The 144,179-nt window shown below is 44.9% G+C and overlaps 2 protein-coding genes, 1 long non-coding RNA gene and 2 pseudogenes across 3 annotated transcripts; 3 read left to right on the plus strand and 2 right to left on the minus strand.

Moving 5' to 3' along the window:
• The first annotated feature begins 25,811 nt into the window (after positions 1-25,811).
• LOC117191250 (PHD and RING finger domain-containing protein 1-like) lies at positions 25,812-31,574 on the plus strand. The gene is made up of 2 exons (XM_033396167.1): positions 25,812-25,984; positions 30,702-31,574. The coding sequence occupies exons 1-2, from the start codon at positions 25,922-25,924 to the stop codon at positions 31,296-31,298; spliced, it is 660 nt and encodes a 219-aa protein (XP_033252058.1). The 5' UTR covers positions 25,812-25,921; the 3' UTR covers positions 31,299-31,574.
• An 8,872-nt stretch (positions 31,575-40,446) lies between these two features.
• Positions 40,447-42,497, plus strand: LOC117189347 (leucine-rich repeat-containing protein 4B-like). The gene is made up of 2 exons (XM_033394486.1): positions 40,447-40,658; positions 40,733-42,497. Exon 2 carries the CDS (start codon positions 40,825-40,827, stop codon positions 41,887-41,889), a length of 1,065 nt encoding a protein of 354 aa, XP_033250377.1. The 5' UTR covers positions 40,447-40,658; positions 40,733-40,824; the 3' UTR covers positions 41,890-42,497.
• A 72-nt stretch (positions 42,498-42,569) lies between these two features.
• Positions 42,570-44,789, plus strand: LOC117192016. Its single transcript, XR_004474152.1, has 3 exons — positions 42,570-43,018; positions 43,093-43,204; positions 43,264-44,789. It is a non-coding gene; the product is annotated as an uncharacterized LOC117192016 (long non-coding RNA).
• Positions 44,790-56,527: 11,738 nt separating this feature from the next.
• Positions 56,528-108,411, minus strand: LOC117191699 (annotated as a pseudogene).
• Positions 108,412-112,987: 4,576 nt separating this feature from the next.
• LOC117191700 lies at positions 112,988-113,684 on the minus strand (annotated as a pseudogene).
• Between the last annotated feature and the right edge of the window lie 30,495 nt (positions 113,685-144,179).

Raw genomic sequence — 144,179 nt, forward strand, 5'->3', positions numbered from 1 at the left:
TCCGGGGAGTATGCAGTTCGTCTGCCGCTAAATAACAATACTGATCGTTTAGGAGAATCTTATGCTCAGGCTTATCGACGGTTCATCAGTCTGGAGCGAAAACTGGAGCGTAATCCTACACTCAAGGAGCGGTATTCCGCCTTTATGAGGGAGTACATTGATTTGCATCATATGCACCAAGTCAACCCTGATTCCCGTAGCCTCTGCAAATATTTCATGCCTCATCACTGTGTCCTAAAGAAGGACATTACGACGACAAAACTTCGTGTCGTTTTCGATGGATCCGCAGCTACATCAACTGGATATTCTCTAAATGATGTGATGATGACAGGCCCTGTTATTCAGCCTGCATTGTTTAACATATTGATTCGCTTTCGAATATATCCAGTCGCTCTCACTGGGGACATTTGTAAAATGTACCGCTGCGTACGAGTGTCTCCACCCGACAATTTGTATCAGTGCATCCTATGGCGAGATTCCATCGAGTCCGAGGTTCAAGTCTACACATTAGACACCGTCACATACGGGACGAGGGCTGCATCATTTTTAGCGGTCCGCGCAATGCACCATCTGGCCATCGACGAGGGTGAATCCTACCCTCTTGGTTCAGCTGCTCTGCGGCAGGAGTTTTACGTGGATGACCTTATTTCGGGCGGTAATTCGGTCGCACAGGTCATGGACAAGAAGCTCCAAACATCAGCTTTACTGTCCCGTGGTAATTTTAAACTTAGGAAATGGTGCTCCAGTCACCAGGAAGTTCTTGAGGGAACCCCTGAAGATGACATAGAGAATTTCCTAAAGTTTAATGATGGAAGCGACATAGCCAAAACTCTCGGCTTAGCGTGGGACCCTGTTTCGGATCAGCTGCTTTTTGCCTTGTCCGCACTGGACACAAACTCAAAGCCATCAAAGCGGCCGGTTTTATCTACGATTGCGCGGTTCTACGACCCTCTTGGATTGATAAATCCAGTCATTGTCAGGTGCAAAATCTTCCTTCAGCAGCTTTGGAGAGAAATTTTGGATTGGGATGAAAGCCTACCCTCAGCGTTGCATTCAACTTGGATGGACTTGAGAAATAGTTTGGCAAGCATTTCTCGGATCTCATTTCCTCGCTTGGTTCTTCGTTCTAGTGTGGCTACAGAAGTTCCCGGATTCTGTGATGCCAGCCTAGAAGCATATGGCGCTTGCGTGTATGTCGTGTCCAGGGAAGCCAAGTCTTCGAGCCACGTTTTGTGCTCAAAGTCGCTAGAGGCGCCGCTAAAGCCTATATCGATTCCTAAGCTGGAATTAAGTGGAGCCCATTTGCTTGCGAAAATCATGCAGAATGTAAAGGACATGGGAATCTTTACAGGTCGGTTCTATTGCTGGTCGGATTCGTCAACAGCATTAGCTTGGATTAGGGACGAGCCAGCTAAATTTCAAGTTTTCGTGGCAAATCGAGTGGCATCAATTCAGGATTTGACGGCAGCCATGGAATGGCGCTATGTTCCCACATCTTTAAATCATGCTGATATTCTCTCGAGAGGCTCGCTTCCCAACCATCTTATCCAGTCAGAGCTATGGTTTCACGGCCCATCCTTTTTGCTAGGCTCCAAGGATAAGTGGCCTGTATCTCCTACTAACAACATAGCAACTTTGGAGCTTCGCAAGAGAGGATTGCTAATCACGTCCCCACATGCCGATCTCACGTCCGGATGCAAATTTGCGAATTCATTCTTTCGCATGCAGCGCACATTCGCCTACATGCATAAATTTATACATCGTCTTAGGCATCCAGGACTCACCGTTTCTGATATTCGGCAAGGAACGCATCTTCTAATTCCACACATTCAGCTGGCAAATTTGTGGATGGACATAAAGGAGATTCGGCGCAATGGTCAAGTCATGAAATCCAGTTCTATTAGTTCGCTCAACCCGTTCATCGATCATTCTGGACTACTTAGAGTTGGAGGTCGTCTTGGCAACTCATCGCTAGGATTTGACGCTCAGCACCCGCTCATTCTGCCAAAGGGACATTCCATTACCTTTACGCTAATAAGATATTATCATGAAAGAAACCTCCATGCCGGACCTCGCGCCTTGCTATCCAAAATTCGGCTGGAATATTGGCCCATTGGAGGTGTTAAGGCAGTGTCAAGGGTCGTCAGCAGATGTGTGAGATGCTTCAGGACTAGGCCGCGCATGGTTGAACTCATCATGGGAGACCTACCTAAGGAACGTTTGGAAGGATCTCGAGCTTTTGAAGTCACTGGAGTAGATTACTGTGGACCTTTTTTCTACCGATCAGAAATCCGCACGAGGCCTCCGATCAAGTGCTACATTAGCGTATTCATCTGCTTCACTTCTAAGGCTATACACATGGAGCTCGTAAAAGATTTGACCACCGCATCGTTTCTAGGCGCACTAAAGCGTTTTACTTCCACTCGAGGAAGGCCAAGTCAAATTTGGTCGGACAATGCGACAAACTTCGTTGGGGCCAAGAACGAGCTTCTGGAGCTAAAGAAGCTTTGTCTGAGCGAACCGCATAAGAAGGAGGTCTACGAATCCTGCTTGGCTGACTCGATCGACTGGCGTTTCATCCCACCTCGCTCTCCGCATTTTGGCGGGTTGTGGGAAGCGGCCGTGAAGGCCGCAGAATATCACCTGTACCGCTCAGTTGGACCATCTGTGCTTAGCTTCGACGAGCTGCGCACTCTGATCTGTCAGATCACTGCAATTGTTAACTCTCGCCCTTTGCTCTCGCTTTCAGAAAATCCTGATGATTTAGACGTTTTGACTCCTGCTCATTTGCTTTTTGGCGGCCCCCATGAGCAAATCCTCGAGCCTGACCTAACGAAGCTGAACTACAATCGTCTGGATGGCTGGCAGAGGGTCACCCAACTACAACAAATATTTTGGAGCCGTTGGCGCGAAGAGTATCTCACTCTTTTGCAAGAGCGCGCGAAGTGGCGTACCCCCGCGCAAAACATCTGCAAGAATGACCTCGTTCTGGTGAAGGACGAAAATCTTCCTCCAATGCGTTGGCCACTGGCTAGAGTGGTCGATGTCGTTTTGGGCAAGGACGGAGTGTGTCGCGTCGCTGACCTGAAGACAGGAAACATCAGGAGGGGGCCGTCACTCGGCTATGTTTGCTGCCCCTTAAGGAATCTGTTGAGAGACTAGCTCCCAACGGGGGGAGTATGTTCGGGCCAGCCGCTGAAGAATAACCGTAACTTTAACATTATTATTGTATGAGCAGAGAGAGCCGCCTATGTTGTAAGACGTTGACGTTCTGCAGAGCTGCTGCGCTCTCCCGCTAAAGGGGCTCTCTGCCGCCGCCACTTCGGCAACTACTTTGATCTGCTGCCGCCACTTCGGCAATCACTTTGATCTAACGCCGTCGTCTATAGTTTAGTTCTTTGCTAACCCCTCTGTTGCATATCGATCTCGCATAAAGCTTATCTGGCAATAGCAAGCAATCGGCTTCCGCTAAGCCACCAAGATTAAATACGAATTATAAAGTTTAACCCAAAATCTCTTTTCATTTTTGAAACACATAGGTGCCAAAAAAGCTTGGCATCTCAAACAATAGTTACAAATTCGACAGGAAGTTATTGACCTCAGCTTAGTGTTTTAGTGTGAAAATTTAGGAAGTCCTAGAGACAATTCCTTTTCTTATTACACCTACATCGAGACGGTAATATCCCTCGAGATCCCAAAATCTACTGACTATATTAGCGCCAGGAAAGCTAACTGGGAAAAATAAAGTACAGCCCTGGAGGACTTACTCCACTTAAAAGCCCCAAAAGACACAAGGGACAACCTTAACCGTCTTTTTCACAGATTCACGGCAGCATGCCCCTAAATAAACCAAGGGGAAAAACAAACCCTCCTGGTGGTCAAAACAAATAGATATCCTCCGCAAAAGCTGAAGGACTCTTTTCAACAGAGCAAAAAGAGAAACGAGGAGACTCACGCAAATAATGCCTCCTGGCGAAAAATTTGATCTGAAATCGAGCAAACGTCAGCAGCCGCAAGGCTACGTAAGATCTTCCCAAAAACTACCTCCACGGTAGGGCACCTTAATAGAACTGTTGCTAGGTGGACTAACTCCAGTGAGGAGTCAGATGGGATTTAGATACTGGTAGTGTGAATAATAACACAAGTATTGCCGCGCCGGGCAACGCCTCCAAATCTGGGGCCGTACGTTTGATAAGCGCCCCGCGTTCAATAGGCCTCCCGTGGTTTGTTCTTCAAGTTGGTTTTATTCAGGTGTTTCATTTACAATATCGGGGCGGGGTATTAAACTATGGGAGCTAGAGCTAAAAAACTTGAACCGCTTCAGTAAACTTTTTCCGCTGCCTTTCTTTTCGTTCTTCCTCTTCCTTGCCCATAGCTGCCGTTCGCCCTGATTAACCCATTGCTCGGCGCTGTTAATGTTTGTGCTATTAACGTCTGCGCTGTTAGGCGCAGTGATATTTAGAGCTGCCACTGCGGTTTCTGCCGTAACATTTCCCCCTTCGCAAACTTCGTCGCTTGTCGTGATGTTTGCCAAACTTCTGGTTACGCCTTGATCCATTGGTGGGTTCGTTGTCTTCACGTCTAACTTGGCCAGTTTAACTATTGGCCGAGTTAGCAGTCCAGGTGCAGTGCGGATCACCGCGCTTCGGGCGATCCCGTCCTTGGCTACTCGAAGGACTATGATGACGCCTTTCCTCCACTGCACCTTGGGGATTGCTCGAGTTGGATAGGGTTGATTGGGGTCCATGCCATTTGGTTCGTGGCGTCAGGCACGGAAGGTTTTCCTTCAGCCATCGTTTTCTAAAGCTGTCCGCGATCTGCCCTGCAATGCGAAAACTCTTACCAAGCATAGCTCCTATTGCGCTGCTGTCTCTCTCTTTGCTGCCATCGAGCTGGTCTCTGCTCTCAGAAAGTGTTTCGGTGTAAGTACGTCGGCTTCCGGACACTCCAACGGCACGTAAGTCAGGGCTCGGGAATTTAGCATATTTTCTATCCTTGCTAGTGCTGTTCTCAGCACTGGTTCTTGTACGTGTGTCTCCTCTAATATTTCGGCTAGTATGGATTTCACCGATCTGATCATCCTTTCCCACGCACCTCCCATGTGGGGTGCTCCTGGGGGTATGAAGGACCATTCTATTTGCGGGTACTTGGTTTCCTTCAATTTTTTCTCGTAATAAGCGGCTGGCTCCTCGGAAGTACGTCCCGTTTTCCGACACGATGTGTAATTGGATATTAGATGTTACTTTCGTTAGACCGAGATATCGTGGAACCCTTAATTCTTCGATGTTTTGAAGTTGCCGTGCCCATATCATCCAACGTTGACGTTCGTTTTCTTCGATCTGTTCATCCCAGCCTACGGCCAACCTCTATACGTCCTGCAGTATTATCTTTGCCTGTCTAATATAGAAGCCCAATAGTCCTAAGGGATCGAAGATGGTCAAGGCTATACGCAGAATTGACCGCTAGTGGACTTCTCTCGAAAGCGCGATATTACTCCTACCAGCGAAGGCAATTGGTCGGGGCCTTTTAGTAGCATTGAATTAAGAGCGATGCCTTCCACTTTGGCTGCTGCATCCCATACGAGTCTTAGTTTTCCTTTTTTCGGGTTCTTAGTCACGAATACGGGCAGATACCAGGAGCGTTTGCCCTCGACCATTTCATCTTTTTTGAGTTTTCGGACGTAGCCGATGTAGCACCTTATCGCGTGTCATACAAGATTCTAGTCACCGAAGTCGTCGCATTGCCATCTCTCTAGAAGAAGGAAGTTCCACGTTGTCGTACCGCCAGAGAAGTCCTGTCTCCCATCTCTTCATTTCGCTGCTAAACCTCGTGGAATTGTCCAGTATTGTTTTTGCTCTTTCATCCTCTTTGGACCTGAGTGTGCTCTTCGCCATGTTTATGCCAACCGCGTCTAATGAGAAACTCTCTTTTACAAGAGTGTCCAGCTGTGGGTGTTTATTACATTCGCATACGTGCATTACCCGCGGACTCGCCGGCCCGTCGCCCTTTCTGCGGCCATAAACAGACCACCCCAACCTGGACTTGGCGGCGATAAATTCGGAATCCTCGCGTTCGTTGACAGTCAGTGGCACTCCAAGTTTCACATTGTCCAATCCGATGATCAATGACGCTCTCACATCCATGTAGCTGAGTATCGGTAGCTTTTCCAAGTGCGAATGGGATCCTAGGATTGAGTCGTCCAGCGTCTGCTTCGGCATATCCAGGTTTTTTACTGTTCTCACGTTTTGAAGCGTGAATCTGCGAGCCACATTTTCCCTTGGAGAGATCGCTAGGCTTATCCATTTGGATTGAGATTCTCTCTGCGTGATGTCTCCAGTCCAGCGTAGGCATAGCTCGTCCGAGGGGCCATCGATACCTAGTTTTTCCGTTATCTCCGTCTCGATTAGGGTACAGGCGGATCCTTCGTCTATCAGTGCGAACACTTGCATTTGGCCGTTCGGTCCATACAATGTTAAGGGGACATATCTAAACAACGCAGCTTCGTTCTGCATCGTGTGCAGTACCGTAGTGCTTTCCTTCGGCCTATTTCTACCCTAGAACTTTGCTGGTTACTGTTGTGGAGGAGGAAATGGTGCTTTCTCGAGCATCCGTCGACGGAACATACTCTTGTTGACTTACAGTGCCTTATAAAGTGTTTGCCAAGGCACCTCCAGCATAGCTTATTTTCTCTGACGAAGTTCCATCTACCTGGCCCCTCTAGCTCCAGGAACTGCTTACAGTCCTCCAATTTGTGGGCCCCATTGCACCTACGGCAGGGCGGTTGTGCCCTGCTATCATTGTGCACCACAATGTGCACCAGAATTTCCGATTATCTTTCGTAGTGATCAGACGTGTTTTTGTTTTGCGCTCCGCATTTTTTCCTTTTGTTTTGAATAAACAGCCGGTGTTTTCCTAACTAAATTCTAATTCTAATTATACTTCCTAACCAGACAACAATCTGGAAACCTATTCTATTACGCGAGTGCATGCCTTTTGATTTGTGTTAAAACATTATTTAACTTTTTATTTTTCGGCGTCGGCTTGTGCTTGTGCTTGTGTTTGTGTTGTTGCAGTGAGTGAGTACGCATTACATTGCATTGCAGTCCGCTCTCGTCTGGTAGCTTTTGTTTTATCACTCTCTCGCTATCACCTCAACTTCAATAACTGTTCTTTCTCTCTCGCTCTTCAAACTTTCCGAGCAATAGCGCTCTCTGCTTAGTAGCTCTCGCTATAACCGCTCTCCACTCTGCTCTCTTTTTTTTACCAATTCCGCTTTGAGCGTTGTCTGGCACATTGGTCTGATACCAATTTGTCTTGCAAATAATAGTATATATATAAATAAATAATAAAATAAAATGGTCTGTGCCAAAAAAAGCTGTAAGAAGCAGATCACCCACGATCAGCCGAATGTCCCCTGCTGGCTCTGCGACAGCGTAGTGCACGCAAAATGCGCTGGATTTTCTGGCCTCGTGAGTGATGCTATAGCCAAACGTAATGGCTTGCATTACAGTTGCGAGGCATGCCGTGCGGGGGAGAAAGACATGGTGGCTTTCATGAGGCAGACGCGGAGTGGCTTTAAGGAGCTGACCGTTGGTTTTAAAAACCAATACGATCGGCTCCTAGCCATGGAGGCTCAGTTTAGCGGTTTAAAACTGCTGAATGAGTCTCCGAGGCGCAAAAAGGTCACTCCGCGGGATCTGCAATTGCCAACTGTCACTCAGCCGTGCGCCGCCGAAAAACTGACTCCGACCACTCCAAGTGTGCAGCAGTTGATCTCGTTTGCCACTCCAAGGGCATCGACAGCTGCTGGCGATGCAGATTCGTTAGCCGAATTCATCGCCTCGGAGAATGTGCAGCCAAGTACGTCTGCAGCGTCTGTGTCCGTGGTGTCCGCAAGTTCGCTAGTTGTCCCGTCTATCCCGATCCCACCAGTAAATAGACGTTCCGGACCTCCGGATATTGCCACCACAGGTACTAGGCCTGTGGTGACTAAACCACTGGTGGGAGTCCCACCAAAACGACAAGTTTTTGTTTCACGGCTGGCCCCTGACCTCACATCTAATGATGTAATTGCTTTTATTCAAAGCAAAATAAAAGCCGTGGGTTTAAAGGTGGAGAAATTTAACTTCTCTTATGCAACGGAGATAGCCTCGTTTAAGATAAGCATCTCCCCAACTCAATTTGACACCATTTGCTCCGCCAAATTTTGGCCGGAGCATTTGGTGGTGAAGGAGTTTAAGGCTAAGAAGAAGAATAGGCCCCCCATATCCCTTCCAAATCTTTCCAGTGTGCCACCCTCAACCTCAACTTCCTCTTCCTCAACTTCCCTTCTTGCTTCCACCTTTCCAAAAAACTAACTTCTCTTTTAGTAACCTATCAGAATGTAAGAGGCTTGCGTAGTAAGCTCAGCATTCTTTTCCGGGATAGTGTTGCATTTGCTTCCCACGTTATTGTGTTTACTGAAAACCTGGTTAAAGCCGGACATTCTTAGTTCCGAGGTTTTGGCAGGTCGGTACACAACTTTTAGAAAGGACCGTTCGTCTCGACGTGCAGGGGGGGTTCTAATTGCAGTGGACTCTTACTTCACGTCGGAACACTTCACAGTCCAAGTTCAACAGGAACTGGAATTCCTGTGTGTAAAACTGATTCTTCCCGCTTTCGCTATATTCATTACTTGCTCGTATATCCCACCTTCTTCGGATATTTCAATTTATGAGCAGCACTTGTCCGCTTTAACCGCTGTTTCTTCCTCGCTATCTGATAAAGATCGTATGATAGTTCTTGGTGACTTCAACTTGCCAGGAACTGTTTGGTCTTCGGTAAACGAGTCTAGTATCCTAGTGCCCATGTCACGACATGACTTTGTTGACGGCTTGCTTGACCTATCCCTGTCTCAAGTCAACCATGTAAAAAATTCCTTGGGTCGATTGCTTGATCTGTGCTTTGTATCGGATCCGACCATAGTGTTGTTAACCCGAGCCCTTCCGCTCACTATACCTGAAGACGCCTACCACCCTACTTTCGAGGTGTCGCTAGATATAGGACCAACTGTATTGGATCGGTCGAGTAGGCTGCCCGAACGTGTCCGCTGCTTTCGTAAAGCCGAGTTTGCGAAGCTTAATAACCTCATTAGGGATTTTGATTGGTCCGCTTTGTACTTGTGCACTGATATCATAAAAGGCACAAACATTTTTTACAATGCTCTTGGCACATTTTTCGATTGTTGTGTCCCGCTTTCTTGTCCGACTAGATCTGGAAAACCCCCTTGGTTTACCAAAGAGTTATCCAGTCTAAAAAACTTAAAATCAAGACTTTATAAAAAATTATAAGAAGTTGGTTCTACTACTTCTCACTCTCGCTATGTAATAGCTCGTTCAAACTTTTCAGTTCTTAATGCACAATACTATAAGAACTACCTATCTCGATGCATGATACGTTTTTCTCAGGACTCTAAACAGTTTTACGGCTTCGTAAACAGTAAGCGTAGAACTTCTACACACCCATCCTCGCTATCATTTTGTAATACGTTGGCAAATAATGATCAGGCAATTGCCTATCTTTTTGCCCAATTTTTCCAAACCACCTATTCTGAGGAAAGCTACTCTGGTCATCCGTACCCATACGGTTTACCGAGGTCGAACGGCATTTTCAGTCCCTTGTTAAATGAATGTTCCCTACTTCATGATCTTCGACTAGTTAAGCCGGTGTTTTCACCGGGTCCAGACGGGGTTCCAGGTTGTGTACTCAGGTACTGCGCCGAGGCTCTGTGTGGACCTTTGCTTAAACTATTCACCCTATCCATTGATTCTTCTTGCTTCCCCCCGATCTGGAAGGAATCGTTTATAATTCCTCTCCATAAAAAAGGTAGCAAGTCTGATGCAAAAAATTATAGAGGTATAGCAAAGTTATCCGCTATTCCTAAAATGTTTGAGAGGGTTTTAACTCCGCACTTGCAACATCTCTGCAAGTCACCTATATCTCCAACTCAGCATGGATTTATAAGGCGGCGATCAACCACCACGAACTTGTTAGAGTTTACCTCTTTCATTATTAAAGGCTTTCAATGTAACTTACAGACGGATGTTATTTACACCGACTTTAGTAACGCATTCGACTCTGTAAACCATTCCCTTTTAGCGCATAAACTTGACCTTTTAGGGTTTCCGCCCAACCTCCTGAGATGGATTTCTAGCTATCTTTGTTCTAGGTCTCAAAGAGTCCTCTTCAAAAACTCCCTCTCTTTCCCAGTAAAGGTTTCTTCGGGAGTACAACAAGGCAGCCATCTAGGCCCCTTACTCTTCACACTCTTTATTAATGACTTACCTTCAGTATTAACATACTCTCGAGTACTTATGTATGCGGATGATGTTAAACTTTGTGTCCAGTACAAGGACATTTCATATCATTCTCGCTTGCAATCCGATCTCAATAACTTTCAGTCATGGTGTTGTGCAAACTTGTTACACCTTAATGCCTCGAAATGCAAAGTTATGACATTTTATCGTTCTAGCCCTTTGTTGGCTCCCTACACCCTATTTGGTGGTTCTCTTGAGAGAATTACCCTGGTGGATGATCTGGGTGTTATGTTAGACCCCAAGTTAAAGTACTAATTAATCCACTAATTCTCTTCCTCTTATTAAATTATTAATCCTTACACACCTTTCTATTAATTAGTAACTGTAGTGGTATTTGTACTTTGATTGCATGCTTAGTTTCTTAGTAAGTTTAGTACTAATTTTCCTCGAATGTTAGTCTAATAGCTATCTTTCTTGCATGTTCGCGTTTGGTTCGGCTACGCACCGCGCGTCATGCGGCAGCGCCCCTCGGTCGGTTGGGCGGGAAAAGGGCTGCGTTTTGCCTGGGATCCGCGCGTAACAGCCTTCTGCTGGTGTCATACGGGCCACTTGACGGTGCAGTAACTGCATCGCCTCTTGAAAGATGCAGTCATTGCATGTCAACGTCCACAAATAAAAGCCGGACTCTTGGATTTTTCTCCTTCGTGCAGACTTCTATCTCGGATGCTACTGGCATCACGGCGCTTGCGCACGATGCGACTCGGAATAGCCGTCGAAAACAGCAATATTTACCCTCGGAAGTCCAGCGCCTTGTCTGGCCCAATCCAGTTTCAAGTCGAATGGGAGTTTCTCCACAAGCTCGCGAAGTAACATTGGGTCGTTCAGATAGGCGGACAGTCCTATCGCGTCGACAGTAGCGCGATAGTTTTGCACCGACAGCGCCTAGGTTCGCACTAGGCTTTCGATGCTGCTCGATTTCACGGACGGCTCCATTCTTAGCTTCGTTTGTAGGGTGTGATATATGGCCTCTGGTCGGCCATATAGCATTCGAAGAGTCTCGATGGCTAGTCGAACTGTTGCGGGCATCATTAATTTTCCTCGTACTGCTTCCAAAGCGGCACCTTTCAGGCACTTTTGCAGCCTCATGAGATTCTCTTGATCGCTGAGTCCGCAGCGTTCTGTAGATTGTTCGAAGTTTACTATGAACATGGTAGACCCACATATGGGTAAGCGGATTGGCCTAAAAGTACGGGTAGGTCAACAATCCCGAGAAGCGATTCCATTACATTATCTTATGATCAAAACGGACTCCGAGGTCATTTGAGCTCGAAATTCGCTCCAGGACATGATTTCCTAGACGGTATGAGACAAAATGTGGAGCGCGACGGTAAATTGTCATAAGTTCGCATTAAGAGAAAAAGAAGATTAGCTGAACACCACAATAGTAATTCATTTAGATCCAGTTGAAGGCGTGTGTGCAAGTACCCATCAGAGTAAGGCAGACAGATTTTAACATCATTAGCATACATTAGTGTAGTAGAGTATGTTATAACTTGAGCAAGGTCATTCACAAATAAAATAAACAGAAGCGGGTCCAAATGACTTCCCTGTGGCACTCCTGAAGTAACATGAACACTATTTGGCAACACATAAAAAAACAAAACGCGTTGGGTACGGTAAGAGAGAAAGGACAAAATCCAATCCGGAAGATTCGTTGGGAACCCTAATAAAGAGAGCTTGTGAATAAGCAGAGCATGGTTCACAGAATCGAATGCCTTACTGAAGTCCGTAAAAACTACATCCGTCTGCAAACCACTTTGAAAACCACGGTTAATTAGGTTAGAAACCTCAAGAAGGTTAGTCGATGTTGAACGATGTCTGAGAAAACCGTGTTGCGATGGAGATATTTTGGGAAGCGGAATGATGTAGAACTGATTCCAAATTACTGGGAGACAAGACTGTTCCAAGGAGAGGTTAAAGAGAAAGGTCAAGGGTTTGCAAAGGGACTGGGCACAGTGTTTTAAAATGCAACTTGGTACCTTATCAGGACCCGTAGAAAACGATATGTCCATATATGACAAACCTTTCAGAACAACGCTTTCCTCGAAAATAGGCAGAACCAGGGGGAACGTTGTGAGTTGCTGCGGACACCGCAACTCTACAGTTATACCCGATACTTAGTCACTTGGCTCTCCTGCGGCAGACGACGCTAATATTAAACGACACAACAAAGAGTGCGTGCGAGAGAGACAGAAAATCAGTCTGAGCGTGACGTCGGGCGCTGCGTAGCCAGTGCAAATTGATTTGTTCCTTTTGGGTATAAAAATGATCCGATCTGATCCAGATTCAGCAGTCTGATAGATATGGTCATTATCTATGATTCTGCGTTTTTAGTTTTCTCGAATCTGCAATATTGTGGATGCAACAGATTTTCGTTCTTTGTGGGGGCGGAAGGGGGCGGGGCGAAGTTTTGAAATATTTTTGTAGCAGTGACATATCACAGAAGTCTGGATCCAAAACATCGTTGCTCTAGCTCTTATAGTCTTTGAGCACTAGGCGCTGAAGGGGACGGACAGACGGACGGACGGACAGACAGACATGGCTCAATCGACTCGGCTATTGATGCTGATCAAGAATATATATACTTTATGGGGTCGGAAACGATTCCTTCTGGACGTTACACACATCCACTTTTACCACAAATCTAATATACCCCAATACTCATTTTGAGTATCGGGTATAACGAGGTGGAACGTTGTGAGTTGCTGCGGACACCGCAACTCTACAGTTATACCCGATACTAAGTCAGTATGGCTCTCTCCGGCAGACGCCGCTAATATTGAACGACACGACAAAGAGTGCGTGCGAGAGAGACAGAAAATCAGTCTGAGCGTGACGTCGGGGGCTGCGTAGCCAGTGCAAATTGATTTGTTCCTTTTGGCTATAAAAATGATCTGATCTAAACCAGATTCAGCAGTCTAATAGATATGGTCATTATCTATGATTCTGCGTTTTTAGTTTTCTCGAATCTGCAATATTGTGGATGCAACAGATTTTCGTCCTTTGTGGGGGCGGAAGGGGGTGGGGCGAAGTTCTGAGATATACGTTTTGTAGTGAGATCTAACAGAAGTGCGGATACCAAATTTGGTTACTCTTGCCTTAATAGTCTCTGAGTTTTGTGGATGCCCCAGATTTTCGTCCTTTGCGGGGGCGGAAGGGGGTGTGGCGAAATTTGGACACAAAACGGTCAAGGTCCGATATCACAGGAGTGTGGATACCAAATTTGGTTGCTCCGGCTCTTATAGGTTCTGAGATCCTTTAACTCATATTTTGCAATTGGCAAAACCGACTATGAAACCTGTGTGCTAGAGAGAGACAGAGCGAGAAAGAATGAAATTGTTTTCTTGATTCTGGCTATAATAATTATACGATCTGGTTGAGATTTTACACTCTAGAACATATAGTCATCCTCTACGATTCTGCGTTTTTGGTTTTATCGTATATTTCAAAATGTGGATGCCACAGATTTTCGTCTTTTGTGGGGGCGGAAGTAGGCGGGGCGAAGTTTTGAAATATTTTTGTAGCAGTGACATATCACAGAAGTCTGGATCTAAAACATCGTTGCTCTAGCTCTTATAGTCTTTGAGCACTAGGCGCTGAAAAGGACGGACGGACGGACGGACGGACAGACGGAGTGGACTTGGAGTGGTCGGAGTCAGTTTTTCGGCGGCGCACGGCTGAGTGACGGTTGGCAATTGCAGATCCCGCGGAGTGACCTTTTTGCGCCTCGGAGACTCATTCAGCAGTTTTAAACGGTCAGCTCCTTAAAGCCACTCCGCGTCTGCCTCATGAAAGCCACCATGTCTTTCTCCACCGCACGGCATGCCTCGCAACTGTAATGCAAGCCATTACGTTTGGCTATAGCATCACTCACGAGGCCAGAAAATCCAGCGCATTTTGCGTGCACTACGCTGTCGCAGAGCCAGCAGGGGACATTCGGCTGATCGTGGGTGATCTGCTTCTTACAGCTTTTTTTGGCACAGATACATAGCAGATAAACCTCCACCATTGTAAGGCAGCATGCGATGCTCTACTGCTCCACCTGGCTAAGGGTGGAGCCGACATCGTCCTCATTCAGGAGCCCTGGATCCTCGGAAACAGGGTCTCCGGTCTGAGGACTTCTGACTACAAGCTATACGTAGCTGAAACCGCAGGTAAAAGTTGTACCTGCATTCTTGCAAAAAAAGAGTTGCACTTATTTTTGCTCCCAAATTTCAGCAATGAAGACCACAACGCAGTGAGCCTCGAAGGCCAGGAGCGCTCACTGAGTATCTGCTCCGCATACATGGGGCATGATCAACCAGATAATCGCATAATAATAAAAGCATAATCGCAGACTGTTCGGCCAAAGACATCGGCCTAATTGTGGGGTGCGACGCCAATGCACATCACTGTCAGTGGGGAAGCACTGACACAAACGAAAGGGGTGAGTACCTTTTCAGTTACTTACTGACCACTCAGATGGTCTTATTAAACCGGGGTAGTGATCCCACCTTTATTATTAAAAACCGCAAGGAGGTCCTGGACCTCACGCTTGCCTCTATGAGATACAGAGTAACATTGTATCCTGGAGGGTCCTGGAAGAGCACTCCTTCTCGGACCACAGGTACGTGGAAACTGTTTTCTCCTTCTCAGTACCGACGCCTGCAATAAGGCGCTCGACAAAGCATGCCCCTCTTTCAAGAACAGAGGCCGGAGGCAACCTGAATGGTGGAATCCGAAACTGGATGAACTCCGGAAAGCCTCCCGGAGAATCTTCAATAAAGCTAAGGCTGAGAACGTTGAGCAAATCTGGGCCGAATACAAGGCCAGTCTGTCAATCTACAACAAAGAACTTAGAAAAGCCAAACGCGCCTCCTGGCGTAAGTTCTGCAGCGAAATCGAGAGTAACTCAGAAGCCTCGCGCTTGCGCAGAGTTCTCTCGAAGACAACACCCACCCTGGGCTACTTGAAGAACACCGACCAGTCGTGGACTACGTCCAGCGATGAATCGCTAAATCTTCTCCTAAATACTCACTTCCCTGGCTGCGATGAAAACAGACCCACCTACTTCGCGCCTCCTTCTGTCGTCTCAAATGCCCTCCTGAGCCTGCTAAGCCGGGAGAACATCTCCTGGGCGATCAGAAGTTTTAAACCTTACAAACCCGCGGGCCCAGACGGCATTTTCCCTGCTCAACTGATTCACGCGGGACTTAAAGCCATTAATACTGGCTCAAAATAATTTACGAGGGAATTTTCTCCCACGTGTGCATTCCTGACACCTGGCTTCAGACCAAAGTCGTATTCATACCCAAGGCAGGCAAGCCCTCGCACACTGCCCCAAAAGATTTCAGGCCCATTACTATCGTCTTTTCTTCTAAAGGCGATAGAACGGCTCCTGGGGCTGCATCTCACAGCGTCTATTCCGTCCAGTCTGATCTCAGACTCCCAGCATGCCTATCGGAAGGGAAGATCCACCGAAACGGCCCTTCACTCGATCACATCGATCATCGAAGCGTCAATTAACTTTAAGGAGTACACCCTCGTAGCCTTCCTCGACATAGCAGGCGCTTTTAACAACATCCTTCCGACCGCCAGCACGGGCGCACTGACGGATCTGGGGGTTGACTCTAGGACGGTGAGCCTGATCGATCAGATGCTGCAATGCAGGACGGTTGAGGCATCACTGGGGACGGCAACATGCACCAGATTCGTCTGCAGAGGCACACCGCAGGGCGGAGTCCTCTCGCCCCTCCTATGGAACGTGGCAGTGAACACACTGCTGCGGGAGATAGAGGGCGGTGGCTGCCGTGTGGTGGCGTATGCGGACGATGTTGCTATAGCACTCTCCAGAAAATTTCCGCAGACGTTGTGTGAGTGCATGACAAGTACTCTCACGAAAATGTCGAAATGGGCAGACAAATGTGGGTTAGGCGTCAACCAGTCTAAAACGGAACTGGTGCTTTTCACTAGGAAGTACAAGGCTCCGGTACTGATTCCCCCTAGACTATGTGGGGAAGCACTAGTTTTCAGCAGCAACGCCAAGTATCTTGGCCTAATCCTCGACATAAAGCTCGACTGGAAATTGAGCATAGAGGACAGAGTAAGGAAAGCCACAGTGGCCCTCTATACTTGCAGGAAAGCCATCGGACTAAAATGGGGAATGACCCCCTATATAGTCCGGTGGCTCTACACCGCCATCATACGACCGATCATGCTCTATGGAGTGGTGGTATGGTGGCCAGCCTTAGACAGAAGGACATGCCTCAATAAACTCAGCAGAGTTCAACGCATGGCAGAGCTATGCATCACTGGCGGGCTACGCACTACTCCAGAAAAAGCCCTGGATACTGTGCTGGACCTCCTCCCTGTAGATCTCATGGGAAAGAAGGTGGCAACACTTTCTGCCCTCAGAATGAGAGAAGCCAGACTGTGGAAGGCGTCCGCGGTTGGGCACTCGGGACTCCTGATGAGACTCCCGCAATTACCAGAGAGGACAGATTACTGTATTCCTAGTGACCACCTCTCGACGCCCTTCCAGGTATCAATCCCACCTAGGGAGGACTGGGAGATGGGCGAACCAGGACATGCAAATGCGGTTCACTTCTACACTGATGGCTCAAAGCTAGACGGCCGCGTGGGAGGCAGAGTCTACTGCAGCACTGCAGCGAGCTGAAAATCAGTCATTGCTGTTCCAAGCGGAGATTGAAGCCATCAAGGAGGCCATTTCTATAGTCTCCAAACGCCCATCTTTCCGATTATCTTTCGTAGTGATCAGACGTGTTTTTGTTTTGCGCTCCGCATTTTTTCCTTTTGTTTTGATTAAACAGCCGGTGTTTTCCTAACTAAATTCTAATTATACTTCCTAACCAGACAACAATCTGGAAACCTATTCTATTACGCGAGTGCATGCCTTTTGATTTGTGTTAAAACATTATTTAACTTTTTATTTTTCGGCGTCGGCTTGTGCTTGTGCTTGTGTTTGTGTTGTTGCAGTGAGTGAGTACGCATTACATTGCATTGCAGTCCGCTCTCGTCTGGTAGCTTTTGTTGTTTTATCACTCTCTCGCTATCACCTCAACTTCAATAACTGTTCTTTCTCTCTCGCTCTTCAAACTTTCCGAGCAATAGCGCTCTCTGCTTAGTAGCTCTCGCTATAACCGCTCTCCACTCTGCTCTCTTTTTTTTACCAAATCCGCTTTGAGCGTTGTCTGGCACATTGGTCTGATACCAATTTGTTTTGCAAATAATAGTATATAAATAAATAATAAAATGGAATACGCTGTGGTCTGTGCCAAAAAAAGCTGTAAGAAGCAGATCACCCACGATCAGCCGAATGTCCCCTGCTGGCTCTGCGACAGGGTAGTGCACGCAAAATGCGCTGGATTTTCTGGCCTCGTGAGTGATGCTATAGCCAAACGTAATGGCTTGCATTACAGTTGCGAGGCATGCCGTGCGGTGGAGAAAGACATGGTGGCTTTCATGAGGCAGACGCGGAGTGGCTTTAAGGAGCTGACCGTTGGTTTTAAAAACCAATACGATCGGCTCCTAGGCTCAGTTTAGCGGTTTAAAACTGCTGAATGAGTCTCCGAGGCGCAAAAAGGTCACTCCACGGGATCTGCAATTGCCAACCGTCACTCAGCCGTGCGCCGCCGAAAAACTGACTCCGACCACTCCAAGTGTGCAGCAGTTGATCTCGTTTGCCACTCCAAGGGCAACGACAGCTGCTGGCGACGCAGATTCGGTAGCGGAATTCATCCCCTCGGAGAATGTGCAGCCAAGTACGTCTGCAGCGTCCGTGTCCGTGGTGTCCGCAAGTTCGCTAGTTGTCCCGTCTATCCCGATCCCACCAGTAAATAGACGTTCCGGACCTCCGGATATTGCCACCACAGGTACTAGGCCTGTGGTGACTAAACCACTGGTGGGAGTCCCACCAAAACGACAAGTTTTTGTTTCACGGCTGGCCCCTGACCTCACATCTAATGATGTAATTGCATTTATTCAAAGCAAAACAAAAGCCGTGGGTTTAAAGGTGGCGAAATTTAACTTCTCTTATGCCAGGGAGATAGCCTCGTTTAAGATAAGCATCTCCCCAACTCAATTTGACACCATTTGCTCCGCCAAATTTTGGCCGGAGCATTTGGTGGTGAAGGAGTTTAAGGCTAAGAAGAAGAATAGGCCCCCCATATCCCTTCCAAATCTTTCCAGTGTGCCACCCTCAACCTCAACTTCCTCTTCCTCAACTTCCCGTCTTGCTTCCACCTTTCCAAAAAACTAACTTCTCTTTTAGTAACCTATCAGAATGTAAGAGGCTTGCGTAGTAAGCTCAGCATTCGTTTCCGGGATAGTGTTGCATTTGCTTCCCACGTTAGTGTGTTTACTGAAACCTGGTTAAAGCCGGACATTCTTAGTTCCGAGGTTTTGGCAGGTCGGTACACAACTTTTAGAAAGGACCGTTCGTCTCGACGTGCAGGGGGGGTTCTAATTGCAGTGGACTCTTACTTCACGTCGGAACACTTCACAGTCCAAGTTCAACAGGAACTGGAATTCCTGTGTGTAAAACTGATTCTTCCCGCTTTCGCTATATTCATTACTTGCTCGTATATCCCACCTTCTTCGGATATTTCAATTTATGAGCAGCACTTGTCCGCTTTAACCGCTGTTTCTTCCTCGCTATCTGATAAAGATCGTATGATAGTTCTTGGTGACTTCAACTTGCCAGGAACTGTTTGGTCTTCGGTAAACGAGTCTAGTATCCTAGTGCCCATGTCACGACATGACTTTGTTGACGGCTTGCTTGACCTATCCCTGTCTCAAGTCAACCATGTGAAAAATTCCTTGGGTCGATTGCTCGATCTGTGCTTTGTATCGGATCCGACCATAGTGTTGTTAACCCGAGCCCTTCCGCTCACTATACCTGAAGACGCCTACCACCCTACTTTCGAGGTGTCGCTAGATATAGGACCAACTGTATTGGATCGGTCGAGTAGGCTGCCCGAACGTGTCCGCTGCTTTCGTAAAGCCGAGTTTGCGAAGCTTAATAACCTCATTGGGGATTTTGATTGGTCCGCTTTGTACTTGTGCACTGATATCATAAAAGGCACAAACATTTTTTACAATGCTCTTGGCACATTTTTCGATTCTTGTGTCCCGCTTTCTTGTCCGACTAGATCTGGAAAACCCCCTTGGTTTACCAAAGAGTTATCCAGTCTAAAAAACTTAAAATCAAGACTTTATAAAAAATTTCAAGAAGTGGGTTCTCCTACTTCTCACTCTCGCTATGTATTAGCTCGGTCAAACTTTTCAGTTCTTAATGCTCAATGCTATAAGAACTACCTATCTCGATGCAGGATACGTTTTTCTCAGGACCCTAAACAGTTTTACAGCTTCGTAAACAGTAAGCGTAGAACGTCCGCACACCCATCCTCGCTATCATTTTGTAATACGTCGGCAAATAATGATCAGGCAATTGCCGATCTTTTTTCCCAATTCTTCCAAACCACCTATTCTGAGGAAAGCTACTCTGGTCATCCGTACCCATACGGTTTACCGAGGTCGAACGGCATTTTCAGTCCCTTGTTAAATGAATGTTCCCTACTTCATGATCTTCGACTAGTTAAGCCGGTGTTTTCACCGGGTCCAGACGGTGTTCCAGGTTGTGTACTCAGGTACTGCGCCGAGGCTCTGTGTGGACCTTTGCTTAAACTATTCACCCTATCCATTGATTCTTCTTGCTTCCCCCCGATCTGGAAGGAATCGTTTATAATTCCTGTCCATAAAAAAGGTAGCAAGTCTGATGCAAAAAATTATAGAGGTATAGCAAAGTTATCCGCTATTCCTAAAATGTTTGAGAGGGTTTTAACTCCGCACTTGCAACATCTCTGCAAGTCACTTATATCTCCAACTCAGCATGGATTTATAAGGCGGCGATCAACCACCACGAACTTGTTAGAGTTTACCTCTTTCATTATTAAAGGCTTGCAATGTAACTTACAGACGGATGTTATTTACACCGACTTTAGTAAAGCATTCGACTCTGTAAACCATTCCCTTTTAGCGCATAAACTTGACCTTTTAGGGTTTCCGCCCAACCTCCTGAGATGGATTTCTAGCTATCTTTGTTCTAGGTCTCAAAGAGTCCTCTTCAAAAACTCCCTCTCTTTCCCAGTAAAGGTTTCTTCGGGAGTACCACAAGGCAGCCATCTAGGCCCCTTACTCTTCACACTCTTTATTAATGACTTACCTTCAGTATTAACATACTCTCGAGTACTTATGTATGCGGATGATGTTAAACTCTGTGTCCAGTACAAGGACATTTCATTTCATTCTCGCTTGCAATCCGATCTCAATAACTTTCAGTCATGGTGTTGTGCAAACTTGTTACACCTAAATGCCTCGAAATGCAAAGTTATGACATTTCATCGTTCTAGCCCTTTGTTGGCTCCCTACACCCTATTTGGTGGTTCTCTTGAGAGAATTACCCTGGTGGATGATCTGGGTGTTATGTTAGACCCCAAGTTAAAGTTTTCCGAACACATTTCTACCATGGTAAATAAGGCCATGGGCGTGCTTGGGTTTATAAAGAGGTGGTCAAGGGAATTTGACGACCCCTATATAACAAAGACTCTCTATACCTCGCTTGTTCGTCCGATCTTAGAATACGGCTCCTGTGTATGGTGCCCTCAGTACAAAGTATACCAGGACCGTATAGAATCAGTACAGAAAAACTTTTTACTCTTTGCTCTGCGGGGCCTTAACTGGGATGCGGGTGTAAGACTCCCATCTTACTCTAGTAGACTACTATTAGTAAACCTCCCATCCTTAGTTAACCGTAGAAAAATGCTTGGTGTGATATTTATGCACAACTTGATCAGGGGTGACATAGACAGCCCTGATCTGTTGAGCCGCATAAACTTCACGATTCCTATTAGACTGACTAGAAATTTTATACCGTTGTTCCTTCCACTTTGTAGATCGAATTATTCCTTGCATGAACCGTTTAGGGTCTTATGCTCGGATTATAATTCCCTCTACCATATTATATCCACCACTAATTCTCTTCCTCTTATTAAATTATTAATCCTTACACACCTTTCTATTAATTAGTAACTGTAGTGGTATTTGTACTTTGATTGCATGCTTAGTTTCTTAGTAAGTTTAGTACAAATTTTCCTCGAATGTTAGTCTAATAGCTATCTTTCTTGCATGTTCGCGTTTGGTTCGGCTACGCACCGCGCGTCATGCGGCAGCGCCCCTCGGTCGGTTGGGCGGGAGGAGGTCTGCGTTTTGCATGGGATCCGCGCGTAACAGCCTTCTGCTGGTGTCACACGGGCCACTTGACGGTGCAGTAACTGCATCGCCTCTTGAAAGATGCAGTCATTGCATGTCAACGTCCACAAACTACGTATAGACACGCACTTAGTGTGCGTCTTCTCGGACAGCCAAGCGGCTATCAAAGCTCTAGGCTCAATATCGTCGAACTCAGCGACTGTAAATGACTGCCGCAGGTCTCTGCACGAGATCGCAGAGCAGTTGGATCTCTTCCTTATATGGGTCCCCGGCCACAGGGATATCGAGGGGAACGACGCCGCCGACGAACTAGCCAGGCAGGGTACTACGATCCCTCTCCTATCGGAGAGGGAGCAGGTAGCGATGCCCTTAGCTACGTGCAGGCTCCTAACGCACGAATTGTTCGAGCAAAATGCCAATAGGAGATGGCAGCAAACCGTCTCCTGTAAAGTCTCAAGATTGATATGGCCATATCGATCGAAGAAGCGCTCAGCAGAGCTGTATAGACTCAGTAGAGCACAGTGCAGGTACTCGAGCCATTACGGGACACTGGCAGATCGGCACTCATGCCTCCAGACTGTCAATCCCTCATAACGACTTCTGCAGGAGTTGTCGCGACGAGGAGGAGGAGGTATCGGTCCCCCACTTCTTCTGCCACTGGCCATCCCTTGGAAATCGTCGTCTTCGTATTCTCGGGGCCGCTTTCCTCACGGACATTTCAGACCTGTCCGAAATCAAACCAGGGACCTTGTCCAAATACATCCAAGCCACCGGATGGGACTGCCCTTAATCCTGCAGTAGTCTGCTCTCACGGTTCAGGCAACGAGAAGGGGCACATGCCCACGCGGCAACACAACGGACCTTCTATAGTTCCAAGGTGGCGGGAGGCTCACATCCCCCCCTCCCGGCTACCGCCTTAACCTAACCTAATTTGTGGTAAAAGTGGATGTGTGTAACGTCCAGAAGGAATCGTTTCCGACCCCATAAAGTATATATATTCGTGATCAGCATCAATTGCCGAGCCGATTGAGCCCTGTCTGTCTGTCCGTCTGTCCGTCCCTATCAGCGCCTAGTACTCAAAGACTATAAGAGCTAGAGCAACGACGTTTTATATCCGGACTTCTGTGATATGTTACTATTACAAGTATATTTCAAAACTTTGCCTCGCCCACTTCCGCCCCCGCAAAGTCAAAGATACGAGTAAAATCTGAACCAGATCGTGGTGGATTTGTGGGTACCCCCATATTTTCGTCCTTTTGCTGTGGCGGAAGGGGGTGTGGCGAAATTTTGAACTAACTCGTCAAGGTCCGATATCTCAGGAGTGTGGATCAAAAATTTGGTTGCTCTAGCTTTTATAGTCTCTGAGATCTAGGCGCTAATGTTTTACGCTAAGCAAAGCCGGCTATGCTACGTGTGTGTTAAAGAGAGACAGGGCGAGAAAAAATGAAATTGTTTTCTTGATGCTGGCTATAATAACGATTCGATTCAATTCAGGCTCTGCAGTCTAAAAGATATGGTCATTCTCTACGATTCTGCGTTTTTGGTTTTCTCGTATCTTTCAAATTGTGGATGCCACAGATTTTCGTCCTTTGTGGGGGCGGTAGTGGGCGGGGCGAAGTTTTGAAATATTCTTGTAGCAGCGACATATCACAGAAGTCTGGATCCAAAACATCGTTGCTCTAGCTCTTATAGTCTTTGAGCACTAGGCGCTAATAGGAACGGACAGACGGTCGGACGGACAGACGGACGGACCCTAAACGGTCAAGTTTATGCGCTAAAAGGGAATGGTTTACAGAGTGGAATGCTTTACTAAAGTCGGTGTAAATAACATCTTGCGGCGACGGCAGCGCCGGCAGCGGGCTGCAATCATAACTTTTTATTTCATTTATAATCAGTCTTAAGTTTGAATCTAATTAAAGCGCAGCGTATCGCTCGCAGTACATAACTAATTCTCATTCTTCATATCGGCCAGCTACCGCTACCGAATTTGATATCAATTACAACCCAATCAATTATGTCCAATATTCTTAGCTAGCTACGCTTCTTAGGGATTGTAGCTAACGTAATCAATAAAGAACTTAATTCACCAACGCGTTGTGTTCGTGTAATTAATTCATTGGTGCCCAACATAAAAAGAACACAAACAAAAGTGTGCAATTTTACACCCGATACTCAAAATAGGTATAGGGGTATATTAGATTTGTGGTGAAAATGGATGTGTGTAACGTCCAGAAGGAATCGTTTGCGACCCCATAAAGTATATATATTCTTGATCAGCATCAATAGCCGAGTCGATTGAACCCTGTCTGTCTGTCTGTCCGCTTGTCCGTCCATCCGTCCGTCCGTCCGTCTGTCCGTCCGTCCGTCCGTCCGTCCGTCTATCCGTCCCTATGAGCGAAATAGAAGGTGATCACGGTTAACCTCTACGCCAGGTAAGTATAGCGAAATAGAAGGTAGAAATACTAGCCTGCATATTCATTCATAACCGACGACATAATTAAGGTAGCGCAAAATGGAAAATGATTCTGATATGGAGTGTACCTGATCAAATGGATTTATTAGTACCTAACTTTTAAGCAGTTTTTCAACTTTGACTGCACTTTACAAAAATATACCCCTAAATTTTCCCGAAATTTTTATACCCGATACTCAAAATGAGTATAAAGGTAGATTTGTGGTGAAAATGGATGTGTGTAACGTCCAGAAGAAATCGTTTCCGACCGCATAAAGTATATATATTCTTGATCAGCATCAATATCCAAGTCGATTGAGCCCTGTCTGTCTGTCTGTCCGCTTGTCCGTCCGTCCTTCTGTCCGTCCGTCCGTCTATCCGTCCCTATGAGCGTCTAGTGCTCAAAGACTATAAGAGCTAGCGCAACGACATTTTATATCCGGACTTCTGTGATACGTCACTGTTACAAGTATATTTCAAAACCTGGTCAAAAAGAAAGTTAAAGGTAGAAATACTAGCCTGCATATTCATTCATAACCGACGACATAATTAAGGTAGCGCGAAATGGAAAATTATTCTGATATGGAGTGTACCTGATCAAATGGATTCATTATTACCTAACTTTTTAGCAGTTTTTCAACTTTGACTGAATTTTACGAAAATAAATCCCTAAATTTTCCCGAAATTTTTTTTGTATATGTTCTTTGAACTATTTATTACCTAAGTCTAAAAGCGCATTCTACGCTTTGGAACCGTTTTGGTTCTATACCAATTTATCTGCCACACCTTCGCACGAAAAACGGTAAAAACCTGATTTTTTATGGGACTTTAGAGCTGTGATAGCCGTTTTTGGAAAATTCTCTATTAGATGCGTGTATTTATTGTATCCAAAGCGCTAAAAATCTTAAGCTTTTTCCACTCTTTTCGTGTGATTCGCCACTGTGCGGCTTCGGTAACATTCCATCGGCGTTTTCGTGCATATCCATTCCGTCATTCATAGGACCCTGTTGGTGACGTAATTTTGGTTATGCACCGGTCCGCTGCCGGCCCTATCCCGCCGTTCCCGGTCTCTCATGGAGTCGCCCGCGAGCGTCACTCCTTGCGCGCTCCTCCATTCCATACTCCCGTAACGGGATCAGGCCGATGGCGTGATCTCATGACAATACATGGTCATGCGTTAGACCACTGACGGCCCGATCCCGCCGGTCCCTCTCTGTCTCACCAGCATTTACTGGTGGCATTTACTAAATTACGGGACCTGCTTAAAAGCGCAGCTCTATTCAGTTCTAGTTATATGAATAAAGAATTTATGTGTATTTTAAAATTATACAGGCTCTGTTGCGTGACCTTCCATCCATGGCCACAATTATTAGTTATTGATCTGAATTATGAAGTCTAGTGTAAGTTAGGCTAGGGCAAAGCGGGAGCGCAATAAAAGCTCGCTCTCTCGCTCTTGGCGAATTCGCCCCGCTTTGCCACCGTAGGTTAGCTAGAGTAAGAGATTTGAATTGTGAAGAAAATATAGTTTTTCGCCAACCTTGAATTAGATCAAGCGTATCAAGTTTTTCGCCCCGCCAAATAAATAATTTAAATTACAGCCACCCAAAGTTTTCGGTAATTGATTAGAAAAACTCTTCTAATTTTTCATGGCGCCCCCGGGTGGACTGTAAAGTGAATTATAGGCAACAACAATAAGTGACAGTGACACAAGAAATTGCAGTATACATATTCAAACATATTCGTTGCCCGCGTCGTGTGTGTGTGCAATCGGCAATCAATTTGTAAAATATCATCGCGTCGGTCGCGCCAACAATAATTTTTGTGCAAATTCTGCTACCGCCGAGGGATGCCCTGCGATAAAGACAGGAAAGTAGCAGTTGGATTCAAAGATCCAAAAGAGGAATCAGAGGTATTTGTGCAGAAAATTGAAGGCTGAGCAAAAGACATTCAGATCTCTCTTTGAGGTGTCTTGTGCTGAAAACATTGCACATCGCCTTCAATTCTAGGCACAGACGTATGATATACATATAGTAGAGCTTGAGTGCATGCATTTTATTAGTAATTGCATAAATATAACTAAAAACACATAAATACATACATATCGACACATACAGACATACATATGTGAACCGCTATTTGGACGCAACAGTTATATGTACATACATACATACATCTTTCGTTTACTGCAATCACTGTCGCGTAAAATCTTCATACACAAACATTATGGCAGAAAAAAGTAAATCCACTCTTGAAGACTTAAAGATTAAGCTCAAAAGTCGAGTAAAAAGCATTCGCCGCTTAGAGGATCGATTAGATCAAGGGTCGATTCCTTTGCATTACCGGAATTACAATGTAGATTAGATTGTTTGAATGCTTCAATTAAAAAGGCTAACCATTTGCAGGAGCAAATCGAGGACATAACAGGTGATGATGCATATGTAGCCGAGTTGGAAGAGCTAATAATTGTCACCAAAGGAAAGATAATGTCGCTTATCGCCGCCTTTGATGCAGCAAGCGAGACGAAGCCAGTGTCTTCTTCAGCCCCAACTCATGCTAGACTTCTGAAATTGGCATTACCCAAATTTAGTGGTAAACACTCGGAATTCAAAAATTTCATTAGCCTTTTTGAGAGACTAGTCCATAGCGACAACAGCATACCGGTGATCGAACAATTTTATCATTTGATTTCGTGCCTCTCTGATGAAGCATTAGCAACAATAAAGGCGTTCCAAGTCACCGAGGCAAATTATGAAAAGGCCATGGCTGGCCTAAAACGAGTATATGACAACGATTATTTGATTTTCACGAATAATATTTCCACATTGTTCAATCTGCCGAGAATGTCGCATCAATCTGCATCATCTCTAAGAACTCTAATCGATACTGTTTCGTCGATTTACGGATCGTTACTGTCGATCGGAGATGATACAAAAATTTCGAATGCAATGCTCATTCATCTCGTTTTAAACAGAGTCGACCCAGTGACGAAACAAAAGTGGGATGAACAGCTTACTTATGAGAAGTTGCCGCTTTGGTCCGAATTTGAGAAAGTCTTGAATCGTCGATACCAGCATCTGTCTGCTGAAGAATCGACCAAGCCAAGGCAAGACAAAGTCATGCCAAGCAAGCAACATAATCGCAGTTCATTTGCTTGTTCTTCCACTTCCACCAACAGTAGAACTCAGCAAACTTGTAGCTACTGCAATTCAGGAGACCATGTAGTGTCAAATTGCCCTTCATTTTCGCGTCTCTCGGTAATGCAAAGGTTTGAGTTTGCTAAGTCGGCATCCCTTGCATTAATTGTCTGCGAAAAGGCCACGCTGTTGTAAAATGCAAAGCCAATAAATGTCGAGTGTGTAGCCGCTCACATCATGCATTATTGCATCGATACACAGTGTCGGCTAATAGTCTCGCGTTGCCACCACCCCAAGAGAGTCCTTCTCCTCCATCAAATCAGAATCAATCTTCCACGTCACATGTTTTGAATGCGACAGCGTTGGACAGGGTAATTCTGGCTACGTCGATCGTAAGCGTCCGAACTAAGAGCGGTGAACACATTCTGGCCAGAGCTCTGCTCGACTCTGGATCACAAACAAATTTTATTACCGAGGACCTCGCTAATCGCTTACAGATCCGTAGAGAGGAGTCCTGTATTAACTTGCTTGGAATTGGTGAATCTAATTCTCAAGTAAAGGATAAAATACACACAGTGGTGAAGTCGCGAATAAATGGTAGTGAGTTCTCCTTTGATTTTTGGATCCTGAAATCAATTTCAGGTTATCACCCTGAACAGTCAGTGAATGTGACTGACTGGCGAATCCCAGAGAACCTACCACTGGCAGACCCTTATTTCTACAAGCCACAAAGAATAGATATGTTAATTGGAGCAGAATCGTTCTTTGAATTATTAGCTGTTGGTCAAATTAAACAAGGTCCTGACTTTCCAACTCTTCAGAAAACCCTTCTTGGTTGGGTTGTGTCGGGAAAATATGTTTCCAGGAGCTCTGCTCCTCAAATTACAAACAGTTTGAGTTGCGGTGAAATGTTGCTAGTATCCATCGATAGGACCTTGAAAAAGTTTTGGTCACTGGAAGAAATGCCATCAACCAAGAAAATTGCCACACCTGAGCACAAGCTATGTGAAGAACACTATCGTAAGACGACTCAGGTACTATCATCAGGTCGGTTCGAAGTAAGGCTCCCGTTTAAATCAGATCCAAATTGTTTAGGCAACTCCTTTGAGGTTGCGAAACGGCGGTTTTTGTCGCTTGAAAGACGATTGCATCGTGACCCTGAGTTGAAGAAAATGTACTTGGAATTCATGGAAGAGTACCTCTCCTTAGGTCATATGTCTCCTACTGACAATACGATTCCTTCTACTCCACACTACGTAATCCCTCATCAGTGTGTTCTGAGGCCCCAAAGTACGTCTACCAAGCTCCGAGTCGTGTTCGATGCTTCGTCCAAGACGTCCTCACAGGTGGCCTTAAATGACATTCTGATGGTGGGACCTACCATTCAAGAGGAATTATACTCGACACTGCTCCGTTTCCGTCTGCACAGGTTTGCCCTGACTGCTGATGTTAAAAAGATGTATCGCCAAGTGATGGTGAACGAAGCGGCAGTTTCAGCTCATAGTGTGGAGAAAAGACCCTTCTGAATCCTTGAGATTATACAAGCTCAACACTGTAACCTATGGGACTGGACCAGCCCCATTCTTAGCTATCCGGTGTTTGAAAAGGTTGAGTGAGTCTGCGAAGCTCTCATTCCCTAGAGCTGCTAACGTTATTGGGTCCGACTTTTACGTCGATGACTTGTTGACTGGTGCTGCATGCGTAGAGGAGCTAAGGGCAATTAAGTCCGAAGTGTCTCAGGTTCTTCAGACCGCAGGGTTTGAGTTGACTAAGTGGTTTTCAAGCTCACCCGAGATCACCGCATCTGAGAGCACAGCCAAACCCATAACAATCTCGGATTCAGAGTCGACAAAGGCGTTAGGAATCTCATGGTTACCTACTGACGATGCCTTTAAGTTCAAAATTGACAATTCAGTGATGGGTCTCCGAGCGACAAAACGGAACATATTAATCGGTGACATCAAAGTTGTTTGACCCCCTTGGTTTATTAAGTCCTATCGTTATAAAAGGCAAGATTCTATTGCAGGAGCTTTGGCTTAACAAACTAGATTGGGATGAGTCGATCCCGCTGCATTTGGAAACAGCGTGGAATAAGTTGAAAAATACACTATCTCAATTGGAAGACATATCCATATCTCGGTTTGTGTATTCCGATCCGATGTCACCGGTTCAAATACATGCCTTTGCTGACGCCTCCATGAGAGCGTATGGAGCGTGCGTCTATATACGTAGCAGAACTGCAGAAGGTTTAAAAATATCATTGTTGACTTCGAAATCCAAAGTAGCGCCGCTCAAGACCAAAACGCTCCCAAGGCTTGAGTTATGTGCCGCTCTCCTTCTCGCAGATCTCTGTCACAGAATCAAGCCCCTATTAAACGTGCCCATTGAACGAGTCGGTTATTGGTCGGATTCAGAGGTAACTCTCCATTGGATCCGGTCTCATCCATCGTCGTTGTCGACTTTCGTTTCAAATAGAGTGGCTGAGATTCAAGAGTGGTCAGATGATGCTACGTGGCGGCATGTACCCACGAAACAGAACCCAGCAGATATTGTCTCAAGAGGTTGTGACGTCGACGAAATCGTTCAGTCAATTTGGTTCGAAGGACCATAATTTCTGAAAGAGGAAGAAGAAAACTGGCCCAAGAACGCTCATTTCGAACACTCCGATGATCTTCAGCTGGAAAAGAGGAAGACTGCGGTCGGGTTGACCGCGGCTGTGCGAAGTTCGGAGCTGTTAGATGTCATCGGGGGATTCTCGTCACACCTCAAACTGCTTAGAGTGTTCGTGTATGTGTTTCGCTTTATAAGAAAATGTAAAGACCCAAGCCTAAATTTCGAAAAAACTATCTCACCGACCGAATACAATGAAGCTTTTTATAAAATTGTCGAAATCATCCAGCATCACGAGTATCAAGGAGAAATTGAAAAGGTTAGGAAAGGATCTACAATTGGTCCTAGTCTTCAGCGGTTGAACCCATTCATCCATCCAGACACAGGGACTTGGTGCAACTTTTCGTTGTTGCGAGTGGGGGGGCGACTAGCCAAAGCTCCTATATCATACGATGCCAAGTTTCCTCTGCTTTTGACTAAGCGCTCGCAATTCGTGCGAAGCTATATTCGTCATCTGCACCATTCGAATTTTCATGTCGGCCCACGAGCACTTGTGAGCATCCTTCGACAGAGCGTGTGGATAGTGAACGCTCAGGAGGTCTGCCGTCAGACAGTTCGATCGTGTATGCGCTGTTTTAAATGCAAGCCTCGATTGCTGACGTAACTCATGGGGAATTTACCCGCAGATCGACTCCGTGCTCTTCGCCCATTTTCAATTTGCTGCGTTGATTTTTGTGGACCAGTGCACACGACATTGAAAATTCGCGGAAGGCCCCCATACAAGTCATACATTGCGCTTTTTGTTTGTTTTGCGTCCAAGGCGGTTCACCTAGAAATAGTTTCCGATCTAACCACTGATTGTTTTTTGTTGGCTTTTCAAAGGTTCGTCGGGCGCCGAGGATATTCTCAAGTCGTTCATTGAGCGAGCCGCCATCTCAGCGCTCTGCGGATCAGGCTCAAGGAGCAAGGAGACGCAATTCGCGACTTCGCGTCAAAGAACGGATGCGAATTTGCGTTCATACCGCCGCGAGCTCCTCACATGGGAGTGCTATGGGAGGCAGGTGTAAAAACTGCCAAGAGCCTACTCCTACGGGCGGTAGGCAGCGCGCTCCTAACCGCCGAAGAGCTCGCCACAGTCCTCGTCGGCATCGAGGCCATAATGAACTCGATGCCGCTGGGAGCCATCAGCCAAGATCCAAGCGACGGCGAGGCCCTAACACCCGGGCACCTGCTGTCAGGCGGGTCGCTCATCGCCCCCCCAGCACTGCGGACTCCGGACCAGGAGAGTCTCAGTTGATTGCGGCGATGGCGACTTGTCTCGTCAGTCAGGCAAGCGTTTTGGCAGCGATGGTCCCGCGAATATGTCTTGGGGCTGCAAATTCGGGGCAAATGGCACCAGCAGCAACCGAACCTCGAGGAAGGAGACCTCGTCATCGTGGCCGAGGACAATCTGCCGCCTCAGGAGTGGCTCGTGGGTAGGGGCATCGCCACGCACGTAGGAGAGGACGGCATGGTCAGGGTCGTCGAAATAAGGACTAGCACTGGAGCGGTTTTTCGGCGGCCCATACACAAATTAGCGCCGCTCCCAATGTGTTGAAGCCGATGCAGGCGTTCAACGGGGCCGGTGTTGCGTGACCCTCCATCCATGGCCACAATTATTAGTTATTGATCTGAATTATCAAGTCTAGTGTAAGTTAGGCTAGGGCAAAGCGGGAGCGCAATAAAAGCTCGCTCTCTCGCTCTTGGCGAATTCGCCCCGCTTTGCCACCGTAGGTTAGCTAGAGTAAGAGATTTGAATTGTGAAGAAAATATAGTTGTTCGCCAACCTTGAATTAGATCGAGCGTATCAAGTTTTTCGCCCCGCCAAATAAATAATTTAAATTACAGCCACCCAAAGTTTTCGGTAATTGATTAGAAAAACTCTTTTAATTTTTCAGGCTCTTTTCTTGGGATAGACTGACGGAAATCCTCTAGCTGAAGCCTCCACGAGGGCGCCGGCTGTGCAATAGCCACTGTATTACCCTGGACTGGTTAATGCATTATCGCTTGCTAAGACAGATGTAATGCAGTCTCTAGCTAAGGCAAGGTTCCAGAGTCTTCCTACGGTCTTCCAGATGCCTGCGGCATGAAACGCGAGGGGGTGATTTTCCAGAAAAATATTAACTACGAATGGACTTTCGGGATAAATATCGATCAGACGACAGTTGAAACCCGGGTTGGGATGTCAACGCAAATGTCGATGAAAAGCGTGATTGCTATCACCGGCGAGCACGGGGAGGAGAAATCCCCTCTGCGTGTCGCCGACGGTCACACCTTTGCCATGACAGTTGCAAAGCTACTCCTACAAAACTGACTCACTCCAAACTGAGCCGCACGGATGCCGTGGTCAAAGCAGACTCGGATCTGGAGAGCGTGCTCTAAATGAGCAAAACGGAGGAACCTGCTTGTCAGAACCAGGTATCTCACTCACTGCTTCGGGGAGGTTCAAAGTGTTATAGCGAGGGGATGCAGAGGTGGACAGGGAGCTAATTCCGACCATACCAAAAGGCAAAGATACTTGTGGAGCGATGAAGCTGATACGGGGGCAAAGCCCAGAAGTGCAAAAGGACAAAAAGAAGATTTTGCGCGTTGGGGCCCGCAACCCAACGAAGGGGGCCAATTTGTCAACCTCCACATTAACAAGCAGGCGCAGGATCTTCTATGCCCCAAGATGGCGTGCCGCATGGGTAGTGTATACCTACGCCTCAAGAAGCGCCAAAGACAAAGACGCGCACGTAACATGTCCTTATGAGAAATTCGTACCGCTGCGTAAATTAAAGATTGCATCAAGGATAAATGCGTGGTTCAACCAATGTATTGCACATAATATATCGTTAAGGAACAAAGCATATCACAAATGGAAACGCAACAGAACGTCTGTTTATTTCAGCTAAAAAGATTTTTATTCTGTGAGGTTTCAAAGTGCAATATCAATAAGAAATCTTGAAGACTTGGGAATAGCGAAGAGGACAAATAATAGAATATGATTATCTTGACAATAGTTCCTGTGACTTTAGCTTAATCTTGAATCTTGGATCTGTGCTTCATATCCAAGTTAAATGTAAATTTATAATAATACACCAGGAGCAACTAAATACGATAGACTATCCGAAACTTAAAATCGAAAGAAAACTATTATATTATGTACGTAGATCATGTGCAAAACTTGGGATTAACATTAACAATACAGTTACCTTATTCTATGGAAATGAAATATTTGGAAATAGTGATGCTGAAACAAAAAAACAACTAAAAATGTGACACTTCACAGGATTGCCTATTATTATTATGGTATATATAAAATTCTCCTGTCACAAGCTTTGTTGCTAAACTCCTTCGAAATGGCTCTACCGATTTTCGTAAAATTTTGTGTGCTTATCGCGCCAATCACAGTTCGTTCTCTTTCGTAGTGATCAGATGCGTTTTTGTTTTACGCTCCGCATTTTTTTCCTTTTGTTTTGAATAAACGGCCGGTGTTTTCCTAAATAAACTTTAATTAATTTCCTAACCAGCCAACAATCTGGAAAACTATTCTATTCCGCGAGTGATTTGTGTTAAAACATTATTTAACTTTTTATTTTTCGGCGTCGGCTTGTCGTGTTTGTGTTGTTGAAGTGGGTGAGTACGCATTACATTGCATTGCAGTCCGCTCTCGTCTGGTAGCTTTTGTTGTGTTATCAATCTCTCCCTATCACCTAAGGTTTTGGCAGGTCGGTACACAACTTTTAGAAAGAAACGTTCGTCTCGACGTGCAGGGGGGGTTCTAATTGCAGTGGACTCTTACTTCACGTCGGAACACTTCACAGTCCAAGTTCAACAGGAACTGGAACTCCTGTGTGTAAAACTGATTCTTCCCGCTTTCGCTATATTCATTACTTGCTCGTATATCCCACGTTCTTCGGATATTTCAATTTATGAGCAGCACTTGTCCGCTTTAACCGCTGCTTCTTCCTCGCTATCTGATAAAGATCGTATGATAGTTCTTGGTGGCTTTAACTTGCCAGGAACTGTTTGGTCTTCGGTAAACGAGTCTAGTATCCTAGTGCCCATGTCACGACATGACTTCGTTGACGGCTTGCTTGACCTGTCCCTGTGTCAAGTCAATCATGTGAAAAATTCCTTGGGTCGATTGCTTGATCTGTGCTTTGTATCGGATCCGACCATAATGTTGTTAACCCGAGCCCTTCCGCTCACTATACCTGAAGACGCCTACCACCCTACTTTCGAAATGTCGCAAAATAAAGGACCAACTGTATTGGATCGGTCGAGTAGGCTACCTGAACGTGTCCGACGCTTTCGTGAAGCCGAGTTTGAGAAGCTTAATAAACCCATTAGGGATTTTGATTGGTCCGCTTTGTACTTGTGCACTGATGTGATAAAAAGCACAAACATTTTTTACAATGCTCTTGGCACATTTTTGGATTGTTGTGTCCCGCTTTCTTGTCCGATTAGATCTGGAAAACCCCCTTGGTTTACCAAAGAGTTATCCAGTCTAAAAAACTTAAAATCAAGACTTTATAAAAAATTATAAGAAGTTGGTTCTACTACTTCTCACTCTCGCTATGTAATAGCTCGTTCAAACTTTTCAGTTCTTAATGCACAATACTATAAGAACTACCTATCTCGATGCATGATACGTTTTTCTCAGGACTCTAAACAGTTTTACGGCTTCGTAAACAGTAAGCGTAGAACTTCTACACACCCATCCTCGCTATCATTTTGTAATACGTTGGCAAATAATGATCAGGCAATTGCCTATCTTTTTGCCCAATTTTTCCAAACCACCTATTCTGAGGAAAGCTACTCTGGTCATCCGTACCCATACGGTTTACCGAGGTCGAACGGCATTTTCAGTCCCTTGTTAAATGAATGTTCTTTACTTCATGTACTTCGACTAGTTAAGCCAGTGTTTTCACGGGGTCCAAACGGTGTTCCAGGTTGTGTACTCAGGTACTGCGCCGAGGCTCTGTGTGGACCTTTGCTTAAACTATTCACCCTGTCCATTGATTCTTCTTACTTCCCCCCGATCTGGAAGGTATCTGATGCAAAAAATTATAGAGGTAAAGCAAAGTTATCCGCTATTCCCAAAATGTTTCCACACTCTTTATTAATGACTTGCCTTCAGTATTAAAATACTCTCGAGTACTTATGTATGCGGATGATGTTAAACTCTGGACATTTCATTTCATTCTCGCTTGCAAGCCGATCTCAATAGCTTTCAGTCATGGTGTTGTGCAAACTTTTTACACCTTAATGCCTCGAAATGCAAAGCTATGACATTTCATCGTTCCAGCCCTTTGTTGGCTCCCTATACCCTATTTGGTGGTTCTCTTTAGAGAATTACCCTGGTGGATGATCTGGGTGTTATGTTAGACTCCAAGTTAAAGTTTTCCGAACACATTTCTACCATGGTAAATAAGGCCATGGGCGTGCTTGGGTTTATAAAGAGGTGGTCAAAGGAATTTGACGACCCCTATATAACAAAGACTCTCTATACCTCGCTTGTTCGTCCGATCTTAGAATACGGCTCTGGTGTATGTTGCCCTCAGTACAAAGTACACCAGGACCGTATAGAATCAGTACAGAAAAACTTTTTACTCTTTGCTCTGCGGGGCCTTAACTGGGATGCGGGTGTAAGACTCCCATCTTACTCTAGTAGACAACTATTAGTAAACCTCCTATTCTTAGTTAACCGTAGAAAAATGCTTGGTGTGAAATTTATGCACAACTTGATCAGGGGTGACATAGACAGCCCTGATCTGTTGAGCCGCATAAACTTTACGATTCCTATTAGACTGACTAGAAATTTTATACCGTTGTTCCTTCCACTTTGTAGATCGAATTATTCCTTGCATGAACCGTTTAGGGTCTTATGCTCGGATTATAATTCCCTCTACCATATTATATCCACCACTAATTCTCTTCCTCTTATAAAATTACTAATCCTTACACACCTTTCTATTAATTAGTAATTGTAGTGGTATTTGTATTTTGATTGCATGCTTAGTTTCTTAGTAAGTTTAGTTTTCCTCGAATGTTAGTCTAATAGCTTTTCTTGCATGTTCGCGTTCGGTTCGGCTACGCACCGTGCGTCATGCGGCAGCGCCCCTCGGTCGGTTGGGCGGGAGGAGGGCTGCGTTTTGCCTGGGATCCGCGCGTAACAGCCTTCTGCTGGTTTCACACGGGCCACTTGACGGTGCAGTAACTGCATCGCCTCTTGAAAGATGCAGTCATTGCATGTCAACGTCCAAGAATCTGAGCCAATAGCAATTAATGTAAATGTGGCATCATCAATTTCAAAAAAAAATATTAAATTAACAAAAAAAAATATTTAATCGAAAGCACATAAAATTTCAAGAAAATCGGTCGAGCCATTTCGGAGAAGTTCCATAAAAAACATTGTAACCGGAGAAGTTCCATAAAAAACCCGAGAATTTAATATATTTATGCCAATAAGACGCAGAGGGGCCAATTTGAGCTGTCAAACGATCAAGTCTAGAACCATGCGAGATATAAGAGTACGAATTTCAGATGAGCTGGCGCAGTTACGTGAAATTTTGAAGTATACGTGTTATAGTGAGATCTAACAGGAGTGTGAATACCAAATTTGGTTACTCTAGCCTTAATAGTCTCTTAGAATGATTTTCGTCCTTTGCGGGGGCAGAAGGGGGTGTGGCGAAATTTGAAACTAACTCGTCAAGGTCCGATATCACAGGAGTGTGGATCAAAAATTTGGTTGCTCTAGCTCTTATAGTCTGTGAGATCCTTGAACTCACATTTTTCAATAGGCAAAGCCGACCATGAAACCTGTGTGTTAGAGAGAGAGAGAGAGAGCGAGAGAGAATGAAATTGTTTTCTTGATTCTGGCTATAATAATTGTATGATCTGGTTCAGATTTTGCACTCTAGAAGACATAGGGACGGACAGACGGACGGACAGACAGACAGGGCTCAATCGACTCAAACGATTTCTTCTGGACGTTACACACATCCATTTTCACCACAAATCTAAATTTAGGGAAAATTTAGGGGATCGATGAGACCAAGGGTCGATTCCGTTACAATTACCGGAATTACAATGTAGATTAGATTGTTCGAATGCTTCAATTGAAAAGGCGAACCATTTGCAAGAGCAAATCAAGGAGATAACAGGTGATGATGCATATGCACCGAGTTGGAAGAGCTGACGATTGTAACAAAGGGGGAAAGATAATGTCACTTATCGCCGCCTTTGATGCAGCAAGCGATACGAAGCCAGTGTCTTCTTCAGTGAAAGTGACTGATTGGGGAATCCCAGAGAACCTACCACTGGCAGACCTTTATTTCTACAAGCCACAAAAAATAGATATGCTGATAGGACCATAATCGTTCTTTGAATTATTATCTGTTGGTCAAATTAAGCAAGTTCCTGACTTTCCAACTCTTCAGATAACCCATCTTGGCTGGGTTGTTTCGAGAAAATATGTTACCAAAAGTTCTGCTCTTCACATTACAAATAGTTTGAGTTGCAGTGAAGAGTTGCTAGTATCCATCAATCGACCTTGAAAAAGTTTTGTTCACTGGAAGAAATGCCATCTACCATTGCCACACCTGAGCACAAGCTATGTGAAGAACACTATCGTAAGACGACACAGGTACTGTCATAAGGTCGGTTCGAAGTAAGGCCCCCGTTTAAATCAGATCCAAGTTGTTTAGGCAACTCCTTTGAGGTTGCTAAACGGCGGTTTTTATCGCTTGAAAAGAGATTGCATCGTGACCCTGAGTTGAAGAAAATGTACTTGGAATTCATGGCAGAGTACCTCTCCTTAGGTCATATGTCTCCTACTGACAATACGATTCCTTCTACTCCACACTACGTAATCCCTCATCAGTGTGTTCTGAGGCCCCAAAGTACGTCTACCAAACTCCGTGTCGTGTTCGATGCTTCGTCCAAGACGTCCTCACAGGTGGCCTTGAATGATATTCTGATGTTCGGACCTGCCATTCAAGAGGAACTATACTTGACACTGCTCCGTTTCCGTCTGCTCAGGTTTGCCCTGACTGCCGATGTCAAAAAGATGTATCGCCAAGTGATGGTGAATGAAGCGAATCGGCAGTTACAGCTCATAGTTTAGAGAAGAGACCCTTCTGAGTCCTTGAGAATATACCAGCCCAATACCGGAACATATAAGACTGGATCAACCATATTCTTAGCTATCCTGTGTTTGAAAAGGTTGAGTGAGCTCTCATTCCATAAAGCTGCTTACGTTATTAGGTCCAACTTTTACATCGATGACTTTTTGGCGTTAGGAGTCTCATGGTTATCTACTGACGATGCTTTTAAGTTTAAAATTGAATTGTCTCCGAGCGACAAAACGGAACATACTATCGGTAACATCTAAGTTGTCTGAATCCCTTCGTTTGCTATGTCCCATCGTCACAAAAGGCAAGATCCTATTGCAGGATCTTTGGCTTAACAAACTAGATTGGGATGAATCGATTCCGCTGCATTTGGAAACAGCATGGAATAAGTTTAAAAAAAAACTGTCTCAATTGGAAGACATATCCATATCTCAGTTTGTGTCTTCAGATACGATGTCACCGATTCAAATACATGCCTTTTCTGACCCCTCCATTAGAGCCTATGGAGCGTCATATACGTAGCAAAACTGCAGAAGGTTTAAAAATATCGGAGTTGACTTTCAAATCTAAAGTAGCGCTGGTCAAGACCAAAACACCCCCAAGACTTGAGTTATTTGCCGTTCACCTTCCCGCAGATCTATGCCACAGAATCATGCCTCTGTTAAACGTTCCCATCGAACTAGTCGTTTATTGGTCGGATTCAGAAGTAACTCTTCATTTGATACGGTCTCATCCATCATCGTTGTCGACTTTCGTTTCGAATATTGTGGCCGAGATTCAAGAGTGGTCAGATGATGCTACGTGGCGGCATGTACCCACGAAACAGAACCCAACAGATATTGTCTCAAGAGGTTGTGACGTCGACGAAATCGTTCAGTCAATTTGGTTTGAAGAACCATAATTTCTGAAAGAGGAAGAAGAAAACTGGCCCAAGAACGCTCATTTCGAACCTTCCGAGGATCTTCAGCTGGAAAAGAGGAAGACTGTGGTCGGGCTGACCACTGCCGTTCCAAGTTCGGAGCTGTTACCCTCAAGTTTGGTGAATATGCCGCGAAGACTGCAGAGCTGTTACTGGAAAAATATCCTGAGAAGAAGCTAACTCCCACGCTTCATAAAAATTTGGTACATGGTCAAATTTTAATTTAACATCAGAGCCTTCCAATTGGAAAGATATCAGAGGAAGCCCAGGAAACGAGAAACAAAGATTGGAAAAATACAGGAATATGAATTTGAGCAAGACATCACGAGTTAAGCAAAATCAAGATCTTATCAACATGTTGTGATCATCTTCCACCCAGATCAATATTAGATCCATATTTCATCCATTAGATATGTGAGATCGCAAAATAAGTCGGCAAGCAGTTATTCTTCAGAAATCATAAGTTTATTAGATATTCCTCCCACTAAGCAGGAAGTGGAGGACTATTTTACAGAAACAAAACAATTCAACAAACTTTCAGAATAAAAACAAATTGTTTGTTAATTTAAATTTTGAAAAATTACGCTAAGTTAAAAATTAAATGAAAAATAATATTTTATAGTACAAAAATACAAATTGAGCATTTTACATAGGAAAATATGTATGTACCGGCAACTAAGTTAAACTTTAACCCATTATTGTGAAGCTTGTAGACATTGAAGCATAATTTACTTAATCAAATTGAATTTTAAAGGATTTTTCTTGCAAATGCGTTTTTTTCATGAAGATATCTTTATTTGTTTAGAAGTTACTAACTTAGCAAGGTGAAACGGCGAAATGTCCCACTGTACGCCGAGTGGGATATGTACCGCTTCTGCAAGGCAGCGACGTCGTGGCCCGCGCTAGGAGAGGTTATAAAAAGGAGGCCACGGCGACAGCCCTGGACTGAAAAGTGCGGAATGTAAGACCGAGTGCGGAAAGTATCAGCGAGTGCGATTGAAATCGGTAAATGAAGGCAGCCAAACCAAAGTGCGAAAGTACAGTCAAAGGTTCGGAGGCGGTCGCCGAGTCAGAGCCCCAGCCGTTGCCCAAAGGAACCACGCTTGGAAAAATGCACTGAGCGGGTCGAGCGAGGCAGACGTGCACATAAGGGAGGTCACCGAGAAGCCCCCAGGTAACGCTCTCATTATAAAGCGATTCACAGGAGGCCAGAAACCGCTGTTTGCCCTGTTAGTTCTAAGATTCCCCGACGTTCTAGCCGATAAGATATACCTAATATACCATGAAACAGCTGTAATTAAACCCACCCAGTGCAGTTGTACTTGTCGTCGAGCCAACATACAAATTTTTTGCAGCGATCCCACCGACCGCTGAGCCAGCCAAGTTGAATCAGCCGAACAGGAAGGTTCGTTAAAATATATACATATGTAATTCATTGGATAAAAACGCTTCGTTTTGACTTTTACTATTTCGTTGTACTCTTTGAGAATCAGGTATAAAAATAGCGTAAATCTAAAATAATTTAACTTAACATTTTCTTTCCAGCACTTCGAACAATGTAAATAACTTCTGTATTCTAATAATGGCTTGGATGCTTTTAACTATCGGACTATGTATTATAGTGATTGCTTCTCTAAGATATAGCAACGCCTACAATGACAATACAAGAAAAGAAAGATCAGATGATCAAAATTATATGCACACCATTGACAGTAAAAAGGAAAATGAAGAAAATTTTGAATTATCATCACAAGTGAAACGGTAAAAAATTCTATATAAACTAGAAACAATATATTATTAAAATTTGAAATATGTGTATATAATTAAAATTTCAGTATCCAGTACAAGCGCGATCGGATGCACGGAAATATCTTGTAGAATTTCCTGTTCAAACAACAAAGATCTATACGGAGACATATCTGCAGTAATGAACTCGAGCTCGTGTGAAATTATCACATCAATAATTATCTCCAATCAATTCAGAAATTGTCTTGAAAACAATTGGATATATAAAGATGTGGATGTGTTAGATATTATTATAAGCAACAGCCACTTGACTGAAATCAAAAGCGCTTCATTTAACGTACCTTTATTTGCGAAGGTGATTCACATGTCCTGGGTAAACCTGAAACTCCAAGAAGTCGACAGTGGAGCTTTGCTTGGTTTATACTCGTTAAAAAAACTGGAGATAGATTCGAAACTTCCAACCATGAGTAGGACATTTTTACAGCCAGTGCAGACCACGCTAACACATCTGAAATTGAATGTTCAATTAATATTTTACAGTAACTTGACTCTTTTTGAGAATATTTATCTTAAAAGACTAACTTATTTGGACTTCAGCTCCAATAGATTTCTTGGTCCTCTTACCAGGCAAATATTCAATGCCGTGCCTAACACAACTTACCTCTACTTACAGCATTGTTCGATAACTGCTATAGAAGATAATGCTTTTAATGATATAGCTCATAATTTAAAGATTGTTAATTTGGCAAATAATATGATTTCTACTATCAGTTCTATTGTGCTAACTGGAATTAATCCTATATATATTGAGCTTGAGCACAACAATTGGCTTTGCGATTGTGAACTTTTGTCCTTGATACATTTCGTCTCTAAGCACTCTAGGCTGTTTATAAATGTGCCATATTGTCGCATGCCCAACTACTTTTTTGGTATACTCTTTAACGACCTAGACAGCAGTAAAATAAATTGTTCTACAGGTAATGAACCTATTACTACTACCCAAAAAACATATATTTCAACTACGACTGCTGAGAAAACAAATCAAACTACAACAGGCTGGCAAGATGAACTTTCAACACTAACTACAATAGGGAGTGGTAAATACACTGGTTCTTTTACAAATGAATATGCTTACAGTCCTATACTACAGTTTAGTTGTTCCCAGGCTGTTGATTTAAATGAAAGTGTGCGCCTTACTAACCATTCTCAGAGAGACATAAACACAAATAAAGTCGAACCAAATTAAGCAAACTATGCCAATGGCATTTTTGTTTTTCAACCCCCCACCTATGACCTCTATTTAGAGTTATCAGATGACCTTAGTCTACAAGTACGAGTTGATAACTATAATGATGCAGACCAGATAAACATTATTTGGTTTACAGAACTGTTCGATAGCAATAAAGATGTATTTGCTGTAGATTACTCATACAACTGTATGCAATATTCTGGCCCGTTTTTAACCATTGCTTCACTTCATGAAAATCATACATATACTTTTTGTATGATGCCGACAGATAACGTAGTTATTTCCCCGCTCTTTTGTCAACCACTCTATGTACCTATGGTTGGAGAGAAAACTCATAATGCGACGGATTCTATTCAAAACACTAGCAATAATAAGCAGTTTTCGGTCGCCATGCTGGTCTTAATTCTTTTTGTTTCCACAATTTTTGGAGCAATAATTGCATATCTTGGTATCAAAGCCTACCCGGATCTTTTAGAGGGCTCAAAGAACGTATTAATAATTAAAAAGTTGGATAAAACATGCTATATATCAACAATAACAGAATCCGAATACACAATAGATGAAACAAAAAAGAAAATACTTTGGTGCAAAAATTTTCAATGATACTCAGCAGTAGGTAATCCAATTGTTTTTTAAGAAAAATAACATTTAAATAAATATATTTTTTTCAGTCCTTTTTCAGAAGAAACAGTTGTGGATACTAGAAGTGTTCTAGGCAAGGTTTATAAAGTAGACGAGTATGAAATGCCTAAAGAACTGGATTATTCAATAAAAGAGTATAGTGAACTCAGTTATGGAAGTACCCTCACCATTCCCCCACCATTACCAAAGCGTAATTCTAATAATTTAATATTCAATTAAAACAAAATATAATAAAAGTTCACAATGGATTATTGGATGGATATATTGGAAATTGCGTCATAGATATACATTAACAAATTTATAGATGTTAAATTTAACATGAAATTTGCCATCCCCAACAGTTATTAACATTTAAAATGTCATGTACCAGCAAAAACGACAACGATCAAATGCTCCTAAATGTCTTGAGGTGAATAGATCATTAATCGTTGTGCTGTGCCAACTATTCAACAAGCAAGGTAGTCGATTGTAAATAGCAAAAAAGGTAAGGCATTTCAACTTCAGCGTCACGTGAATCAGGCCTTTTTGTATTGTTGTCTGTCTTGTTGATCCCAACAGGCGTTTAATTTAAAACTATCGATTGTTTGTGGCAAAACATCGATGTTTAGTTTTATGTCTTGTCCCGTCTCTATGAAAGAAAAAACTAAAGAGAGAAGGAGAAGCACGAGAGGTACGCACTTGGTTGAGCTATTTTATTTTCGTTGTTAAAACAATATTTTAAATATATAGGTAGGTTGGCTTGGATGTGTTGGCAAAAGTACAATTAAGCGATGGCAAAATTTAAACAAGCACAGGACGTTGAGAAGCCGTTGGCATTGATTCAGGAAGTGCAAGCTCGTTGGAACAGTGCGTTAAATAAATAATTTTTAGAGGAATATCTGTGCGTCCCGGCCACGTCCTGCGAGTCTGAGCGAATGTTCAGCAAGGCCGGTCAAATTATTTCTGATCGTCGTATTCGCCTAAAGCCGAAAGTAGTAGATCAGTTAATGTTTCTAAACAAAAATCAGGACTTGTTTTAAGATATAATCTAGGGAATTTACTTTTTTTATGTTGCTGGACGGAAGCTATGAGCTATTGAAAGTGAAATTATCTCCAATTAAAATGATTTTTAATAAAAATATATTTTTAATAAATAAATAAAAATATATAAACACACAAAATTTCATGAAAATCGGTAGAGCCATTTCGGAGGAATTTAGCAAAAAGCTTGTGACACGAGAATTTAATATATTAGAATATACAAATTTTCAATAAAAATTTCAAAAACAAATTTGTATCAGACCAATTGCGTTTTTTGGAGAACTTTCGTGGCCGCTCTTGAGCTTAGCGGTGCGCCAAGGGGTATGTAATTTACGGCTGTTGCTTGCCAAGTGACACTCTACCCTACATTCTAAGTGTATATTGCTTTCAAACGTTACTTGCAACCACTCCTTCTCTTGATACCTCGTGCCTCGACATTCAATATTACAATTCATTTTCGATTATCGTTCTCGTTCAAACATTTTATTTAAAAAAAATAAGCAAATAAATATAAATATAGTGGCTTGTTGCGTAAATTCTACATAAGTATTACGGCAGAAAACAGTAAATCCATTCATGAACACTTAAAGATTAAGCTCAAAAGTCGATTAAAAAGCATTCGCCGCTTAGAGGATCGATTAGACCAAGGGTCGTTTCTTTTATAATTACCGGAATTACAATGTAGATTAGTTTGTTTGAATGCTTCAATTGAAAAGGCGAATCATGTGCAAGAGCAAATCGAGGAGATAACAGGTGATGATACATATGCAGCCGAGTTGGAAGAGCTGACGATTGTAACCAAGGGAAAGCTAATGTCACTGTACGATTTCAATTAAAATACAAAATCGTATGATTAGACCTATACAAATAGCTAGCCATAAAAGGTTAAGATTTCCCAGCCACCTAAATAAATAAACGATAATATGCTCTAAATATAAATATGTGACATGCACTACTGACCTAAATAAATATACAACGGACAGCTGCATGCATTTGTGTACATACACTGTTAAGATATTTACAGCACTATCATTAAACACATTCTGGATGACCTGCATGTGGTCAAATCTCACACCATCTGCATGATAACCATTGTGACCGTCATAAATCTGACCCTTGGAATATTCCACTGTTGGATTTGTAGTAATTGCTTAGTCCTAAATATATATAACACATTTCCCTAGCAATATTATACTCAGAACTAATTAAACATACCTAATATCCTAAGTAAACAATTATACTCATAGAACTTGTATATAAACCTCGCATTTTACCAAATAAAACCAGTACGAAAGAAAACTCTGACGTATTCACATCTCCGAAGCCCAATTTGTTCAAGTACCGATTGCGGCGACCATTTGTTACTGGTACATGAACCGGTAGCATACAAATTTACATATTCAGCATACGATTGTCATATTGACAATCACCACAGAATCAAGTGAATCTACATCAACAGATTCATTTGATTTATTCAGTCACTTATCACCGTCTTTGATGCAGCAAGTGATAGTTCAAAAATGTTATTAGCCTTTTCGAGAGACTAGTTAGTTCATAGCGACGCTAGTATACCAGTGATCAAAAAATGTAATCATTTGATTTCGTGCCTTTCTGATGAAGCATTAGGAACAATAAAGGCATCCCAAGTCACCGAGGCAAAATATGAAGAGGCCATGGCTATATAGCCGGCTATGGCCGGCCTATAGCGATTATATGACGAGTTTATGATTTTCACGAATAATATCTCCACACTGTTCAATCTGCCGAGAATATTGTATCAGTACGCATCGTCCTTAAGAAATCTAATCGATACTGTTTCGTCGATTTGCGGATCGTTTCTGTCGATCGGAGACGATACAAAAATTTTCAGTGCAATGCTCATTCTTATCGTTGTGAACAGCGTTGACGCAGTGACCAAACAAAAGTGGGACGAACAGCTAACCTATGAAAAGTTGCCGCTTTGGTCTGACTTTGAGAAAGTCTTGAATCGCCGATACCAGCATCTGTCTGCTGAATAATCGACGAAGCCAAGGCAAGACAGAGTCATGCCAAGCAAGCAACATAATCGCAGATCATTTGCTTCTTCTTCCACTTTCACCAACAGTAGAACTCAACAAACTTGTAGCTATTGTTGTTCAGGAAACCATGCAGTATCAAAATGCCCTCCTTTTTCGCGTCTCTCCGTTGTGCAAAGGTTTGAGTTTGCCAAGTCGGCATCCTTACGCATTAACTGTCTGCGAAAAGGCCACGCTGTTGTAAAATGCAAAGTGTGCAACCGCTCACATCATGCATTAAAAATGAGGATCAAACTTTCACATCGCATGTTCTGCATCCGATTTCGTTGGACAGGGTAATTCTGGCTACATCGATCGTAATCGTCCGAACTAGGAGTGGTGAAAACTTTTTGGCCAGAGCTCTGCTCGACTCTGGATCACAAATCAATTTCATTACTGAGGACCTTGGTCATCGCTTACAGATCCGTAGAGGAGTCGTGAATAAACTTACTTGGATTTGGTGAATCTAATTCCCAAGTGAAGGATAAAATACACACAGTGGTGATGTCGCGAATAAATGGTAGTGAGTTCTCATTTGATTTTTGCATCCTGAAATTCATTTCAGGTTATCACCCAGACCAGTCAGTGAATGTGACTGACTGGGGAATCCCAAAGAACCTACCACTGGTAGACCCTTATTTCTAAAAGCCACAAAGAATAGATATACTGATAGGAGCATAATCGTTCTTTGAACGATTCAGTTGTTGGTCAAATTATGAAAGATCCTGACTTTATAACTCTTCAGAAAACCCTTCTTGGCTGGGTTGTTTCGGGAAAATATGTTTCCAATAGTTCTGCTCCTCAAATTAAAAATAGTTTGAGTATCCAGCGATAGGGCTTTGAAAAACTTTTGGTCATTGGAAGAAATGCCATCTACTGTCATCAGGTCGGTTCGAAATAAGGCTCCCGTTTAAATCAGATCCAAGTTGTTTAGGCAACTCCTTTGAGTTTGCTAAACGGCGGTTTTTATCGCTTGGAAAGAGATTGCATCGTGACCCTGAGTTGAAGAAAATGTACTTGGAATTCATGGCAGAGTACCTCTCCTTGGGTCATATGTCTCCTAATGACAATAAGATTCCTTCTACTCCACAATACGTAATTCCTCATCAGTGTGTCCTGAGGCTCCAAAGTACGTCTACCAAACTCCGTGTCGTGTTCGATGCTTCGTCCAAGACGTCCTCACAGGTGGCCTTGAATGATATTCTGATGGTCGGACCTACCATTCAAGAGGAACTATACTTGACACTGCTCCGTTTCCGTCTGCTCAGGTTTGCCCTGACTGCCGATATCAAAAAGATGTATCGCCAAGTGATGGCGCTCAGCTCATAGTTGTGACGCCCAGCGCCAGGAAGACCAAGCGCCGGAGCCACAAACACCACAACAATAACATTAGAAACCCTGAAGACTAAGTATACTCGAAACACCAAGACAAGCCATGAAGACTAAAAACTAAGTATTAGTAGGATAAGTAGAACATAAGCGACAATACATGAAGACCTGCCACATAAGGATAAAAGAAATAAGTATAAGTAAACAAACAATAAAAGATACATAAAACCAACCACAGCTGATCACCACCAATGGGCCCATAGCACAGCCACCCACGGTCACACGCACGGCTGACCGCCCCAAGTGTGACCATAACCCAAGCCCCAACGGGCACACTATCAGCCGATCCGTACAAACGCGTTAGGGACACATCAGCACAACGCGCTAGGGACATACCGTACGGATCAGCTGCTTTTCGGAAATAAAAGGGGCTCCGCCAGAGCGATCAGCATCAGTTCGGCTCCGGCCAGTGGAGAGGTAAGCATCAGTAGCAGCCACCAGCAGCCCCAGCGATCCTCCTCGGAGCGCATTAAACCTCCGCCGCCTTTCCCCTCCTCGGAGCGCATTAACCCTCCGCAACATGTATTCTCCTCGGAGCGCATTCACCCTCCGCAACATTATTTCTCCTCGGAGCGCATTAACCCTCCGCAACATTTATTCTCCTCGGAGCGCATTAACCCTCCGCAACATTTATTCTCCTCGGAGCGCATTAACCCTCCGCAACATTTATTCTCCTCGGAGCGCATTCACCCTCCGCAACATTATTTCTCCTCGGAGCGCATTAACCCTCCGCAACATTTATTCTCCTCGGAGCGCATTAACCATCCGCAACATTTATTCTCCTCGGAGCGCATTAACCCTCCGCAACATTTATTCTCCTCGGAGCGCATTCACCCTCCGCAACATTTATTCTCCTCGGAGCGCATTCACACTCCGCAACATTATTTCTCCTCGGAGCGCATTAACCCTCCGACAACTCAAGGAACAACTGGAACAGATACGGGATCATTTAAGGCCAGGACAATCACTTCCAGTAACTCCCGACAATATGCTCATGGTGTACCAGATGATGAAAGCTGAAGGCACTATAATAGAGGATCATGCAATTATCAAGGTGACATTTCCATTAGTCTCAGCAAACGAACTGGAAATATACAAATTGACAGCGATTCCGGTGCCAAATAAAAATGGGATAAGCATGTTTGAAATAAAAACACCATATATGGCAGTCAATAGTCACCGTGACGAATTCGTTGAACTATCAGAGACTGAATTTAAAAACTGTCATCAAAGAGCAAACAATGACTTTGTTCGCTATAAAAAACAAACAATGTTCTCAGCCGAAACAAGTTGTGAATTACAAATGTTTCACAATAAAACGGACTCATCATGTCACCTAGTCAACACAAAAAAATCATTTTTATGGTTATAAAAGAAATCGATGGATTTTTGCAACAAAGTCATCATTAAAGCTGTCAGCGGTATGTGCAGATGGCATTTGGGATATCAAGCTACAACACTCAGGAATATTGATCGCCGAACCTGGATGCATCATTCGGAATTCGCTAATGACTGTCACAAGTCAGAGCACATTGGAAACTACTCTGCAGTTATCATACGCTCATTTCGGAGATAGTGACCTCAACGAAACATCAACTGAACGTTCTACAAATAAAGTTTCAAGAAACGATGAAAAGCTGAACTACAAGGAGATGTATCAAATGGAAACGAATCTGCTACCACCTAAACATTTTTAGTTACCCCACAATCTTGAAACCATTGATCATCATCATATTGCCATATACATTGCACTGCTGTTTATCATGATCATTGTAATGATTCATCTGGTTAAAAGGTGGTACACAACAACACTTAGCTCATCAGCTAGTGAAGAAAACGCACCAAGGCATCCATTCACAATCAATATTGATGATGGTTGAGCATACTATGTTCAACGGCCGGGAGGATGTACGATTTCAATTAAAATACAAAATCGTATGATTAGACCTAGACAAATAGCTAGCCATAAAAGGTTAAGATTTCCCAGCCACCTAAATAAATAAACGATAATATGCTCTAAATATAAATATGTGACATGCACTACTGATCTAAATAAATATACAACGGACAGCTGCATGCATTTGTGTACATACACTGTTAAGATATTTACAGCACTATCATTAAACACATTCTGGATGACCTGCATGTGGTCAAATCTCACACCATCTGCATGATAACCATTGTGACCGTCATAAATCTGACCCTTGGAATATTCCACTGTTGGATTTGTAGTAATTGCTTAGTCCTAAATATATATAACACATTTCCCTAGCAATATTATACTCAGAACTAATTAAACATACCTAATATCCTAAGTAAGCAATTATACTCATAGAACTTGTATATAAACCTCGCATTTTACCAAATAAAATCAGTACGAAAGAAAACTCTGACGTATTCACATCTCCGAAGCCCAATTTGTTCAAGTACCGATTGCGGCGACCATTTGTTACTGGTACATGAACCGGTAGGATACAAATTTACATATTCAGCATACGATTGTCATATTGTCAATCACCACAGAATCAAGTGAATCTACATCAACAGATTCATTTGATTTATTCAGTCACTTATCACCGTCTTTGATGCAGCAAGCGATAGTTCAAAAATGTTATTAGTTATTGTATCAGTACTCATCGTCCTTAAGAAATCTAATCGATACTGTTTCGTCGATTTGCGGATCGTTTCTGTCGATCGGAGACGATACAAAAATTTTCAGAGCAATGCTCATTCTTATCGTTGTGAACAGCGTTGACCCAGTGACCAAACAAAAGTGGGACGAACAGCTAACCTATGAAAAGTTGCCGCTTTGGTCTGACTTTGAGAAAGTCTTGAATCGCCGATACCAGCATCCGTCTGCTGAATAATCGACGAAGCCAAGGCAAGACAGAGTCATGCCAAGCAAGCAACATAATCGCAGATCATTTGCTTCTTCTTCCACTTTCACCAACAGTAGAACTCAACAAACTTGTAGCTATTGTTGTTCAGGAAACCATGCAGTATCAAAATGCCCTCCTTTTTCGCGTCTCTCCGTTGTGCAAAGGTTTGAGTTTGCCAAGTCGGCATCCTTACGCATTAACTGTCTGCGAAAAGGCCACGCTGTTGTAAAATGCAAAGTGTGCAACCGCTCACATCATGCATTACAAATGAGGATCAAACTTTCACATCGCATGTTCTGCATCCGATTTCGTTGGACAGGGTAATTCTGGCTACATCGATCGTAAGCGTCCGAACTAGGAGTGGTGAAAACTTTTTGGCCAGAGCTCTGCTCGACTCTGGATCACAAATCAATTTCATTACTGAGGACCTTGGTCATCGCTTACAGATCCGTAGAGGAGTCGTGAATAAACATACTTGGAATTGGTGAATCTAATTCTCAAGTGAAGGATAAAATACACACAGTGGTGATGTCGCGAATAAATGGTAGTGAGTTCTCATTTGATTTTTGCATCCTGAAATTCATTTCAGGTTATCACCCAGACCAGTCAGTGAATTTGACTGACTGGGGAGTCCCAAAAAACCTACCACTGGTAGATCCTTATTTCTAAAAGCCACAAAGAATAGATATACTGATAGGAGCATAATCGTTCTTTGAATTATCAGTTGTTGGTCAAATTATGCAAGATCCTGACTTTATAACTCTTCAGAAAACCCTTCTTGGCTGGGATGTTTCGGGAAAATATGTTTCCAAGAGTTCTGCTCCTCAAATTAAAAATAGTTTGAGTATCCAGCTATAGGGCTTTGAAAAACTTTTGGTCATTGGAAGAAATGCCATCTACTGTCATCAGGTCGGTTCGAAGTAAGGCTCCCGTTTAAATCAGATCCAAGTTGTTTAGGCAACTCCTTTGAGTTTGCTAAACGGCGGTTTTTATCGCTTGGAAAGAGATTGCATCGTGACCCTGAGTTGAAGAAAATGTACTTGGAATTCATAGCAGAGTACCTCTCCTTAGGTCATATGTCTCCTAATGACAATAAGATTCCTTCTACTCCACAATACGTAATTCCTCATCAGTGTGTCCTGAGGCCCCAAAGTACGTCTACCAAACTCCGTGTCGTGTTCGATGCTTCGTCCAAGACGTCCTCACAGGTGGCCTTGAATGATATTCTGATGGTCGGACCTACCATTCAAGAGGAACTATACTTGACACTGCTCCGTTTCCGTCTGCTCAGGTTTGCCCTGACTGCCGATATCAAAAAGATGTATCGCCAAGTGATGGCGCTCAGCTCATAGTTGTGAAGCCCAGCGCCAGGAAGACCAAGCGCCGGCGCCACAAACACCACAACAATAACATTAGAAACCCTGAAGACTAAGTATACTCGAAACACCAAGACAAGCCATGAAGACTAAAAACTAAGTATTAGTAGGATAAGTAGAACATAAGCGACAATACATGAAGACCTGCCACATAAGGATAAAAGAAATAAGTATAAGTAAACAAACAATAAAAGATACATAAAACCAACCACAGCTGATCACCACCAATGGGCCCATAGCACAGCCACCCACGGTCCTCGGAGCGCATTAACCCTCCGCAACATTTATTCTCCTCGGAGCGCATTAACCCTCCGCAACATTTATTCTCCTCGGAGCGCATTCACCCTCCGCAACATTTATTCTCCTCGGAGCGCATTCACACTCCGCAACATTATTTCTCCTCGGAGCGCATTAACCCTCCGACAACTCAAGGAGCAACTGGAACAGATACGGGATCATTTAAGGCCAGGACAATCACTTCCAGTAGCTCCCGACAATATGCTCATGGTGTACCAGATGATGAAAGCTGAAGGCACTATAATAGAGGATCATGCAATTATCAAGGTGACATTTCCATTAGTCTCAGCAAACGAACTGGAAATATACAAATTGACAGCGATTCCGGTGCCAAATAAAAATGGGATAAGCATGTTTGAAATAAAAACACCATATATGGCAATCAATAGTCACCGTGATGAATTCGTTGAACTATCAGAGACTGAATTTAAAAACTGTCATCAAAGAGCAAACAATGACTTTGTTTGCTATAATAAACAAACAATGTTCTCAGCCGAAACAAGTTGTGAATTACAAATGTTTCACAATAAAACGGACTCATCATGTCACCTAGTCAACACAAAAAAATCATGTTTAGGGTTATAAAAGAAATCGATGGATTTTTGCAACAAAGTCATCATTAAAGCTGTCAGCGGTATGTGCAGATGGCATTTGGGATATCAAGCTACAACACTCAGGAATATTGATCGCCGAACCTGGATGCATCATTCGGAATTCGCTAATGACTGTCACAAGTCAGAGCACATTGGAAACTACTCTGCAGTTATCATACGCTCATTTCGGAGATAGTGACCTCAACGAAACATCAACTGAACGTTCTACAAATAAAGTTTCTGTCACAAGTCAGAGCACATTGGAAACTACTCTGCAGTTATCATACGCTCATTTCGGAGATAGTGACCTCAACGAAACATCAACTGAACGTTCTACAAATAAAGTTTCAAGGAACGATGAAAAGCTGAACTACAAGGAGCTGTATCAAATGGAAACGAATCTGCTACCACCTAAAAGTTTTAAGTTACCCCACAATCTTGAAACCATTGATCATCATCATATTGCCATATACATTGCACTGCTGTTTATCATGATCATTGTAATGATTCATCTGGTTAAAAGGTGGTACACAACAAGACTCCCTTCTCAGCAGAGACATACACTTAGCTCATCAGCTAGTGAAGAAAACGCACCAAGGCATCCATTCACAATCAATATTGATGATGGTTGAGCATACTATGTTCAACGGCCGGGAGGATGTACGATTTCAATTAAAATACAAAATCGTATGATTAGACCTAAACAAATAGCTAGCCAGAAAAGGTTAAGATTTCCCAGCCACCTAAATAAATAAACGATAATATGCTCTAAATATAAATATGTGACATGCACTACTGACCTAAATAAATATACAACGGACAGCTGCATGCATTTGTGTACATACACTGTTAAGATATTTACAGCACTATCATTAAACACATTCTGGATGACCTGCATGTGGTCAAATCTCACACCATCTGCATGATAACCATTGTGACCGTCATAAATCTGACCCTTGGAATATTCCACTGTTGGATTTGTAGTAATTGCTTAGTCCTAAATATATATAACACATTTCCCTAGCAATATTATACTCAGAACTAATTAAACATACCTAATATCCTAAGTAAACAATTATACTCATAGAACTTGTATATAAACCTCGCATTTTACCAAATAAAATCAGTACGAAAGAAAACTCTGACGTATTCACATCTCCGAAGCCCAATTTGTTCAAGTACCGATTGCGGCGACCATTTGTTACTGGTACATGAACCGGTAGCATACAAATTTACATATTCAGCATACGATTGTCATATTGACAATCACCACAGAATCAAGTGAATCTACATCAACAGATTCATTTGATTTATTCAGTCACTTATCACCGTCTTTGATGCAGCAAGCGATAGTTCAAAAATGTTATTAGCCTTTTCGTGAGACTAGTTAGCTCATAGCGACGCTAGTATACCAGTGATCAAAAAATGTAATCATTTGATTTCGTGCCTCTCTGATGAAGCATTAGGAACAATAAAGGCATCCCAAGTCACCGAAGCAAAATATGAAGAGGCCATGGCCGGCCTATAGCGATTATATGACGAGTTTATGATTTTCACGAATAATATCTCCACACTGTTCAATCTGCCGAGAATATTGTATCAGTACGCATCGTCCTTAAGAAATCTAATCGATACTGTTTCGTCGATTTGCGGATCGTTTCTGTCGATCGGAGACGATACAAAAATTTTCAGTGCAATGCTCATTCTTATCGTTGTGAACAGCGTTGACGCAGTGACCAAACAAAAGTGGGACGAACAGCTAACCTATGAAAAGTTGCCGCTTTGGTCTGACTTTGAGAAAGTCTTGAATCGCCGATACCAGCATCTGTCTGCTGAATAATCGACGAAGCCAAGGCAAGACAGAGTCATGCCAAGCAAGCAACATAATCGCAGATCATTTGCTTCTTCTTCCACTTTCACCAACAGTAGAACTCAACAAACTTGTAGCTATTGTTGTTCAGGAAACCATGCAGTATCAAAATGCCCTCCTTTTTCGCGTCTCTCCGTTGTGCAAAGGTTTGAGTTTGCCAAGTCGGCATCCTTACGCATTAACTGTCTGCGAAAAGGCCACGCTGTTGTAAAATGCAAAGTGTGCAACCGCTCACATCATGCATTACAAATGAGGATCAAACTTTCACATCGCATGTTCTGCATCCGATTTCGTTGGACAGGGTAATTCTGGCTACATCGATCGTAAGCGTCCGAACTAGGAGTGGTGAAAACTTTTTGGCCAGAGCTCTGCTCGACTCTGGATCACAAATCAATTTCATTACTGAGGACCTTGGTCATCGCTTACAGATCCGTAGAGGAGTCGTGAATAAACATACTTGGAATTGGTGAATCTAATTCTCAAGTGAAGGATAAAATACACACAGTGGTGATGTCGCGAATAAATGGTAGTGAGTTCTCATTTGATTTTTGCATCCTGAAATTCATTTCAGGTTATCACCCAGACCAGTCAGTGAATTTGACTGACTGGGGAGTCCCAAAAAACCTACCACTGGTAGATCCTTATTTCTAAAAGCCACAAAGAATAGATATACTGATAGGAGCATAATCGTTCTTTGAATTATCAGTTGTTGGTCAAATTATGCAAGATCCTGACTTTATAACTCTTCAGAAAACCCTTCTTGGCTGGGATGTTTCGGGAAAATATGTTTCCAAGAGTTCTGCTCCTCAAATTAAAAATAGTTTGAGTATCCAGCTATAGGGCTTTGAAAAACTTTTGGTCATTGGAAGAAATGCCATCTACTGTCATCAGGTCGGTTCGAAGTAAGGCTCCCGTTTAAATCAGATCCAAGTTGTTTAGGCAACTCCTTTGAGTTTGCTAAACGGCGGTTTTTATCGCTTGGAAAGAGATTGCATCGTGACCCTGAGTTGAAGAAAATGTACTTGGAATTCATAGCAGAGTACCTCTCCTTAGGTCATATGTCTCCTAATGACAATAAGATTCCTTCTACTCCACAATACGTAATTCCTCATCAGTGTGTCCTGAGGCCCCAAAGTACGTCTACCAAACTCCGTGTCGTGTTCGATGCTTCGTCCAAGACGTCCTCACAGGTGGCCTTGAATGATATTCTGATGGTCGGACCTACCATTCAAGAGGAACTATACTTGACACTGCTCCGTTTCCGTCTGCTCAGGTTTGCCCTGACTGCCGATATCAAAAAGATGTATCGCCAAGTGATGGCGCTCAGCTCATAGTTGTGAAGCCCAGCGCCAGGAAGACCAAGCGCCGGCGCCACAAACACCACAACAATAACATTAGAAACCCTGAAGACTAAGTATACTCGAAACACCAAGACAAGCCATGAAGACTAAAAACTAAGTATTAGTAGGATAAGTAGAACATAAGCGACAATACATGAAGACCTGCCACATAAGGATAAAAGAAATAAGTATAAGTAAACAAACAATAAAAGATACATAAAACCAACCACAGCTGATCACCACCAATGGGCCCATAGCACAGCCACCCACGGTCCTCGGAGCGCATTAACCCTCCGCAACATTTATTCTCCTCGGAGCGCATTAACCCTCCGCAACATTTATTCTCCTCGGAGCGCATTCACCCTCCGCAACATTTATTCTCCTCGGAGCGCATTCACACTCCGCAACATTATTTCTCCTCGGAGCGCATTAACCCTCCGACAACTCAAGGAGCAACTGGAACAGATACGGGATCATTTAAGGCCAGGACAATCACTTCCAGTAGCTCCCGACAATATGCTCATGGTGTACCAGATGATGAAAGCTGAAGGCACTATAATAGAGGATCATGCAATTATCAAGGTGACATTTCCATTAGTCTCAGCAAACGAACTGGAAATATACAAATTGACAGCGATTCCGGTGCCAAATAAAAATGGGATAAGCATGTTTGAAATAAAAACACCATATATGGCAATCAATAGTCACCGTGATGAATTCGTTGAACTATCAGAGACTGAATTTAAAAACTGTCATCAAAGAGCAAACAATGACTTTGTTTGCTATAATAAACAAACAATGTTCTCAGCCGAAACAAGTTGTGAATTACAAATGTTTCACAATAAAACGGACTCATCATGTCACCTAGTCAACACAAAAAAATCATGTTTAGGGTTATAAAAGAAATCGATGGATTTTTGCAACAAAGTCATCATTAAAGCTGTCAGCGGTATGTGCAGATGGCATTTGGGATATCAAGCTACAACACTCAGGAATATTGATCGCCGAACCTGGATGCATCATTCGGAATTCGCTAATGACTGTCACAAGTCAGAGCACATTGGAAACTACTCTGCAGTTATCATACGCTCATTTCGGAGATAGTGACCTCAACGAAACATCAACTGAACGTTCTACAAATAAAGTTTCTGTCACAAGTCAGAGCACATTGGAAACTACTCTGCAGTTATCATACGCTCATTTCGGAGATAGTGACCTCAACGAAACATCAACTGAACGTTCTACAAATAAAGTTTCAAGGAACGATGAAAAGCTGAACTACAAGGAGCTGTATCAAATGGAAACGAATCTGCTACCACCTAAAAGTTTTAAGTTACCCCACAATCTTGAAACCATTGATCATCATCATATTGCCATATACATTGCACTGCTGTTTATCATGATCATTGTAATGATTCATCTGGTTAAAAGGTGGTACACAACAAGACTCCCTTCTCAGCAGAGACATACACTTAGCTCATCAGCTAGTGAAGAAAACGCACCAAGGCATCCATTCACAATCAATATTGATGATGGTTGAGCATACTATGTTCAACGGCCGGGAGGATGTACGATTTCAATTAAAATACAAAATCGTATGATTAGACCTAAACAAATAGCTAGCCAGAAAAGGTTAAGATTTCCCAGCCACCTAAATAAATAAACGATAATATGCTCTAAATATAAATATGTGACATGCACTACTGACCTAAATAAATATACAACGGACAGCTGCATGCATTTGTGTACATACACTGTTAAGATATTTACAGCACTATCATTAAACACATTCTGGATGACCTGCATGTGGTCAAATCTCACACCATCTGCATGATAACCATTGTGACCGTCATAAATCTGACCCTTGGAATATTCCACTGTTGGATTTGTAGTAATTGCTTAGTCCTAAATATATATAACACATTTCCCTAGCAATATTATACTCAGAACTAATTAAACATACCTAATATCCTAAGTAAACAATTATACTCATAGAACTTGTATATAAACCTCGCATTTTACCAAATAAAATCAGTACGAAAGAAAACTCTGACGTATTCACATCTCCGAAGCCCAATTTGTTCAAGTACCGATTGCGGCGACCATTTGTTACTGGTACATGAACCGGTAGCATACAAATTTACATATTCAGCATACGATTGTCATATTGACAATCACCACAGAATCAAGTGAATCTACATCAACAGATTCATTTGATTTATTCAGTCACTTATCACCGTCTTTGATGCAGCAAGCGATAGTTCAAAAATGTTATTAGCCTTTTCGTGAGACTAGTTAGCTCATAGCGACGCTAGTATACCAGTGATCAAAAAATGTAATCATTTGATTTCGTGCCTCTCTGATGAAGCATTAGGAACAATAAAGGCATCCCAAGTCACCGAAGCAAAATATGAAGAGGCCATGGCCGGCCTATAGCGATTATATGACGAGTTTATGATTTTCACGAATAATATCTCCACACTGTTCAATCTGCCGAGAATATTGTATCAGTACGCATCGTCCTTAAGAAATCTAATCGATACTGTTTCGTCGATTTGCGGATCGTTTCTGTCGATCGGAGACGATACAAAAATTTTCAGTGCAATGCTCATTCTTATCGTTGTGAACAGCGTTGACGCAGTGACCAAACAAAAGTGGGACGAACAGCTAACCTATGAAAAGTTGCCGCTTTGGTCTGACTTTGAGAAAGTCTTGAATCGCCGATACCAGCATCTGTCTGCTGAATAATCGACGAAGCCAAGGCAAGACAGAGTCATGCCAAGCAAGCAACATAATCGCAGATCATTTGCTTCTTCTTCCACTTTCACCAACAGTAGAACTCAACAAACTTGTAGCTATTGTTGTTCAGGAAACCATGCAGTATCAAAATGCCCTCCTTTTTCGCGTCTCTCCGTTGTGCAAAGGTTTGAGTTTGCCAAGTCGGCATCCTTACGCATTAACTGTCTGCGAAAAGGCCACGCTGTTGTAAAATGCAAAGTGTGCAACCGCTCACATCATGCATTAAAAATGAGGATCAAACTTTCACATCGCATGTTCTGCATCCGATTTCGTTGGACAGGGTAATTCTGGCTACATCGATCGTAATCGTCCGAACTAGGAGTGGTGAAAACTTTTTGGCCAGAGCTCTGCTCGACTCTGGATCACAAATCAATTTCATTACTGAGGACCTTGGTCATCGCTTACAGATCCGTAGAGGAGTCGTGAATAAACATACTTGGAATTGGTGAATCTAATTCTCAAGTGAAGGATAAAATACACACAGTGGTGATGTCGCGAATAAATGGTAGTGAGTTCTCATTTGATTTTTGCATCCTGAAATTCATTTCAGGTTATCACCCAGACCAGTCAGTGAATGTGACTGACTGGGGAATCCCAAAGAACCTACCACTGGTAGACCCTTATTTCTAAAAGCCACAAAGAATAGATATACTGATAGGAGCATAATCGTTCTTTGAACGATTCAGTTGTTGGTCAAATTATGAAAGATCCTGACTTTATAACTCTTCAGAAAACCCTTCTTGGCTGGGTTGTTTCGGGAAAATATGTTTCCAAGAGTTCTGCTCCTCAAATTAAAAATAGTTTGAGTATCCAGCGATAGGGCTTTGAAAAACTTTTGGTCATTGGAAGAAATGCCATCTACTGTCATCAGGTCGGTTCGAAATAAGGCTCCCGTTTAAATCAGATCCAAGTTGTTTAGGCAACTCCTTTGAGTTTGCTAAACGGCGGTTTTTATCGCTTGGAAAGAGATTGCATCGTGACCCTGAGTTGAAGAAAATGTACTTGGAATTCATGGCAGAGTACCTCTCCTTGGGTCATATGTCTCCTAATGACAATAAGATTCCTTCTACTCCACAATACGTAATTCCTCATCAGTGTGTCCTGAGGCCCCAAAGTACGTCTACCAAACTCCGTGTCGTGTTCGATGCTTCGTCCAAGACGTCCTCACAGGTGGCCTTGAATGATATTCTGATGGTCGGACCTACCATTCAAGAGGAACTATACTTGACACTGCTCCGTTTCCGTCTGCTCAGGTTTGCCCTGACTGCCGATATCAAAAAGATGTATCGCCAAGTGATGGCGCTCAGCTCATAGTTGTGAAGCCCAGCGCCAGGAAGACCAAGCGCCGGCGCCACAAACACCACAACAATAACATTAGAAACCCTGAAGACTAAGTATACTCGAAACACCAAGACAAGCCATGAAGACTAAAACTAAGTATTAGTAGGATAAGTAGAACATAAGCGACAATTCATGAAGACCTGCCACATAAGGATAAAAGAAATAAGTATAAGTAAACAAACAATAAAAGATACATAAAACCAACCACAGCTGATCACCACCACTGGGCCCGTAGCACAGCCACCCACGGTCACACGCACAGCTGACCGCCCCAAGTGTGACCATAACCCAAGCACCAACGGGCACACTATCAGCCGATCCGTACAAACGCGTTAGGGACACATCAGCACACCGCGCTAGGGACATACCGTACGAATCAGCTGCTTTTCGGAAATAAAAGGGGCTCCGGCCAGTGGAGAGGTAAGCATCAGTAGCAGCCACCAGCAGCCCCAGCGATCCTCCTCGGAGCGCATTAAACCTCCGCCGCCTTTCCCCTCCTCGGAGCGCATTAACCCTCCGCAACATTTATTCTCCTCGGAGCGCATTCACCCTCCGCAACATTATTTCTCCTCGGAGCGCATTAACCCTCCGCAACATTTATTCTCCTCGGAGCGCATTAACCCTCCGCAACATTTATTCTCCTCGGAGCGCATTCACCCTCCGCAACATTATTTCTCCTCGGAGCGCATTAACCCTCCGCAACATTTATTCTCCTCGGAGCGCATTCACCCTCTGCAACATTATTTCTCCTCGGAGCGCATTAACCCCCCGCAGCATTTATTCTCCTCGGAGCGCATTAACCCTCCGCAACATTTATTCTCCTCGGAGCGCATTCACCCTCCGCAACATTATTTCTCCTCGGAGCGCATTAACCCTCCGCAACATTATTTCTCCTCGGAGCGCATTAACCCTCCGCAACATTTATTCTCCTCGGAGCGCATTCACCCTCCGCAACATTCTTCTCCTCGGAGCGCATTAGACCTCCGCGACCCCAACCGACACCGACCAGAAGACTACCAGGACCCGCACGCAACCATCCGCCACGTGCGGCAAACCCGAAGGACGACCCCGGCAGCCGACCCGAAGGAAGAGCCAGAAGAAAAAAACCCGCGCACCTACCAAACTTTGTACCTTTTAAGAACAATAAAAAATAACTCTATCTCTGTTATAACCGCTCAAGACCCGCCTTATTCTTGAACCACGAGACTCTCTTTCAGCTACCACACCCAGAGATCAAACAAATTTCTGTGGAACACGGCGCGACGAGCATACCCCGGCCGAAGCGCCATCACAGTGGCGCCCGAGCAGGTTGTGGTAGCATAAGAAGCATAATCTCAAAGGTCAAGATGGCAAAACAATGGATAAACCAAGCAACGAAACTGGAGTTACAAAACTATTGCGAGGAATTCGGATTGGAGAAACTGGATGGACTAGAGACCCAAAAGAAGGTTAGGTTAGGTTAGGTTGACCCGGACGGCCCTCAGAGGGGGCCCCACATAGGCCAGTATGGCCCTTAGTTGTCCGGATAGGGGGGGGGGGGGGGGGGGGGGGGGGGGGGGGGGGGTATTAACCGTCGCGGCAGTGTTTTGTGGGTTTGAAGTCCTCGAGGATCGAGGTATTTTTCGCATAGGCCAGTAGTTGCTGTGGCGTCCTCTTGGAGGCATCTTCCAGTGATGCCAGCACTGGGGCGCCCAGGTATTTCCTCCTTGCCCTTAAGAGAGCAGGACAGTTGCAGATGAGATGTTCTAGGGTTTCGGTTGCCCCAGAATCGTCACATTTCCTACAACTGTCTCTGTTTGTGATTCCTAGCTTTGTCGCATGCGCCGCAGCCAGGCAGTGTCCCGTTAATATTCCCACTAATAATCTGCAGTCCTTCCGTGGTAGGTGCAGCAGGTAGTGGCTGAGTTTGTCATTGCGTTCCTTGCACATGATTTTCGAGGTTCTGCAGGCGGTGGTACTCCTCCACCTACATTCGGTTTGTGATCCGGCCTGCTTTTCTAGATCGCTTTGCAGCGTTCTGAGGGAGACAGGCACGTTCTCGGTTCTCGTATTCGCCAGCCCGACGCCTTCCTTAGCTAGTACGTCCGCCGTCTCGTTCCCTTCGATGCCCTGGTGGCTGGGAATCCAGTAGATCCGCACTGACTTTGTCGTGCTTAGGGTATCTAGTGCCTCCCTGCTCGCCAAGACATTTCTGGAACTGACTGCGGACGACTGCATGGATCTTATCGCCGCTTGGCTGTCGACGAATAGGTTGACCGCATCGTGTGCTCTTTCAGTGAGAAGAGCGACTTCTGCTGCTTTCCTGATGGCAAAAACCTCTGCCTGGAATATGCTACAATGGTCCGGTAGCTTATATGACAGCCTTATCTCAGGGTCTGTACAGTATAGGCCCGCTCCTACTCCTCCGTCCATCTTGGAGCCGTCCGTATATATATTGAGGTGCTCCGTTTGGTCTCTTCCGATTTTCCAGTCTTCAGGTCCCAAGGACGCAGTTGTTTTTACGTTGAGGCATGTTTGGGGGGTCATGTAATCAGTTGATCTGTTCATTTCCCTTCCAATTGAACTATGCCCGTATTCTTGTGGCGACATATTTCCTGAAGCGATGAGGCGTTGTGCTGCCTTTCCTGCAGTCAGACGGGCGTGGATGTCTAGGGGTTCGATTCCAAGTAGGGTTCGAGTGCTTTTGTTGGGGTTGACCTCAGCGCCCCTGTAATACAGAGCAAAGCCTGTCGCTGAGTCCTTTCCATAAGCTTATGATACGTTTTCTTTCCAGTAGCTTGCCACCACACTAAGACTCCATACAGCAGAGTTGGTCGCACCACCGAGATGTAAATCCAATGCATCAGAGCCGGAGATAGGCCCCATGTGCTGCTGAGCATCTTCTTGGATGCATAAAGCGCAATGGTGGCCTTCTTCACCCTTTCCAATACATTGGGTTTCCATGCCAGTTTACTATCCAGTACTGTGCCCAGGTATTTGACTTGTGTTTTTGGGGTTAGCCTAGTTTGATTGATCTTCGGGGGGGTCCATATCGGTACCTTGTACCTCTTGGTAAAGAGGATGAGGTCCGTCTTGTCCGCGTTGATACTGAGTCCTACTTCTTCCGCCCACTCGCGTATCTCCCTGAGTGTTCGTTGCATTAGTGAGCTGAGGGTCGATGGGCAAACACCCGTAATAAGTATGCTTATGTCGTCCGCATAAGCTGTTATTATTGGGGCCTTCCTTTCGTATCTCTTGATGAGGTCGTCGACCACCAGATTCCACAGGAGGGGCGACAGGACTCCACCCTGGGGTGTGCCTCTGTGTGCCTCTTTCACCATGGAAGCGGTGCCCCACTCTGATTGCACCCGTCTGCATCCTAGGAGGTTCCTTATCCACAGGTTGATTGCTGGGTGTGTATTAGTTGCTACCAGGCAATTTGTTATTGCTTCCGTAGCCACGTTGTTGAATGCTCCGGAGATGTCCACGAATACTCCCAGTGCATACTTTTTATTGTGAAGGGCTTTCTCAATGGTAGCTACTACCGAATGTAGTGCGGTCTCCACCGATTTCCCTTTAGTATAGGCATGCTGGTTGGTTGACATCAGTCCCCCTACCTCATTCCTGATGTGTAAGTCCAGCAGCTTTTCTAGCGTTTTTAATATAAAGGAGGTAAGGCTTATCGGTCTATAGTCCTTGGGACTCGCATGGCTGCACTTTCCTGCCTTTGGGAGGAAGACAACTCTCGAGGTTCTCCATTGGATAGGGATATAGCCAGTACTTATACAAGCTGTGAATATTGCGGAGAGCCATGGGGTAATCGCCTCTTTGGTCACCTGCATCATGGCTGGGAATATCCCGTCAAGTCCTGGTGCTTTTGTGCCCGCAAAGGAGTCTATTGCCCAGTGGATTCGCTTGGTGGTTTACAAATCTGTTGGGGGTGTTGTTCCTCGGTTGCTAGGTCCTGGTGCTCTTTGGCATCAGCGACCTCGGTGCAACCAGGGAAATGTTCCTCCATTAGTGCTGTTAGGGCTTCGTCACTGCCCTCTGTCCACTGTCCGTCATCTAGCTTTAATTGGCTTTGTATGGTAGGCTGCTTAGAGAGCAGCTTTCGTAGCCGTGCGGTTTCTGGTACTTTCTCGATGTTGGAGCAGAAAGTCCTCCACGAGTTCCGTTGTGCTTTACGTATTTCCTTCTTGTAGCTCCTGAGTAGGAGTCTGTATTCCTCATAGACGATCCCTTCGTTCGCTTGTTTGGCGATCTTAAAGAATTCCTTGAGGTTGTCCCTCCACCAGAGTGGCTTGGACCTCTTCTTCGTCCTCGAGGGTTTGCACGATGTGTGGTAGGCGTCCAGCAACGCGTTGGATAGGGTCTCTAGAGACTTCTCTATGTCCTCCGCGGATTTCACTGTGCCCGGACTCGCGAGCTTCGAAGTAACTGTCTTTTTAAACTTTTCCCAGTTTGTATTCCGGGGGTTTCTATAGACTATTACCTTCGAAGAATGTTTGAAGTCGCACTTAAACTGAATGTACTTGTGATCTGAGAAGGAGGGTCTTTCAAGGACCCTCCAGCTAGATACCGTAGTACTGTTTCCCGTTGCTAGTGTTAGGTCTAGCACGTTGGATGAAGTCGGACCCACGAAGGTGTGCTCCTCCCCGACGTTTGCTATATATAGATTAGTATAAAGTAGTATAAAGACCCAAAAGAAACAACTACTACAATTTTCGGAGAGATCAGACCTCCCAATAAATATTCGAGAGAGGCTAGAACAAATAGCAAATACCCAAACACGAGGGAAAATCCCGAGAACCAAGAGCCCAAGGCAACAATCACCAAAAGGAGTACCACAAAAACCAACAATGGAAGAGATCCAAGGGGAGACCAGGACAGGCAGGAAGAAATCGCTATTTCCAAAACAGATAAAGAAAGGATCACCAGAAGCAGTAGCGATAATAGAAAAAATACGCAAGTGGGACCAGATCTTTACAGGAAAAGGAGGGCTGCTAGAATTCCTGAGCAGGATGGAGGAATTAGCAGAAACCTACGGGGTAGAACCGGACCACCTCGTATTCGCAATGCCGATAATCCTGGAAGAAAGCGCGCTAGACTGGTGGCACACAAAGCCAGCGCCAGTCACATAATGGGAGGAAGCAAACGGCGGACTAAGAGAAAACCTCATATCCCCCAGATACCAAGAGGAGCTTGCAAAACAAGTGGCAGAGCGAAAACAAGCGGAAACAGAACCAGTTCGAGACTATATCCAAGAAATAAGGAAGTTAAGGAGGTTCGGAACCTACACAGAGCAGGAAAAACTGGAAATAATATACCAGAACTGCCGGCTGCCGCTGAAACTATACGTGAAGAGTAGAGAATTCCAAACGCTGTCGGAATTGATTATCATCACAGAGGAATTCGAATAAATTGAGACAGATGCAGGACTCTCCAAGGTTACAGGTCGCCAATGGAATTACCCACAAAACGACCAACCAGCATGGCAAAGGACGCAATACCGACAAAGGAAATGTCAAAGATGTGGAATCTATGGGCACGAGGCCCGAACATGCAGCAGGGAACCCGTACTGTACTGCTGGACCTGCAACAAACAAGGAGTACGCACAATAGACTGTTGCAGAAAACAACCGGAAAACACACAGGGCGCAGGACCAACCCGCGAATCTCCTGTGGCCCAAAACCAGCTGAGCGGGACAACACATAACTAATATTTAACAAGAACCAACTTTTAGGACGGGCCAGGATTGGATCACAACTGATGGAAGTAATAAGCAACAAGATGCATGATAAACGAAAGGGCGGCCAAAAAACTAAAAGGAGAAGGTATCGCGGATCGAAGCACTCGGAGAACAACACGAAGAATCAAACTAACAGTAGAACTAGGGGGAAAAGAAACCACCCAATCATTCCTAATCATGACAGGGGTACCAGACACCCCCATACTAGGAATGGAATTCTTAAAGGAGGCAGGCACATCAATAACGTGCGGAGAAGCCACAATCAACTTCAACGGGGAACCAAACCCAAAAAAAAAAGAGGAAAGCGCAAGACATTCGGTAACAGAGCCAACGGACGAGGAAATCGAAAAATGGATCACAACGGAGGTACAGAAATCCAACACTCTTGAAGGGGTGAGCAATGTTACGAAAAATCGGATATTTCTGAAGGATGACAGACCAGTCAAACAGAGGTATTACCCAAGAAACCCAGCGCAAATGGAAATCATCAACAAAGAGATCAGCGAACTCATAAGGCAAGATCTAATAGAACCATCACAAAGCCCATACAGCTCACCGATTGTCCTCATAAAAAAGAAAACTGGAGATTGGAGGGTCTGCGTGGACTACAGACTGTTAAACGAAAAAAACGAAGAAGGATGCATACCCATTACCACGGATGGACTTTATTCTAAATCAGCTTAAAGAGGCTAAATACATTAGCACGCTCGACTTAAAGTCGGGTATTGGCAAATCCCAATGGAAAAACACAGAGCCGACACTACACAGCCTTTACAGCTCCCGGGCGATGATTGTACCACGCAGGTCATGCCATTCGGACTCACAACAGCACCTGCAACGTTCCAAAGAGCCCTAGACTTGGTAATCGGACCGGACATGGAACCATTCGCTTTCGCATACCTATACGACATAATCGTGATTGGGCGGACGAAAGTTGAACACATGCAGAAACTACAAACGGTATTCGAACGACTACGGACAGCAAACCTACGCATTAACGCAGCAAAATGCCACTTTTTCCAAAAGAAACTTAAATATCTAGGACACATGGTGAGCGAGGAAGGAATACACACAGACCCAGACAAAGTGGCGGCCATCAAAGAACTCACCGCACCAACTACACTGAAACAGCTGCATAGTTTTTTGGGCCTGGCATCTTGGTACCGCAGATTCGTACCAGCGTACACCGAACGAGCAAAAGCTCTACAAGACCTATTAAAAAAGGGGCAAAAATTTGAGTGGGGCGAAGCAAAAGAGAACAGCTTCCAAGACCTAAAGCTGTGTCTAACGGAAGCACCAATATTAGCATGCCCAGACTTCAGAAAAACATTCATACTCCAAACAGACGCAAGCGACTGCGGCCTAGGAGCGGTGTTGACCCACGAAGATGCGGACGGAGAACATGTAATTTTCTACGCAAGCTCAAAAGCGAGGAAACCAAATACTCCGCAACGGAAAAAGAATGCCTAGCCATCTACTGGGGTAGACACAAGATGAGGATGTACCTAGAAGGCTACCAATCGTAATTACATATCACCTAGCCCTCAAATGGTTAAATTCCATCGAAAGCCCATCCGGACGAGTAGCAAGATGGGCATTGGGACTGCAACCATTCTAATTCGAAATACGATATCGGAAAGGCAAGTTGAACGCAGTGGCGGACGGACTCTCCCGCTTACCACGCAGAACCCGAATAGCAGAAATTGTATAATGCGCTTGGTATCAAAACAAATGGAACCAAGTAGAGATGACACCAAAAGAAGCTACGGATTATACCATAAAACACGGAAGATTATACCGACACATACCAAGCCAAACCGACGAAGACGATCAACCCTGGAAACTGTGCGTTCCAAAACAAGAGAGACAGAGGGTACTAACCGAAAATCACACAAACCCAACAGCCGGACATCTCGGGATCAGACGCACGAAAATCAGAATAAGGCAGCGATACTTTTGGCCAGGGCCAAGCAGAGACGTAACACGATTCGTACGAACATGCGAAAGCTGCCAAAAATTTAAGGTATCGCAGCAAGCATCGGCAGGCAAAATGCTGACCAAAATCGCAAACGCACCATGGGAAACAATATGCGTCGATTTCGTGGGACCACTCCCAAGGTCGCCGCACGGCAACACCGCACTAATCGTGTTTATAGATAAATTTTCGAAATTGGTGGAGGTCACACCTGCAAGAAGCGCAACAGCTGACGCATTCCTAAAGGCGTTCAGAGAAAAAATACTGGCGAGGGGAGGTGCACCAAAGCGATTGATCTCAGACAACGGCGTACAATTTACAAGCAGAAAGACGAAACAGGTAATGAAAACGTGGGGCATCACCCAACAATTCACGGCACCATAAATGTAAAGGACAGTGTATCAAGCAGTTAACACTATCCCATCTGTTCGGAGCAGAACCCAGCCGATTAGCTGCTTGCCAAATAGCACCTAATTCTTGGCCCTCAGCCGCTTATTTTGTTTGTTACTTATGTCTATGTCACTCATTTGTTTGTTAAAGCTTTGCGCGTGCTTGCCCTGCTAAACGCTCTCTGCCAGCTCGCTCTTCGCTATCTCCGCTTTGCGTCTGCCTACCGACGTCAGCCGAGCGAAGCTGCGCTTAGCGATCGGAGCGGCAATGTAAAGGCAAGCCACACTTGCAATTTGGATGTCACGCATTAAAGAACATATCGTAATTTTATTTCTGCGCCGAGTTTTATTTAATTCGAAATAATTAGTCGGCCGATTGGGGATAAAAAACATTATCTCCTGTAGTGTATTGACACTCAGACTTAAGCACGCGTTGTCTTCAAGATTCTCTTTTATTCTATATCCCTTGGATGGTGTGACCGTATATAGATATTAATATAATTCCTAACACGCCTCTCCTTATATGTTTAATATACATGTCATTTACAAATCTATTTTCTTATAACAATTTGATTTGTGTACTTAATCTAATTAGCGTATATAAAATTTATGTGATTTCGTATTTTTCTTTCTTCTTAATCTGTTTAGTATTTGTTTCAGTGTTTAATTTGTACATAATTTGATTTCATAATTCCTTTCTTTATATTATTTTATTGTTAAATACGCTTTACTACCTTCCCTGCCTCACGTGGTCTCAACTCTCTCCTGGTGGGTGTTGGTTGAGAAACTATTTGTTCATTGTTGGTTTTGGAATTGTCATCTACTGAACAATTGCTTTCGACATCAGGTGTTTTCGCATTAGGCGATGTATGATTGTTAGTGCTTTGGTTTCTAATTTGATCCAGGTGACGTTTTATTTCTCTGTTATTGTTCGCCAAAATACAACAATACGAACGCGGGCCCAGTTGTTGTTTTACAGTTGCCTGAGTCCAGCTTGCTTTGTTAGGATTTTTGTAGTCCCTAACCATAACTTTTTGACCCTTTAAAAATTCTGTGCTTCGTCTACCTTTGTGATTTACAACACACTCAGTCTGTTTTTTATTTATTATGCTTTCGACCGTAGGTGGTTTTAACAACGAAAATCTTGTTTTTAGTGTACGACCAAAAAATAATTTAGCAGGAGATTCGCCCGTAGTACAATGAATCGTATTTCGGTAATCGATCAAAAATCTATTTAAAATTGTATTAAAATCTTGTCTTTCATTAGCCTTTATGTTTACATATAGTGATTTCTTAACAGTCTTTACAAAATTTTCTGCTTGACCATTAGTCGCTGGATGTCCTGGAGCAGTAAAAATGTGATTACCACCATTGTTTTTCATAAACGTTTTAAAATCATCAGAAGTAAACTGTCGTCCATTGTCACTAACTAACACGTCTGGTAAACCACATCGACAAAATACTTCTCTAAGCTTGTTGATAGTAAACAATGAAGTTATTTCCTTCGTTTTGAATACTTCTGCCCATTTTGTATAAGAATCTATAATAACCAATAAATGAAAACCTCTAATTGGTCCTGCAAAGTCTATGTGTACTCGACTCCAAGCCTTTCCTGTGGATTTCCACGGTATTAACAGACTCTTTTCTGGACTTGATTGTAGTTCCTGACAAGGAATACAATCTCGAATTAATTTCTCAATTTCAGAATCCATGCAAGGCCACCACACATAAGAACGTGCTAACATTTTGGTTTTTACTATTCCCAAATGCGATGCATGAAATTCTGCTAAAATAGCTTGTCTCAGTTTGGTTGGAATTACTACTCTGTGTCCCCATAAGATACAATCATATTCCACTGAAAGTTCATTTGTTTTAGAGATGTAGGCAGAAAACTCGCTGCCTTTTAATCTTGTCTTCGAACCAGTGTTAATTGCCTCACAAACTTTTGATAATATTGGGTCACGTCGTGTTTCACGAGCTATTTCTTTGAAGCTAATTTTGAACACCTTTTCGGACTGTATAAAATGTATGTAATTATAGTCTTCGTTTGGTACAGCCGTTTCCCATTGAGGCATTCTTGAGAGTCCATCTGCTATATTTAAGGTCCCCTTTATGTGTTCAACTGTATATTGAAAACCTGACAAAGTCAGTGCCCATCTTTGCATTCGTGCAGAGGCCATCAATGGAAGTCCTTTCAGGTCTCCAAATATGCTTAGTAATGGTTTGTGATCTGTTCGAAGGATGAACTTGTTTCCTAAAAGATACTGTCTTAATTTACTCACACAGAACACTATAGCCAGGGCCTCTTTCTCGATTGTACTGTAATTATGCTCGCTTTTGGATAATGCTCTTGATACAAATGCTATTGGTTTGATATCTTCATTGCATTTATGTGATAAAACACCTGAAACTGCATGACTGCTAGCATCAGTCGTTAATACTAACGGTTGATCTGGGTTGTAGTGAACTAAAACTTGTTCAGAAGTTACTTCTTTCTTTACCACTTCATATGCACTCTGACATTCGCGTGTCCAATTAAATTTTGTATTTTTCTTTAATAATGCATATAAAGGACTCATTATCTGAGCGAAATTATTGATAAACTTTGAATAATAATTTACCATGCCTATGAAAGCTCTAAGCTGTGATACGGTGCAAACAATACACTCGCAACTCTATCATTGTTTTTGCTCAGTCCTATCCTGTCAATTGAAAATCCTAGGTAACAAATTTTGGATTTAAAGAACTCACATTTCTTGTCATTTAATTTAAGTCCAACTGATTTCAGTTTTCTAAGTACAGCTTTTAGGTTTGAAATATGTTCTTGAAGATCTCGTCCTGTAACTGTTATGTCATCTTGATAAACCACAACTCCTCGCATACCCTGAAACAACCCTTCCATTGTTTTTTGAAAAATAGCTGCTGCAGTTTTTATACCAAATGGTAAGCGTTTAACTTTCAATAGTCCAATATGTGTGCTCCAAGTACACAAATTTTGAGATTGCTCATCTAAATTTAGCTGATTGTAAGCATTTGACAGGTCAAGTTTTGAATACAGTGTACCCCCTTCAAGCGCTGCAAAAATGTCGTCTATTCGAGGTAGTGGATACTTTACGTCGACTAAAGACCGGTTTAATGTAACCTTATAGTCACCACAAATTCGTATGTCACCGTTTGGTTTTAAAATCGGTACCAAAGGTGTTGCCCATTCAGAACTAACAACTTGCTCTAAAATTCCATCATCTATGAATTTTCGTAACTGCACTTCAATCTTTTCTTTCCATGCTAATGGTACTGCCCTAGGCTTGAAAAATATTGGTTTTGCATCTTCTTTTAATAGTAACGATATCGTATTCGTAGTATATGAACCTAAACGAGGCTCAAAAACTTCAGCAAACTCCGATTTAATCTGTTCTGTAATTACAGAATTTGGTTCATTTACGTACACATTGTTCACCTGCATTAACTCAAAATTAAAAGCTCTCAAAAATGTTCTACCTAGCAAAGGTGGACTCACTGCATTGGTTACAACAACAACAATTTGTTTTTTTAGACCTCGATATTCGATCGTTGCATCGTACTCACCAATAACTTTGATTGAATCTCCATTGTAATCTACATATGGAACTAGACATTTTCTAAGTGGTCTGCTGGTATTTAAGCTTTCGTAAAATGTTTTTGGAACCAATGTGCACGGTGCACCAGTGTCGCAAGCAATTTTCGTTATGTTTCCATCAATTTTTACAGGTAAATAATATACTCCATTAGTTGAGGTTGTATCAACGCTATAGATAGAAAAGTTATAATTATCATTATCAAAATTATTATCAGAATAGGTGTCATGTTTTGTTTGAGATACATAATTTACGGATTTTTTTGATTTATTTTTACAAATGCTCGCCAAGTGACCTATTTTTCCACAGCTGTGACATTTGCATGCCTTATACTTGCAATTGTTTGAGTTATGATTTCGCCAGCCACAGTGTGTGCATGGCTGCTGCTTCTTTTCTCTGCCAGCGTCGCAGTCGTTTTCGCCGTCGCCGTCACCGTCGCTTCTGCCGCCTCTGTAACTCACGTTTCGGTTGCCCTTGAAATGACTTCTGCCGTTGCTCTTTGCTTGATCTCTGTTCTCGCCTCTTTGCCTCTGCCATTGACTAGTCCCGTTCTTTTGATGCATGTAGTTGACGTTGTGTTCTGTCTTCCTTGTGCTGATCTTCGTCTCCATGATCATCGCCTTCTTGAGTGCATCAGCCAGAGTTAGATTTTCGTCTTCTTCACATATTCTTTCATATATAGGGTTGGGAAGGCTCATCACAAATTGGTTTAATACAAACGCTTCCAGATTTGAGCCAAATTTGCATTCCAATGCCAATTGTTTAACTCGAGCATACCACTCCGCTACAGTCTCATCTTCACTTTTTGTGGACATGTGAAATTTTTTTCTTTCTCTGAATATGAGTGTAGGTGGTGTGTAGTGTGTTTTTAAAATTTCACATAATTCTTTGTATGCTTTTGATACGGGTGATACCGGATTGCACAAACTATGTAGTACAGTGTAAGCCGCTGTACCGATCGACTTCAACAAAACTGCCTTTTTTGTGTTTTCCTCTTTCACATTCAATTCGCACAAATGTATGTCGAATTTTTCCTTCCAAATGCAGAACGTTTCTTGGTGTGGCGAATACTCAGCAATTGTTGCCATTTGATAGAATGTTGGTGCTTCATTTTTCGTCATGTTGCTATTCATATATTATATGCACTTTTAACATGTGTATGTATATTAATACGTTTTATTTTATCCTCGTCGCCAATTATGTAGTGTATTGACACTCAGACTTAAGCACGCGTTGTCTTCCAGATTCTCTTTTATTCTATATCCCTTGGATGGTGTGACCGTATATAGATATTAATATAATACCTAACATCTCCACATAAAATTTGGTGACCCCGACGTGATCTCTGAGCGCAGATTCTGGGCTGGGGCGCCGAGACGTACTGGCAGAGGGTGCCAATGAAGTTGACCTGGGCGCGGTCGTTGACCTTCTTCTCAAATTGCTCGTTGAAGAGAATACTGGGCACGCTGGTGAGGGGCTCCTTGAGCCGCATTGTGGCTTCGCCGGCCTTACGAAGCAGCTGACTGCCCTCGGTGGTGTTGGCGCAGGTCTTGATGTTCTCCCAGTTGTTGATGTGGTGGCACAGCGCTGGCCGGGGTACACGTTGTCCGGGAAATTCTTGCCGGCCCGCATCAGGCAGTTGATGAAGTCGAGGGTGGTCAGCGACTCGCGCGTGTACTCAATCTGGTAGGCGTTGGCTTGGATGTGCTCGATGGCGCAGGCATGCACCTTGTTGCCGTAGCACTCGTTCGGTCCATGGTGGCAGGTGAAGGTCACCTCGGCGCCCTGCGTGAAGAACTGGGACTTGCCGAACGGCACAAATGTGAGATCCACCACATCGCGCAGCTCTCTTTACGGCCGGATACAGCTGCTCCGTAATGAACTTGGCGCTGTCCGGGCACAGGGACTCGTAGTAAATGGCAATGGGCACCTTGCCAGCGCTGTGGACGGAGGCGACAAGGCAGCCCAGCAGCAGGCAGACACCAATGAATTTGTGACTCATTTCGCTTTTTATGGAATTTTCGGACACGTAACCAGCGGCAGTTCCTTTGCGAGAGACGTCTAAGCGCGATTTGCAGAGATTTTTGACTGGAGGGGGGAGGGCTAATATATTTGCTTGCTACTAGGGCACTTGCAGGATCATGCTGGGTCGATTCCGTGCTCGGCGACGGCAACTCAGCGTCAGCGCCCGACTGCATGTGGAGCAGTGTGTGATGCTCGGCTTGGCAATTTCTACATGCCCCTGACTTGCAGCATTGCAATGAATGGCCTTTGTTGAGGCAGTTTAGACATAAATGGCGCTTCTTCACCTCCTTGTATCGAGAAAAAACAGGGAGATCTATAAATGCCTGGCATCGGGATATGTAGTGATCGGAGGATTTGCAATACTTGCATGTTGAGCTATTATGATCGTTAATGGAGGCGATTAGGGTGCTAGGTTTACTTTCTCCCACCTGCTGGCTAGGAATTGTTACCATAGCCGATCCCAAATTTTCCAGCATCCGACATCTTGCTTCCAAGAATGAGGCCATGCCTGACCACCGAGGCAATCCTGACGTCGGCAAGTTCTCTTCCCATTTCTCCTTGGTCTTGTGGTCCAATTTCGTGCCTATGATGAAGATCAGCAACCCATCGGAAATCTCCTGCGGGGTCGCCAAGGTCTGAAGTGCACGCAAGTGCGAATTGATTTTATCGCTGAGCGCGCGCAAGCCGATAGCCGAGCCCTTCTCCACCCCTTGCAGCCCGAAAATAGCCTTGACATGTGACTGAAAATGTAACAGTTTATTATCGAATCGCAACATTAGTAAATTCAACGCCTTGTCGTAATTCTCCTCAGAAAGTTCCAAGGAACGAATCGTATCCAGCGCAGCACCATCTAGACATACGCGAAGATATTGGAATTTTTCGATGATTGGTATACGATGGTCTTTGTGCACCATTGTCGAAAACATCGCGTGGTATTCTGGCCAATCCATGTAGCTCCCACCGAATCGCGGAAGCTGCAACTCGGGCATTCGAGAACGGCCTATACTATTATAGGCGAACAACGACGAATTCCCCTCGAGAGTATGCCGAGCCGTTGAATTGGCAACATTTACCGTGCGAGCAGCCATCAACTCCCGCGACAGCCTGGACCTAACCTTGACATAAACATTCAAAAAGTCCAGCCGGGCATCATGGGCTAACTGCAGGAAAACCAGCCTTTCAAGGCTCGTTTGAGCGGCATCGAAATCCGCATTCTTTCGCTCGATCTGCTCTAAGCGAGCTTGATCTTCTGCCTCATCTAACTCGGCAAGCTCTTCCTTGGTGAGAAAGCGATCCATGGCCAGTGGCAGAGCGAAAACAAGCGGAAACAGAACCAGTTCGAGACTATATCCAAGAAATAAGGAAGTTAAGGAGGTTCGGAACCTACACAGAGCAGGAAAAACTTGAAATAATATACCAGAACTGCCGGCTGCCGCTGAAACTATACGTGAAGAGTAGAGAATTCCAAACGCTGTCGGAATTGATTATCATCACAGAGGACTTCGAATAAATTGAGACAGATGCAGGACTCTCCAAGGTTACAGGTCGCCAATGGAATTACCCACAAAACGACCAACCAGCATGGCAAAGGACGCAATACCGACAAAGGAAATGTCAAAGATGTGGAATCTATGGGCACGAGGCCCGAACATGCAGCAGGGAACCCGTACTGTACTGCTGGACCTGCAACAAACAAGGAGTACGCACAATAGACTGTTGCAGAAAACAACCGGAAAACACACAGGGCGCAGGACCAACCCGCGAATCTCCTGTGGCCCAAAACCAGCTGAGCGGGACAACACATAACTAATATTTAACAAGAACCAACTTTTAGGACGGGCCAGGATTGGATCACAACTGATGGAAGTAATAAGCAACAAGATGCATGATAAACGAAAGGGCGGCCAAAAAACTAAAAGGAGAAGGTATCGCGGATCGAAGCACTCGGAGAACAACACGAAGAATCAAACTAACAGTAGAACTAGGGGGAAAAGAAACCACCCAATCATTCCTAATCATGACAGGGGTACCAGACACCCCCATACTAGGAATGGAATTCTTAAAGGAGGCAGGCACATCAATAACGTGCGGAGAAGCCACAATCAACTTCAACGGGGAACCAAACCCAAAAAAAAAAGAGGAAAGCGCAAGACATTCGGTAACAGAGCCAACGGACGAGGAAATCGAAAAATGGATCACAACGGAGGTACAGAAATCCAACACTCTTGAAGGGTGAGCAATGTTACGAAAAATCGGATATTTCTGAAGGATGACAGACCAGTCAAACAGAGGTATTACCCAAGAAACCCAGCGCAAATGGAAATCATCAACAAAGAGATCAGCGAACTCATAAGGCAAGATCTAATAGAACCATCACAAAGCCCATACAGCTCACCGATTGTCCTCATAAAAAAGAAAACTGGAGATTGGAGGGTCTGCGTGGACTACAGACTGTTAAACGAAAAAACAGAGAAGGATGCATACCCATTACCACGGATGGACTTTATTCTAAATCAGCTTAAAGAGGCTAAATACATTAGCACGCTCGACTTAAAGTCGGGTATTGGCAAATCCCAATGGAAAAACACAGAGCCGACACTACACAGCCTTTACAGCTCCCGGGCGATGATTGTACCACGCAGGTCATGCCATTCGGACTCACAACAGCACCTGCAACGTTCCAAAGAGCCCTAGACTTGGTAATCGGACCGGACATGGAACCATTCGCTTTCGCATACCTATACGACATAATCGTGATTGGGCGGACGAAAGTTGAACACATGCAGAAACTACAAACGGTATTCGAACGACTACGGACAGCAAACCTACGCATTAACGCAGCAAAATGCCACTTTTTCCAAAAGAAACTTAAATATCTAGGACACATGGTGAGCGAGGAAGGAATACACACAGACCCAGACAAAGTGGCGGCCATCAAAGAACTCACCGCACCAACTACACTGAAACAGCTGCATAGTTTTTTGGGCCTGGCATCTTGGTACCGCAGATTCGTACCAGCGTACACCGAACGAGCAAAAGCTCTACAAGACCTATTAAAAAAGGGGCAAAAATTTGAGTGGGGCGAAGCACAAGAGAACAGCTTCCAAGACCTAAAGCTGTGTCTAACGGAAGCACCAATATTAGCATGCCCAGACTTCAGAAAAACATTCATACTCCAAACAGACGCAAGCGACTGCGGCCTAGGAGCGGTGTTGACCCACTAAGATGCGGACGGAGAACATGTAATTTCCTACGCAAGCTCAAAAGCGAGGAAACCAAATACTCCGCAACGGAAAAAGAATGCCTAGCCATCTACTGGGGTAGACACAAGATGAGGATGTACCTAGAAGGCTACCAATCGTAATTACAGATCACCTAGCCCTCAAATGGTTAAATTCCATCGAAAGCCCATCCGGACGAGTAGCAAGATGGGCATTGGGACTGCAACCATTCTCATTCGAAATACGATATCGGAAAGGCAAGTTACCACGCAGAACCCGAATAGCAGAAATTGTAGAATGCGCTTGGTATCAAAACAAATGGAACCAAGTAGAGATGACACCAAAAGAAGCTACGGATTATACCATAAAACACGGAAGATTATACCGACACATACCAAGCCAAACCGACGAAGACGATCAACCCTGGAAACTGTGCGTTCCAAAACAAGAGAGACAGAGGGTACTAACCGAAAATCACACAGCCGGACATCTCGGGATCAGACGCACGAAAATCAGAATAAGGCAGCGATACTTTTGGCCAGGGCCAAGCAGAGACGTAACACGATTCGTACGAACATGCGAAAGCTGCCAAAAATTTAAGGTATCGCAGCAAGCATCGGCAGGCAAAATGCTGACCAAAATCGCAAACGCACCATGGGAAACAATATGCGTCGATTTCGTGGGACCACTCCCAAGGTCGCCGCACGGCAACACCGCACTAATCGTGTTTATCGATAAATTTTCGAAATTGGTGGAGGTCACACCTGCAAGAAGCGCAACAGCTAACGCATTCCTAAAGGCGTTCAGAGAAAAAATACTGGCGAGGGGAGGTGCACCAAAGCGATTGATCTCAGACAACGGCGTACAATTTAAAAGCAGAAAGACGAAACAGGTAATAAAAACGTGGGGCATCACCCAACAATTCACGGCACCATAAATGTAAAGGACAGTGTATCAAGCAGTTAACACTACCCCATCTGTTCGGAGCAGAACCCAGCCGATTAGCTGCTTGCCAAATAGCACCTAATTCTTGGCCCTCAGCCGCTTATTTTGTTTGTTACTTATGTCTATGTCACTCATTTGTTTGTTAAAGCTTTGCGCGTGCTTGCCCTGCTAAACATTCTCTGCCAGCTTGCTCTTCGCTATCTCCGCTTTGCGTCTGCCTACCGACGTCAGCCGAGCGAAGCTGCGCTTAGCGATCGGAGCGGCAATGTAAAGGGCAGGCAAGCCACACTTGCAATTTGGATGTCACGCATTAAAGAACATATCGTAATTTTATTTCTGCGCCGAGTTTTATTTAATTCGAAATAATTAGTCGGCCGATTGGGGATAAAAAAAACATTATCTCCACATAAAATTTGGTGACCCCGACGTGATCTTTGAGCGCAGATTCTGGGCTGGGGCGCCGAGACGTACTGGCAGAGGGTGCCAATGAAGTTGACCTGGGCGCGGTCGTTGACCTTCTTCTCAAATTGCTCGTTGAAGAGAATACTGGGCACGCTGGTGAGGGGCTCCTTGAGCCGCATTGTGGCTTCGCCGGCCTTACGAAGCAGCTGACTGCCCTCGGTGGTGTTGGCGCAGGTCTTGATGTTCTCCCAGTTGTTGATGTGGTTCTCGGTGGCACAGCGCTGGCCGGGGTACACGTTGTCCGGGAAATTCTTGCCGGCCCGCATCAGGCAGTTGATGAAGTCGAGGGTGGTCAGCGACTCGCGCGTGTACTCAATCTGGTAGGAGTTGGCTTGGATGTGCTCGATGGCGCAGGCATGCACCTTGTTGCCGTAGCACTCGTTCGGTCCATGGTGGCAGGTGAAGGTCCCCTCGGCGCCCTGCGTGAAGAACTGGGACTTGCCGAACGGCACAAATGTGAGATCCACCACATCGCGCAGCTCTCTTTACGGCCGGATACAGCTGCTCCGTAATGAACTTGGCGCTGTCCGGGCACAGGGACTCGTAGTAAATGGCAATGGGCACCTTGCCAGCGCTGTGGACGGAGGCGACAAGGCAGCCCAGCAGCAGGCAGACACCAATGAATTTGTGACTCATTTCGCATTTTATGGAATTTTCGGACACGTAACCAGCGGCAGTTCTGTTGCGAGAGACGTCTAAGCGCGATTTACAGAGATTTTTGACTCGAGGGGAGGGCTAATATATTTGCTTGCTACTAGGGCACTTGCAGGATCATGCTGGGTCGATTCCGTGCTCGGCGACGGCAACTCAGCGTCAGCGCCCGACTGCATGTGGAGCAGTGTGTGATGCTCGGCTTGGCAATTTCCACATGCCCCTGACTTGCAGCGTTGCAATGAATGGCCTTTGTTGAGGCAGTTTAGACATAAATGGCGCTTCTTCACCTCCTTATATCGAGAAAAAACAGGGAGATCTATAAATGCCTGGCATCGGGATATGTAGTGATCGGAGGATTTGCAATACTTGCATGTTGAGCTATTATGATCGTTAATGGAGGCGATTAGGGTGCTAGGTTTACTTTCTCCCACCTGCTGGCTAGGAATTGTTACCATAGCCGATCCCAAATTTTCCAGCATCCGACATCTTGCTTCCAAGAATGAGGCCATGCCTGACCACCGAGGCAATCCTGACGTCGGCAAGTTCTCTTCCCATTTCTCCTTGGTCTTGTGGTCCAATTTCGTGCCTATGATGAAGATCAGCAACCCATCGGAAATCTCCTGCGGGGTCGCCAAGGTCTGAAGTGCACGCAAGTGCGAATTGATTTTATCGCTGAGCGCGCGCAAGCCGATAGCCGAGCCCTTCTCCACCCCTTGCAGCCCGAAAATAGCCTTGACGTGTGCCTGAAAATGTAACAGTTTATTATCGAATCGCAACATTAGTAAATTCAACGCCTTGTCGTAATTCTCCTCAGAAAGTTCCAAGGAACGAATCGTATCCAGCGCAGCACCATCTAGACATCCACGAAGATATTGGAATTTTTCGATGATTGGTATACGATGGTCTTTGTGCACCATTGTCGAAAACATCGCGTGGAATTCTGGCCAATCCATGTAGCTCCCACCGAATCGCGGAAGCTGCAACTCGGGCATTCGAGAACGGCCTATACTATTATAGGCGAACAACGACGAATTCCCCTCGAGAGTATGCCGAGCCGTTGAATTGGCAACATTTACCGTGCGAGCAGCCATCAACTCCCGCGACAGCCTGGACCTAACCTTGACATAAACATTCGAAAAGTCCAGCCGGGCATCATGGGCTAACGCAGGAAATCCAGCCTTTCAAGGCTCGTTTGAGCGGCATCGAAATCCGCATTCATTCGCTCGATCTGCTCTAAGCGAGCTTGAAGTTCTGCCTCATCTAACTCGGCAAGCTCTTCCTTGGTGAGAAAGCGATCCATGGCCTTTAGTTGGCGCGCAATGGACTCGGCCTTGTGCTTGTAGAAATCTACATCACTCGGCATTGCTGCGTTCGCGACATTGGTAGGCTCAGGTGCTGCCATGTTGAGGTTTTAAAAGAGTCAGTCAGCACGACCGAAAAAGACACCCTGTATACGTATAAACGTGGGTTCTCCCACCTGCTGGCTATTGCAAATCCTCCGATCACTACATATCCCGATGCCAGGCATTAGCTGTAATCCCTTTGCTTTCGGTTCCCACGTTTATACGTATTTTTCGGTCGTGCTGAGTGACTCTTTTAAATCCTCAACATGGCAGCACCTGAGCCTACCAATGTCGCGAACGCAGCAATGCCGAGTGATGTAGATTTCTACAAGCACAAGGCCGAGTCCATCGCGCGCCAACTAAAGGCCATGGATCGCTTTCTCACCAAGGAAGAGCTTGCCGAGTTAGATGAGGCAGAAGTTCAAGCTCGCTTAGAGCAGATCGAGCGAATGAATGCGGCTTTCGATTCCGCTCAAACGAGCCTTGAAAGGCTGGATTTCCTGCAGTTAGCCCATGATGCCCGGCTGGACTTTTCGAATGTTTATGTCAAGGTTAGGTCCAGGCTGTCGCGGGAGTTGATGGCTGCTCGCACGGTAAATGTTGCCAATTCAACGGCTCGGCATACTCTCGAGGGGAATTCGTCGTTGTTCGCCTATAATAGTATAGGCCGTTCTCGAATGCCCGAGTTGCAGCTTCCGCGATTCGGTGGGAGCTACATGGATTGGCCAGAATTCTACGCGATGTTTTCGACAATGGTGCACAAAGACCATCGTAAACCAATCATCGAAAAATTCCAATATCTTCGTGGATGTCTAGATGGTGCTGCGCTGGATACGATTCGTTCCTTGGAACTTTCTGAGGAGAATTACGACAAGGCGTTGAATTTACTAATGTTGCGATTCGATAATAAACTGTTACATTTTCAGGCACACGTCAAGGCTATTTTCGGGCTGCAAGGGGTGGAGAAGGGCTCGGCTATCGGTTTGCGCGCGCTCAGCGATAAAATCAATTCGCACTTGCGTGCACTTCAGACCTTGGCGACCCCGCAGGAGATTTCCGATGGGTTGCTGATCTTCATCATAGGCACGAAATTGGACCACAAGACCAAGGAGAAATGGGAAGAGAACTTGCCGACGTCAGGATTGCCTCGGTGGTCAAGCATGGCCTCATTCTTGGAAGCAAGATGTCGGAAGCTGGAAAAGTTGGGATCGGCTATGGTAACAATTCCTAGCCAGCAGGTGGGAGAAAGTAAACCTAGCACCCTAATAACATCCATTAACGATCATAATAGCTCAACATGCAAGTATTGCAAATCCTCCGATCACTACATATCCCGATGCCAGGCATTAGCTGTAATCCCTTTGCTTTCGGTTCCCACGTTTGTACGTATACAGGGTGTCTTTTTCGGTCGTGCTGAGTGACTCTTTTAAAACCTCAACATGGCAGCACCTGAGCCTACCAATGTCGCGAACGCAGCAATGCCGAGTGATGTAGATTTCTACAAGCACAAGGCCGAGTCCATTGCGCGCCAACTAAAGGCCATGGATCGCTTTCTCACCAAGGAAGAGCTTGCCGAGTTAGATGAGGCAGAAGATCAAGCTCGCTTAGAGCAGATCGAGCGAATGAATGCGGATTTCGATGCCGCTCAAACGAGCCTTGAAAGGCTGGATTTCCTGCAGTTAGCCCATGATGCCCCGCTGGACTTTTCGAATGTTTATGTCAAGGTTAGGTCCAGGCTGTCGCGGGAGTTGATGGCTGCTCGCACGGTAAATGTTGCCAATTCAACGGCTCGGCATACTCTCGAGGGGCCGTTGTATATTTATTTAGGTCAGTAGTGCATGTCACATATTTATATTTAGAGCATATTATCGTTTATTTATTTAGGTGGCTGGGAAATCTTAACCTTTTATGGCCAGCTATTTGTCTAGGTCTAATCATACGATTTTGTATTTTTATACAACGGACAGCTGCATGCATTTGTGTACATACACTGTTAAGATATTTACAGCACTATCATTAAACACATTCTGGATGACCTGCATGTGGTAAAATCTCACACCATCTGCATGATAACCATTGTGACCGTCATAAATCTGACCCTTGGAATATTCCACTGTTGGATTTGTAGTAATTGCTTAGTCCTAAATATATATAACACATTTCCCTAGCAATATTATACTCAGAACTAATTAAACATACCTAATATCCTAAGTAAACAATTATACTCATAGAACTTGTATATAAACCTCGCATTTTACCAAATAAAATCAGTACGAAAGAAAACTCTGACGTATTCACATCTCCGAAGCCCAATTTGTTCAAGTACCGATTGCGGCGACCATTTGTTACTGGTACATGAACCGGTAGCATACAAATTTACATATTCAGCATACGATTGTCATATTGACAATCACCACAGAATCAAGTGAATCTACATCAACAGATTCATTTGATTTATTCAGTCACTTATCACCGTCTTTGATGCAGCAAGCGATAGTTCAAAAATGTTATTAGCCTTTTCGTGAGACTAGTTAGCTCATAGCGACGCTAGTATACCAGTGATCAAAAAATGTAATCATTTGATTTCGTGCCTCTCTGATGAAGCATTAGGAACAATAAAGGCATCCCAAGTCACCGAAGCAAAATATGAAGAGGCCATGGCCGGCCTATAGCGATTATATGACGAGTTTATGATTTTCACGAATAATATCTCCACACTGTTCAATCTGCCGAGAATATTGTATCAGTACGCATCGTCCTTAAGAAATCTAATCGATACTGTTTCGTCGATTTGCGGATCGTTTCTGTCGATCGGAGACGATACAAAAATTTTCAGAGCAATGCTCATTCTTATCGTTGTGAACAGCGTTGACCCAGTGACCAAACAAAAGTGGGACGAACAGCTAACCTATGAAAAGTTGCCGCTTTGGTCTGACTTTGAGAAAGTCTTGAATCGCCGATACCAGCATCTGTCTGCTGAATAATCGACGAAGCCAAGGCAAGACAGAGTCATGCCAAGCAAGCAACATAATCGCAGATCATTTGCTTCTTCTTCCACTTTCACCAACAGTAGAACTCAACAAACTTGTAGCTATTGTTGTTCAGGAAACCATGCAGTATCAAAATGCCCTCCTTTTTCGCGTCTCTCCGTTGTGCAAAGGTTTGAGTTTGCCAAGTCGGCATCCTTACGCATTAACTGTCTGCGAAAAGGCCACGCTGTTGTAAAATGCAAAGTGTGCAACCGCTCACATCATGCATTACAAATGAGGATCAAACTTTCACATCGCATGTTCTGCATCCGATTTCGTTGGACAGGGTAATTCTGGCTACATCGATCGTAAGCGTCCGAACTAGGAGTGGTGAAAACTTTTTGGCCAGAGCTCTGCTCGACTCTGGATCACAAATCAATTTCATTACTGAGGACCTTGGTCATCGCTTACAGATCCGTAGAGGAGTCGTGAATAAACATACTTGGAATTGGTGAATCTAATTCTCAAGTGAAGGATAAAATACACACAGTGGTGATGTCGCGAATAAATGGTAGTGAGTTCTCATTTGATTTTTGCATCCTGAAATTCATTTCAGGTTATCACCCAGACCAGTCAGTGAATTTGACTGACTGGGGAGTCCCAAAGAACCTACCACTGGTAGATCCTTATTTCTAAAAGCCACAAAGAATAGATATACTGATAGGAGCATAATCGTTCTTTGAATTATCAGTTGTTGGTCAAATTATGCAAGATCCTGACTTTATAACTCTTCAGAAAACCCTTCTTGGCTGGGATGTTTCGGGAAAATATGTTTCCAAGAGTTCTGCTCCTCAAATTAAAAATAGTTTGAGTATCCAGCGATAGGGCTTTGAAAAACTTTTGGTCATTGGAAGAAATGCCATCTACTGTCATCAGGTCGGTTCGAAGTAAGGCTCCCGTTTAAATCAGATCCAAGTTGTTTAGGCAACTCCTTTGAGTTTGCTAAACGGCGGGTTTTATCGCTTGGAAAGAGATTGCATCGTGACCCTGAGTTGAAGAAAATGTACTTGGAATTCATGGCAGAGTACCTCTCCTTAGGTCATATGTCTCCTAATGACAATAAGATTCCTTCTACTCCACAATACGTAATTCCTCATCAGTGTGTCCTGAGGCCCCAAAGTACGTCTACCAAACTCCGTGTCGTGTTCGATGCTTCGTCCAAGACGTCCTCACAGGTGGCCTTGAATGATATTCTGATGGTCGGACCTACCATTCAAGAGGAACTATACTTGACACTGCTCCGTTTCCGTCTGCTCAGGTTTGCCCTGACTGCCGATATCAAAAAGATGTATCGCCAAGTGATGGCGCTCAGCTCAAAGTTGTGAAGCCCAGCGCCAGGAAGACCAAGCGCCGGCGCCACAAACACCACAACAATAACATTAGAAACCCTGAAGACTAAGTATACTCGAAACACCAAGACAAGCCATTAAGACTAAAAAATAAGAATTAGTAGGATAAGTACAACATAAGCGACAATACATGAAGACCTGCCACATAAGGATAAAAGAAATAAGTATAAGTAAACAAACAATAAAAGATACATAAAACCAACCACAGCTGATCACCACCAATGGGCCCATAGCACAGCCACCCACGGTCACACGCACAGCTGACCGCCCCAAGTGTGACCATAACCCAAGCACCAACGGGCACACTATCAGCCGATCCGTACAAACGCGTTAGGGACACATCAGCACAACGCGCTAGGGACATACCGTACGGATCAGCTGCTTTTCGGAAATAAAAGGGGCTCCGCCAGAGCGATCAGCATCAGTTCGGCTCCGGCCAGTGGAGAGGTAAGCATCAGTAGCAGCCACCAGCAGCCCCAGCGATCCTCCTCGGAGCGCATTAAACCTCCGCCGCCTTTCCCCTCCTCGGAGCGCATTAACCCTCCGCAACATTTATTCTCCTAGGAGCGCATTCACCCTCCGCAACATTATTTCTCCTCGGAGCGCATTAACCCTCCGCAACATTTATTCTCCTCGGAGCGCATTAACCCTCCGCATCATTTATTCTCCTCGGAGCGCATTAAAACCTCCGCAACATTATTTCTCTTCGGAGCGCATTAACCCTCCGCAACATTATTTCTCCTCGGAGCGCATTAACCCTCCGCAACATTTATTCTCCTCGGAGCGCATTAACCCTCCGCAACATTTATTCTCCTCGGAGCGCATTCACCCTCCGCAACATTTATTCTCCTCGGAGCGCATTCACACTCCGCAACATTATTTCTCCTCGGAGCGCATTAACCCTCCGACAACTCAAGGAACAACTGGAACAGATACGGGATCATTTAAGGCCAGGACAATCACTTCCAGTAACTCCCGACAATATGCTCATGGTGTACCAGATGATGAAAGCTGAAGGCACTATAATAGAGGATCATGCAATTTTCAAGGTGACATTTCCATTAGTCTCAGCAAACGAACTGGAAATATACAAATTGACAGCGATTCCGGTGCCAAATAAAAATGGGATAAGCATGTTTGAAATAAAAACACCATATATGGCAGTCAATAGTCACCGTGACGAATTCGTTGAACTATCAGAGACTGAATTTAAAAACTGTCATCAAAGAGCAAACAATGACTTTGTTTGCTATAATAAACAAACAATGTTCTCAGCCGAAACAAGTTGTTAATTACAAATGTTTCACAATAAAACGGACTCATCATGTCACCTAGTCAACACAAAAAATCATTTTTATGGTTATAAAAGAAATCGATTAATTTTTGCAACAAAGTCATCAGTAAAGCTGTCAGCGGTATGTGCAGATGGCATTTGGGATATCAAGCTACAACACTCAGGAATATTGATCGCCGAACCTGGATGCATCATTCGGAATTCGCTAATGACTGTCACAAGTCAGAGCACATTGGAAACTACTCTGCAGTTATAATACGCTCGTTTCGGAGATAGTGACCTCAACGAAACATCAACTGAACGTTCTACAAATAAAGTTTCAAGGAACGATGAAAAGCTTAACTACAAGGAGCTGTATCAAATGGAAACGAATCTGCTACCACCTAAAAGTTTTAAGTTACCCCACAATCTTGAAACCATTTATCATCATCATATTGCCATATACATTGCACTGCTGTTTATCATGATCATTGTAATGATTCATCTGGTTAAAAGGTGGTACACAACAAGACTCCCTTCTCAGCAGAGACATACACTTAGCTCATCAGCTAGTGAAGAAAACGCACCAAGGCATCCATTCACAATCAATATTGATGATGGTTGAGCATACTATGTTCAACGGCCGGGAGGATGTACGATTTCAATTAAAATACAAAATCGTATGATTAGACCTAGACAAATAGCTAGCCATAAAAGGTTAAGATTTCCCAGCCACCTAAATAAATAAACGATAATATGCTCTAAATATAAATATGTGACATGCACTACTGACCTAAATAAATATACAACGGACAGCTGCATGCATTTGTGTACATACACTGTTAAGATATTTACAGCACTATCATTAAACACATTCTGGATGACCTGCATGTGGTCAAATCTCACACCATCTGCATGATAACCATTGTGACCGTCATAAATCTGACCCTTGGAATATTCCACTGTTGGATTTGTAGTAATTGCTTAGTCCTAAATATATATAACACATTTCCCTAGCAATATTATACTCAGAACTAATTAAACATACCTAATATCCTAAGTAAACAATTATACTCATAGAACTTGTATATAAACCTCGCATTTTACCAAATAAAATCAGTACGAAAGAAAACTCTGACGTATTCACATCTCCGAAGCCCAATTTGTTCAAGTACCGATTGCGGCGACCATTTGTTACTGGTACATGAACCGGTAGCATACAAATTTACATATTCAGCATACGATTGTCATATTGACAATCACCACAGAATCAAGTGAATCTACATCAACAGATTCATTTGATTTATTCAGTCACTTATCACCGTCTTTGATGCAGCAAGCGATAGTTCAAAAATGTTATTAGCCTTTTCGTGAGACTAGTTAGCTCATAGCGACGCTAGTATACCAGTGATCAAAAAATGTAATCATTTGATTTCGTGCCTCTCTGATGAAGCATTAGGAACAATAAAGGCATCCCAAGTCACCGAAGCAAAATATGAAGAGGCCATGGCCGGCCTATAGCGATTATATGACGAGTTTATGATTTTCACGAATAATATCTCCACACTGTTCAATCTGCCGAGAATATTGTATCAGTACGCATCGTCCTTAAGAAATCTAATCGATACTGTTTCGTCGATTTGCGGATCGTTTCTGTCGATCGGAGACGATACAAAAATTTTCAGAGCAATGCTCATTCTTATCGTTGTGAACAGCGTTGACCCAGTGACCAAACAAAAGTGGGACGAACAGCTAACCTATGAAAAGTTGCCGCTTTGGTCTGACTTTGAGAAAGTCTTGAATCGCCGATACCAGCATCTGTCTGCTGAATAATCGACGAAGCCAAGGCAAGACAGAGTCATGCCAAGCAAGCAACATAATCGCAGATCATTTGCTTCTTCTTCCACTTTCACCAACAGTAGAACTCAACAAACTTGTAGCTATTGTTGTTCAGGAAACCATGCAGTATCAAAATGCCCTCCTTTTTCGCGTCTCTCCGTTGTGCAAAGGTTTGAGTTTGCCAAGTCGGCATCCTTACGCATTAACTGTCTGCGAAAAGGCCACGCTGTTGTAAAATGCAAAGTGTGCAAATCATTACAAATGAGGATCAAACTTACACATCGCATGTTCTGCATCCGATTTCGTTGGACAGGGTAATTCTGGCTACATCGATCGTAAGCGTCCGAACTAGGAGTGGTGAAAACTTTTTGGCCAGAGCTCTGCTCGACTCTGGATCACAAATCAATTTCATTACTGAGGACCTTGGTCATCGCTTACAGATCCGTAGAGGAGTCGTGAATAAACATACTTGGAATTGGTGAATCTAATTCTCAAGTGAAGGATAAAATACACACAGTGGTGATGTCGCGAATAAATGGTAGTGAGTTCTCATTTGATTTTTGCATCCTGAAATTCATTTCAGGTTATCACCCAGACCAGTCAGTGAATTTGACTGACTGGGGAGTCCCAAGGAACCTACCACTGGTAGACCCTTATTTCTAAAAGCCACAAAGAATAGATATACTGATAGGAGCATAATCGTTCTTTGAATTATCAGTTGTTGGTCAAATTATGCAAGATCCTGACCTTATAACTCTTCAGAAACCCCTTCTTGGCTGCGATGTTTCGGGAAAATATGTTTCCAAGAGTTCTGCTCCTCAAATTAAAAATAGTTTGAGTATCCAGCGATAGGGCTTTGAAAAACTTTTGGTCATTGGAAGAAATGCCATCTACTGTCATCAGGTCGGTTCGAAGTAAGGCTCCCGTTTAAATCAGATCCAAGTTGTTTAGGCAACTCCTTTGAGTTTGCTAAACGGCGGTTTTTATCGCTTGGAAAGAGATTGCATCGTGACCCTGAGTTGAAGAAAATGTACTTGGAATTCATGGCAGAGTACCTCCCCTTAGGTCATATGTCTCCTAATGACAATAAGATTCCTTCTACTCCACAATACGTAATTCCTCATCAGTGTGTCCTGAGGCCCCAAAGTACGTCTACCAAACTCCGTGTCGTGTTCGATGCTTCGTCCAAGACGTCCTCACAGGTGGCCTTGAATGATATTCTGATGGTCGGACCTACCATTCAAGAGGAACTATACTTGACACTTCTCCGTTTCCGTCTGCTCAGGTTTGCCCTGACTGCCGATATCAAAAAGATGTATCGCCAAGTGATGGCGCTCAGCTCATAGTTGTGAAGCCCAGCGCCACAAACACCACAACAATAACATTAGAAACCCTGAAGACTAAGTATACTCGAAACACCAAGACAAGCCATGAAAACTAAAAAATAAGAATTAGTAGGATAAGTACAACATAAGCGACAATACATGAAGACCTGCCACATAAGGATAAAAGAAATAAGTATAAGTAAACAAACAATAAAAGATACATAAAACCAACCACAGCTGATCACCACCACTGGGCCCGTAGCACAGCCACCCACGGTCACACGCACAGCTGACCGCCCCAAGTGTGACCATAACCCAAACACCAACGGGCACACTATCAGCCGATCCGTACAAACGCGTTAGGGACACATCAGCACAACGCGCTAGGGACATACAGTACGGATCAGCTGCTTTTCGGAAATAAAAGGGGCTCCGCCAGAGCGATCAGCATCAGTTCGGCTCCGGCCAGTGGAGAGGTAAGCATCAGTAGCAGCCACCAGCAGCCCCAGCGATCCTCCTCGGAGCGCATTAAACCTCCGCCGCCTTTCCCCTCCTCGGAGCGCATTCACCCTCCGCAACATTATTTCTCCTCGGAACGCATTCACCCTCCGCAACATTATTTCTCCTCGGAGCGCATTAACCCTCCGCAACATTTATTCTCCTCAGAGCGCATTAACCCTCCGCAACATTTATTCTCCTCGGAGCGCATTCACCCTCCGCAACATTTATTCTCCTCGGAGCGCATTCACACTCCGCAACATTATTTCTCCTCGGAGCGCATTAACCCGCCGACAACTCAAGGAGCAACTGGAACAGATACGGGATCATTTAAGGCCAGGACAATCACTTCCAGTAACTCCCGACAATATGCTCATGGTGTACCAGATGATGAAAGCTGAAGGCACTATAATAGAGGATCATGCAATTATCAAGGTGACATTTCCATTAGTCTCAGCAAACGAACTGGAAATATACAAATTGACAGCGATTCCGGTGCCAAATAAAAATGGGATAAGCATGTTTGAAATAAAAACACCATATATGGCAATCAATAGTCACCGTGATGAATTCGTTGAACTATCAGAGACTGAATTTAAAAACTGTCATCAAAGAGCAAACAATGACTTTGTTTGCTATAATAAACAAACAATGTTCTCAGCCGAAACAAGTTGTTAATTACAAATGTTTCACAATAAAACGGACTCATCATGTCACCTAGTCAACACAAAAAATCATTTTTATGGTTATAAAAGAAATCGATTAATTTTTGCAACAAAGTCATCATTAAAGCTGTCAGCGGTATGTGCAGATGGCATTTGGGATATCAAGCTACAACACTCAGGAATATTGATCGCCGAACCTGGATGCATCATTCGGAATTCGCTAATGACTGTCACAAGTCAGAGCACATTGGAAACTACTCTGCAGTTATAATACGCTCGTTTCGGAGATAGTGACCTCAACGAAACATCAACTGAACGTTCTTCAAATAAAGTTTCAAGGAACGATGAAAAGCTGAACTACAAGGAGCTGTATCAAATGGAAACGAATCTGCTACCACCTAAAAGTTTTAAGTTACCCCACAATCTTGAAACCATTTATCATCATCATATTGCCATATACATTGCACTGCTGTTTATCATGATCATTGTAATGATTCATCTGGTTAAAAGGTGGTACACAACAAGACTCCCTTCTCAGCAGAGACATACACTTAGCTCATCAGCTAGTGAAGAAAACGCACCAAGGCATCCATTCACAATCAATATTGATGATGGTTGAGCATACTATGTTCAACGGCCGGGAGGATGTACGATTTCAATTAAAATACAAAATCGTATGATTAGACCTAGACAAATAGCTAGCCATAAAAGGTTAAGATTTCCCAGCCACCTAAATAAATAAACGATAATATGCTCTAAATATAAATATGTGACATGCACTACTGACCTAAATAAATATACAACGGACAGCTGCATGCATTTGTGTACATACACTGTTAAGATATTTACAGCACTATCATTAAACACATTCTGGATGACCTGCATGTGGTCAAATCTCACACCATCTGCATGATAACCATTGTGACCGTCATAAATCTGACCCTTGGAATATTCCACTGTTGGATTTGTAGTAATTGCTTAGTCCTAAATATATATAACACATTTCCCTAGCAATATTATACTCAGAACTAATTAAACATACCTAATATCCTAAGTAAACAGTTATACTCATAGAACTTGTATATAAACCTCGCATTTTACCAAATAAAATCAGTACGAAAGAAAACTCTGACGTATTCACATCTCCGAAGCCCAATTTGTTCAAGTACCGATTGCGGCGACCATTTGTTACTTGTACATGAACCGGTAGCATACAAATTTACATATTCAGCATACGATTGTCATATTGACAATCACCACAGAATCAAGTGAATCTACATCAACAGATTCATTTGATTTATTCAGTCACTTATCACCGTCTTTGATGCAGCAAGCGATAGTTCAAAAATGTTATTAGCCTTTTCGTGAGACTAGTTAGCTCATAGCGACGCTAGTATACCAGTGATCAAAAAATGTAATCATTTGATTTCGTGCCTCTCTGATGAAGCATTAGGAACAATAAAGGCATCCCAAGTCACCGAAGCAAAATATGAAGAGGCCATGGCCGGCCTATAGCGATTATATGACGAGTTTATGATTTTCACGAATAATATCTCCACACTGTTCAATCTGCCGAGAATATTGTATCAGTACGCATCGTCCTTAAGAAATCTAATCGATACTGTTTCGTCGATTTGCGGATCGTTTCTGTCGATCGGAGACGATACAAAAATTTTCAGAGCAATGCTCATTCTTATCGTTGTGAACAGCGTTGACCCAGTGACCAAACAAAAGTGGGACGAACAGCTAACCTATGAAAAGTTGCCGCTTTGGTCTGACTTTGAGAAAGTCTTGAATCGCCGATACCAGCATCTGTCTGCTGAATAATCGACGAAGCCAAGGCAAGACAGAGTCATGCCAAGCAAGCAACATAATCGCAGATCATTTGCTTCTTCTTCCACTTTCACCAACAGTAGAACTCAACAAACTTGTAGCTATTGTTGTTCAGGAAACCATGCAGTATCAAAATGCCCTCCTTTTTCGCGTCTCTCCGTTGTGCAAAGGTTTGAGTTTGCCAAGTCGGCATCCTTACGCATTAACTGTCTGCGAAAAGGCCACGCTGTTGTAAAATGCAAAGTGTGCAACCGCTCACATCATGCATTACAAATGACGATCAAACTTTCACATCGCATGTTCTGCATCCGATTTCGTTGGACAGGGTAATTCTGGCTACATCGATCGTACTCGTCCGAACTAGGAGTGGTGAAAACTTTTTGGCCAGAGCTCTGCTCGACTCTGGATCACAAATCAATTTCATTACTGAGGACCTTGGTCATCGCTTACAGATCCGTAGAGGAGTCGTGAATAAACATACTTGGAATTGGTGAATCTAATTCTCAAGTGAAGGATAAAATACACACAGTGGTGATGTCGCGAATAAATGGTAGTGAGTTCTCATTTGATTTTTGCATCCTGAAATTCATTTCAGGTTATCACCCAGACCAGTCAGTGAATTTGACTGACTGGGGAATCCCAAAGAACCTACCACTGGTAGACCCTTATTTCTAAAAGCCACAAAGAATAGATATACTGATAGGAGCATAATCGTTCTTTGAATTATCAGTTGTTGGTCAAATTATGCAAGATCCTGACTTTATAACTCTTCAGAAAACCCTTCTTGGCTAGGTTGTTTCGGGAAAATATGTTTCCAAGAGTTCTGCTCCTCAAATTAAAAATAGTTTGAGTATCCAGCGATAGGGCTTTGAAAAACTTTTGGTCATTGGAAGAAATGCCATCTACTGTCATCAGGTCGGTTCGAAGTAAGGCTCCCGTTTAAATCAGATCCAAGTTGTTTAGGCAACTCCTTTGAGTTTGCTAAACGGCGGTTTTTATCGCTTGGAAAGAGATTGCATCGTGACCCTGAGTTGAAGAAAATGTACTTGGAATTCATGGCAGAGTACCTCTCCTTAGGTCATATGTCTCCTAATGACAATAAGATTCCTTCTACTCCACAATACGTAATTCCTCATCAGTGTGTCCTGAGGCCCCAAAGTACGTCTACCAAACTCCGTGTCGTGTTCGATGCTTCGTCCAAGACGTCCTCACAGGTGGCCTTGAATGATATTCTGATGGTCGGACCTACCATTCAAGAGGAACTATACTTGACACTGCTCCGTTTCCGTCTGCTCAGGTTTGCCCTGACTGCCGATATCAAAAAGATGTATCGCCAAGTGATGGCGCTCAGCTCATAGTTGTGAAGCCCAGCGCCAGGAAGACCAAGCGCCGGCGCCACAAACACCACAACAATAACATTAGAAACCCTGAAGACTAAGTATACTCGAAACACCAAGACAAGCCATGAAGACTAAAAACTAAGTATTAGTAGGATAAGTAGAACATAAGCGACAATACATGAAGACCTGCCACATAAGGATAAAAGAAATAAGTATAAGTAAACAAACAATAAAAGATACATAAAACCAACCACAGCTGATCACCACCACTGGGCCCGTAGCACAGCCACCCACGGTCACACGCACAGCTGACCGCCCCAAGTGTGACCATAACCCAAGCACCAACGGGCACACTATCAGCCGATCCGTACAAACGCGTTAGGGACACATCAGCACAACGCGCTAGGGACATACCGTACGAATCAGCTGCTTTTCGGAAATAAAAGGGGCTCCGGCCAGTGGAGAGGTAAGCATCAGTAGCAGCCACCAGCAGCCCCAGCGATCCTCCTCGGAGCGCATTAAACCTCCGCCGCCTTTCCCCTCCTCGGAGCGCATTAACCCTCCGCAACATTTATTCTCCTCGGAGCGCATTCACCCTCCGCAACATTATTTCTCCTCGGAGCGCATTAACCCTCCGCAACATTATTTCTCCTCGGAACGCATTCACCCTCCGCAACATTATTTCTCCTCGGAGCGCATTAACCCTCCGCAACATTTATTCTCCTCAGAGCGCATTAACCCTCCGCAACATTTATTCTCCTCGGAGCGCATTCACCCTCTGCAACATTATTTCTCCTCGGAGCGCATTAACCCCCCGCAGCATTTATTCTCCTCGGAGCGCATTAACCCTCCGCAACATTTATTCTCCTCGGAGCGCATTCACCCTCCGCAACATTATTTCTCCTCGGAGCGCATTAACCCTCCGCAACATTATTTCTCCTCGGAGCGCATTAACCCTCCGCAACATTTATTCTCCTCGGAGCGCATTCACCCTCCGCAACATTCTTCTCCTCGGAGCGCATTAGACCTCCGCGACCCCAACCGACACCGACCAGAAGACTACCAGGACCCGCACGCAACCATCCGCCACGTGCGGCAAACCCGAAGGACGACCCCGGCAGCCGACCCGAAGGAAGAGCCAGAAGAAAAAAACCCGCGCACCTACCAAACTTTGTACCTTTTAAGAACTGTTCGGAGCAGAACCCAGCCGATTAGCTGCTTGCCAAATAGCACCTAATTCTTGGCCCTCAGCCGCTTATTTTGTTTGTTACTTATGTCTATGTCACTCATTTGTTTGTTAAAGCTCTGCGCTTGCTTGCCCTGCTAAACGCTCTCTGCCAGCTCGCTCTTCGCTATCTCCGCTTTGCGTCTGCCTACCGACGTCGGCCGAGCGAAGCTGCGCTTAGCGATCGGAGCGGCAATGTAAAGGGCAGGCAAGCCACACTTGCAATTTGGATGTCACGCATTAAAGAACATATCGTAATTTTATTTCTGCGCCGAGTTTTATTTAATTCGAAATAATTAGTCGGCCGACTGGGGATAAAAAACATTATCTCCACATAAAATTTGGTGACCCCGACGTGATCGAAGAGTTGCAGTGTCAATTAATAATCATTCGCGATCGACATTCGTTAGCCCTAGCAAATTTTCGGCGGTTAAGCACAATTCGGTGCTAAAACACACTTACATACACCTACATACACGCATTGCTGGCTATTAATTTCTCTGTCGCGACAATTCGGTCAGTGCAGTGCGGTAGGCAGTGCAGCGAACTCACTAATACACACAAGCGGAGTACAAAGCGGAATCGGACAGCTCGCACAGCCGCACAGCTAAAGGCATTAGCTGTAATCCCTTTGCTTTCGGTTCCCACGTTTATACGTATACAGGGTGTCTTTTTCGGTCGTGCTGAGTGACTCTTTTAAAACCTCAACATGGCAGCACCTGAGCCTACCAATGTCGCGAACGCAGCAATGCCGAGTGATGTAGATTTCTACAAGCACAAGGCCGAGTCCATCGCGCGCCAACTAAAGGCCATGGATCGCTTTCTTACCAAGGAAGAGCTTGCCGAGTTAGATGAGGCAGAACTTCAAGCTCGCTTAGAGCAAATCGAGCGAATGAATGCGGATTTCGATGCCGCTCAAACGAGCCTTGAAAGGCTGGATTTCCTGCAGTTAGCCCATGATGCCCGGCTGGACTTTTCGAATGTTTATGTCAAGGTTAGGTCCAGGCTGTCGCGGGAGTTGATGGCTGCTCGCACGGTAAATGTTGCCAATTCAACGGCTCGGCATACTCTCGAGGGGAATTCGTCGTTGTTCGCCTATAATAGTATAGGCCGTTCTCGAATGCCCGAGTTGCAGCTTCCGCGATTCAGTGGGAGCTACATGGATTGGCCAGAATTCCACGCGATGTTTTCGACAATGGTGCACAAAGACCATCGTATACCAATCATCGAAAAATTCCAATATCTTCGTGGATGTCTAGATGGTGCTGCGCTGGATACGATTCGTTCCTTGGAACTTTCTGAGGAGAATTACGACAAGGCGTTGAATTTACTAATGTTGCGATTCGATAATAAACTGTTACATTTTCAGGCACACGTCAACAACTTCTTCGTGCTGCAAGGGGTGGAGAAGGGCTCGGCTATCGGCTTGCGCGCGCTCAGCGATAAAATCAATTCGCACTTGCGTGCACTTCAGACCTTGGCGACCCCGCAGGAGATTTCCGATGGGTTGCTGATCTTCATCATAGGCACGAAATTGGACCACAAGACCAAGGAGAAATGGGAAGAGAACTTGCCGACGTCAGGATTGCCTCGGTGGTCAAGCATGGCCTCATTCTTGGAAGCAAGATGTCGGATGCTGGAAAATTTGGGATCGGCTATGGTAACAATTCCTAGCCAGCAGGTGGGAGAAAGTAAACCTAGCACCCTAATCACCTCCATTAACGATCATAATAGCTCAACATGCAAGTATTGCAAATCCCCCGAGCACTACATATCCCGATGCCAGGCATTTATAGATCTCCCTGTTTTTTCTCGATACAAGGAGGTGAAGAAGCGCCATTTATGTCTAAACTGCCTCAACAAAGGCCATTCATTGCAACGCTGCAAGTCAGGGGCATGTAGAAATTGCCAAGCCAAGCATCACACACTGCTCCACATGCAGTCGGGCGCTGACGCTGAGTTGCCGTCGCCGAGCACGGAATCGACCCAGCATGATCCTGCAAGTGCCCTAGTAGCAAGCAAATATATTATCCCTCCCCCCTCGAGTCAAAAATCTCTGCCTAGCCAAAACGTGCTGCTAGCTACTGCAATCGTATATGTCAGGGGCCGTTTTGGATCGCTTATTCCATGTCGTGCCATTTTAGATTCCGCTTCTCAGGTTAACTTTATAACATCGAGACTCGCCAATCAGCTGCAGTTAGATCCTCACCCGTCTCACGTTAAAATCGCCGGTATTGGAGAGTCAATTCTACCATCCAGCAAGGCTGTGGACATCGTCCTGCAATCTCAAGACGAAAGCTATCGCGGTTTCCTCTCTGCAATTATCACTGCCTCAATCACAGGAATGCAGCCTAACTTCGGCCTAGACGCAAAGGATTGGCCAATGCCAAATAACCTAAAACTAGCTGATCCTAATTTCGCCAAGCCCCAGCGTGTCGATCTGTTGATAGGTGCTGGTTTGTTTTTCGAATTAATGTGCGTTGGACAGATTCGACTGTCAGACCAATTGCCAACATTGCAGAAGACGAAACTTGGCTGGATAGTGTCAGGAAGTATTAAAAACTCTGAGAAAGCCCGTGCGGCGCTAGCAGCCGTTGAAGATCCCCCTGTCATCTCCGCTTGCGAGACTAATTTGTGCGATATTGTAAGGCGGTTTTGGGAAGTCGATGGAGATTATTCGCCCTCATCAATTTCGGAGGAAGATGTTCATTGCGAACAGCATTTCGTCACAAACTGCATTCGCCTAGAGTCCGGAGCTTACTCCGTGCGTTTGCCAACCAAATTCAGTCTAGAGGAATTAGGAGAATCGTATCAGCAGGCGCTACGTAGATTTCTCAATTTGGAGAGGAAGCTAGCAAAAAGTGCACAGCTTAAGGCAAAATATATGGAGTTTCTTCAGGAGTATCGTGATTTAGGACACATGTCGCCAGCTTCGCGGCAGTCAGACCTCCCGCAGTACTTCTTGCCTCACCATTGCGTCCACAAGCAGGATAGTACAACCACCAAATTACGCGTAGTGTTCGATGGATCTGCCAAAACAGCGTCTGGAGTATCACTGAATGATGCGCTTATGGCTGGACCCACCATCCAACCTAAAATTCTGATAACTCTGCTTCGTTTCCGCTTTTTTAAAGTCGCCTTGTGTGGCGATATCTGCAAAATGTACCGCTGTGTACGCGTTTCCCATCCCGATACGCACGTGCAGTGCATCCTATGGCGCAATGACCCGAAGGAGGAGATTCAGGTGTTCAAGTTGGAGACTGTTACTTACGGAACCAAACCTGCCGCTTTCTTAGCAATTCGTGCTATGCATCAATTGGCAAATGATGAAGAGTTGCGTTTTCCGCTTGGCGCTGATGTTGTTCGAAGAGATTTCTATGTCGATGATCTCATATCTGGAGGGGACAGCATTGATTCTGTCATCAAAATTCGTCAGCAGGTAAAGGAGCTACTTTCGAAAGGATGTTTTCCCATACGTAAATGGTGTTCCAATGAACCCGCTGCTTTGGAAGGCGTATCGGAGGCGGATCGCGAAAAGTTCCTTACCTTTCATGACGGGACTGAAGTAACCAAGGCGCTTGGTCTAGTTTGGGATCCCACCACGGACAATCTTCTGTTTAGCTTCGCTCACGTCGGAACCGCTGCAGGCCCAATATCGAAGCGTTCGGTCCTGTCTACACTAGCTAGGTTCTACGATCCTCTAGGGCTCATCTCTCCCATCATCACAAAAGCTAAAATATTTATGCAGTCGCTATGGAACGAAAGCCTAAAATTGAATTGGGACGAAAGCCTGCCCCAGGATCTACATACGACTTGGATTGAGCTGACTTCGCAGTTGTCGATGGTTAAAAACTTTAAGTTTCCACGTTACGTGCTTCGGCAGCAAGCCAGATTAGAAATGCACGCGTTTTGTGATGCGAGCCAAGCAGCATATGGCGCCTGTGTATACATGCGTTCGGAAGCTCTTGGCATTGTGCAAAGTCATCTCTTATGCTCTAAATCCAGAGTCGCGCCCTTGAAAAGTATGACTATCCCCAAGCTTGAGCTGTCCGCTGCCCTCGTATTAGCCGAACTAGTGTCCACCATAGTTAAGGGATTATCAGCTCCATGCCAAATACATTGCTGGTCGGATTCGTCCATAGCCCTTGCCTGGATTCGAGAATCACCATTGAATTTTAATATATTTGTTTCTAATCGAGTTCAGCGGATTCAGGAGCTCACCGCTGGAATGACTTGGCATCACGTGCCCACAAAGTTGAATCCTGCCGACATCATATCACGTGGAGCCACGCCCGCTGAACTAATGGATAGCAGCCTTTGGATCTCTGGACCACCATTCTTGCGTCTTGAGAGCTCAGAGTGGCCTGCAGGCTTGCAATTGCCGACCGATGTACCAGAACGTCGTCATGCAGCATTGGTTGTTTCAAACGAAAGGGATGTATCGTACGATTGCAAATTTCAAAACTCATTCGGATCCATGCAGCGCGTCTTTGCTTACATATATCGATTCTACATTCTCAAGGACAAAGGCATAGCGCGGTCGAAGGGTCAACTTACCGTAATCGACATCAAAAATGGTACGCATTTGCTCATAAGGGCAATACAGCAGCAACAATTTTCGGAAGAGATAAGGGCCCTCGCCAGCAAACAGGCCCTACCCCCAAAAAGCACGATGGCCTCACTGAATCCATTTCTGGATAGCTTTGGATTGCTGCGTGTTGGAGGCCGCCTCCAAAATGCCGAATTGGACTACGACGCGAAGCACCCGATCCTGCTTCCTAAGGGACATCCTGTCACTGTCTCTATTATTATCTTCTTTCACGAAAGGTTTCTCCACGCAGGAGCTCAAGGATTGCTCGGACTGCTTCGGCAAAAATTCTGGCCTATTGGCGGACGCAAATATGTTGCGGGAATCATTCGCAAATGTGTTAGATGCTTTCGTTTGAAGCCAGTGCTGAGGGAACATATCATGGGAAACTTGCCTGCGGATCGCGTAAGGACTAATCCAGCATTCCACACAACGGGCGTTGATTTTTGCGGACCCTTTTATCACAAGTCGGAAGTCAGAAGCAGGCCTCCTATCAAATGTTACATCGCTGTCTTCGTATGCTTTAGCACCAAAGCAACTCATTTGGAAGTCGTTCGGGATCTATCTACAGAATCCTTTCTGGCAGCATTAAGGCGTTTTATAAGTCTACGTCCCAAACCTCGAATCATCTGGTCAGACAACGCTACAAATTTTGTAGGAGCAAAAAATGAGCTTTTGGAGCTTCGGCAAATGTTCCTCAGCGATCCTCATACGTCGGCTGTGTCACATCTCTGCGTTTCTAGTGGAATCGACTGGAAATTCATCCCCCCTCGCTCACCTCATTTTGGGGGTTTGTGGGAGGCGGCTGTTAAAGCAGCTAAATATCATTTTCATCGCATCGTCGGGACCTACATTTTTACTCTTGATGAAATTCAGACCTTGGCTTGTGAAATCTCTGCTTTGTTAAATTCCCGTCCGCTTTATGCAATTACAGAAAGTCCCGATGATCTAGATGTGCTCACGCCAAACCACTTTCTCAATGGAGCCCCGAAAGCTGCATTCGACGAGCCAGATGTGGCGCATCTCCGGGTCAACCTACTTAGTCGATGGCAGCGGCTGTGTCAAATGAAGCAGGCGTTTTGGAGAAAATGGAGCACGGCGTATCTTTCGATTCTTCAGGAGCGGAGCAAGTGGCGGTCATCGTCTCCAAACATCAAGCTAGGAGCGGTGGTAATGTTAAAGGAGGAAACGCTGCCACCATTAAGGTGGCCGCTTGGCCGCATTGAGAGCGTCATCCCAGGAAAAGATGGAACCATCAGAGTAGCCGTCATCCGCACTCAAAAAGGCCTTTTCAAGAGGGCCGTTGGAAAAATAGCGGTTCTGCCCCTTCAGGATGGATCTGTTGAAAGCCTTTGCCTTCCAACGGGGGGTGAATGTTCGGAGCAGAACCCAGCCGATTAGCTGCTTGCCAAATAGCACCTAATTCTTGGCCCTCAGCCGCTTATTTTGTTTGTTACTTATGTCTATGTCACTCATTTGTTTGTTAAAGCTCTGCGCTTGCTTGCCCTGCTAAACGCTCTCTGCCAGCTCGCTCTTCGCTATCTCCGCTTTGCGTCTGCCTACCGACGTCGGCCGAGCGAAGCTGCGCTTAGCGATCGGAGCGGCAATGTAAAGGGCAGGCAAGCCACACTTGCAATTTGGATGTCACGCATTAAAGAACATATCGTAATTTTATTTCTGCGCCGAGTTTTATTTAATTCGAAATAATTAGTCGGCCGACTGGGGATAAAAAACATTATCTCCACAAGAACAATAAAAAATAACTCTATCTCTGTTATAACCGCTCAAGACCCGCCTTATTCTTGAACCACGAGACTCTCTTTCAGCTACCACACCCAGAGATCAAACAAATTTCTGTGGAACACGGCGCGACGAGCATACCCCGGCCGAAGCGCCATCACAGTGGCGCCCGAGCAGGTTGTGGTAGCATAAGAAGCATAATCTCAAAGGTCAAGATGGCAAAACAATGGATAAACCAAGCAACGGAACTGGAGTTACAAAACTATTGCGAGGAATTCGGATTGGAGAAACTGGATGGACTAGAGACCCAAAAGAAGGTTAGGTTAGGTTAGGTTGACCCGGACGGCCCTCAGAGGGGGCCCCACATAGGCCAGTATGGCCCTTAGTTGTCCGGATAGGGGGGGGGGGGGGGGGGGGGGGGGGGGGGGGGGGGGGGGGGGGGGGGGGGTATTAACCGTCGCGGCAGTGTTTAGTGGGTTTGAAGTCCTCGAGGATCGAGGTATTTTTCGCATAGGCCAGTAGTTGCTGTGGCGTCCTCTTGGAGGCATCTTCCAGTGATGCCAGCACTGGGGCGCCCAGGTATTTCCTCCTTGCCCTTAAGAGAGCAGGACAGTTGCAGATGAGATGTTCTAGGGTTTCGGTTGCCCCAGAATCGTCACATTTCCTACAACTGTCTCTGTTTGTGATTCCTAGCTTTGTCGCATGCGCCGCAGCCAGGCAGTGTCCCGTTAATATTCCCACTAATAATCTGCAGTCCTTCCGTGGTAGGTGCAGCAGGTAGTGGCTGAGTTTGTCATTGCGTTCCTTGCACATGATTTTCGAGGTTCTGCAGGCGGTGGTACTCCTCCACCTACATTCGGTTTGTGATCCGGCCTGCTTTTCTAGATCGCTTTGCAGCGTTCTGAGGGAGACAGGCACGTTCTCGGTTCTCGTATTCGCCAGCCCGACGCCTTCCTTAGCTAGTACGTCCGCCGTCTCGTTCCCTTCGATGCCCTGGTGGCTGGGAATCCAGTAGATCCGCACTGACTTTGTCGTGCTTAGGGTATCTAGTGCCTCCCTGCTCGCCAAGACATTTCTGGAACTGACTGCGGACGACTGCATGGATCTTATCGCCGCTTGGCTGTCGACGAATAGGTTGACCGCATCGTGTGCTCTTTCAGTGAGAAGAGCGACTTCTGCTGCTTTCCTGATGGCAAAAACCTCTGCCTGGAATATGCTACAATGGTCCGGTAGCTTATATGACAGCCTTATCTCAGGGTCTGTACAGTATAGGCCCGCTCCTACTCCTCCGTCCATCTTGGAGCCGTCCGTATATATATTGAGGTGCTCCGTTTGGTCTCTTCCGATTTTCCAGTCTTCAGGTCCCAAGGACGCAGTTGTTTTTACGTTGAGGCATGTTTGGGGGGTCATGTAATCAGTTGATCTGTTCATTTCCCTTCCAATTGAACTATGCCCGTATTCTTGTGGCGACATATTTCCTGAAGCGATGAGGCGTTGTGCTGCCTTTCCTGCAGTCAGACGGGCGTGGATGTCTAGGGGTTCGATTCCAAGTAGGGTTCGAGTGCTTTTGTTGGGGTTGACCTCAGCGCCCCTGTAATACAGAGCAAAGCCTGTCGCTGAGTCCTTTCCATAAGCTTATGATACGTTTTCTTTCCAGTAGCTTGCCACCACACTAAGACTCCATACAGCAGAGTTGGTCGCACCACCGAGATGTAAATCCAATGCATCAGAGCCGGAGATAGGCCCCATGTGCTGCTGAGCATCTTCTTGGATGCATAAAGCGCAATGGTGGCCTTCTTCACCCTTTCCAATACATTGGGTTTCCATGCCAGTTTACTATCCAGTACTGTGCCCAGGTATTTGACTTGTGTTTTTGGGGTTAGCCTAGTTTGATTGATCTTCGGGGGGTCCATATCGGTACCTTGTACCTCTTGGTAAAGAGGATGAGGTCCGTCTTGTCCGCGTTGATACTGAGTCCTACTTCTTCCGCCCACTCGCGTATCTCCCTGAGTGTTCGTTGCATTAGTGAGCTGAGGGTCGATGGGCAAACACCCGTAATAAGTATGCTTATGTCGTCCGCATAAGCTGTTATTATTGGGGCCTTCCTTTCGTATCTCTTGATGAGGTGGTCGACCACCAGATTCCACAGGAGGGGCGACAGGACTCCACCCTGGGGTGTGCCTCTGTGTGCCTCTTTCACCATGGAAGCGGTGCCCCACTCTGATTGCACCCGTCTGCATCCTAGGAGGTTCCTTATCCACAGGTTGATTGCTGGGTGTGTATTAGTTGCTACCAGGCAATTTGTTATTGCTTCCGTAGCCACGTTGTTGAATGCTCCGGAGATGTCCACGAATACTCCCAGTGCATACTTTTTATTGTGAAGGGCTTTCTCAATGGTAGCTACTACCGAATGTAGTGCGGTCTCCACCGATTTCCCTTTAGTATAGGCATGCTGGTTGGTTGACATCAGTCCCCCTACCTCATTCCTGATGTGTAAGTCCAGCAGCTTTTCTAGCGTTTTTAATATAAAGGAGGTAAGGCTTATCGGTCTATAGTCCTTGGGACTCGCATGGCTGCACTTTCCTGCCTTTGGGAGGAAGACAACTCTCGAGGTTCTCCATTGGATAGGGATATAGCCAGTACTTATACAAGCTGTGAATATTGCGGAGAGCCATGGGGTAATCGCCTCTTTGGTCACCTGCATCATGGCTGGGAATATCCCGTCAAGTCCTGGTGCTTTTGTGCCCGCAAAGGAGTCTATTGCCCAGTGGATTCGCTTGGTGGTTTACAAATCTGTTGGGGGGTGTTGTTCCTCGGTTGCTAGGTCCTGGTGCTCTTTGGCATCAGCGACCTCGGTGCAACCAGGGAAATGTTCCTCCATTAGTGCTGTTAGGGCTTCGTCACTGCCCTCTGTCCACTGTCCGTCATCTAGCTTTAATTGGCTTTGTATGGTAGGCTGCTTAGAGAGCAGATTTCGTAGCCGTGCGGTTTCTGGTACTTTCTCGATGTTGGAGCAGAAAGTCCTCCACGAGTTCCGTTGTGCTTTACGTATTTCCTTCTTGTAGCTCCTGAGTAGGAGTCTGTATTCCTCATAGACGATCCCTTCGTTCGCTTGTTTGGCGATCTTAAAGAATTCCTTGAGGTTGTCCCTCCACCAGAGTGGCTTTGTCCCCTTCTTCGTCCTCCAGGGTTTGCACGATGTGTGGTAGGCGTCCAGCAACGCGTTGGATAGGGTCTCTAGAGACTTCTCTATGTCCTCCGCGGATTTCACTGTGCCCGGACTCGCGAGCTTCGAAGTAACTGTCTTTTTAAACTTTTCCCAGTTTGTATTCCGGGGGTTTCTATAGACTATTACCTTCGAAGAATGTTTGAAGTCGCACTTAAACTGAATGTACTTGTGATCTGAGAAGGAGGGTCTTTCAAGGACCCTCCAGCTAGATACCGTAGTACTGTTTCCCGTTGCTAGTGTTAGGTCTAGCACGTTGGATGAAGTCGGACCCACGAAGGTGTGCTCCTCCCCGACGTTTGCTATATATAGATTAGTATAAAGTAGTATAAAGACCCAAAAGAAACAACTACTACAATTTTCGGAGAGATCAGACCTCCCAATAAATATTCGAGAGAGGCTAGAACAACTAGCAAATACCCAAACACGAGGGAAAATCCCGAGAACCAAGAGCCCAAGGCAACAATCACCAAAAGGAGTACCACAAAAACCAACAATGGAAGAGATCCAAGGGGAGACCAGGACAGGCAGGAAGAAATCGCTATTTCCAAAACAGATAAAGAAAACCTCATATCCCCCAGATACCAAGAGGAGCTTGCAAAACAAGTGGCAGAGCGAAAACAAGCGGAAACAGAACCAGTTCGAGACTATATCCAAGAAATAAGGAAGTTAAGGAGGTTCGGAACCTACACAGAGCAGGAAAAACTGGAAATAATATACCAGAACTGCCGGCTGCCGCTGAAACTATACGTGAATAGTAGAGAATTCCAAACGCTGTCGGAATTGATTATCATCACAGAGGAATTCGAATAAATTGAGACAGATGCAGGACTCTCCAAGGTTACAGGTCGCCAATGGAATTACCCACAAAACGACCAACCAGCATGGCAAAGGACGCAATACCGACAAAGGAAATGTCAAAGATGGGGAATCTATGGGCCCCGAGGCCCGAACATGCAGCAGGGAACCCGTACTGTACTGCTGGACCTGCAACAAACAAGGAGTACGCACAATAGACTGTTGCAGAAAACAACCGGAAAACACACAGGGCGCAGGACCAACCCGCGAATCTCCTGTGGCCCAAAACCAGCTGAGCGGGACAACACATAACTAATATTTAACAAGAACCAACTTTTAGGACGGGCCAGGATTGGATCACAACTGATGGAAGTAATAAGCAACAAGATGCATGATAAACGAAAGGGCGGCCGAAAAACTAAAAGGAGAAGGTATCGCGGATCGAAGCACTCGGAGAACAACACGAAGAATCAAACTAACAGTAGAACTAGGGGGAAAAGAAACCACCCAATCATTCCTAATCATGACAGGGGTACCAGACCCCCCCATCCTAGGAATGGAATTCTTAAAGGAGGCAGGCACATCAATAACGTGCGGAGAAGCCACAATCAACTTCAACGGGGAACCAAACCCAAAAAAAAAAGAGGAAAGCGCAAGACATTCGGTAACAGAGCCAACGGACGAGGAAATCGAAAAATGGATCACAACGGAGGTACAGAAATCCAACACTCTTGAAGGGGTGAGCAATGTTACGAAAAATCGGATATTTCTGAAGGATGACAGACCAGTCAAACAGAGGTATTACCCAAGAAACCCAGCGCAAATGGAAATCATCAACAAAGAGATCAGCGAACTCATAAGGCAAGATCTAATAGAACCATCACAAAGCCCATACAGCTCACCGATTGTCCTCATAAAAAAGAAAACTGGAGATTGGAGGGTCTGCGTGGACTACAGACTGTTAAACGAAAAAACAGAGAAGGATGCATACCCATTACCACGGATGGACTTTATTCTAAATCAGCTTAAAGAGGCTAAATACATTAGCACGCTCGACTTAAAGTCGGGTATTGGCAAATCCCAATGGAAAAACACAGAGCCGACACTACACAGCCTTTACAGCTCCCGGGCGATGATTGTACCACGCAGGTCATGCCATTCGGACTCACAACAGCACCTGCAACGTTCCAAAGAGCCCTAGACTTGGTAATCGGACCGGACATGGAACCATTCGCTTTCGCATACCTATACGACATAATCGTGATTGGGCGGACGAAAGTTGAACACATGCAGAAACTACAAACGGTATTCGAACGACTACGGACAGCAAACCTACGCATTAACGCAGCAAAATGCCACTTTTTCCAAAAGAAACTTAAATATCTAGGACACATGGTGAGCGAGGAAGGAATACACACAGACCCAGACAAAGTGGCGGCCATCAAAGAACTCACCGCACCAACTACACTGAAACAGCTGCATAGTTTTTTGGGCCTGGCATCTTGGTACCGCAGATTCGTACCAGCGTACACCGAACGAGCAAAAGCTCTACAAGACCTATTAAAAAAGGGGCAAAAATTTGAGTGGGGCGAAGCACAAGAGAACAGCTTCCAAGACCTAAAGCTGTGTCTAACGGAAGCACCAATATTAGCATGCCGAGACTTCAGAAAAACATTCATACTCCAAACAGTCGCAAGCGACTGCGGCCTAGGAGCGGTGTTGACCCACGAAGATGCGGACGGAGAACATGTAATTTCCTACGCAAGCTCAAAAGCGAGGAAACCAAATACTCCGCAACGGAAAAAGAATGCCTAGCCATCTACTGGGGTAGACACAAGATGAGGATGTACCTAGAAGGCTACCAATCGTAATTACAGATCACCTAGCCCTCAAATGGTTAAATTCCATCGAAAGCCCATCCGGACGAGTAGCAAGATGGGCATTGGGACTGCAACCATTCTCATTCGAAATACGATATCGGAAAGGCAAGTTGAACGCAGTGGCGGACGGACTCTTCCGCTTACCACGCAGAACCCGAATAGCAGAAATTGTAGAATGCGCTTGGTATCAAAACAAATGGAACCAAGTAGAGATGACACCAAAAGAAGCTACGGATTATACCATAAAACACGGAAGATTATACCGACACATACCAAGCCAAACCGACGAAGACGATCAACCCTGGAAACTGTGCGTTCCAAAACAAGAGAGACAGAGGGTACTAACCGAAAATCACACAAACCCAACAGCCGGACATCTCGGGATCAGACGCACGAAAATCAGAATAAGGCAGCGATACTTTTGGCCAGGGCCAAGCAGAGACGTAACACGATTCGTACGAACATGCGAAAGCTGCCAAAAATTTAAGGTATCGCAGCAAGCATCGGCAGGCAAAATGCTGACCAAAATCGCAAACGCACCATGGGAAACAATATGCGTCGATTTCGTGGGACCACTCCCAAGGTCGCCGCACGGCAACACCGCACTAATCGTGTTTATAGATAAATTTTCGAAATTGGTGGAGGTCACACCTGCAAGAAGCGCAACAGCTGACGCATTCCTAAAGGCGTTCAGAGAAAAAATACTGGCGAGGGGAGGTGCACCAAAGCGATTGATCTCAGACAACGGCGTACAATTTACAAGCAGAAAGACGAAACAGGTAATGAAAACGTGGGGCATCACCCAACAATTCACGGCACCATAAATGTAAAGGACAGTGTATCAAGCAGTTAACACTATCCCATCTGTTCGGAGCAGAACCCAGCCGATTAGCTGCTTGCCAAATAGCACCTAATTCTTGGCCCTCAGCCGCTTATTTTGTTTGTTACTTATGTCTATGTCACTCATTTGTTTGTTAAAGCTTTGCGCGTGCTTGCCCTGCTAAACGCTCTCTGCCAGCTCGCTCTTCGCTATCTCCGCTTTGCGTCTGCCTACCGACGTCAGCCGAGCGAAGCTGCGCTTAGCGATCGGAGCGGCAATGTAAAGGGCAGGCAAGCCACACTTGCAATTTGGATGTCACGCATTAAAGAACATATCGTAATTTTATTTCTGCGCCGAGTTTTATTTAATTCGAAATAATTAGTCGGCCGATTGGGGAAACATTATCTCCACATAAAATTTGGTGACCCCGACGTGATCTCTGAGCGCAGATTCTGGGCTGGGGCGCCGAGACGTACTGGCAGAGGGTGCCAATGAAGTTGACCTGGGCGCGGTCGTTGACCTTCTTCTCAAATTGCTCGTTGAAGAGAATACTGGGCACGCTGGTGAGGGGCTCCTTGAGCCGCATTGTGGCTTCGCCGGCCTTACGAAGCAGCTGACTGCCCTCGGTGGTGTTGGCGCAGGTCTTGATGTTCTCCCAGTTGTTGATGTAGTGGCACAGCGCTGGCCGGGGTACACGTTGTCCGGGAAATTCTTGCCGGCCCGCATCAGGCAGTTGATGAAGTCGAGGGTGGTCAGCGACTCGCGCGTGTACTCAATCTGGTAGGCGTTGGCTTGGATGTGCTCGATGGCGCAGGCATGCACCTTGTTGCCGTAGCACTCGTTCGGTCCATGGTGGCAGGTGAAGGTCACCTCGGCGCCCTGCGTGAAGAACTGGGACTTGCCGAACGGCACAAATGTGAGATCCACCACATCGCGCAGCTCTCTTTACGGCCGGATACAGCTGCTCCGTAATGAACTTGGCGCTGTCCGGGCACAGGGACTCGTAGTAAATGGCAATGGGCACCTTGCCAGCGCTGTGGACGGAGGCGACAAGGCAGCCCAGCAGCAGGCAGACACCAATGAATTTGTGACTCATTTCGCTTTTTATGGAATTTTCGGACACGTAACCAGCGGCAGTTCCTTTGCGAGAGACGTCTAAGCGCGATTTGCAGAGATTTTTGACTGGAGGGGGGAGGGCTAATATATTTGCTTGCTACTAGGGCACTTGCAGGATCATGCTGGGTCGATTCCGTGCTCGGCGACGGCAACTCAGCGTCAGCGCCCGACTGCATGTGGAGCAGTGTGTGATGCTCGGCTTGGCAATTTCTACATGCCCCTGACTTGCAGCGTTGCAATGAATGGCCTTTGTTGAGGCAGTTTAGACATAAATGGCGCTTCTTCACCTCCTTGTATCGAGAAAAAACAGGGAGATCTATAAATGCCTGGCATCGGGATATGTAGTGATCGGAGGATTTGCAATACTTGCATGTTGAGCTATTATGATCGTTAATGGAGGCGATTAGGGTGCTAGGTTTACTTTCTCCCACCTGCTGGCTAGGAATTGTTACCATAGCCGATCCCAAATTTTCCAGCATCCGACATCTTGCTTCCAAGAATGAGGCCATGCCTGACCACCGAGGCAATCCTGACGTCGGCAAGTTCTCTTCCCATTTCTCCTTGGTCTTGTGGTCCAATTTCGTGCCTATGATGAAGATCAGCAACCCATCGGAAATCTCCTGCGGGGTCGCCAAGGTCTGAAGTGCACGCAAGTGCGAATTGATTTTATCGCTGAGCGCGCGCAAGCCGATAGCCGAGCCCTTCTCCACCCCTTGCAGCCCGAAAATAGCCTTGACATGTGACTGAAAATGTAACAGTTTATTATCGAATCGCAACATTAGTAAATTCAACGCCTTGTCGTAATTCTCCTCCTCCAGCGCAGCACCATCTAGACATACGCGAAGATATTGGAATTTTTCGATAATTGGTATACGATGGTCTTTGTGCACCATTGTCGAAAACATCGCGTGGAATTCTGGCCAATCCATGTAGCTCCCACCGAATCGCGGAAGCTGCAACTCGGGCATTCGAGAACGGCCTATACTATTATAGGCGAACAACGACGAATTCCCCTCGAGAGTATGCCGAGCCGTTGAATTGGCAACATTTACCGTGCGAGCAGCCATCAACTCCCGCGACAGCCTGGACCTAACCTTGACATAAACATTCGAAAAGTCCAGCCGGGCATCATGGGCTAACTGCAGGAAAACCAGCCTTTCAAGGCTCGTTTGAGCGGCATCGAAATCCGCATTCTTTCGCTCGATCTGCTCTAAGCGAGCTTGATCTTCTGCCTCATCTAACTCGGCAAGCTCTTCCTTGGTGAGAAAGCGATCCATGGCCAGTGGCAGAGCGAAAACAAGCGGAAACAGAACCAGTTCGAGACTATATCCAAGAAATAAGGAAGTTAAGGAGGTTCGGAACCTACACAGAGCAGGAAAAACTGGAAATAATATACCAGAACTGCCGGCTGCCGCTGAAACTATACGTGAAGAGTACAGAATTCCAAACGCTGTCGGAATTGATTATCATCACAGAGGAATTCGAATAAATTGAGACAGATGCAGGACTCTCCAAGGTTACAGGTCGCCAATGGAATTACCCACAAAACGACCAACCAGCATGGCAAAGGACGCAATACCGACAAAGGAAATGTCAAAGATGTGGAATCTATGGGCACGAGGCCCGAACATGCAGCAGGGAACCCGTACTGTACTGCTGGACCTGCAACAAACAAGGAGTACGCACAATAGACTGTTGCAGAAAACAACCGGAAAACACACAGGGCGCAGGACCAACCCGCGAATCTCCTGTGGCCCAAAACCAGCTGAGCGGGACAACACATAACTAATATTTAACAAGACCCAACTTTTAGGACGGGCCAGGATTGGATCACAACTGATGGAAGTAATAAGCAACAAGATGCATGATAAACGAAAGGGCGGCCGAAAAACTAAAAGGAGAAGGTATCGCGGATCGAAGCACTCGGAGAACAACACGAAGAATCAAACTAACAGTAGAACTAGGGGGAAAAGAAACCACCCAATCATTCCTAATCATGACAGGGGTACCAGACACCCCCATACTAGGAATGGAATTCTTAAAGGAGGCAGGCACATCAATAACGTGCGGAGAAGCCACAATCAACTTCAACGGGGAACCAAACCCAAAAAAAAAAGAGGAAAGCGCAAGACATTCGGTAACAGAGCCAACGGACGAGGAAATCGAAAAATGGATCACAACGGAGGTACAGAAATCCAACACTCTTGAAGGGGTGAGCAATGTTACGAAAAATCGGATATTTCTGAAGGATGACAGACCAGTCAAACAGAGGTATTACCCAAGAAACCCAGCGCAAATGGAAATCATCAACAAAGAGATCAGCGAACTCATAAGGCAAGATCTAATAGAACCATCACAAAGCCCATACAGCTCACCGATTGTCCTCATAAAAAAGAAAACTGGAGATTGGAGGGTCTGCGTGGACTACAGACTGTTAAACGAAAAAACAGAGAAGGATGCATACCCATTACCACGGATGGACTTTATTCTAAATCAGCTTAAAGAGGCTAAATACATTAGCACGCTCGACTTAAAGTCGGGTATTGGCAAATCCCAATGGAAAAACACAGAGCCGACACTACACAGCCTTTACAGCTCCCGGGCGATGGTTGTACCACGCAGGTCATGCCATTCGGACTCACAACAGCACCTGCAACGTTCCAAAGAGCCCTAGACTTGGTAATCGGACCGGACATGGAACCATTCGCTTTCGCATACCTATACGACATAATCGTGATTGGGCGGACGAAAGTTGAACACATGCAGAAACTACAAACGGTATTCGAACGACTACGGACAGCAAACCTACGCATTAACGCAGCAAAATGCCACTTTTTCCAAAAGAAACTTAAATATCTAGGACACATGGTGAGCGAGGAAGGAATACACACAGACCCAGACAAAGTGGCGGCCATCAAAGAACTCACCGCACCAACTACACTGAAACAGCTGCATAGTTTTTTGGGCCTGGCATCTTGGTACCGCAGATTCGTACCAGCGTACACCGAACGAGCAAAAGCTCTACAAGACCTATTAAAAAAGGGGCAAAAATTTGAGTGGGGCGAAGCACAAGAGAACAGCTTCCAAGACCTAAAGCTGTGTCTAACGGAAGCACCAATATTAGCATGCCCAGACTTCAGAAAAACATTCATACTCCAAACAGACGCAAGCGACTGCGGCCTAGGAGCGGTGTTGACCCACGAAGATGCGGACGGAGAACATGTAATTTCCTACGCAAGCTCAAAAGCGAGGAAACCAAATACTCCGCAACGGAAAAAGAATGCCTAGCCTTCTACTGGGGTAGACACAAGATGAGGATGTACCTAGAAGGCTACCAATCGTAATTACAGATCACCTAGCCCTCAAATGGTTAAATTCCATCGAAAGCCCATCCGGACGAGTAGCAAGATGGGCATTGGGACTGCAACCATTCTCATTCGAAATACGATATCCGAAAGGCAAGTTGAACGCAGTGGCGGACGGACTCTCCCGCTTACCACGCAGAACCCGAATAGCAGAAATTGTAGAATGCGCTTGGTATCAAAACAAATGGAACCAAGTAGAGATGACACCAAAAGAAGCTACGGATTATACCATAAAACACGGAAGATTATACCGACACATACCAAGCCAAACCGACGAAGACGATCAACCCTGGAAACTGTGCGTTCCAAAACAAGAGATACAGAGGGTACTAACCGAAAATCACACAAGCCCAACAGCCGGACATCTCGGGATCAGACGCACGAAAATCAGAATAAGGCAGCGATACTTTTGGCCAGGGCCAAGCAGAGACGTAACACGATTCGTACGAACATGCGAAAGCTGCCAAAAATTTAAGGTATCGCAGCAAGCATCGGCAGGCAAAATGCTGACCAAAATCGCAAACGCACCATGGGAAACAATATGCGTCGATTTCGTGGGACCACTCCCAAGGTCGCCGCACGGCAACACCGCACTAATCGTGTTTATCGATAAATTTTCGAAATTGGTGGAGGTCACACCTGCAAGAAGCGCAACAGCTGACGCATTCCTAAAGGCGTTCAGAGAAAAAATACTGGCGAGGGGAGGTGCACCAAAGCGATTGATCTCAGACAACGGCGTACAATTTACAAGCAGAAAGACGAAACAGGTAATAAAAACGTGGGGCATCACCCAACAATTCACGGCACCATAAATGTAAAGGACAGTGTATCAAGCAGTTAACACTATCCCATCTGTTCGGAGCAGAACCCAGCCGATTAGCTGCTTGCCAAATAGCACCTAATTCTTGGCCCTCAGCCGCTTATTTTGTTTGTTACTTATGTCTATGTCACTCATTTGTTTGTTAAAGCTTTGCGCGTGCTTGCCCTGCTAAACGCTCTCTGCCAGCTCGCTCTTCGCTATCTCCGCTTTGCGTCTGCCTACCAACGTCAGCCGAGCGAAGCTGCGCTTAGCGATCGGAGCGGCAATGTAAAGGGCAGGCAAGCCACACTTGCAATTTGGATGTCACGCATTAAAGAACATATCGTAATTTTATTTCTGCGCCAAGTTTTATTTAATTCGAAATAATTAGTCGGCCGATTGGGGAAACATTATCTCCACATAAAATTTGGTGACCCCGACGTGATCTCTGAGCGCAGATTCTGGGCTGGGGCGCCGAGACGTACTGGCAGAGGGTGCCAATGAAGTTGACCTGGGCGCGGTCGTTGACCTTCTTCTCAAATTGCTCGTTGAAGAGAATACTGGGCACGCTGGTGAGGGGCTCCTTGAGCCGCATTGTGGCTTCGCCGGCCTTACGAAGCAGCTGACTGCCCTCGGTGGTGTTGGCGCAGGTCTTGATGTTCTCCCAGTTGTTGATGTGGTTCTCGGTGGCACAGCGCTGGCCGGGGTACACGTTGTCCGGGAAATTCTTGCCGGCCCGCATCAGGCAGTTGATGAAGTCGAGGGTGGTCAGCGACTCGCGCGTGTACTCAATCTGGTAGGAGTTGGCTAGGATGTGCTCGATGGCGCAGGCATGCACCTTGTTGCCGTAGCACTCGTTCGGTCCATGGTGGCAGGTGAAGGTCACCTCGGCGCCCTGCGTGATGAACTGGGACTTGCCGAACGGCACAAATGTGAGATCCACCACATCGCGCAGCTCTCTTTACGGCCGGATACAGCTGCTCCGTAATGAACTTGGCGCTGTCCGGGCACAGGGACTCGTAGTAAATGGCAATGGGCACCTTGCCAGCGCTGTGGACGGAGGCGACAAGGCAGCCCAGCAGCAGGCAGACACCAATGAATTTGTGACTCATTTCGCTTTTTATTGAATTTTCGGACACGTAACCAGCGGCAGTTCTTTTGCGAGAGACGTCTAAGCGCGATTTGCAGAGATTTTTGACTCGAGGGGGAGGGCTAATATATTTGCTTGCTACTAGGGCACTTGCAGGATCATGCTGGGTCGATTCCGTGCTCGGCGACGGCAACTCAGCGTCAGCGCCCGACTGCATGTGGAGCAGTGTGTGATGCTCGGCTTGGCAATTTCCACATGCCCCTGACTTGCAGCGTTGCAATGAATGGCCTTTGTTGAGGCAGTTTAGACATAAATGGCGCTTCTTCACCTCCTTGTATCGAGAAAAAACAGGGAGATCTATAAATGCCTGGCATCGGGATATGTAGTGATCGGAGGATTTGCAATACTTGCATGTTGAGCTATTATGATCGTTAATGGAGGCGATTAGGGTGCTAGGTTTACTTTCTCCCACCTGCTGGCGAGGAATTGTTACCATAGCCGATCCCAAAATTTCCAGCATCCGACATCTTGCTTCCAAGAATGTGGCCATGCCTGACCACCGAGGCAATCCTGACGTCGGCAAGTTCTCTTCCCATTTCTCCTTGGTCTTGTGGTCCACTTTCGTGCCTATGATGAAGATCAGCAACCCATCGGAAATCTCCTGCGGGGTCGCCAAGGTCTGAAGTGCACGCAAGTGCGAATTGATTTTATCTCTGAGCGCGCGAAAGCCGATAGCCGAGCCCTTCTCCACCCCTTGCAGCCCGAAAATAGCCTTGACGTGTGCCTGAAAATGTAACAGTTTATTATCGAATCGCAACATTAGTAAATTCAACGCCTTGTCGTAATTCTCCTCAGAAAGTTCCAAGGAACGAATCGTATCCAGCGCAGCACCATCTAGACATCCACGAAGATATTGGAATTTTTCGATGATTGGTATATGATGGTATTTGTGCACCATTGTCGAAAACATCGCGTGGAATTCTGGCCAATCCATGTAGCTCCCACCGAATCGCGGAAGCTGCAACTCGGGCATTCGAGAACGGCCTATACTATTATAGGCGAACAACGACGAATTCCCCTCGAGAGTATGCGGAGCCGTTGAATTGGCAACATTTACCGTGCGAGCAGCCATCAACTCCCGCGACAGCCTGGACCTAACCTTGACATAAACATTCGAAAAGTCCAGCCGGGCATCATGGGCTAACGCAGGAAATCCAGCCTTTCAAGGCTCGTTTGAGCCGCATCGAAATCCGCATTCATTCGCTCGATCTGCTCTAAGCGAGCTTGAACTTCTGCCTCATCTAACTCGGCAAGCTCTTCCTTGGTGAGAAAGCGATCCATGGCCTTTAGTTGGCGCGCAATGGACTCGGCCTTGTGCTTGTAGAAATCAACATCACTCGGCATTGCTGCGTTCGCGACATTGGTAGGCTCAGGTGCTGCCATGTTGAGGTTTCAAAAGAGTCACTCAGCACGACCGAAAAAGACACCCTGTATACGTATAAACGTGGGAACCGAAAGCAAAGGGATTACAGCTAATGCCTGGCATCGGGATATGTAGTGATCGGAGGATTTGCAATACTTGCATGTTGAGCTATTATGATCGTTAATGGAGGTGATTAGGGTGCTAGGTTTACTTTCTCCCACCTGCTGGCTAGGAATTGTTACCATAGCCGATCCCAAATTTTCCAGGATTCGACATCTTGCTTCCAAGAATGAGGCCATGCTTGACCACCGAGGCAATCCTGACGTCGGCAAGTTCTTTTCCCATTTCTGCTTGGTCTTGTGGTCCAATTTCGTGCCTATGATGAAGATCGCGACATTGGTAGGCTCAGGTGCTGCCATGTTGAGGATTTAAAAGAGTCACTCAGCACGACCGAAAAATACGTATAAACGTGGGAACCGAAAGCAAAGGGATTACAGCTAATGCCTGGCATCGGGATATGTAGTGATCGGAGGATTTGCAATAGCCAGCAGGTGGGAGAACCCACGTTTATACGTATACAGGTTGTCTTTTTCGGTCGTGCTGACTGACTCTTTTAAAACCTCAACAAGGCAGCACCTGAGCCTACCAATGTCGCGAACGCAGCAATGCCGAGTGATGTAGATTTCTACAAGCACAAGGCCGAGTCCATTGCGCGCCAACTAAAGGCCATGGATCGCTTTCTCACCAAGGAAGAGCTTGCCGAGTTAGATGAGGCAGAACTTCAAGCTCGCTTAGAGCAGATCGAGCGAATGAATGCGGATTTCGATGCCGCTCAAACGAGCCTCGAAAGGCTGGATTTCCTGCAGTTAGCCCATGATGCCCGGCTGGACTTTTCGAATGTTTATGTCAAGGTTAGGTCCAGGCTGTCGCGGGAGTTGATGGCTGCTCGCACGGTAAATGTTGCCAATTCAACGGCTCGGCATACTCTCGAGGGGAATTCGTCGTTGTTCGCCTATAATAGTATAGGCCGTTCTCGAATGCCCGAGTTGCAGCTTCCGCGATTCGGTGGGAGCTACATGGATTGGCCAGAATTCTACGCGATGTTTTCGACAATGGTGCACAAAGACCATCGTATACCAATCATCGAAAAATTCCAATATCTTCGTGGATGTCTAGATGGTGCTGCGCTGGATACGATTCGTTCCTTGGAACTTTCTGAGGAGAATTACGACAAGGCGTTGAATTTACTAATGTTGCGATTCGATAATAAACTGTTACATTTTCAGGCACACGTCAAGGCTATTTTCGGGCTGCAAGGGGTGGAGAAGGGCTCGGCTATCGGCTTGCGCGCGCTCAGCGATAAAATCAATTCGCACTTGCGTGCACTTCAGACCTTGGCGACCCCGCAGGAGATTTCCGATGGGTTGCTGATCTTCATCATAGGCACGAAATTGGACCACAAGACCAAGGAGAAATGGAAAGAGAACTTGCCGACGTCAGGCTTGCCTCGGTGGTCAAGCATGGCCTCATTCTTGGAAGCAAGATGTCGAATCCTGGAAAATTTGGGATCGGCTATGGTAACAATTCCTAGCCAGCAGGTGGGAGAAAGTAAACCTAGCACCCTAATCACCTCCATTAACGATCATAATAGCTCAACATGCAAGTATTGCAAATCCTCCGATCACTACATATCCCGATGCCAGGCATTAGCTGTAATCCCTTTGCTTTCGGTTCCCACGTTTATACGTATACAGGGTGTCTTTTTCGGTCGTGCTGAGTGACTCTTTTGAAACCTCAACATGGCAGCACCTGAGCCTACCAATGTCGCGAACGCAGCAATGCCGAGTGATGTTGATTTCTACAAGCACAAGGCCGAGTCCATTGCGCGCCAACTAAAGGCCATGGATCGCTTTCTCACCAAGGAAGAGCTTGCCGAGTTAGATGAGGCAGAACTTCAAGCTCGCTTAGAGCAGATCGAGCGAATGAATGCGGATTTCGATGCCGCTCAAACGAGCCTTGAAAGGCTGGATTTCCTGCAGTTAGCCCATGATGCCCGGCTGGACTTTTCGAATGTTTATGTCAAGGTTAGGTCCAGGCTGTCGCGGGAGTTGATGGCTGCTCGCACGGTAAATGTTGCCAATTCAACGGCTCGGCATACTCTCGAGGGGAATTCGTCGTTGTTCGCCTATAATAGTATAGGCCGTTCTCGAATGCCCGAGTTGCAGCTTCCGCGATTCGGTGGGAGCTACATGGATTGGCCAGAATTCTACGCGATGTTTTCGACAATGGTGCACAAAGACCATCGTATACCAATCATCGAAAAATTCCAATATCTTCGTGGATGTCTAGATGGTGCTGCGCTGGATACGATTCGTTCCTTGGAACTTTCTGAGGAGAATTACGACAAGGCGTTGAATTTACTAATGTTGCGATTCGATAATAAACTGTTACATTTTCAGGCACACGTCAAGGCTATTTTCGGGCTGCAAGGGGTGGAAAAGGGCTCGGCTATCGGCTTGCGCGCGCTCAGCGATAAAATCAATTCGCACTTGCGTGCACTTCAGACCTTGGCGACCCCGCAGGAGATTTCCGATGGGTTGCTGATCTTCATCATAGGCACGAAATTGGACCACAAGACCAAGGAGAAATGGGAAGAGAACTTGCCGACGTCAGGATTGCCTCGGTGGTCAAGCATGGCCTCATTCTTGGAAGCAAGATGTCGGATGCTGGAAAATTTGGGATCGGCTATGGTAACAATTCCTAGCCAGCAGGTGGGAGAAAGTAAACCTAGCACCCTAATCACCTCCATTAACTATCATAATAGCTCAACATGCAAGTATTGCAAATCCTCCGATCACTACATATCCCGATGCCAGGCATTAGCTGTAATCCCTTTGCTTTCGGTTCCCACGTTTATACGTATACAGGGTGTCTTTTTCGGTCGTGCTGAGTGACTTTTTTAAAACCTCAACATGGCAGCACCTGAGCCTACCAATGTCGCGAACGCAGCAATGCCGAGTGATGTAGATTTCTACAAGCACAAGGCCGAGTCCATCGCGCGCCAACTAAAGGCCATGGATCGCTTTCTCACCAAGGAAGAGCTTGCCGAGTTAGATGAGGCAGAAGTTCAAGCTCGCTTAGAGCAGATCGAGCGAATGAATGCGGATTTCGATTCCGCTCAAACGAGCCTTGAAAGGCTGGATTTCCTGCAGTTAGCCCATGATGCCCGGCTGGACTTTTCGAATGTTTATGTCAAGGTTAGGTCCAGGCTGTCGCGGGAGTTGATGGCTGCTCGCACGGTAAATGTTGCCAATTCAACGGCTCGGCATCCTCTCGAGGGGAATTCGTCGTTGTTCGCCTATAATAGTATAGGCCGTTCTCGAATGCCCGAGTTGCAGCTTCCGCGATTAGGTGGGAGCTACATGGATTGGCCAGAATTCCACGCGATGTTTTCGACAATGGTGCACAAAGACCATCGTATACCAATCATCGAAAAATTCCAATATCTTCGTGGATGTCTAGATGGTGCTGCGCTGGATACGATTCGTTCCTTGGAACTTTCTGAGGAGAATTACGACAAGGCGTTGAATTTACTAATGTTGCGATTCGATAATAAACTGTTACATTTTCAGGCACACGTCAAGGCTATTTTCGGGCTGCAAGGGGTGGAGAAGGGCTCGGCTATCGGCTTGCGCGCGCTCAGCGATAAAATCAATTCGCACTTGCGTGCACTTCAGACCTTGGCGACCCCGCAGGAGATTTCCGATGGGTTGCTGATCTTCATCATAGGCACGAAATTGGACCACAAGACCAAGGAGAAATGGGAAGAGAACTTGCCGACGTCAGGATTGCCTCGGTGGTCAAGCATGGCCTCATTCTTGGAAGCAAGATGTCGGATGCTGGAAAATTTGGGATCGGCTATGGTAACAATTCCTAGCCAGCAGGTGGGAGAAAGTAAACCTAGCACCCTAATCACCTCCATTAACGATCATAATAGCTCAACATGCAAGTATTGCAAATCCTCCGATCACTACATATCCCGATGCCAGGCATTAGCTGTAATCCCTTTGCTTTCGGTTCCCACGTTTATACGTATACAGGGTGTCTTTTTCGGTCGTGCTGAGTGACTCTTTTAAAACCTCAACATGGCAGCACCTGAGCCTACCAATGTCGCGAACGCAGCAATGCCGAGTGATGTAGATTTCTACAAGCACAAGGCCGAGTCCATCGCGCGCCAACTAAAGGCCATGGATCGCTTTCTCACCAAGGAAGAGCTTGCCAAATTAGATGAGGCAGAACTTCAAGCTCGCTTAGAGCAGATCGAGCGAATGAATGCGGATTTCGATGCCGCTCAAACGAGCCTTGAAAGCCTGGATTTCCTGCAGTTAGCCCATGATGCCCGGCTGGACTTTTCGAATGTTTATGTCAAGGTTAGGTCCAGGCTGTCGCGGGAGTTGATGGCTGCTCGCACGGTAAATGTTGCCAATTCAACGGCTCGGCATACTCTCGAGGGGAATTCGTCGTTGTTCGCCTATAATAGTATAGGCCGTTCTCGAATGCCCGAGTTGCAGCTTCCGCGATTCGGTGGGAGCTACATGGATTGGCCAGAATTCCACGCGATGTTTTCGACAATGGTGCACAAAGACCATCGTATACCAATCATCGAAAAATTCCAATATCTTCGTGGATGTCTAGATGGTGCTGCGCTGGATACGATTCGTTCCTTGGAACTTTCTGAGGAGAATTACGACAAGGCGTTGAATTTACTAATGTTGCGATTCGATAATAAACTGTTACATTTTCAGGCACACGTCAAGGCTATTTTCGGGCTGCAAGGGGTGGAGAAGGGCTCGGCTATCGGCTTGCGCGCGCTCAGCGATAAAATCAATTCGCACTTGCGTGCACTTCAGACCTTGGCGACCCCGCAGGAGATTTCCGATGGGTTGCTGATCTTCATCATAGGCACGAAATTGGACCACAAGACCAAGGAGAAATGGGAAAAGAACTTGCCGAAGTCAGGATTGCCTCGGTGGTCAAGCATGGCCTCATTCTTGGAAGCAAGATGTCGGATGCTGGAAAATTTGGGATCGGCTATGGTAACAATTCCTAGCCAGCAGGTGGGAGAAAGTAAACCTAGCACCCTAATCACCTCCATTAACGATCATAATAGCTCAACATGCAAGTATTGCAAATCCTCCGATCACTACATATCCCGATGCCAGGCATTTATAGATCTCCCTGCTTTTTCTCGATACAAGGATGTGAAGAAGCGCCATTTATGTCTAAACTGCCTCAACAAAGGCCATTTATTGCAACGCTGCAAGTCAGGGGCATGTAGAAATTGCCAAGCCAAGCATCACACACTGCTCCACATGCAGTCGGGCGCTGACGCTCAGTTGCCGTCGCCGAGCACGGAATCGACCCAGCATGATCCTGCAAGTGCCCTAGTAGCAAGCAAATATATTAGCCCTCCCCCCTCGAGTCAAAAATCTCTGCCTAGCCAAAACGTGCTGCTAGCTACTGCAATCGTATATGTCAGGGGCCGTTTTGGATCGCTTATTCCATGTCGTGCCATTTTAGATTCCGCTTCTCAGGTTACCTTTATAACATCGAGACTCGCCATTCAGCTGCAGTTAGATCCTCACCCGTCTCACGTTCAAATAGCCGGTATTGGAGAGTCAATTCTACCATCCAGCAAGGCTATGGACATCGTCCTGCAATCTCAAGACGAAAGCTATCGCGGTTTCCTCTCTGCAATTATCAGTGCCTCAATCACAGGAATGCAGCTTAACTTCGGCCTAGACGCAAAGGATTGGCCAATGCCAAATAATCTAAAACTGGCTGATCCTAATTTCGCCAAGCCCCAGCGTGTCGATCTGTTGATAGGTGCTGGTTTGTTCTTCGAATTAATGTGCGTTGGACAGATTCGACTGTCAGACCAATTGCCAACATTGCAGAAGACGAAACTTGGCTGGATAGTGTCAGGAAGTATTAAAAACTCTGAGAAAGCCCGTGCGGCGCTAGCAGCCGTTGAAGATCCCCCTGTCATCTCCGCTTGCGAGACTAATTTGTGCGATATTGTAAGGCGGTTTTGGGAAGTCGATGGAGATTATTCGCCCTCATCAATTTCGGAGGAAGATGTTCATTGCGAACAGCATTTCGTCACAAACTGCATTCGCCTAGAGTCCGGAGCTTACTCCGTGCGTTTGCCAACCAAATTCAGTCTAGAGGAATTAGGAGAATCGTATCAGCAGGCGCTACGCAGATTTCTCAATTTGGAGAGGAAGCTAGCAAAAAATGCACAGCTTAAGGCAAAATATATGGAGTTTCTCCAAGAGTATCGTGATTTAGGACACATGTCGCCAGCTTCGCGGCAGTCAGACCTCCCGCAGTACTTCTTGCCTCACCATTGCGTCCACAAGCAGGAAAGTACAACCACCAAATTACGCGTAGTGTTCGATGGATCTGCCAAAACAGCGTATGGAGTATCACTGAATGATGCGCTAATGGCTGGACCCAGCATCCAACCTAAAATTCTGATAACTCTGCTTCGTTTCCGCTTTTTTAAAGTCGCCTTGTATGGCGATATCTGCAAAATGTACCACTGTGTACGCGTTTCCCATCCCGATACGCACGTGCAGTGCATCCTATGGCGTAATGACCCGAAGGAGGAGATTCAGGTGTTCAAGTTGGAGACTGTTACTTACGGAACCAAACCTGCCGCATTCTTAGCAATTCGTGCTATGCATCAATTGGCAAATGATGAAGAGTTGCGTTTTCCGCTTGGAGCTGATGTTGTTCGAAGAGATTTCTATGTCGATGATCTCATATCTGGAGGGGACAGCATTGATTCTGTTATCAAGATTCGTCAGCAGGTAAAGGAGCTACTTTCGAAAGGATGTTTTCCCATACGTAAATGGTGTTCCAATGAACCCGCTGCTTTGGAAGGCGTATCGGAGGCGGATCGCGAAAAGTTTCTTACCTTTCATGACGGGACTGAAGTAACCAAGGCGCTTGGTCTAGTTTGGGATCCCACCACGGACAATCTTCTGTTTAGCTTCGCTCACGTCGGAACCGCTTCAGGCCCAATATCGAAGCGTTCGGTCCTGTCTACACTAGCTAGGTTCTACGATCCTCTAGGGCTCATCTCTCCCATCATCACAAAAGCTAAAATATTTATGCAGTCGCTATGGAACGAAAGCCTAAAGTTGAATTGGGACGAAAGCCTGCCCCAGGATCTACATACGACTTGGATTGAGCTGACTTCGCAGTTGTCGATGGTTAAAAACTTTAAGTTTCCACGCTACGTGCTTCGGCAGCAAGCCAGATTAGAAATGCACGCGTTTTGTGATGCGAGCCAAGCAGCATATGGCGCCTGTGTATACATGCGTTCGGAAGCTCTTGGCATTGTGCAAAGTCATCTCTTATGCTCTAAATCCAGAGTCGCGCCCTTGAAAAGTATGACTATCCCCAAGCTTGAGCTGTCCGCTGCCCTCGTATTAGCCGAACTAGTGTCCACCATAGTTAAGGGATTATCAGCTCCATGCCAAATACATTGCTGGTCGGATTCGTCCATAGCCCTTGCCTGGATTCGAGAATCACCATTGAATTTTAATATATTTGTTTCTAATCGAGTTCAGCGGATTCAGGAGCTCACCGCTGGAATGACTTGGCATCACGTGCCCACAAAGTTGAATCCTGCCGACATCATATCACGTGGTGCACTCCACGCCCGCTGAACTAATGGATAGCAGCCTTTGGATCTCTGGACCACCATTCTTGCGTCTTGAGAGCTCAGAGTGGCCTGCAGGCTTGCAATTGCCGACCGATGTACCAGAACGTCGTCATGCAGCATTGGTTGTTTCAAACGAAAGGGATGTATCGTACGATTGCAAATTTCAAAACTCATTCGGATCCATGCAGCGCGTCTTTGCTTACATATATCGATTCTACATTCTCAAGGACAAAGGCATAGCGCGGTCGAAGGGTCAACTTACCGTAATCGACATCAAAAATGGTATGCATTTGCTCATAAAGGCAATACAGCAGCAACAATTTTCGGAAGAGATAAGGGCACCCGATCCTGCTTCCTAAGGGACATCCTGTCACTGTCTCTATTATTATCTTCTTTCACAAAAGGTTTCTCCACGCAGGAGCTCAAGGATTGCTCCTACTGCTTCGGCAAAAATTCTGGCCTATTGGTGGACGCAAATATGATGCGGGAATCATTCGCAAATGTGTTAGATGCTTTCGTTTGAAGCCAGTGCTGAGGGAACATATCATGGGAAACTTGCCTGCGGATCGCGTAAGGACTAATCCAGCATTCCACACAACGGGCGTTGATTTTTGCGGACCCTTTTATCACAAGTCGGAAGTCAGAAGCAGGCCTCCTATCAAATGTTACATCGCTGTCTTCGTATGCTTTAGCACCAAAGCAACTCATTTGGAAGTCGTTCGGGATCTATCTACAGAATCCTTTCTGGCAGCATTAAGGCGTTTTATAAGTCTACGTCCCAAACCTCGAATCATCTGGTCAGACAACGCTACAAATTTTGTAGGAGCAAAAAATGAGCTTTTGGAGCTTCGGCAAATGTTCCTCAACGATCCTCATACGTGTGTCACATCTCTGCGTTTCTAGTGGAATCGATTGGAAATTCATCCCCCCTCGCTCACCTCATTTTGGGGGTTTGTGGGAGGCGGCTGTTAAAGCAGCTAAATATCATTTTCATCGCATCGTCGGGACCTACATTTTTACTCTTGATGAAATTCAGACCTTGGCTTGTGAAATCTCTACTTTGTTAAATTCCCGTCCGCTTTATGCAACTACAGAAAGTCCCGATGATCTAGATGTGCTCACGCCAAACCACTTTCTCAATGGAGCCCCGAAAGCTGCATTCGACGAGCCAGATGTGGCGCATCTCCGGGTCAACCTACTTAGTCGATGGCAGCGGCTGTGTCAAATGAAGCAGGCGTTTTGGAGAAAATGGAGCACGGCGTATCTTTCGATTCTTCAGGAGCGGAGCAAGTGTCGGTCATCGTCTCCAAACATCAAGCTAGGAGCGCTCGTCATGATCAAGGAGGAAACGCTGCCACCATTAAGGTGGCCGCTTGGCCGCATTGAGAGCGTCATCCAAGGAAAAAATGGAACCATCAGAGTAGCCGTCATCCGCACTCAAAGAGGCCTTTTCAAGAGGGCCGTTGGAAAAATAGCGGTTCTGCCCCTTCAGGATGGATCTGTTGAAAGCCTTTGCCTTCCAACGGGGGGTGAATGTTCGGAGCAGAACCCAGCCGATTAGCTGCTTGCCAAATAGCACCTAATTCTTGGCCCTCAGCCGCTTATTTTGTTTGTTACTTATGTCTATGTCACTCATTTGTTTGTTAAAGCTTTGCGCGTGCTTGCCCTGCTAAACGCTCTCTGCCAGCTCGCTCTTCGCTATCTCCGCTTTGCGTCTGCCTACCGACGTCAGCAGAGCGAAGCTGCGCTTAGCGATCGGAGCGGCAATGTAAAGGGCAGGCAAGCCACACTTGCAATTTGGATGTCACGCATTAAAGAACATATCGTAATTTTATTTCTGCGCCGAGTTTTATTTAATTCGAAATAATTAGTCGGCCGATTGGGGATAAAAAACATTATCTCCACACCATCTAAATTAACATTTGAACTTAAGATACCATCGATAAGACCTAACCGATATAACCAGACTTAACCGATGTTTAAAAGACCTAACCGATAAGGGGTTATCGATATGAGAGTCGGTTGTTGGAAGTAGAAGCAGAAAGTTGAAAAAAAGGCGGAAAAACAGACTCATTAATTGCACATCTTATTACACTATTAATAAACGATACATTATTATTAATCTTACATTTGGGGGCTCGTCCGCGTCGAATACAGAGCTCGGAGTGTGTGAAAAAGAAAAACAGAAGAAAGCAGAAGCTGATGCAAGAAGAGGATTGTTGAAAAGTTGTTAAAGTTGTTGTTTGTAGCTACATAAAGTTGTAAAGTTGTTGTTGGTGGCTATAAAAATTAAGTTGAACAATCCAAATTCTGTGAGCCTAACAGTAGACACGGAGTTTAATAAAAGATCGGTCGTTTAATTCGGTTGGAAAATTGTGAAATTCATTGTCGCGCCGCAGCGTCGCCTTGTCCGTGCGCAGTACGTACGCAAGCAGAAAAAACACGCACAGACACGTTGTGTGTGATACACACTTATAAACAGAAAAGACAAGCACTCGTCGGGTACACATACACAAGTCGAAAAGAGCCGCAAAATGATGCAAACACCGCCGCCGTTGCACTGGAAAGAGAGAGAGAAGGAAGAAGCTGTACCAGGAACGTCGAGCCCGAGTGCAAACGAGATGGAATATTTAGAAAATGCGGAAAACAATACTGATGACAAGATTGATCAAATGATAAAGTTGCTAAGTTTGAAAGTGCTTTGCGATGAGCAACGAGAAATGAAGATCGCTCCAGATAATTTTACAAAAGTTGTGAGCGATTGTGATGGAAAATCGGTTCGAATAGAAAAATGGTTTGAGATTTTCGAAAAAAATGCCGACGCATATGAGCTTACTGAAAAGCAAAAGCTAAGCTTTTCCTTGAAGCTGAATGCGTGTGCACCTATGAGGAACTCAAGAACGTATTATTGGATGAATTCACATGTAGCTATAACAGTGCAGACATTCATAAGCTGCTGCAAGAAAGAAAGAGGAAGAGTAGTGAGTCGATGCACGAGTACTTGCTGCAGATGAGAAAAATAGCAGCAATCGGACATGTTGAAGCCATATTGTGAACGGTCTGGACATAAGAAAAGAGTATAAGTATGACATGTATCGCTGTAAGACCTTCCGGGCCTTGAACGAAGAATTCGATATCTATGATCGTTTGAACATATCGGAGAAGAAGGGCAATAACGAACAGCATAAAACGAGTTTCAAGCAGCAAAGTGGGCAAAGCGGTAAAAAAGAATATTGCTATAGCTGTGGATCAGGAGAACACAAACGCAAAGACTGCAAAGCCGAAACGAAGTGTTTTAAGTGCAATCAGAATGGTCACATTTCGCGTAACTGTCCTTATGAAGCTGATAAAGTTGATAAAGTTCGCGTCATTTTGGATCGCAGTCGCATGAAAAAATTCAAATAAACGGCATTGTAGTCAGATGTAACCATAATCAAAGAGAGTATGTTGAAGACCATGAAAAACGTTAACTTTTGAAGTGCACAACTATGTTGCGCGGTCTGGGTCAGATATCAACAAAGCCTGTTGGATACTTTAATGCAGAAGTTACCGTGGATAAGTTGCAGACCACACAGAAGTTTTTAGTCCCCAGTAGCCAGATTGATTTCGACGCACTTTTGGGGCATGATTTCATTAAAAAGTTCCGTTTCGTCGCTGATATGCAAGGATACACGTTTTTGATGCATGACGCAGATCCTGTGCCAACAGATGAGCATGCTCTTATATATAATGTAACTGAAGAGTCATCCTTTGTAACTCCACGCAATATCGAAAAGACGTTGAACAGATGATAAGAAACAGTTACCAAATGCCCACAGAAGTTGCAAAGCAGTCTCCAATTCAACTGAAGATAGTTCCCGACGGAGTAATCAAGCCGTTTCATCACTCACCGAGTCGTTTATCAACAGACGAAGCCAGTGCCGTAAAGAAGCAAGTCGAAGAATGGATCGAGCAAGGAATCGTGCGCAAGTCGTCTTCAAATGTAGCGAGCAGAGTTGTCGTCGTGAAGAAAAAAGATGGTACACTTAGAGTTTGCGTAGACTACAGGAAGTTAAACAGCATGGTATTGCTGGACTGCTTCCCAGTCCCGATCATGGAGGAAGTCTTGGAAAAGCTGCAGTCGGCTAAGTGGTTTACCATAATGGACCTTGAATCCGGATTTTTCCACGTGCCTATGGAAGAGCAAAGCAAGTCGTATACGGCCTTCGTCACAAAGGAGGGATTATTCGAGTTTAATAAAGCGCCTTTCGGATTCAAGAACTCGCCAGCTGCGTTCATTCGGTTCGTAAGCTATATTTTTCAAGAATTATTCAACTCTGACATTAGGCAGCTTTATATGGACGACATAATTGTTTAAGCCGCGTCGCCCGAGGTATGCATGGGGAAGACGAAGTTAGTCCTGGAGACAGCTGCGCAGTTTGGCCTAAAATTAAGTGGAAGAAATGTAGCTTCATGCAGCCACGCATTAGCTTTCTGGGCCATATCATTGAGGACGGGAGAATCTGGCCCGGCAAAGAGAAGACAGCAGCTGTCAGTCGGTTTGCTACGCCCAAAGACATTAAAGCAGTTCAAGCATTTCTGGGACTCACAGGCTTTTTCAGAAAATTCATCCCTGGCTATGCACAAGTTGCCCGGCCGCTCACGAGTCTACTCAGGAAGGAAGCAGTTTTCAACATTGGCGAAGCAGAGCAACAGTCGCTACAAACCTTACAGAATCTGCTTGTAATCGCACCTGTATTACATTTATACTCACGAGAAGCGCCAACGGAACTCCACACGGATGCATCCAAAGAAGGTTTCGGAGCAGTTTTGTTGCAGCAGTTTGATGGCAATTTCCACCCGATTTACTATTGGAGTAAAAAGACTACACAAGCTGAGTCCAAACGTCACAGTTACTATTTGGAGGTCAAAGCTGCATACCTCGCACTCAAGAAGTTTCGTCACTTCCTGTTGGGGATCAAATTTGATCTTGCCACTGACTGTGCGGCGTTTAAGCAGACAACAACGAAAGCAGATATACCCAGAAAAGTTTCCCAGTGGAAGTGTATATGGAGGACTTTACATTCAAATCAGTACACCGCCCAGGGGACAGAATGAGACACGTGGACTGTCTCAGTCGTTTTCCGCAGACATGCATGTCCGTGACGACGGAGCTAACAGCTCGGATAAAGAAAGCACAGCAGGATGACGATTTCATCAAAGCCACAGCTGAGATCCTGAAGCAGCACCCATATCAAGAACTGCGTGACCAAGCGAAACAAAACATTGAGAAGGCGCAAGAGGTGTACAAGCGCAATTATGATCAAAACGACGACCTGAGCACGGCTACAGACTAGGAGACATGGTCGCGATCAAGAGGACGCAGTTCGTCGCAGGACGCAAGTTGGCCAGCGAGCATCTAGGCCCATATGAAGTCACCAAGGTAAAGCGGAACGGTCGCTACGACGTCAGAAAGGTTGCTCAAGTCGAGAGGCCAAACATCACCGCAACGAGCAGTGACAATATGAAGCTATGGCGTTTTATCTCAGAGAACGAGGATATATTATCATCTGGGACAGATGAAGATGAGCAGGAGGGCCGAATGTAAAGGACAGTGTATCAGGCAGTTAACACTATCCCATCTAAATTAACATTTGAACTTAAGATACCATCGATAAGACCTAACCGATATAACCAGACTTAACCGATGTTTAAAAGACCTAACCGATAAGGGGTTATCGATATGAGAGTCGGTTGTTGGAAGTAGAAGCAGAAAGTTAAACAAAAAGTCGGAAAAACAGACTCATTAATTGCACATCTTAAATCATACACTTTGTACTCTTTTTCGAAAAACACTATTAATAAACGATACATTATTATTAATCTTACATTTGGGGGCTCGTCCGCGTCGAATACAGAGCTCGGAGTTTGTGAAAAAGAAAAACAGAAGAAAGCAGAAGCTGATGCAAGAAGAGGATTGTTGAAAAGTTGTTAAAGTTGTTGTTTGTAGCTACATAAAGTTGTAAAGTTGTTGTTGGTGGCTATAAAAATTAAGTTGAACAATCCAAATTCTGTGAGCCTAACAGTAGACACGGAGTTTAATAAAAGATCGGTCGTTTAATTCGGTTGGAAAATTGTGAAATTCATTGTCGCGCCGCAGCGTCGCCTTGTCCGTGCGCAGTAAGTACGCAAGCAGAAAAAACACGCACAGACCCGTTGTGTGTGATACACACTTATAAACAGAAAAGACAAGCACTCGTCGGGTACACATACACAAGTCGAAAAGAGCCGCAAAATGATGCAAACACCGCCGCCGTTGCACTGGAAAGAGAGAGAAGGAAGAAGCTGTACCAGGAACGTCGCGCCCGAGTGCAAACGAGATGGAATATTTAGAAAATGCGGAAAACAATACTGATGACAAGATTGATCAAATGATAAAGTTGCTAAGTTTGAAAGTGCTTTGCGATGAGCAACGAGAAATGAAGATCGCTCCAGATAATTTTACAAAAGTTGTGAGCGATTGTGATGGAAAATCGGTTCGAATAGAAAAATGGTTTGAGATTTTCGAAAAAAATGCCGACGCATATGAGCTTACTGAAAAGCAAAAGCTAAGCTTTTCCTTGAAGCTGAATGCGTGTGCACCTATGAGGAACTCAAGAACGTATTATTGGATGAATTCACATGTCTGGGTCAGATATCAACAAAGCCTGTTGGATACTTTAATGCAGAAGTTACCGTGGATAAGTTGCAGACCACACAGAAGTTTTTAGTCCCCAGTAGCCAGATTGATTTCGACGCACTTTTGGGGCATGATTTCATTAAAAAGTTCCGTTTCGTCGCTGATATGCAAGGATACACGTTTTTGATGCATGACGCAGATCCTGTGCCAACAGATGAGCATGCTCTTATATATAATGTAACTGAAGAGTCATCCTTTGTAACTCCACGCAATATCGAAAAGACGTTGAACAGATGATAAGAAACAGTTACCAAATGCCCACAGAAGTTGCAAAGCAGTCTCCAATTCAACTGAAGATAGTTCCCGACGGAGTAATCAAGCCGTTTCATCACTCACCGAGTCGTTTATCAACAGACGAAGCCAGTGCCGTAAAGAAGCAAGTCGAAGAATGGATCGAGCAAGGAATCGTGCGCAAGTCGTCTTCAAATGTAGCGAGCAGAGTTGTCGTCGTGAAGAAAAAAGATGGTACACTTAGAGTTTGCGTAGACTACAGGAAGTTAAACAGCATGGTATTGCTGGACTGCTTCCCAGTCCCGATCATGGAGGAAGTCTTGGAAAAGCTGCAGTCGGCTAAGTGGTTTACCATAATGGACCTTGAAAACGGATTTTTCCATGTGCCTATGGAAGAGCACATGAAATTCATTGTCGCGCCGCAGCGTCGCCTTGTCCGTGCGCAGTACGTACGCAAGCAGAAAAAACACGCACAGACACGTTGTGTGTGATACACACTTATAAACAGAAAAGACAAGCACTCGTCGGGTACACAGACACAAGTCGAAAAGAGCCGCAAAATGATGCAAACACCGCCGCCGTTGCACTGGAAAGAGAGAGAGAAGGAAGAAGCTGTACCAGGAACGTCGAGCCCGAGTGCAAACGAGATGGAATATTTAGAAAATGCGGAAAACAATACTGATGACAAGATTGATCAAATGATAAAGTTGCTAAGTTTGAAAGTGCTTTGCGATGAGCAACGAGAAATGAAGATCGCTCCAGATAATTTTACAAAAGTTGTGAGCGATTGTGATGGAAAATCGGTTCGAATAGAAAAATGGTTTAAGATTTTCGAAAAAAATGCCGACGCATATGAGCTTACTGAAAAGCAAAAGCAACGCTTTTCCTTGAAGCTGAATGCGTGTGCACCTATGAGGAACTCAAGAACGTATTATTGGATGAATTCACATGTAGCTATAACAGTGCAGACATTCATAAGCTGCTGCAAGAAAGAAAGAGGAAGAGTAGTGAGTCGATGCACGAGTACTTGCTGCAGATGAGAAAAATAGCAGCAGTCGGACATGTTGAAGACGCGGCTGTTATAAGCCATATTGTGAACGGTCTGGACATAAGAAAAGAGTATAAGTATGACATGTATCGCTGTAAGACCTTCAGGGCCTTGAAAGAAGAATTCGATATCTATGATCGTTTGAACATATCGGAGAAGAAGGGCAATAACGAACAGCATAAAACGAGTTTCAAGCAGCAAAGTGGGCAAAGCGGTAAAAAAGAATATTGCTATAGCTGTGGATCAGGAGAACACAAACGCAAAGACTGCAAAGCCGAAACGAAGTGTTTTAAGTGCAATCAGAATGGCCACATTTCGCGTAACTGTCCTTATGAAGCTGATAAAAATGATAAAGTTCGCGTCATTTTGGATGGCAGTCGCATGAAAAAATTCAAATAAACGGCATTGAAGTCAGATGTAACCATAATCAAAGAGAGTATGTTGAAGACCATGAAAAACGTTAACTTTTGAAGTGCACAACTATGTTGCGCGGTCTGGGTCAGATATCAACAAAGCCTGTTGGATACTTTCATGCAGAAGTTACCGTGGATAAGTTGCAGACCACACAGAAGTTTTTAGTCCCCAGTAGCCAGATTGATTTCGACGCACTTTTGGGGCATGATTTCATTAAAAAGTTCCGTTTCGTCGCTGATATGCAAGGATACACGTTTTTGATGCATGACGCAGATCCTGTGCCAACAGATGAGCATGCTCTTATATATAATGTAACTGAAGAGTCATCCTTTGTAACTCCACGCAATATCGAAAAGACGTTGAACAGATGATAAGAAACAGTTACCAAATGCCCACAGAAGTTGCAAAGCAGTCTCCAATTCAACTGAAGATAGTTCCCGACGGAGTAATCAAGCCGTTTCATCACTCACCGAGTCGTTTATCAACAGACGAAGCCAGTGCCGTAAAGAAGCAAGTCGAAGAATGGATCGAGCAAGGAATCGTGCGCAAGTCGTCTTCAAATGTAGCGAGCAGAGTTGTCGTCGTGAAGAAAAAAGATGGTACACTTAGAGTTTGCGTAGACTACAGGAAGTTAAATCGAGAATCGAACCGTGTCTTTCGTAGTGATCAGACGTGTTTTTGTTTTGCGCTCCGCATTTTTTCCTTTTGTTTTGAATAAACAGCCGGTGTTTTCCTAACTAAATTCTAAATTTACTTCCTAACCAGACGACAATCTGGAAATCTATTCTATTACGCGAGTGCATGCCTTTTGATTTGTGTTAAAACATTATTTAACTTTTTATTTTTCGGCGTCGGCTTGTGCTTGTGCTTGTGTTTGTGTTGTTGCAATGAGTGAGTACGCATTACATTGCATTGCAGTCCGCTCTCGTCTGGTAGCTTTTGTTGTTTTATCACTCTCTCGCTATCACCTCAACTTCAATAACTGTTCTTTCTCTCTCGCTCTTTAAACTTTCTGAGCAATAGCGCTCTCTGCTTAGTAGCTCTCGCTATAACCGCTCTCCACTCTGCTCTCTTTTTTTTACCAATTCCGCTTTGAGCGTTGTCTGGCACATTGGTCTGATACCAATTTGTTTTGCAAACAATAGTATATATATAAATAAATAATAAAATAAAATGGAATACGCTGTGGTCTGTGCCAAAAAAAGCTGTAAGAAGCAGATCACCCACGATCAGCCGAATGTCCCCTGCTGGCTCTGCGACAGCGTAGTGCACGCAAAATGCGCTGGGTTTTCTGGCCTCGTGAGTGATGCTATAGCCAAACGTAATGGCTTGCATTACAGTTGCGAGGCATGCCGTGCGGTGGAGAAAGACATGGTGGCTTTCATGAGGCAGACGCGGAGTGGCTTTAAGGAGCTGACCGTTGGTTTTAAAAACCAATACGATCGGCTCCTAGCCATGGAGGCTCAGTTTAGCGGTTTAAAACTGCTGAATGAGTCTCCGAGGCGCAAAAAGGTCACTCCGCGGGATCTGCAATTGCCAACCGTCACTCAGCCGTGCGCCGCCGAAAAACTGACTCCGACCACTCCAAGTGTGCAGCAGTTGATCTCGTTTGCCACTCCAAGGGCAACGACAGCTGCTGGCGACGCAGATTCGGTAGCCGAATTCATCGCCTCGGAGAATGTGCAGCCAAGTACGTCTGCAGCGTCCGTGTCCGTGGTGTCCGCAAGTTCGCTAGTTGTCCCGTCTATACCGATCCCACCAGTAAATAGACGTTCCGGACCTCCGGATATTGCCACCACAGGTACTAGGCCTGTGGTGACTAAACCACTGGTGGGAGTCCCACCAAAACGACAAGTTTTTGTTTCACGGCTGGCCCCTGACCTCACATCTAATGATGTAATTGCTTTTATTCAAAGCAAAATAAAAGCCGTGGGTTTAAAGGTGGAGAAATTTAACTTCTCTTATGCCAGGGAGATAGCCTCGTTTAAGATAAGCATCTCCCCAACTCAATTTGACACCATTTGCTCCGCCAAATTTTGGCCGGAGCATTTGGTGGTGAAGGAGTTTAAGGCTAAGAAGAAGAATAGGCCCCCCATATCCCTTCCAAACCTTTCCAGTGTGCCACCCTCAACCTCAACCTCAACTTCCTCTTCCTCAACTTCCCGTCTTGCTTCCACCTTTCCAAAAAACTAACTTCTCTTTTAGTAACCTATCAGAATGTAAGAGGCTTGCGTAGTAAGCTCAGCATTCTTTTCCGGGATAGTGTTGCATTTGCTTCCCACGTTATTGTGTTTACTGAAACCTGGTTAAAGCCGGACATTCTTAGTTCCGAGGTTTTGGCAGGTCGGTACACAACTTTTAGAAAGGACCGTTCGTCTCGACGGGCAGGGGGGGTTCTAATTGCAGTGGACTCTTACTTCACGTCGGAACACTTCACAGTCCAAGTTCAACAGGAACTGGAATTCCTGTGTGTAAGACTGATTCTTCCCGCTTTCGCTATATTCATTACTTGCTCGTATATCCCACCTTCTTCGGATATTTCAATTTATGAGCAGCACTTGTCCGCTTTAACCGCTGTTTCTTCCTCGCTATCTGATAAAGATCGTATGATAGTTCTTGGTGACTTCAACTTGCCAGGAACTGTTTGGTCTTCGGTAAACGAGTCTAGTATCCTAGTGCCCATGTCACGACATGACTTTGTTGACGGCTTGCTTGACCTATCCCTGTCTCAAGTCAACCATGTGAATAATTCCTTGGGTCGATTGCTTGATCTGTGCTTTGTATCGGATCCGACCATAGTGTTGTTAACCCGAGCCCTTCCGCTCACTATACCTGAAGACGCCTACCACCCTACTTTCGAGGTGTCGCTAGATATAGGACCAACTGTATTGGATCGGTCGAGTAGGCTGCCCGAACGTGTCCGCTGCTTTCGTAAAGCCGAGTTTGCGAAGCTTAATAACCTCATTAGGGATTTTGATTGGTCCGCTTTGTACTTGTGCACTGATATCATAAAAGGCACAAACATTTTTTACAATGCTCTTGGCACATTTTTCGATTCTTGTGTCCCGCTTTCTTGTCCGACTAGATCTGGAAAACCCCCTTGGTTTACCAAAGAGTTATCCAGTCTAAAAAACTTAAAATCAAGACTTTATAAAAAATTTCAAGAAGTGGGTTCTCCTACTTCTCACTCTCGCTATGTATTAGCTCGGTCAAACTTTTCAGTTCTTAATGCTCAATGCTATAAGAACTACCTATCTCGATGCAGGATACGTTTTTCTCAGGACCCTAAACAGTTTTACAGCTTCGTAAACAGTAAGCGTAGAACGTCCGCACACCCATCCTCGCTATCATTTTGTAATACGTCGGCAAATAATGATCAGGCAATTGCCGATCTTTTTGCCCAATTCTTCCAAACCACCTATTCTGAGGAAAGCTACTCTGGTCATCCGTACCCATACGGTTTACCGAGGTCGAACGGCATTTTCAGTCCCTTGTTAAATGAATGTTCCCTACTTCATGATCTTCGACTAGTTAAGCCGGTGTTTTCACCGGGTCCAGACGGGGTTCCAGGTTGTGTACTCAGGTACTGCGCCGAGGCTCTGTGTGGACCTTTGCTTAAACTATTCACCCTATCCATTGATTCTTCTTGCTTCCCCCCGATCTGGAAGGAATCGTTTATAATTCCTCTCCATAAAAAAGGTAGCAAGTCTGATGCAAAAAATTATAGAGGTATAGCAAAGTTATCCGCTATTCCTAAAATGTTTGAGAGGGTTTTAACTCCGCACTTGCAACATCTCTGCAAGTCACTTATATCTCCAACTCAGCATGGATTTATAAGGCGGCGATCAACCACCACGAACTTGTTAGAGTTTACCTCTTTCATTATTAAAGGCTTTCAAGGTAACTTACAGACGGATGTTATTTACACCGACTTTAGTAAAGCATTCGACTCTGTAAACCATTCCCTTTTAGCGCATAAACTTGACCTTTTAGGGTTTCCGCCCAACCTCCTGAGATGGATTTCTAGCTATCTTTGTTCTAGGTCTCAAAGAGTCCTCTTCAAAAACTCCCTCTCTTTCCCAGTAAAGGTTTCTTCGGGAGTACCACAAGGCAGCCATCTAGGCCCCTTACTCTTCACACTCTTTATTAATGACTTACCTTCAGTATTAACATACTCTCGAGTACTTATGTATGCGGATGATGTTAAACTCTGTGTCCAGTACAAGGACATTTCATTTCATTCTCGCTTGCAATCCGATCTCAATAACTTTCAGTCATGGTGTTGTGCAAACTTGTTACACCTTAATGCCTCGAAATGCAAAGTTATGACATTTCATCGTTCTAGCCCTTTGTTGGCTCCTTACACCCTATTTGGTGGTTCTCTTGAGAGAATTACCCTGGTGGATGATCTGGGTGTTATGTTAGACCCCAAGTTAAAGTTTTCCGAACACATTTCTACCATGGTAAATAAGGCCATGAGCGTGCTTGGGTTTATAAAGAGGTGGTCAAAGGAATTTGACGACCCCTATATAACAAAGACTCTCTATACCTCGCTTGTTCGTCCGATCTTAGAATACGGCTCCTGTGTATGGTGCCCTCAGTACAAAGTACACCATGACCGTATAGAATCAGTACAGAAAAACTTTTTACTCTTTGCTCTGCGGGGCCTTAACTGGGATGCGGGTGTAAGACTCCCATCTTACTCTAGTAGACTACTATTAGTAAACCTCCCATCCTTAGTTAACCGTAGAAAAATGCTTGGTGTGATATTTATGCACAACTTGATCAGGGGTGACATAGACAGCCCTGATCTGTTGAGCCGCATAAACTTCACGATTCCTATTAGACTGACTAGAAATTTTATACCGTTGTTCCTTCCACTTTGTAGATCGAATTATTCCTTGCATGAACCGTTTAGGGTCTTATGCTCGGATTATAATTCCCTCTACCATATTATATCCACCACTAATTCTCTTCCTCTTATTAAATTATTAATCCTTACACACCTTTCTATTAATTAGTAACTGTAGTGGTATTTGTACTTTGATTGCATGCTTAGTTTCTTAGTAAGTTTAGTACTAATTTTCCTCGAATGTTAGTCTAATAGCTATCTTTCTTGCATGTTCGCGTTTGGTTCGGCTACGCACCGCGCGTCATGCGGCAGCGCCCCTCGGTCGGTTGGGCGGGAGGAGGGCTGCGTTTTGCCTGGGATCCGCGCGTAACAGCCTTCTGCTGGTGTCACACGGGCCACTTGACGGTGCAGTAACTGCATCGCCTCTTGAAAGATGCAGTCATTGCATGTCAACGTCCACACAAAAAAAAAACAGCATGGTATTGCTGGACTGCTTCCCAGTCCCGATCATGGAGGAAGTCTTGGAAAAGCTGCAGTCGGCTAAGTGGTTTACCATAATGGACCTTGAATCCGGATTTTTCAATGTGCCTATGGAAGAGCAAAGCAAGTCGTATACGGCCTTCGTCACAAAGGAGGGATTATTCGAGTTTAATAAAGCGCCTTTCGGATTCAAGAACTCGCCAGCTGCGTTCATTCGGTTCGTAAGCTATATTTTTCAAGAATTAATCAACTCTGACATTAGGCAGCTTTATATGGACGACATAATTGTTTAAGCCGCGTCGCACGAGGTATGCATGGGGAAGACGAAGTTAGTCCTGGAGACAGCTGCGCAGTTTGGCCTAAAATTAAGTGGAAGAAATGTAGCTTCATGCAGCCACGCATTAGCTTTCTGGGCCATATCATTGAGGACGGGAGAATCTGGCCCGGCAAAGAGAAGACAGCAGCTGTCAGTCGGTTTGCTACGCCCAAAGACATTAAAGCAGTTCAAGCATTTCTGGGACTCACAGGCTTTTTCAGAAAATTCATCCCTGGCTATGCACAAGTTGCCCGGCCGCTCACGAGTCTACTCAGGAAGGAAGCAGTTTTCAACATTGGCGAAGCAGAGCAACAGTCGCTACAAACCTTACAGAATCTGCTTGTAATCGCACCTGTATTACATTTATACTCACGAGAAGCGCCAACGGAACTCCACACGGATGCATCCAAAGAAGGTTTCGGAGCAGTTTTGTTGCAGCAGTTTGATGGCAATTTCCACCCGATTTACTATTGGAGTAAAAAGACTACACAAGCTGAGTCCAAACGTCACAGTTACTATTTGGAGGTCAAAGCTGCATACCTCGCACTCAAGAAGTTTCGTCACTTCCTGTTGGGGATCAAATTTGATCTTGCCACTGACTGTGCGGCGTTTAAGCAGACAACAACGAAAGCAGATATACCCAGAGAAGTTTCCCAGTGGATTCTGTATATGGAGGACTTTACATTCAAAGCAGTACGCCGCCCAGGGGACAGAATGGGACACGTGGACTGTCTCAGTCGTTTTCCGCAGACATGCATGTCCGTGACGACGGAGCTAACAGCTCGGATAAAGAAAGCACAGCAGGATGACGATTTCATCAAAGCCACAGTTGAGATCCTGAAGCAGCACCCATATCAAGAACTGCGTGACCAAGCGAAACAAAACATTGAGAAGGCGCAAGAGGTGTACAAGCGCAATTATGATAAAAACGACGACCTGAGCACGGCTACAGACTAGGAGACATGGTCGCGATCAAGAGGACGCAGTTCGTCGCAGGACGCAAGTTGGCCAGCGAGCATCTAGGCCCATATGAAGTCACCAAGGTAAAGCGGAACGGTCGCTACGACGTCAGAAAGGTTGCTCAAGTCGAGAGGCCAAACATCACCGCAACGAGCAGTGACAATATGAAGCTATGGCGTTTTATCTCAGAGAACGAGGATATATTATCATCTGGGACAGATGAAGATGAGCAGGAGGGCCGAATGTAAAGGACAGTGTATCAGGCAGTTAACACTATCCCATCTAAATTAACATTTGAACTTATATCGATAAGACCTAACCGATATAACCAGACTTAACCGATGTTTAAAAGACCTAACCGATAAGGGGTTATCGATATGAGAGTCGGTTGTTGGAAGTAGAAGCAGAAAGTTGAACAAAAAGTCGGAAAAACAGACTCATTAATTGCACATCTTAAATCATACCCTTTGTACTCCTTTTCGAAAAACACTATTAATAAACGATACATTATTATTAATCTTACATTTGGGGGCTCGTCCGCGTCGAATACAGAGCTCGGAGTGTGTGAAAAAGAAAAACAGAAGAAAGCAGAAGCTGATGCAAGAAGAGGATTGTTGAAAAGTTGTTAAAGTTGTTGTTTGTAGCTACATAAAGTTGTAAAGTTGTTGTTGGTGGCTATAAACATTAAGTTGAACAATCCAAATTCTGTGAGCCTAACAGTAGACACGGAGTTTAATAAAAGATCGGTCGTTTAATTCGGTTGGAAAATTGTGAAATTCATTGTCGCGCCGCAGCGTCGCCTTGTCCGTGCGCAGTACGTACGCAAGCAGAAAAAACACGCAAAGACACGTTGTGTGTGATACACACTTATAAACAGAAAAGACAAGCACTCGTCGGGTACACAGACACAAGTCGAAAAGAGCCGCAAAATGATGCAAACACCGCCGCCGTTGCACTGGAAAGAGAGAGAGAAGGAAGAAGCTGTACCAGGAACGTCGCGCCCGAGTGCAAACGAGATGGAATATTTAGAAAATGCGGAAAACAATACTGATGACAAGATTGATCAAATGATAAAGTTGCTAAGTTTGAAAGTGCTTTGCGATGAGCAACGAGAAATGAAGATCGCTCCAGATAATTTTACAAAAGTTGTGAGCGATTGTGATGGAAAATCGGTTCGAATAGAAAAATGGTTTGAGATTTTCGAAAAAAATGCCGACGCATATGAGCTTACTGAAAAGCAAAAGCTAAGCTTTTCCTTGAAGCTGAATGCGTGTGCACCTATGAGGAACTCAAGAACGTATTATTGGATGAATTCACATGTAGCTATAACAGTGCAGACATTCATAAGCTGCTGCAAGAAAGAAAGAGGAAGAGTAGTGAGTCGATGCACGAGTACTTGCTGCAGATGAGAAAAATAGCAGCAGTCGGACATGTTGAAGACGCGGCTGTTATAAGCCATATTGTGAACGGTCTGGACATAAGAAAAGAGTATAAGTATGACATGTATCGCTGTAAGACCTTCAGGGCCTTGAAAGAAGAATTCGATATCTATGATCGTTTGAACATATCGGAGAAGAAGGGCAATAACGAACAGCATAAAACGAGTTTCAAGCAGCAAAGTGGGCAAAGCGGTAAAAAAGAATATTGCTATAGCTGTGGATCAGGAGAACACAAACGCAAAGACTGCAAAGCCGAAACGAAGTGTTTTAAGTGCAATCAGAATGGTCACATTTCGCGTAACTGTCCTTATGAAGCTGATAAAGTTCGCGTCATTTTGGATGGCAGTCGCATGAAAAAATTCAAATAAACGGCATTGTAGTCAGATGTAACTATAATCAAAGAGAGTATGTTGAAGACCATGAAAAACGTTAACTTTTGAAGTGCACAACTATGTTGCGCGGTCTGGGTCAGATATCAACAAAGCCTGTTGGATACTTTCATGCAGAAGTTACCGTGGATAAGTTGCAGACCACACAGAAGTTTTTAGTCCCCAGTAGCCAGATTGATTTCGACGCACTTTTGGGGCATGATTTCATTAAAAAGTTCCGTTTCGTCGCTGATATGCAAGGATACACGTTTTTGATGCATGACGCAGATCCTGTGCCAACAGATGAGCATGCTCTTATATATAATGTAACTGAAGAGTCATCCTTTGTAACTCCACGCAATATCGAAAAGACGTTGAACAGATGATAAGAAACAGTTACCAAATGCCCACAGAAGTTGCAAAGCAGTCTCCAATTCAACTGAAGATAGTTCCCGACGGAGTAATCAAGCCGTTTCATCACTCACCGAGTCGTTTATCAACAGACGAAGCCAGTGCCGTAAAGAAGCAAGTCGAAGAATGGATCGAGCAAGGAATCGTGCGCAAGTCGTCTTCAAATGTAGCGAGCAGAGTTGTCGTCGTGAAGAAAAAAGATGGTACACTTAGAGTTTGCGTAGACTACAGGAAGTTAAACAGCATGGTATTGCTGGACTGCTTCCCAGTCCCGATCATGGAGGAAGTCTTGGAAAAGCTGCAGTCGGCTAAGTGGTTTACCATAATGGACCTTGAATCCGGATTTTTCCATGTGCCTATGGAAGAGCAAAGCAAGTCGTATACGGCCTTCGTCACAAAGGAGGGATTATTCGAGTTTAATAAAGCGCCTTTCGGATTCAAGAACTCGCCAGCTGCGTTCATTCGGTTCGTAAGCTATATTTTTCAAGAATTAATCAACTCTGACATTAGGCAGCTTTATATGGACGACATAATTGTTTAAGCCGCGTCGCACGAGGTATGCATGGGGAAGACGAAGTTAGTCCTGGAGACAGCTGCGCAGTTTGGCCTAAAATTAAGTGGAAGAAATGTAGCTTCATGCAGCCACGCATTAGCTTTCTGGGCCATATCATTGAGGACGGGAGAATCTGGCCCGGCAAAGAGAAGACAGCAGCTGTCAGTCGGTTTGCTACGCCCAAAGACATTAAAGCAGTTCAAGCATTTCTGGGACTCACAGGCTTTTTCAGAAAATTCATCCCTGGCTATGCACAAGTTGCCCGGCCGCTCACGAGTCTACTCAGGAAGGAAGCAGTTTTCAACATTGGCGAAGCAGAGCAACAGTCGCTACAAACCTTACAGAATCTGCTTGTAATCGCACCTGTATTACATTTATACTCACGAGAAGCGCCAACGGAACTCCACACGGATGCATCCAAAGAAGGTTTCGGAGCAGTTTTGTTGCAGCAGTTTGATGGCAATTTCCACCCGATTTACTATTGGAGTAAAAAGACTACACAAGCTGAGTCCAAACGTCACAGTTACTATTTGGAGGTCAAAGCTGCATACCTCGCACTCAAGAAGTTTCGTCACTACCTGTTGGGGATCAAATTTGATCTTGCCACTGACTGTGCGGCGTTTAAGCAGACAACAACGAAAGCAGATATACCCAGAGAAGTTTCCCAGTGGATTCTGTATATGGAGGACTTTACATTCAAAGCAGTACACCGCCCAGGGGACAGAATGAGACACGTGGACTGTCTCAGTCGTTTTCCGCAGACATGCATGTCCGTGACGACGGAGCTAACAGCTCGGATAAAGAAAGCACAGCAGGATGACGATTTCATCAAAGCCACAGTTGAGATCCTGAAGCAGCACCCATATCAAGAACTGCGTGACCAAGCGAAACAAAACATTGAGAAGGCGCAAGAGGTTTACAAGCGCAATTATGATAAAAACGACGATCTGAGCACGGCTACAGACTAGGAGACATGGTCGCGATCAAGAGGACGCAGTTCGTCGCAGGACGCAAGTTGGCCAGCGAGCATCTAGGCCCATATGAAGTCACCAAGGTAAAGCGGAACGGTCGCTACGACGTCAGAAAGGTTGCTCAAGTCGAGAGGCCAAACATCACCGCAACGAGCAGTGACAATATGAAGCTATGGCGTTTTATCTCAGAGAACGAGGATATATTATCATCTGGGACAGATGAAGATGAGCAGGAGGGCCGAATGTAAAGGACAGTGTATCAGGCAGTTAACACTATCCCATCTAAATTAACATTTGAACTTATATCGATAAGACCTAACCGATATAACCAGACTTAACCGATGTTTAAAAGACCTAACCGATAAGGGGTTATCGATATGAGAGTCGGTTGTTGGAAGTAGAAGCAGAAAGTTGAAAAAAATGTGGGAAAAACAGACTCATTAATTGCACATCTTAAATCATACCCTTTGTACTCCTTTTCGAAAAACACTATTAATAAACGATACATTATTATTAATCTTACATTTGGGGGCTCGTCCGCGTCGAATACAGAGCTCGGAGTGTGTGAAAAAGAAAAACAGAAGAAAGCAGAAGCTGATGCAAGAAGAGGATTGTTGAAAAGTTGTTAAAGTTGTTGTTTGTAGCTACATAAAGTTGTAAAGTTGTTGTTGGTGGCTATAAACATTAAGTTGAACAATCCAAATTCTGTGAGCCTAACAGTAGACATGGAGTTTAATAAAAGATCGGTCGTTTAATTTGGTTGGAAAATTGTGAAATTCATTGTCGCGCCGCAGCGTCGCCTTGTCCGTGCGCAGTACGTACGCAAGCAGAAAAAACACGCAAAGACACGTTGTGTGTGATACACACTTATAAACAGAAAAGACAAGCACTCGTCGGGTACACAGACACAAGTCGAAAAGAGCCGCAAAATGATGCAAACACCGCCGCCGTTGCACTGGAAAGAGAGAGAGAAGGAAGAAGCTGTACCAGGAACGTCGAGCCCGAGTGCAAACGAGATGGAATATTTAGAAAATGCGGAAAACAATACTGATGACAAGATTAATCAAATGATAAAGTTGCTAAGTTTGAAAGTGCTTTGCGATGAGCAACGAGAAATGAAGATCGCTCCAGATAATTTTACAAAAGTTGTGAGCGATTGTGATGGAAAATCGGTTCGAATAGAAAAATGGTTTGAGATTTTCGAAAAAAATGCCGACGCATATGAGCTTACTGAAAAGCAAAAGCTAAGCTTTTCCTTGAAGCTGAATGCGTGTGCACCTATGAGGAACTCAAGAACGTATTATTGGATGAATTCACATGTAGCTATAACAGTGCAGACATTCATAAGCTGCTGCAAGAAAGAAAGAGGAAGAGTAGTGAGTCGATGCACGAGTACTTGCTGCAGATGAGAAAAATAGCAGCAGTCGGACATGTTGAAGACGCGGCTGTTATAAGCCATATTGTGAACGGTCTGGACATAAGAAAAGAGTATAAGTATGACATGTATCGCTGTAAGACCTTCAGGGCCTTGAAAGAAGAATTCGATATCTATGATCGTTTGAACATATCGGAGAAGAAGGGCAATAACGAACAGCATAAAACGAGTTTCAAGCAGCAAAGTGGGCAAAGCGGTAAAAAAGAATATTGCTATAGCTGTGGATCAGGAGAACACAAACGCAAAGACTGCAAAGCCGAAACGAAGTGTTTTAAGTGCAATCAGAATGGTCACATTTCGCGTAACTGTCCTTATGAAGCTGATAAAGTTGATAAAGTTCGCGTCATTTTGGATCGCAGTCGCATGAAAAAATTCAAATAAACGGCATTGTAGTCAGATGTAACCATAATCAAAGAGAGTATGTTGAAGACCATGAAAAACGTTAACTTTTGAAGTGCACAACTATGTTGCGCGGTCTGGGTCAGATATCAACAAAGCCTGTTGGATACTTTAATGCAGAAGTTACCGTGGATAAGTTGCAGACCACACAGAAGTTTTTAGTCCCCAGTAGCCAGATTGATTTCGACGCACTTTTGGGGCATGATTTCATTAAAAAGTTCCGTTTCGTCGCTGATATGCAAGGATACACGTTTTTGATGCATGACGCAGATCCTGTGCCAACAGATGAGCATGCTCTTGTATATAATGTAACTGAAGAGTCATCCTTTGTAACTCCACGCAATATCGAAAAGACGTTGAACAGATGATAAGAAACAGTTACCAAATGCCCACAGAAGTTGCAAAGCAGTCTCCAATTCAACTGAAGATAGTTCCCGACGGAGTAATCAAGCCGTTTCATCACTCACCGAGTCGTTTATCAACAGACGAAGCCAGTGCCGTAAAGAAGCAAGTCGAAGAATGGATCGAGCAAGGAATCGTGCGCAAGTCGTCTTCAAATGTAGCGAGCAGAGTTGTCGTCGTGAAGAAAAAAGATGGTACACTTAGAGTTTGCGTAGACTACAGGAAGTTAAACAGCATGGTATTGCTGGACTGCTTCCCAGTCCCGATCATGGAGGAAGTCTTGGAAAAGCTGCAGTCGGCTAAGTGGTTTACCATAATGGACCTTGAAAACGGATTTTTCCATGTGCCTATGGAAGAGCAAAGCAAGTCGTATACGG

Source organism: Drosophila miranda (genome assembly GCF_003369915.1).
Source record: "Drosophila miranda strain MSH22 chromosome Y unlocalized genomic scaffold, D.miranda_PacBio2.1 Contig_Y1_pilon, whole genome shotgun sequence".
Taxonomy (NCBI): Eukaryota; Metazoa; Arthropoda; class Insecta; order Diptera; family Drosophilidae; genus Drosophila; species Drosophila miranda.

Bases quoted from the DNA above. Each gene is read 5' to 3' on its own strand.
- LOC117191250 (XM_033396167.1), top strand. From the start codon at position 25,922: ATGCCCTGCGATAAAGACAGGAAAGTAGCAGTTGGATTCAAAGATCCA. The intron at 25,985-30,701 runs GTATTTGTGCAG...GGCTTTTCAAAG, and splicing joins ATCCAAAAGAGGAATCAGAG to GTTCGTCGGGCGCCGAGGAT.
- LOC117189347 (XM_033394486.1), top strand. From the start codon at position 40,825: ATGAACTCGAGCTCGTGTGAAATTATCACATCAATAATTATCTCCAAT.